Genomic DNA, 144179 nt, shown 5'->3' with positions numbered 1-144179 from the left:
GGGAGTCACAGGTTTTAAACCGGTGATTGCATCCTGGAGTGGCAAGTTGGTAGTTTTGGGTCTCCAGTGATGTGCTGTACCTTTAGCTATTCGCCTGGCTTGTGGGCACCAGTCCAGCCATGGTGACCTGGACACCTTCACCTCTTCTGCAAAATCACAGGGCTCAGGAACCTCAATCCATGGCTGCTTGCCACAGGCTAGAAATTCTCCAGTTAAAAGGCATGTATGCCAGGGCAAGGATTTTTTGTTCCACCATCACCAGAGGGAATATTGCTGAAATAGGATGAGTAAGTGGTTTGGTGTTACCTGGAATATTTTTGTAGAAACCATGGCAACAGCCTTGCTCAAAATAATAGCAGCTCTGCTGTCTGGGAGCTCATCCTGCACCTGCTTAAGCTGTTACTTGTGGCTAATCCCTTTCCTGCACTAGGGCTGCCTGAGCAGGTGAAGCCAAGCACCTGAGGACTTGTTTGAGAGTTTGGTCATTCAACGGCTTTGCCTTCAGAGGAACAGCTGGAGAGTAATTTTCTCAGTGAAATCTCTGTGTATGCATATGAGTGTGTGTGTCTGTGTGTAATTTCCACCTAGATCATTTTAATTTACTGATGATAAAAGCTCTTGCAGTTTGCTGTTCATCCTGAATTGTTCTTGTACATGGACAAATCACTCTTCAGCGCTGTGTCAGAAGCAATTATTTATGGCCTGGGGAAGGTCTCATTTTTCATTATATTTTATTATTCAGCTTTATACTAATTACAAACTGGGGCAGTTTGTTTGTTTACTCAAACCACGGTGGTTCGACAATATTTCTAGGTACCTTGCAAGGCAATGCAAAATGCAGAGAAGATATTTGCTCTCCAAGAGGGCTTGTTTTCCCCATGCACAGGGCTGCCAGCATTATGGGATGCATGGAAGCACCCACATTTTTTTTTTCTGCCAACTTATGTGTATTAATGCTATTTAATGTTCACTGTGAGGAGGGTATTTTGGAGGACTTCTGAAGACCAGTTTGGTCTCAGAACTGTTTTATTTGAGGAGGTCTGTTTTGTTTGATGGTGTCTGTAAAGAGCATCTTCTCAGAAGCTCTTTGAATAGCATCTTGTGTTGCACCACATGGGTTGCGCCCCGGCACCTCGGGGGCTGTGGCTGAGCGTATGCTGCTGCGTGGTGCTGCGGGGCGGCTGTGTGTGGGGAGCTGGGCAGTCCTGTGGCAGCTCCTGTGTTCATCAACTGGCTCCCACAGCAGGACCCAGCACATAAGAAAGCCACCAGGGAAGAGGTTACAAGCCCTCATGCTTCCCCCCTACTTTGCTGCAACCTCCCAGGCAGCTGCTCTGTCCTGCTAGCCTGAGAATGAATAATAGTAATAGTAATAATATGATTTTTTTCCAAAGATTTCTGAATTTTTTTGCCACATTCAAATGGGACAAAATAAAAAAAAAATCCAAGCATTCCCGCCCTATATTTCCTGAGGATTTTTTATTAACATGAGTCACTGATCACTGTTATTAAAATAAAAACTATTGTCCCAGTTGCTGCAAACAGACCCAATGTTTTATGGCAGAAGATCTTTTAGCTGCAACTGCGTAGAGCCTGGTGCTTTTTATTGAGTCAGAGAGAGACACGATTTGAACAATACATTAGTGCAAAAGGAAAATCTCATAATTTTGTTGCTTGATATGGTGATCCATCCATAATTCAATATCATCAGTCTCATATCAGATGGTAATAAAATCATTGCGAGCTGAGGTACAAATCTGATGGGTTTTTTTTAAACTGAATGGAGGCCTTTTCAGCCATTTTTAAGGAGTTTTCCTTGCTAAGAGTACAGAAATTGCTTTTACTTGATCCAATTTCACATTAGGACAAAAAGTAAATTTTGTGCTGTATTTCATTTTCAGATGTAGGATATAAAATCATGAGCTACAGAAGAAAGTTGTGTACTGTTCTTGTCCTTTGTCTCATAATAAAATGATGGGGGGTGGGGGGAAAAAAGCATGGAGAGAAACAGAGTTTCCTAGGGAAAAAAACCCCACCACACAGGGGTGAAATGGAGACCCCGGGCATCTTCCTGTAGAATACGTTGTGGCTTTATTTATTTAAGGAGCAGTGACTTGTCCACTGGAAGGTCAGGAGATTATATCCCGTGCCTGCCTCAGTTCCTCCCTGTGGTTCTCACTGAATGCATGATCTTTCATTCACTGCTCTGATCGGCTGCCTAATGGATATTAAGGCTTGAAGACGCCTCTAGTTATTTAGTCTGACCAATATGCCATGTGCTATAAAGATTCACCCTGTCCCCCTGATCTATGATTTATTTTCCAGAAAGATACCCAGTCTTGATTTGGAGAGACCAAGTGATGGCTGAACATCAATGTCTCTCGGTGCTTTATTCCAGCTGTCAGCATCCTCGTCTGTCCTCATATCTCCAAGGTGGAGATGTCTGCTGTCCATTCTTATTATCCTCAGTGTGTGACAGAGATGGTTTGTCTTTACTGATCATTGTATTTTGGCAGGTAGTAAAAGGAGCCCTTATTCACCTTCTGAGCTCTACAGTTCTAGAAAGTTCTACTTTTTTATCCAACCAAAAAATATATAGTAATTTTTTAGTTACATAAAAAATGTATTATGCTAAGACCATCCATCCACAATCAGAAGTTTGTCCCTTATCTTTGGAGTATTAAACCTCAGAAACAGAAGAATTATCATCCAGCAAAGGACAGTTCACATAACTGACCTTTTCTCTGAAAGCCTTGAGACAGACTGGAAAAACATAATCTGAGCATTTCCAAACAACAAGAAAATTCAATATCAGAGAGATTAGCACATTGATACACTGATGAAATACTACAAATTCTTACCATGTCAGATCAAATCCAGCTACACTTCTTCAATGGCCCCACATTTCTTCATTGTTTTGTGAGGAGTATATTAAAAGTAGAAAAAAAAGAAGTTCAGAGATCAGCATCCCTGCAGAAAACTCATTCAGACTCAAACGAAGCACAGCTGAAAACCCTTGACGTCTTTCTCTGTTGCCATTACAACAGGTACATAAATAATCTCTCTCCCAGGCACAACTGTATCAGACGAATCCTAACTACTGTAACAGCTCCCTGTGACACACGGGTAATTAGTCCTGGCTGTCAGTTATGCTTTCAGGGGTTCTCTTCTTTTTTCTAAGGCAAAATTAGAGTGATTTTTGCCTACGGGTAACAAAACCCAAGAAATGGCCTTATTGAAATTTAGACCTGCCATATCAAACAGAAACCCAGAAGGCTCTTTGTGGTCTACTGAATCTTTGATTGTCCATAGCATGGAGGCCACATGGCCCAGATGACCAAGAGTACCAACACCTCTGTGGAAAGCTGTGACTGATCCGCCATCTGCAAGCTTGTAATTGTCACCATATACAGCTGGTGCCAATGACCTCCTGCCACCACCCAGCACCAGGCTGCCAGCTCTGCCACGGTGGCAGCCTGTTGCAAAGGGCTGCTCATCTTCAGGGTCTCAGCCCTTGCCTTTGGATGAGGGTTTGCTGGTGTCATCGGCAGCTTGCTGGTGGCCTTAATCTGGAGGTACCAAAAGCAGATGCTCTGAAAGGCTTCTGGCAGGACTTTGCTATCAAGGAGCATTGAAGGAGCGTTGAAGACCTTATATGAAGACTTCTGGACCTCCGTGCATGGGGGTATAACTGTTTGGATCCTGGTTAGGCAGATACTTCTGGCTATGTAGGTTTTCATATTAGTGAGTCACCCAGGCTCTATCTTCACCTTTGTTCCCACCCTTCCATTCTTCATCCTGTGACATTTATGCCACACTTCTGTAGAGACAGCAATGGTTTTCCTTCCTTTCCTTCTTTTTGCAGAAACCCCAGAGCCTGGAAAATATGAACTGGGTAGAGAGCAGTTGAGGGAAGATTTACCCAGCTAAGACATACATGAGTATTAACAGTTTTGTGCCAGTATTAGGAAACACTTTAAGGTTCAACTTCATCTCTTTGTCTCACCAGTATTTTGAGCACTTCGAAGCAGGCTACAGAAGTAGAGTATAGCACTGTGTTCATGTTTTGTGTTTTGGTCAGGCAGTTTTCAGGCAGTCCAGAAACTTCCTCTTTTTTCCAGCAAGGAAACCTCTCTACTGACCCACATTCCTGTCATGTCTGCTATAGACTCTCACAACTCCTTTTTCCTCTGTCTTGATATGAATGCTACAGGAAGCCTGAGATTGCACAGCACGCAGCTACATGCCTCGTAAACAATAATGGCCAATGAGAGCAATTCACATCTGTGCTTTGCTAACTGTGTTTCATCCTCCTCAATTTCAGAACATAGTTCAAAATCCTTATCACCATCTACAAAGTCATTGCTAGAATAATGAAGTCCTGCTTTAGGGACTTCTCCATCCTCCAGAAAGCTCCATACTCCAAGGAAGATAATACTTCTGGGACAGGCTCTTGGTTGCTTGAGATGCACAATGCATCTTCAGTTGAGTATCACTGTAGAAAGAGCGCAGAGTGGGCTAAGCACGAGCCTAACAGTGAAGTGTATAGCACATTCTTCTTTTAAGATAAGGGATTGGTTCTAAAGCCGATACCATGGCAGGGAGGTTGGAACTAGATGGTCTTTAAGGTCCTTTCCAACCCAAACCATTCCATGATTTTAATGCATGCTAAAAAAAATTACAAGACACCTAACCTCCTCCAATACACAGATATTCTCACACTGCATTACAGCAAGGGAATGGGCGAGGCAAGAAGGAAGGTAGTGTAACCTGTGATAAAGGTGCTGCCCCCAGGCTTTAACTCTAGGCTCCTCTTGCCCAATTTTTAAATCTTTCTGGACCTTGTTATCCCATCTGTAAGATGATGGCTTATAGTACTGCTTTTGTCTTTTATCCAGATGAAATGAGCTTATGTTAATGAACAATTGCAAGGGACCTGGGTAATATGATGATGGGAAAAACCTTTGTTTTTGAATCTATGGTCCTCCTTGGATAAAATAAAACTTAATGCATAAATAACAAAGATTGTTTTCTAAAATTACAAATAGTGGACAAATAAAGAATTCAAGATATATTTGTTTAAAGTCCTTGGAGCAGCTTGGGTGAAAGTCACCATAAAATTGCTCATTATATTTCTACACTGGACTAAAGAGTACCAGCTTTCCTATTTTTTTCACTGAGCCTTGCTTTCTTTAGAAGGCATGTTCAATGCTTTGATACTCTTCTAAATGAGAAGAGCATTGTTTCTACAAAATGACAAAAGTCCAGAACACATGTCCCACTTGTGCTTGTCTGAAAAGTTACCATGATGGTGCCACACTGTGCTTACCAATGTGACCAATCCATTGCTGCCAGTAACAGTCCATGCCCTGGTTAAACTTCAAATAACAGCCGATGCTGAAAAAGCTGCTGTGCTGAAGAAAACACCCCCCCCCCCCGCTTATCTCAAAACAAAGCCGTTAGATGTAGTTTTACAAGTAGCAGCACTAGCAATGTGTCTCAAGTCTGGGGAGATGTTCAGCTCCTTTTATTTTGTCTTAGAAAATCATATTGTAAGAGATTACTTAGTCGAGCTGGGATTTAATAAAGCCGTTCTATTATATTTTATATTGTGGAAAATTATGTTGAAGGAAGAACATACTCAGTTTGAAAAAGGTTATGCCCTTTCCTAATGGTTGTCTCCCTCAGGAAAACAGGCTGTCAGCTGTGAGGACTTGCTGTTCCACTGCTCACTGGGAGCTTTGGGGTCATGGTTTTCACTGCTGTTAATTAATGGGAGTCACTTTGTATGAAAGCAGGCTCTGCTGGCAGCAGGAAAAATTCAGCTCACTCCTTTCCTTCCCTTCTCCAAAGTTTTTGTAATTTTGTGAATGACTACAATTACTATTTTGAAACGAGTAAGCTCCAAAGTTGTCAAATTACGTATACACTGCCATTAAAAAAAAAAAAACAACAGACAAATTGTGGCAATGTGAAAATGTTACCAGCAGTAAGTACAGTGGTGTGAAATGGAAACAGTCACGTTACTACCAGAAAATCTGTTGTGATTATCAAGCAAATAGGAAGTTCAGGGATTATTCCCAATTAATTTGATATACATGACATTCATTCCTTTTGCTGTAGCTATAGGAAATATATATAAATATACACCAGCTATTTATACAGCAGCCAATAAAATTAAGCTATCCATAAACCTGAAGCCTCTGCTCTCCTATGCAGTTTAATATGCCAATAAGAACTATGCAATTTCCTGAGGATGAATAACTAGGGTCTTGCTGGGAGCTAATGGGCCAAGGTGTGTACAGAAACAATCACACCCCTCTGGTCATTAATCCCTGGGATCAGCATGTTCTGATTATTACTGTGTAATTAGTTCATAAAACCCCTTTCAAAGCAGAAGAGAAATGCTTTCTCTGAGCACAATGTGCATTGCACCTATCATGGTTTATTCATTCTGGATGAGTCTGATTCTCAATTTAGGGGATGTATTCTGGGAACTTCACATCTCCATTGTAATGTTTCTGTTGTTTCCAATGCTGCAAAAATAAAAAGTGGTGATGATTATTAATTATTTTAATCTGAAGCAAACTTTTAAGAAGCAACATACCTTGGGAACAGTGTTTTGGGTTGGGTATAAAAAGTAGAGGTGAAGGAGGGAAACTGATATTTCAGAGAGAGACATTTGTATGTGTGACTTGGAGAAGATGACATATAATCTGAACAACAAATATTTTCACTTTCTGTTGGCCAAAATGTAGTGAATTTTGATTTACTATCTACTATTAAGTATTTTTTAAATAACTGCTTTGAAGAGTAGCTAGTCTTCAAAAAGAATTATCTTGAGCTGTTTCAATTTAATGCATATGTTGCATGGCATTTAAGTGTAAGTTGACAGGCCAAAGGTTTGGGAACTCAAAACAATATTAGTGCTTTTCATGTCAGAACATAGAGTAAATTCATTGAATAGAATATTCGCAGAAACAAATGCAAAGAGTCCTCACTGCAGTCAGGTGAAATTATTGTAAAATCTTAAATGAATATTCACAGATAGGGTTTTTGGCTTTTTTTTTTTCCTGGCAGTACTTGTCCCAGGTTAACTGATCAACTTGTCAAGTTAGAGAACAGATCCTTCCCATTCCTTTGTGGAAATTTGATGAGTTTAGGTGCTGATTGATAAGACATAGAGAGAATCAAATGCAGCCAAAATTGTCTCAATCTGTGATCAGTAGCAGCCTGATCTTCTTCATTATTAAAAGGGTCTTTGTCAAGTTACAGATACCATTGACAGCATCCTGAAATGGGAATGCTGACCACCTTACTGATACTGCTTGACCAATGGAGCTGTAATGGGTTTGTATAAGCAACAAACAAAAATGTCTCTCTCCTAATACCATCAGATCAGCAGTGGTCTATTTTAATTACAAATCTCCGCTAGGAAGTTAATGGGAGCACCTTTGTAGCCTTTTATGGTATAACAAAACCCAAAGAAGAGGTTGATTAGATGGAGTGAGCCCAGCGGAGGTCCACCAGGATGCTCAGGGGCTGGAGCACCTGCCCTGCAAGGGGAGCCTGAGGGACAGGGCTACTTCTGCCTGGAGAAGGGAAGGCTTTGGGGGCACCTCAGAGCAGCCTTCTTCCAACAGGCAGGTCACTGAGAAGATGGAGTCAGGCTCTCCACAGCAGTGCAAGGCAGCAGAATGAGACACTGTGGGTCTAACATGAAATAGGAGAAACCTACATCACATATAAAGGCAAACCCTTTTCCCTGTGGGGACAGCCCAGAGTGGAGCAGGTTGCCAAGAGAAGCAGTGGGGTGTGCATTCTTAGAGCTTTTCAAGATTGGGCTGGAGAAAGCCCCAAGCCCCATGGTCTGACCTTCTTGCTGCTGCTATTTTGAGCAGGTGGTTGCACTGGGGACCTCCTGCCATACCTTCCAGGCTGGGTTACCTAAGCCCTTTAAACGAGAGTCCGGGGACATCTCTGTGCCACACCTGTTTGCTTAAATTGTGGTGTGATGAATTTGATAAGTGTCGTGTTAGAAGAAAGAGTCTGACCTGTGGCTGGGGAAGCCCTCTTGTTGAGTCAAGAGATTCAGAAAGGCCCTCCTTGCTTTCTAAACTCCTTCTCAGAGAAGAGTCTAGGTGTGGCTAGGTTCAGTCTTAGTCCCAGATTTGGTCAACAGTTTATGCCTAAAGGATTGCATGTGTAGCCATTTACTAGAGTCAACAAATCAAGTTTGCCTGTCAGAGTCCTTTCAAGGACTTTCACTGAGACAGCTTCACAAAGTTGAAAAAATAGATGATTTATTAAGGTGACAGATATAACAAATTTGAAATTACCATTGATAAATACACTTGCTGCAAAAATGAAGCTTGAGTTAATAGTACAGCGCTTTTGTTAATGATATTTTCCTGGGGAACATCCAACATAGTCAGAGGCGCGAACCTTACCAAAGAGGAGTCCCTGCCTGGGGAGAAGAGAGCTACAGGGCCATCAACCCATCCAGTAGTTGGAGTTCTCATCCTCAAAATGGGGGATTCTAAATACCAAATTTAAACTCTTGGTGAGGTGGGACTAAGTCAATTATGATGTGCCTATTGGCTCTTGGCAAGGGTCTGGAAGGTCGGTGGGACCTGATGAGTCAGTATGGAGAAGGGAAATTCGTACAGATGTACTGGGGTCTTTATGGCTTTGTTGAAGCAACACTGGGCTGCGAGACCTTTGCCCCACCCCAGGCGTCACTAGGCATCAGTAACAATAGACCATCAAACCGCAACCCCTCACAGCTGCTTCTGCAAGATAAGCTAAGCACGTTGCTCAAGTCAAACCCTGCCATTCCCTGCTGACTCAGTGACTTAAAAGTCCTGTGTCCCACAATAAGCCATGCAGTCTCTTCCACTCCTATCCATGTGAGAGTTTTATCTATTTGTTCACCTTGTTCTTTAAACCAAGTTTATTGTTTGAAACCCTGCTAGCCCTTTTTCCACTCAATGTCTGACTCATGCTGTGACACACTCATGCCATACTTTTCTGTATCACAAAACTTCCCATTTTAAGTAATGGTTCTCTCTCACAAGCTAAGAACATACCTTAAGATGTTTTATCGAGTACTGCGAACAGTCATTCTTTTTTTTTTTTCTGTACACCTCTGACTATCCAACATTCTCTCCCTTCTTAGGTGCATCAGTGTGAGCAGTCTTTAAAAGTCAACCAGACCCCTGGGCACACAGAGCTTATACCACATGTGCAAGATTGGTACAGTCTGTATTTGCATTTGTAGTTAGGTCAAGTGAATGTTTCTTCTTCTATGATTGAATTTGCTCAGCCTAGGGATTATTGTGGTGAGGATTCTGCTGCGCGTATCTGCTCTCTGCTGATTTCTCAAGTGCACTGTACCTTATTTACAGTCTTCTGCTGCTACTATGCAAACTTCCCATATAATTGAGTTTGTTTCACTATTTACCTCACTGCGTAGGTAATGGGCAAGCTGCTGTGCACTGGAGCTTTAGAAATTATAGCTGATGATGATTTTTCAAATTTCAGGCAACATTTTCCCCTATTATCTTATAAGAAACATTCCAACTCATTAGCCAGTTCATGTGCTTTGAAGATATTTTAGAGCACTCATTTTTCAATTGTGACTTTGTAAAGAGCAAAGTGAAGTACATGTTACCGCCATTGAAGTCTTCAGCAACTCAATAAATTAAATCAACTGTCAGGCAAGGCTTGTTTTCCATAAAATCACATTGACTCAAATTAATAATTGTCTTCCTCTAATTCTTTATCAATTAAAACTCTGCGATAGGTGAGATAGACTCTACCTAATAGCAGACAACAAAGGTTCAATGAATAAGCTTTTTCTCCAGTTACAACTGAAGAACATTGACTCAGGAAAAAGGGAGGAGAGTAAGGAGCCCACAAAAGACAGAAGGCTGGAGGTAAGCCCAAAAAGACCTTAAACTTTGAGATTAGTTGTATCTTCTTCTTTCCTGCAGAGCAAAAACCTTCACTAAACATTTGGGCAGAACAAAGAGCAGCAGTGGCAAATGTGTTGCCATGGCAGATGTATGATGGCTCATTTTCTGTGGGCTGAATCTCCTACAATTGATTATTTGATTTCCCACTATTTTGCCTGAGATTGCTATCAAATTAAGCCACCATCTGTCATTCTGTTTGCTCCTGCTGAAGTGTGGACAATGTTACAGCTCTTCTAGCCATCAGGTATTTTCTCTGTCCTCTCCTAAAATTTATTTTATATAGAAAATAAACTGCCTAGAATCTTCCTCAGAAAATGTATTTCATGACTTGTGAAAAAGTTATCTGGCCCTCTTGAGGCAAGTGTTAAGCCCTTATATATAGCTTTGTGTGGTCCTTTGGTTACTGCTGGCCTGGGAATCATTTAGTCATTGTCATGAAAATAATTCATCTAGTACCTTCCCTTGCCTTCTTCCAGTTACAAAGCAGTAAATAATTATAGAAAGGCTGCTACTAATGAGGTGAAAGAGCTGTTCAGTAAATGGTTGCCTATGTTGCTTTCATTATTTTTTTTTTCCTTAAAACACTTAAATGGAAGTTGGTTTGTTCTTTGCACTGCCTGCCATGGATTTTCATCTAACATCGTTAACTTCTCTTATTACACCTCCTTCCTATACTCTGAGCTAGACATCATATTCATTTTACCTATTCCTCCTTGTTTCTTTATTATATATCTAGCTTCTGTCTGGTCTTCATTTATCCAAGAGAAACTTTTGCTCAAAAAAAATTCTCTGCCTTGATTGTAGCTTTTTGACCACCTAAAACTTTTCTTAAAGAGCTACACTATTCGTTCCTATTCCTTCTCTTCTGTCTGATCTCTTCTTTCAGATGAAGTTGCCTAAAACTTTTCTCGTATACAAGAAAAGAGCTGTCTCTTCTTTATCAGTACTGACGCTAATCCATGAATCTTACAGGATTCAGAAAGAACTGGAACAGGTAAAACTTTTAGACCTTGAAAGACTTCTAAGTGGGAATGTAAATAATGAAACTTTTGGGAAAAGAAAAACAACTTTGTTCAATGATATTTTGATGCTATATTAAAATTTATGAACATTTAGAGGACGCTTTAAAAAACCACACTGAAACACCGGTTAACAGGCTGAAGGGATGAACAGATAAGGATGGGATCCAGCAGCATGCCAGGTAGCATCCACATTTCAGAATAGCAACCTAACTAAGACAACAGTCTTATTGTCTACATATATACTCTCCTAATTGGTTTACCATGTTCAATATACTTGTATGTGTCAAACGTGGAAAAAAAGAGATAAAAAAAGAAAAGCAAACCAAGGTGGTATAACCAGCTTTCAAGCTGCTGTCCAGTCTTTATTATTATTGTTGTTTGTTGTTGTTGTTTTTGTTAGTAGTAGTAGTAGTAGTCCTCTGGACTGTAGTTTCAAGTCCCTAAGGTGAGCAATGGTGCCTATGACACATGGTGTAATTCTTCCATCTACATTATACCCACTTTCTTCCTCTTAACCATGTTAAAAAGCAACATTTTTAACATTCCAGACATGCAAATCCTTCCACTAGAATGCTGTAATGCCAATTATATTAAATGTCGTCTTGTAAATGAGAAATTTCCAATTCTTTTTCTTCTTACTGCAAGTTCTAGAAATTGGAATGCTATTTATTTTCACATTTTCTGTCATTGTAGGTCAATTTGTTCATGACTGGCTGAGTTAATGTCTATGTTACATATGTCTCCTTTGCTCACTCTCTTATATTTTTAAAGTACTACCTTCCTTACTGCTCTTCGTACTTCCATTCCCAGTAATTATTGCTGCAAAACAGGAGATACTGGTCACCCAAACTTTCCAAAAACTCTTTTGTTTAAGGCTTTGCAAAAAGAAACCCAATTTTACTCTAGTAATATGACTAAAGATGTGTCTCCATTATTTTTATCCTGTCTCAATCTCATTCTTGGGGACAGGAAAAATGGAGCCAAGACTTTTTCTCTCATCTGTCTGGTTTTGTTGATACCATATTGGTCCCAGAGTGTACCATGATTAGCAGTGGTTTTCTGGATGTCTTCATAATTCTATCCAGTTCCTGCAGTTCAAGTAAAAAAGTCAGGACTTGTGCTTTTCTCTTCCAAAGAGACAGCATGCACTATCCTGTTCTTCTTGTGCCACTGAGATGAATGATGTATAATCTCAGTATTGATAATGGTTGTCTATAATCTTGACATGGCTGAAGATCTTCTCTTGGTTGATGCTTACTTCATACCACAAGGATGCCTATCAGGTTACACCTTGTTTAGCTGAGTTTTGCTACTTCACAGGCAGGTTTCTTGGCAGTTGACTTGCCAACAATCTGGTAACCATCTGATGTCTCTAGCCACATTGAAAAATGTTTCTATTTCTCATCTTTGATTAGCAGCCTCCAGCCTGGACTGGAGCACTGGGTTATGTAAGAAAGTAGTGGCTTTTATCCAGTCTTGTAGAAAGTCTTGAATATCATAAAAGAATTGAAGTTACTTCATTTTGTCATTTCAATTAGTTGTTTATTGTGAAAGGGTCTTTTGATCTGGACCAACATTGGTATCTGCCTAGCTTTGTAGAGTGAAGAAGACTTTAAAACTGATAAAGGTCTCAGCTGAAGTTTCCTCAGTGGTATGGCTGAGGACAAGAAGGTCAAAATTTTTTCCTACAGCTTGAGAAACATAAGGTGCCAGTGGGGTTCCTCACACAAAACCTCACAGCACATCTTTGTTATTTATGCATAAGCAAACACAGTGATGCTAGCAGAGTAAAGAATCAAACCATATGAAGCTATAGTGATATTTTGTTCTCATTATTTTGTTCTTGCCAGTGGATAAACCAGTGCAATCATAGGGATGAGAAATGTTGGAAGTTTCTATATTTGGACAATGGCTGCTAAATACCTTTCAGAGAAAAAATGTCCTTCAGAGGAAGGGATTTTGATCACTGTTTTTAAGATATACACAGGGCAATTTTGATTTTAGTTATTATGATGCCACCTTCATTGAATTCTGAGCTGCAGCTGGGTGTATGAGAAAAGCTTAGACCCATGACTATTTTGTAAGCAGTGATATTGCAGCGCTATCTGTAAGGTGTGGTCTCGAGCAGCACAGAAGAGAAAGGGAAAGAATTACACATAAATGAGTATAAAACAGCAAGGGCACAAAATTACTCTGTAGAAACGAAGTTACATTTCAACTGTGCAAGACTGCTCTATGTATTTTGAGTGATAGCCTGTGTCCCCTTTCGCACAAGGAAAGGAAGCACGTACACCTGATGCTGTAACTCCTCTAAACTCTGAGCATCTTCCTCCTGAGCCATGCTGCTGTTCTGCCAGCTTCAGACAAAGTTCTCAAAGGTTTTCAGAAAGAAAAAAAAGGGAAGAAAAAAAATGGCAGAGGAACTCTCTAGAAGCTGGAAGCTTATCCCTGCGTGCTGCTGTGAAGATTTCCTCAGGCACTTGCTTACGAATGGAGCAAGAGGCAGCCTCTGCCCAGCCTGGTGTCCCTCAAGGACTGCAAAGCTGAACTGAGTCACTTCCCTGTGCCTCAGTGCGTAAAGGCAACAGTAGATCTGTTTCGTTGTTGCCTGCAAATCTTATGTCTTATGTATTCCTTGGGCAAACCAACCATAAATGCAACTATATTGGGGAGCAAAACAATGAAGATGGGTCCCAGTGAGTCTCTGACTGTTTTTACCAGGACACTGTGAACAGCAAGCCAGAGGCAGCATGCCTTGGCTTTGCGGTGTGGCTGAGGGACTGGATATTGATATGAATGAGAGAAAGGAAAGATTAAGGGAAGTTGCTAAGCAACCAGGGGAAATTATTCTTGGAAATGACATTTGGACTGAAAAGGGCCAATGTCTCATCTAAGCCTTCCTGCTGCAGAGGGGTTAACCTAATAAGAGTACTATGCACAGTTATCTGCAGTGGGCTCTTCACCATCTTAAATGGAAGTTACTTAATAGCAAAAGAACTAATTTGAAGATGGAAAAGCTGTAACTTGCAGAAGTGAAATGGGCTAAGATAAAACTAAGGGGAAAAGGCAGAATAATAACTGCTTGCAGTGAGAGAGGTACAGCCCTGCCATCGCTGCAGCTGGAGCACGGGCAGCAGTGCTAGAAAGAGCACGTAACTGTTCAGCACATCAAGTTACGTGCAGTATGTTTACAAGTGGCATGTTCGGTATTTTTTGTTTAAGAAGATGATATGATTGTATAGTAGTATGTTGGGAAACAACAGCATGCAAAAAGGAACAGAATTATAATGGATCGCCACAGTCACTTGTGCACTGGCCTCCTGAATTCGCATTCAGTATAAAGAATGTCTATAGCTCGTTCCCAATGGCGAAGAAGAGTGGCACTAGTTCCCTGGCAGCACCACTTATATAACCTGATAGCACACTCATATATATGTGTGTGTATGTATTCCACACGCAGGAATGTATTATTCATTGCACTGGCAAGGCCAACATCTTTAAAGGAAGCTAGGGATCTGATCAGATCCACAGCAGTGACAAGGCACCTAATCTACATCTAATTTCACTATGAAACTGAGTATTTGTTATCTCAGGGATTTGGCCACAGTTCCTACCAAATGGCCTAGACTCTTATCTCCATTTCTAAACAGAGTCAAGAGTACAGGAATGAAGCTTTTATTTCTAATAGCTCTAATGATCAAAATGTCTTATGGACAATAGTCTGAGTCTTTTATACTACTGTAAATTGCCTTATGGCACTGTGAGGAGAGAATTAGTTCATTCTGGTGAAAGTGAGAAGTGTGAGAGAGCTGGGCTGAGTTCTTGCTTTCACCTGGGCAGAAGGAAGCTGTGGGCAGCCCCAGGGAGCAAAGAACAGGCTCACACTAAGCATGAAGGATCCTCTTTCTGTGGTCCTAACGTTTACATTTCTGATTTAACCATGTTGTCTTGCACCAGCCATTTAATCTAGCTCCTTGTTTTGGCCTGTAAGTAATGTTAAGCTTTATACTATCTGGAACCAAGAAGCTAATTTTGCACCTTTCTCTAGTACGGACATTAATACTGGTATAAAAGGACCATATCAATACAGATGCTTCTTGCAAACTCAATGAAGTAACAGGTAGCAGCCTTTTTGTGGTGAAACCTGCACATCAGCATCAGCAAGGAAAACCACACCCTTAAAAAAAAAAGAACATCTTTGTGGCTTAACTTTGAAGCTGATCTCATGAAAGGTCTAAATGGACTATCATCATTTTCTCCCCTTTTGCTGTCCCTGTAGCCTCAGATATAGATAAGGGGAGTTAGCATCTCTGATTCTTGAATTTCTTGCTCACCTATATTCTACTTTGGCATATGTTATATGCTTCCCTCTCTGCTGCACCAAGAAAAAGAATGCCAAGCAATGCATGTTTACTGTCAACATTTTAAAGCATGTAAAAAAAATTGTTTGAAATGATGAACCAACTTTTGATTGAAATAGGCTGTTTTGCATCTGCAGAGACTAGTCCATTTTCCTCAAATAGTTCTACCAAAGATCATTTCCCTCAAAAATGAAAAGCCAGTTCGGAGCAGAAATAGCAGGCAAGCTTGTTTTCCAGTTTATGAATAGAAATGAAGTGTGGAAGTGAATTTTATTGGTTCTAAAATCTTGAAGGACACAGTTACCAGGAAAAATCTGTTCAGTTCATTGTATTTCTTAATAAATCAGTTTTTAATGTAGAATATGATTTGATAAGCTTATTTTTTCTTTTGTGTCCACCAAATTCAAGGCAGTTTAACAAAACTACTCTTAAATTCTGCTGCATGTAATTTAGCTGACTTCCAATTTCCATCTAAATGTTGCTTTGACATATCACAAATATGAAATAGTTTCTCAGAGAGAGGGCATATGCTGTTTACATGTAAGTAAGCAGCTACTGAATTGTAAATGGCTATGTAGCTTAACACGATTATTCAGTCTTATTTAATCTTGTGAAGACATTGTCTTGTACATGAATTACATGTAATTACAGCTTCACAACAAGAATCAACTTTTCTTTAGGAAAATAAAAAGAGAATGAGATTAAAATGCATGAGAACATGAATGAAGACCTCTTCTGTGGTATTGGTGTGGTATTTTACATCAATTCATCCTGAAAATACTGTGTAGATCAGGCTTTTTAGTCAGTCTGGCATAATTTGAGCATTATGAAATGTTAGATACACCCAAACTGGCACAGCGGGGTGCACCTTTGCCTTTGCTAAGCAGCAGCGAAGTGCACCTCACACCGCTAAGGAGTCAGAAAGCCAACGCGGCAAGAAAAAGAAGCGTTGGAAGTTGCGGGAAGAAAGGTGCCGATGGAGCTTGAGTGCTCTCCATTTTCATCAGCATTTCGCACATCGGAGCGCTGCCTCTGAGAGCCCATGGCAGAGCAAGCACGGGGCTTGCGGCAGCGCAATGGCAGGCTGGGCTGCGGCCCAGCGCTCACAGCCTGCAGGCTGGGCTAATGGCTGTGCTGGAAACCGCTGCAGGCCCAAGTCTACAATGATACAAAATGGCTGGAAACCAGCAGTACCAAAACTGAGGAAGCTTTACCCTTCACCTCTGATTAAGCCAGCTCTGAGAAAGCATGGATCCCCAAGTAGCTCCGGGCAACGACGCGGGGACGAGCCGGCAGCAGCAGTGCCTTTGCCTCCCCCCGAGTCTTAACAGCAGCGGGGCTGGCCTGGAGCAGGGAGCAGCGCTGGCGTTGCTTCAGTACACACAGCTGATGACTTCTACCGAGAGAGAGTGTGCTCTGGCCGCTCCTGCTTTAGCTGGGGAGCTGGATGTAAGGGGCTTAACTCCGGGTGTTCAAGCTGTCCCACACTCCAGGGGAATCTGCTTCCAGGAGGATGGTTTCCTGGCCTTTTCTAACACTGAGGCACCGCTCCCACTGTAATGGGATTGACCTGATTTTGGTTAGATACCTATAGTAATACCTGCAGTCATGAAAACAGCAGAAAATGTAGCAGAGGAAAGGAAAAGACAGAAAACTTATCAGAGTTTCTACCGTACTTTTTTCCCTATCTTTACCCATTTAAAGCACCACGTCTTTCCGGGAAGCTTAGCAGGTGAAGGCAGGAGTCTGTCAGCGGCTTTGTTTGCCGACACCAAACGCCGTGCCACGCGGGAGCGCAGTTCAGCGCCATGCGGCAGCCCCCCTCTTTTGTCCCTGCCAGGAGCTCGAGGAACCGGGGGGTCACGGGCCACGTGTTCCTGTGGTGCTGAATGCCCCCACTCAGCCTCTCCGTGGCCACGGCAGGAGAAAATCACAGGTATAAGGTCACCGCTTGAGTCCCTCCATCAATGAAATGTTGTAGCTTTAAAGCATTAAAAATAATGCATTTCAGACTTAACCCTTACTGACAAAAATCCTCTGCGAATCTGCTTAAATTCAACACCCAGTGAACAAAGATGGTTTTAAAGTGTTACAGGGAAACTTTTATTAATTTATTTATTTATCTATTTATCTATCTATTTATTTATTTATTAAAACACATCTGCCATCTCGTTTTTCGTGCTGCTATGGTACCTAAATGGTAATGAAAAATGTTGGTAGCAACGTTAGGCTTCACACACAACAGAGCGGTAGCTCGGAACACCGCGGCAGGTTTCACAGGAGGCTGCAGCCTGCCAGCTGTGCGGGTCGGGGGGTCGCAGCCATGAGCAGGCTCTCCCACAGCCCCGCTTGGTTTTCCGCTGCGGTATCCGCCTGCCCCCAGAGCTCTGCTGTGGCGTTCGTGTCCCAGCGCCACGCACGCCCTGTGAGTCCACAAGCTTGGTGGCCCCACCAATGTGGACCCCTCCGAGGAAGATGAAGGGCAATGGCTGCTGGCCACACAGCCTAGTGCCCAGGAGAGAGGACACACTCAAACAGGTTGTCTCCTTTCGGAGAGTCCTGAAGGATGCCCAGGTGTGGGCAGGAGGAGGCGGAGACCCCCCCTCGACTCACTTGAGGGATGCACCAAACCAGCATGAGGGCTGGGACTTTAGGCAATAACTGGGTGTTAGATGGTAACCTGCTGTTTCTTGAAATTTTCCTTTGCATTAGGCAGTTGCTAACATGGTGCTGACTGCAAGTTCAACAGTTGCTTCAGATGATAATCTCAGAAGCCCTAAAATTTTTTTAAAAGTCAGGATGGACTGAAAAACTGAAAATTAACATCACTATCAGGTTTTGGTTATGTGTGAGTAACAGGAATTTTAAGATTTTTAAGCTGTCATTGCAGTTGCATTAGTAGAAGGTTGTGTGCAACCATTTTATTTCATATGACAGCACTTACAAGTTCACAAACTGAAAAATATAATGAAATAAAATTGGTGTAGCTTGCTGAAAAGCAATGATATCCTTCCTCCATTCTGTGTCCAGATTTCCAATGCAACAGGAAAGCAACAGCCACAATACTGGGACCTTTTGGAATACAGATGCTAAGCGTACTTGAATCTGGCAATACAAGTAATATTGGCTTCATCTTATTTATGTTTTTATGCTGGCATACAGTAAATATCACATCTAGGTACACACAAGCACCTGCTGCCTATTTACTTATGTATTGGTAATGGTACTCAAGCTTGGTTTTGGCTGCTTTTTCCCCTCTGAGCAGCTTAAACACTTAGAAAAGCTGGCTGCTGCTGCTCTTCACCAGCATGCAGATTTCTGTAAAAAAAGTCCCCGCTTGAGACGGGCCGTGGGGCTGCCACCTCTCTGCAGAGACCCTCCTGTGCACAGACCCTCCAGGGCACGGGTGACGGACATCTCGCCTCCCTGCTTCCTAAGGCTTGCCTCCACCACGCTGAGATTTTAACCATTAAAATGTAACCATTTTAAATTACCAAACAGGGTCATTTTTAATTAAGATCAAAAATTTACATTACTGACCCAGGGAGCGCCTCTCCCCTGGGAATTGCTTTTCCCACCGGGGAGAGGTCATGCCCGTGATCCCCACGAGCGCAGCGCTGCCCGTGAGCCTGCAGTCACAGCCTGGCCAGCTTTTCCCCCATCACCACTCCTAGTTCGGTAATTCTGTGGTTTGCTTTTTTTACACCTGTTCTTAGCAGTGAAGTGTAACCCCAGAGTCACTTGGGCAGTAATTATGCTCCTCATGAAGCGTAATAACAGTCAGTATTTCCCAGGGGGATGAGGCAAATCTTACGCTTTTCAGTTCCAACCCCAGAGTGAAAAGAACGTTTTCCCTGTATTGTGAAAACACAATGGCCCCACACTGCGAGACAAACAGTGCTGTGGCACTATTGGATATAATTAATTTAGAGATACTCTTTGCCTCTGCTTTTGGATTGGATTGCAGAAGAGTTTTTTGAGGCAGGGATCAGGCTAGGTGTGAAGGTTGTAGGGAGGAAACAGAGACAATGCAAAGAAGGACATCTTCAGATGAGCTTTGCAGAGAACAAAGTGCCTCACCTCCTTTTAGTTTCTGTAAAAGAAGCATGAGAAGAAGTTTTTTTCTTCATTACATGGGTAGGGGTGTATGTGTCTGTACTTATGTGTATATATATATGTTTATATATACATATATAAAAGTCTTGAATCATTCTTAAAAACTCTTCTCAGGGAAGAAGGACTTATAAAAATCAAGCATCTGGAAATTAAGAGGAAGTAAAGTCATCCAGGCTGTTTAATCCTAAATCTCATTTATGGTGTCTTTTAAAACAGGCCAGTTGACTATGTGAGTGTTCCTCATAATAAATAGAGGTATTTGATTGTGCTGTCAGATTATCTCATGGGAAAGATATTAGAATCTTAGAAGCAATCATAATCTGGTTATCAGTTACAAACTCTATTGATTTATTTTTTAAATGAAAATGTAACTGGGAAGGTACAATATTTGCTTTTAAAAGATGACAATTTTACTGACTTGTGTGGGTTGAGAATAAAAAAGGCAGCTGATGGAAAATCTGCAGATCTGACTGAAGAATCAAACCCAAAATTATTCCTGCATGAGCTGAAGCACAGATAAATAGCCAGGTTTGCTGTGTTTGTGATGGCTGCTAGTGATCTGGGACAAGAGAGGAGGCAGGGATTAATAATATTTTATTGATGTTTAGGGAAATTTTAAATGGAGCCATTGTGATCCTTTATTGGTTAAAGCTTCATCGGGGAATAAGAAATGACTCTTCTAGATAGTGAGTGAGGAAGCAGGAACTTCTCGCAGATGGGTTTTGCATGTTGATCGGGAATTAGTACCTCTACGGCTAATGTGTGTGTTTATGATGCAGAGTACAGGCACTAAAGACTACTTCATAAGGAATTTTTTGAAGTCACATAGGCTGGAGAAAAATTTTCAGGAAAGAACACGTATGTCATTGAGAGAAATCTGCAAATCTGCAACACAGTTCAATGGAAGCCAAAGAAAAAGAAGAAAAAAACCCCAAAACCCTCAGATATGTACTTTGCTGCTGGAAGAAGTGTACCAGGGCTGGAAACTCATCTCAGAAGTGTCAAGCATAGACATTTTACAGATGCTTTTCTATTTCTATGGCAATAAGAAAGGAAGGAAAAGCAGGAAGCGTAGAATTCAGGACATAAAGAATGCAATGACAAGCTGCCCGGAAGGGTCCCGCAGTGCTGCCTGTTCCCTGTCTCTTTCCTGAGGTGTAGGGAGTCACTCTGGGAGGAAAGCATTTGCCTCTCACCATCCCCTCCGAAAGTCCAGCAAAGAGAGGGGACATAGGACTGTGCTCTTCTCCTCACCCCCCTCCTTTGGACAAACTGTGGCTTTGTGGATTTGCGGAAGGAGAGAAGGGTGTCTGCTGGACCTTAGGTTTGTTTCAGGAGTTTTGAGGAGGGAAGCAGGGGGGATATGGAGAACATTCACTTTTGGAGTGGGCATCCGCCAAGCTGAAGCCACTAGCCGCTGCTCAGGTCCCCTGGTGCTGCTGTCCAGCCTGCGCACCAGAATTCCCATACAGATCCCATGGCTGCATCTGGGTGTCTTTAAATTCATCTTCCTTTCAGGCTTCTCCGATGACAGGTTTAGTCATTACTATCTTGCATCCACTTACTCCTAGAACCGGGGTGGTATTGCAGAGTATTGATGGAAAAGGATGTCTCCAGCTCCTCTAAGGGAACCACAACATGCAGACCTGCTGACAGCCTGTTTCACCTCTGAATTTAATTAGTTTTACTAGGACTGATGCAAGGCAGCGTCGAAATCAGTCTTTTATTATCCCATAGTCTGCTTCTCTGTGGAGCACTAAACATACGCTGAAAAACCATGAGCAGCCTAACTAGGACGCTGAAGAAATAGGTATTTATGAGCAAGCTAAAGGGTAATAGATTAAGACAAAAACTCCTCTCTAACAATCACAGGCTGCTTATTTTAATTAAAATAACAAACCAAAATAAAGTCATGCCATTTAAAATGAACTTGCCAGAAGCAAAGAAGTGCACATGAGACAGAAATGGCTAATAAAAAGGGTAGACTGCTGATGAATAATAAAATCTTTGGTACTTCTAGCTCATCCTTTAAATACTCTGATAAAGAAGGGGTATCAAAGCACCAAAAAAAAAAAGTGCCTTGAACCTTTTTGTTTCACTCTTTCAAGTATAAAAAGCTGCAATCCAGGAAAAGTCTAAAATACAGAGGTTTATTTCCATTGTGATTCTTTCAAACTTCTTATTAAAAGTATATACAATTTTTTTAAAATACCTGTACAAATAATAAGCGGTGAGCATTAAAACAACTGAAATGGGTTTGTATTTTCCATGGGTCTGGTCCTCCTTTTGCAGAGGTTTTATACCAGAAAAACCTTATTCACATCCGTGTATTTACAAGTACAATAGGGACATTCTGTTTTTTCACTTTTCTGGAAGGACCTAAAGAGCCTTTAGCTACCCAGATGAGAAGGACCCAGACAGCCTTTCCTTGTGTTTTAAACAGAATCAGCTTCTCAATTTTAGCACCTTGAGCCACTTCGCAAGGAGAAGCAGCGTGCCCCTCAGTGGAGAGCAGCAGACAGGTGCATGCCATAAAACTGAATCAGAAATTGCATCCCAAATTAAAGCAGAGGATATTTGAACTTGTTGATAGCACCAGGCATGCAATTAGTACCACAGATTTGGTGCTACTCTTCACATGAATAAGGTTCTTTTGTAACTCATAAAAGAAATTAGACACATTAAACTATTTTGTAGTGGTAGGGCCAGTTTGAATTTATTGAGCATCTGAGGGATTACGGTTTGATGTAAAAATCTGTGTTTGATTATGTTGGGTTAAAAAAGGGGAATGGGAGAATAAGCCTGATTTTGGTACTGCATTAGGTCACAAAATGTCTTTTTTTTCTTTTTAAAGAATCAAAATTGCAGTGAGACTTGATCTATGGAACAAGAGTTTATATCTGCAGTCAGGTAAAAAATCCTCAAGTTTTTTGATCCAATGTTTAGCATATATCCAGGCTTATACTACAGTAAGAATTTACCACTTCAGAACAAAATGTTATGACAATTTTTTTCAACATTATGCCTCACAGTTTTATGCTCTTTTTAAATTAAGGAACAGCTGCCAGCTAATGAGAATTTTCATAGATTGTTATAAAACATTTTAAGTGAGAGCTCTGCTAGAGAAGCTCTAGAGAAAGGTAACTTTTTAAAATCAGGACAAAAATATGAGGTAAAGGGGGATGGCCTAGTAAGTAGGAAATGCTCAGCAGTAAGACTTTACTGTTACTTTTCCAAAAGGATAAGGCCCAAAGAAAAGAAAAAAAAAAAAAATTAGCACAAACCTGTGCAAATGAAAAAGACCCAAGCAGCCTAGAGGCTTTTGCAAGTACCAGACGAGGCGGCCATTGCCCCATGAGCTGAAATGGGGCAGGCTGGCTTCGGAGTACTACTGCTCAGGCAGGATGATGGTAAATGAATTAAAGCTTAAAGGATGATGGTAAATGAATTCCTGCCCGGGAAAGGCAGGAGCTGTGGTTAAGGGTGCTCAGCCGGGCTGGGATAAACCTGACTGGTGCTGCGCGGAGTAGCGATACAAGCCCGACCCCCGCCACCCGGCTCTCCGGAGAGCGCGAAGAGCCACACCGGCGGGGCGACGTCAGAGGAGCTCGCCATCACCGAGGGGCGGTCCGCCGGTCTTTACGAAGTCTTCCCCCTCTGCTCTCCGGTGTTTCCAGGCTGTAGACGCCGGCGTTGCACCCAAGCCGCGCGGGCGGGAGGTCTCACAGCGCAGCCGAAGGAAACCCACCTCACGTGGCAGAGGTTCATCCTGACGCTGGGACGGCCGGGGCGGCGCCGGGGGGGGCGATGCTCTCCGCCCGCTTTGCACCGGGGCCGGCGCGGGCCGCCGGCGCTGCGGGCCGTGAGGCACGGCCGCGCTGGCCGCAGCACCAGCGGGTGCTGCCGCGGGGGAGAGCCAGCGCTTCCACGCTGCGTCCTCGCCGGCTGGCCGGCAGGTCCTCCTGGGTTTCAGCGTTACGGGGTCTGGCACTTCCTACGCGAACCGCTGCGTTTTCAGCGGTGGGATGAAGACCGGCATTTCAGAGATTTTACGGATTTCCAGTAAAAGTAAAGCAGAGGTGGGGATGAAACGTTGGCACGAGCGAGTGCTTGCTTCCTCGCTCTTTGTAACCCACAGATGTTAGCTCTGCACCTGGAAAGCACCTAAAAAGCAGCGGCCCAGAGAGGCTGATGCATAAACAGCAGCTTTCCCTCACAAAACCTCAGCTTCCAAAGCAAATTTCACCTTAACTGAAACAGTAATTTTTTTCAGGAAAACAGTGCTATCTGTCATAATTGCATTTGGCAAGCCTCGCTAGCTTTACAGTTGTTATTTAGGAACAGAGTGTTTGCCAACACAATACGATTGTAGATGCAAGTCTCTTTACTTCAAAGAGGAAACAGCTTTGAAACGGCAAATGAAGTTTGGCAAACTATGGCAACTACTTCAACAGTGAATTATTACTGAAAATACTTTTTTGCTACGCAATTACTGTGCTGTGAGAACTCCTGCTGAGCCAGTTCAGGGACAGCAGACACAGTGGTACCACTTCCATAAGCTAAGGCAAAGCCTCGGTAAAGTATTAACACACATCTACAGCTGTCACCTAAGCACTGACTGATTTAAAATAGATTATTCCTTGCATACTGAGCATTTGGCAGGCTGAACTGAGATGCTGAGATTATTTGATTGATTTCCATTTCTGTGATAATCCTGTGTTTGTTTGGTCTTGCCTCCTGTTTGGTGCCAGGGATGGGTATTTGGGCTCTAGAGGTTTCCCTCAGCCCCCTCCATATATTGTGCGAACAAGAGTTGGCATTGCAGTTTGGTTTGTTGCTCAGAGACAGCTGCAGGGACGCACAGTGGCATAAATCACACCTGACTCTGTTGCTAAGGAAATAAAACTCTCTCCTGCTTTTCCTTCAGGCCTTGTAATAAGAGAGGCAAACAAAATACGTATTCAGGATATATTTAAAATATTGCTTTAATTTAACAAAAGTGAAAAGGAAACTACATAATTCACATCTGTAACAGCTTTCCTGGGGAAAAAAATACTACATTTTATTTCTTCTGGAGGTGATTACTGGAAGCACAGGATTTGAACACATTGTGTGATGGAGGACAATAATCAGATACAATCTGGATTTGGGGCATAAAAACTCAATAAACTTTTCTGGAGGGTTTTTAAACTTGCAGAGTGGTGCCTGCTGCTCACCCTAATGCTTATGGAGTTTCAAAGAAAAAAAACAAGAAATTTTTGCTACCAAAAGCTTGACTGTAAAAGTGAAAATTGGACTCGAGAAGATAGTTTTTCCTTCAGGAAGACCATAAAAGAAATGAATTTGTCAAGCCAATGAAGAATCACGGATGCACACTTTAGTTGTCCTTGACAAAGTGCTCATTAAAGAGTTAGCTAAGAAAATTTGTTTGGGGAACAACCGAAACGTGAACACATTTCTCAGCCTCTCCCAGCTTTCCCTTAGGCTTCTTTCCCGAGAGGAAACTGGGAAGTGGCATGGGCACGAGGTCTCATCAGATGGACCTATTGCTGCTGCTGGTCCCCCAGCGCAGCGGGAAGGAGTCGGGCATCCTCTGCTTTGAGTTATTCTCTCCCCTTGGTGAAAGCGGTGTCCAAATAGCTCCCTTTTTGTAAACACGGCTTTACAATGTGCAGTGCATGTTATTTTGCCCTCTTTCAAATAAGACAAACTTTCTCATCTTTTATCTTTTGCAAAACCCAAATAAGTCCCTAATCAGCACAGTATACCAAATCTATGCGTAGCATTGTGTTGGAAACAAATTTCATCACTACAGGGAAACATGTCCTTGGAAATCTTACTCTTGAGAGGTAGTAAGAGATTTAGAAGTACCTAAACACTTACAGTCTTTTACAAGTACTGGCACTGATTTGCAGGTGTCATAATTATTTCTTTATGTCTCATTTATTTATTTTGATTTACACAACCAATAAAGGAAGGACCTATCCCTGTTGCTAGGCATTCCTCGTAACTTTTGAGACGTGTCTTAAACTTCCCAAGCTTTATCAGACAAAGCACAAGCAACAACATTTATTCCCTCTTATGAATCTTTTAAAGACCCCAGCTTAAATGCCCGTCATTTATCCTCATGAGAATTTTTGCCTTCCAATATTCAGGAAACCACTGGGCTTTACAGACTTGACCAGAATACCTTTCTTTAGGCAAAACAAAAATGCCAAACAGCTGACAGCATGAATGGCTAGTCCTGGTGATGGCCAGTGGAGAGTCAGGCAGGCAGTGGGTCCTGCAGTTTTCCCTACCATGGGGGACTTCGGAGCTGTGGGAGCCACTGAGGTGGGCTGTAGAAATGCCAAAGCGAAAACCATCCCAGGATTTCATATGCGCATTTAACCACCTGAATGCTAATCATTCCTCCAGGTTATTAATTTGTATTGCACTAGTGAGTACAGGTGCCTATTAGCATGTCCCTGTGAACAACACCTGAGCTGAAGAATCTCCTACTGTAGTAAAGAAAGTGAATCGCAAGGAGAGGGAAAAGTGTGGAAACAGTGAGGGTCCGGGTAGTATGTGGTGCTGCCAGAGCGTCTGCCTAACCATTGCAAGGTGTTTTGTAGATGCTGTGCTGTAAGAGGATTACAAGAAGAATTTAAAATAAATTACTGTTCTTTCTCCTTTCTCCTGCCCTCTTATCTCTCACAGACACAGGCACTTTCAGCAGAGGAATTCATTGCCTTTTCATACCTATGTTTTTAAATATTTTCTTTATGTGTGTACATGAAATGACAGAACTTCCTTCTATATCTAGCAAGACTTCCTTTTTTCAAGGACTGGGTGCACAGTGAAAGGACATTCAGATTATACCAATGTACTTTTGTGAGAATTTTTTTTCCCAAAGTTATTATTCCTTGGTCAGCAAACCATTTATCCGCTGCTGGCACACACAGAGCTCCTGAAATCCTTTGTTCTCGTATTTTTCTTAATTATCCTTCATTGTCCTACAGCTCCTCTCCATGCAGCAGAAAGAGGTGGCACTTCAATCTCAGCTGAACTTCTCTAACTTGCTGAAAGTTGCTCAAACAGCTTCTCCCAACAAGGAGAATTTCTAGAATATTTTATAGTGAAAAGTTTTGGAGAAGAGAGTTGTAGTGGTGACTAATATATATTCTTCTCTCAGAGTGTTGAAATCCCTCTAGTGCGGGTGATGCACCATGTCCCAGCCAGACTTCCAACTTCAAGTGTGTGTGCATGAAGCACGCTTCTCAAAATGGCTTTGCTCTTCCTGGAGGCCATAGGGTTTCAAAGTAATTAATTTGCCCTCTGGGATGCCTTTAGTTCAGGGGATTAAGGACATCTGTATCCACACAGGTCAAGAAAGTTTTCAGCCTGGAATCCTAAGTTTGTTCCAGGGAAGAAGAATGATGCAGGAGATCACTGCGTATTTCTGACTCGTTTGCAATGGAAAAAGTGGCTCCTGCTTTTCCTCCTCCTTCCACAACACTCGGGCTGTTTAGTCAGCAGTGTGACTTGCAAAGCTCTTGCTACACCCCAGGGAAAGCCAAAGCAGTGCTCCTGAAGGCTGGCTCACTCGCGTGCGGCGCCGAGCCTCCCGCCAACTTCAAAGGCGCGAGGGTTTTACCCACTGTGTCTCCTCAGTCCGTGCGCGATTCAAGTTGTTTATAATCCAGACCATTCACAAACCTCCTGCTGCCGCTTCCCTTTCAGCAGTGAAAAATTCTTCCAAAAATTAAATTCTAAAAATGGGACCAAGTTTTGCTGGCTTTTTCACTTCATATGCCTAGTGGAATAACACATCAACGCTCCTGTCTCTCAGACGGCGTATGCTTAATGTAACAGCGAGGAGACATTATCAGTCTATCTTTGCACCTTAGCTGCTGCTGAATATGCTGTACCATTTCCACATAGAGATTTTCAACAAAACACTTATGCTCTGAATCAATGTCCATTTTTTCCATTCATAAATATGCATTGTCTGATTTTGATGTGCTTACATATGCACAATTGCAAATCTATCGATTTACACAGAACAGCATCTCACCACACTTCAACCCAGAAGGAATCTTGTTAAAACAAAAGACTACTTAAAAATCTTCAAATGGAACCTAGCACTTAAACTTAGACTAATTAGCCTACATAAATGCTTCGTTATGTTCTGCCGCTGTGCTCTGGTCAGAAAGGTCTTTTCATTTGTCTGGAGGGCAAAGAAACCAAACACCGAGCTTTTTTTCTCTCCAGCTTCTTCCTACTCTTCTCCAAGTCCATCTGCACCTCCTTCAGAAATTGGAAATCCATTGCCTTGCACACACAAGAAAGGGTATTTCAGTGAAGTTTGTATGTTTGTGTGCGGATTACTGCAGAATTATTTCGCTTTTTGTAGTCTTGTCTGTGTGAGCCCCCACCAACCTCCACAGGGTCTGGAGGCAACATGAAGAAGAGCCGATGTGTGCTCTGACCTGCTCAGCCCTTGTAAAAACACATGTTTTTCAAAGCAGCTGGTTTGTGAAAAGGACAGGGAATATTTATTGCTTTTCCCTATTGCCCCCAAAAATTGTAATGAGAGGACTGAGTATCTGAAAAAAAGCAGAACAACTAGAAGATCTGATGTATATTAAGGCAAGGTGATGGCATACTGAGTTCAGGCTATGGGCCAAGGAAAGGAGCTGCCTGGTGCTGTTTTTGGAAGCTCTGGGGTTTTGTTTTGTCATCGGAGTGATGCTTTGGATATGCAAGTGACGCGTCAAATTTACACTCCACTTTTGATGAGACAACCTTCTCCCCTTAAAAAAAAAAGCAAAAAAAAAAAAAAAAGAGATGGGCTCTAGTGCTCGCAGTGGGCTCTGGGGGGTAAGGCATGAACAGCTGTGCTCCCAGTCCCGGTCCTGCTGGCAGGAGTGCTGTGGTGGGTTGACCTTGGCCAGATGCGATGTGCCCACCAACACCGCTCTATCACTCCCCTCCTCAGCTGGACAGGGGAAGGAAAAGTATAATGAGAAGCTTGTGGGTAAAGATAAGGTCAGGGAGGGATTATTCACCAATTACCATCATGGGCAAAACAGACTCAACTTGGGGAAATTAGTTTAATTTATTGCTGATTGAATCAGAGTAGAGATAATAAGAAACTAAACCCAAATCTTAAAACACTTTCCCCCACCCCTCCCTTTTTCCCAGGCTCAACTTCACTCTCGAATTCACCACCTCCTCCCCCTGAGTGGTGCAGGGGGACGGGGAATGGGGGTTGTGGTCAGTTCACAGAATCACAGAATCACAGAATGGTAGGGGTTGGAAGGGACCTCTGAAGATCATCTGGTCCAACACCCCTGCCAAGGCAGGGTCACCTAGGGCAGGTTGCACAGGAACACATCCAGTCGGGTTTTGAAGGTCTCCAGAGAAGGAGACTCCACAAGCTCTCTGGGCAGCCTGTTCCAGTGCTCCATCACCCTCACGGTAAAGAAGTTTTTCCTCATGTTGAGGTGGAACTTCCTGTGCTGCAGTTCATGCCCGTTGCCCCTCATCCTATCACTGGGCACTACTGAAAAGAGACTGGCTCCATCCTCCCGACAGCCACCCTTCAGATATTGATAAGGTCCCCTCTCAGCCTTCTTTTCTCCAGACTAAACAGCCCCAGGTCTCTCAGCCTTTCCTCATACCAGAGATGTTCCAGTCCCTTAATCATCCTCATAGCCCTTTGTTGGACTCTCCAAAAGTTCCTTGTCTCTCTTGAACTGGAGAGCCCAGAACTGGTCACAATACTCCAGGTAAGGCCTCACCAGCACAGAGTAGAGGGGGAGGATAACTTCTCTTGACCTGCTGGTCACAGTCTTCTTAATGCACCCCAGGATACCATTGGCCCTCTTGGCCATCAGGGCACATTGCTGTCCCATCGATAACTTACTGTCTAGCAGGACTCTGAGGTCCTTCTCCATGGAGCTGCTTTCCAGCAGGTCAGCCCCTAACCTGTACTGGTGCATGGGGTAGTTCCTCCCCAGGTGCAGAACTCTGCAGTTGTCCTCGTTAAATTTCATGACGTTCCCCTCCGCCCAACTCTCCATCTGTCCAGAATGTCTGAATGGCAGCACAACCCCCTGGTGTATCAGCCACTCCTCCCAGTGTTGTATCATCAGCAAACTTGCTGAGGGTACATTCCAACCCTTCATCTAGGTCATTGATGAAGATGTTGAACAAAACTGGACCCAGTACTGATCCCTGGGGAACACCACTAGCTACAGGCCTCCAACTGGACTCTGCATTGCTGACCACAACCCTTTGAGCTCTGTTGCTTAGCCAGTTCTCGATCCATCTCACAGTCCACTCATCCAACTTCCTGAGCTTCACTATGAGGATGTTATGGGGAGACAGTGTCAAAAGCCTTACTGAAGTCAAGGTAAACCACATCCACTGCTCTCCCTTCATCTACCCAGCTAGCCACTCCATCATAGAAGGCTATCAGATTGGTCAAGCATGGTGTCCCCTTGGTGAATCCATGCTGACTACTCCTGATAACTCTCTTTTCATCCATGTGCCTAGAGATGGCCTCCAGAGGAGCTGTTCCATCACCTTCCCAGGGATGGAGGTGAGGCTGACCGGTCTAGAATTTCCTGGGTTTTCCTTCTTGCCCTTTTCAAAGACTGGGGTGACATTGGCTTTCCTCCATTCCTCAGGCATGTCTCCCATTCTCCATGATTTTTCAAAAATGATGGAAAGAGGTGTTGCTACAAAAACACATCACAGTGTTCATCACACGTTGTCTCTGCTGTTCCTTTCTCTTCACTCTTCTCTTTCCCCTTTCTTAACTCTGTTACCCCAGAGGTGCTACCACCGTTGCTGATGGGCTCAGGCTTGGCCAGCAGTGGGTCCCTGCTGAAGCCAGCTGGCATTGGCTCTAATGGACATAGGGGAAGCTTCTGGCAGCTTCTCACAGAAGCCACGCCTGCAGCCCCCCAGCTACCAAAACCTTGCCACGCAAACCCAATACAGGCACAAGCACTGCCTTTCACTCCAATGGTTCATCCTGAAAAGCCCCATTCCTCCCACTGCTGTCCTGCTGGGATCCGTCTTCCCTGCCCCCTATTTGATTTAATCAATGGCAAAAGACAACTTTTGAAGGGATGATTTTTCAACAGGTCTCTGGATGTCAGGAAAACGCCACCAGACTTTAAGGTCTTGAATCCAAAAAGCAGGTCCTGAAACTTTCTTTGTTAGACTATGACTGTATGTAGGTGCTTCAGTGGATCAAGGCTGCCTTCTGATTTCCAAGCTATTGCATCCAACTGAAAATAGTTCAAAATGGGTCAAATGGGAAAACACTGTTAAAATACTGGCAGGCTGTGAGAAGCACCGCATTAAAGCTGCAACCTGCACGATCTGCTGGAAGCGTACCGCACCCGTGGCATGTCAGGGGGTGGTTTGCAGGCTCTCCTACGTGCTTGAGAGCAGTGGGAGGAGGCTGGTCGGAGCCAGACTGCACCTTCTGCCCTTTGCGTTGGTTTATGGTGCTTGCGGGTTACGTGGGAGGAAGTCTCTGGTGGCCTTTGTAACCCTGGTCTTCCCCAAGCGAATGAGGGCAATTTTTTACAGCCTAGCAGCTAAAACGTGTGACTTTATATTGCAAAAAATAACAAGTTTTAATCTTAGGGGGATTGTATTTTTATTAGGAATTCCTCATATCTTTTATTTGCTTGGTGTCATATGGTTCATTACATTTTCAAACTTAATTATCTTTCTAATCCGGAGCTGTACTGCATTTAATGAAACTGGTTTTAACAACTTTTCATTCTGGTAGCAAGTCATGATGGACAGCAATTAGGGCCCAACCTTTTGGGCAGAAAATTCTTTCAGAAACTGATGCCCGATTTCCAAGCTCTAGCTAGAAATATTTACAGCATTTTGGAATGGTTCATTAGGTAGAGTGCAGTCAGGCAATTAAGGTCTTAGGTGCATAATTTAATTTGCCATGTAGGTTGAAGGTGAGGCAGCAATTCAAAGCAGAGAGAAGCAGAGCTGAGTCCACAGGAATCGGGAGGAGCTGGATGCAGAGAGACAGATGTTCTCTGAAGGAAAAGCAAGACCAGCTCCTCCACCCCATTGCCCCAGAAGATGGAGGTCCAAGAGCAGAAATAAGCCCCAGAACTTGGTCTCTAACCTCTTGGTGATACCACCACCTTTGGATATCAACTTTCTCCATGCCCTTGGAGGATTCTTTTCCACTCTTCATTACCATCCACTTTTCCCATTCTCTTGTTCTGTCCCTCTTTCTCACCTCATTTTCTTGGTCTGGAAAAAGAAATATCTCTGGTTTCAGGTAAGAAGTTTTATGTTGTTGCAGAGGATATTGCCTTTAAGCAATGACTGTGTAGTGCTCCTTAACATCACAAGGTGGAGTGGGGCACCACAGAAATGCTGACTTCCCACAATTAGTTGTCATCTCTGTTTCTCTAGTGTCTGTGCTGACCTCTTCCTACCTCTTCTTCTGGAGAAGCCAGGTGCACCACCCTTTTCTTTGGGGTTGAGACAGTGCGCTGTGCTACCGGACCTGCAAATGCCAAGCTGGAACAACTGCACTGTTCACACCAGTCATGGGGTGCCTGTAATTAAAAAGGAACATTACCTCTCATCCCCCTCAGCAGGCACTGACTGCAGCCTGTGAAATGTGGCAAGCATACCGATTCGAGTAGCATGCTACGATCTCATCAGTCCTGCTGACCGCTTTCAACACCTTTTGTGAGTGCTTCATTACCATGCAAACAGCAAGAGCCTGTTTGCAAAGCCTCATCCAGGAGGCAGAAATGCATCTTTCATGAACCATGACTCCAGTTGCCAAGAGTGGAACTGACCACTGTTAACACTCTGCAGCTCCTGTTGGAAAGCCTCTGTGTCATCCATCACCCTTTCTGTTTAAAAAGAGAAAAGACTTTTCATCTCCAGTGGCTTAGGATATAAGCACAGTAGATGCATCAGCGATTAACCAGCTGATACTGGTTTTCCATCCAGCTGATCCAAATCACACTGAATTCAGTGGGGTATTTTCACTATCTTCACTGATTCTGGACTATTTTCCAACAGGCACAGAAATAAAAATTATTTGTTTGTTATCGCTTAATATTCATTGCTTAAGAAGCGCTTACACATTTTTTTGCTTTCACTGTTTTCCCGTTTAATGCAGTTCCCATTTCTTTTTAGCCTCTTTTAAATAATATTTACTACAGAACATGAATGGTTTGACAGATGTTGGCTTTTTTAAAAATAATTCTACAGTAAAGAAATGGGAACTACATAATAGTGCATATGTGCTGCGCAGTCATAGCCAACATCAATTACAAGATGTCATTCTGAGTATCTTGATGGAAAAGAAACAGTTGTAAAATCTGAGAGTCTCTTTTCATAGCACTTAATTTCCATACTTTTAACAAATTAAAAAGTATTTTGCTATCTATTTAGAAATACTATTCTCCTTTTCTCCCTCAGTTGCTAAATATCCTGCCCAGTAGGTCTGAGCTACATCCTAAATGGCTGACACATACAAACTGATTGCATCTTCTCTTTCTGGTGGTCCACCGGAAAATCCTGCAAGCACTATCCACTTCTTATTATCTCATGTATTTCATTCCTGCTACCTTTGCTGATTTTTCTGTGTATGGATTTATCTTTTCTTACCACTATGTGATAATATAATAAATACTGTCAATGAAAATAGGTTTTTTTTTCCTTGAATTGGTTCTGTCTTGCATTTTTATCAGTTTTTACGCTGCCTTGAACGTTCCTAATTTGTCTATGCTAGCTACAACCCCAAAGGTGAGATCTCAGCATCCAGACAACCTGAATTCTTCTAGAGTGTGTTGTCTGTTACCCTATTGCTTTTTAGTGAAGATTTTAGTTAGACTGGTCAAAGTTTTCTATTCATATAAAGGGCTCTATTTTCTGACAAAACTAAGCAGAGTTGTGGGACTATGTGACTGCCTTGAAAATTTTTCTTTTCTTTTTGCTGCTCCTGGAAAACATAAAAGTTTGCAGGGGAGAGGTTTGTTTGGGGCTTACAGCTCTATGTGTTTTTTTTAACCAAAGGTAGGTATTTTCATATTGATGAAGTCATTTATGACCACACCAACAGTATATTGGGTGGCTACGTGGATTATGATCAGCACTGGAACTTGCTCTGCATTGCCTGTGGTAACCCCACAACTAAACTAGCTCACTTAGCTCTTGTTTTTGTTAAAACATGGTTTTCTACCTTGAGAATGTGCTGAAATTCAAATACTTCAATCGTGCTTTCTCTGCAAGTTCTTCACCAAGCTAAATGTGGGGCCTCCAAGTCACAGAGACACTTGTTCATGGCAAAACATTCATGAGCTTCTGCAGAAAATTTTAAAACATTGTCAGATCTGTTTAGAAATAAAAACCAACCTCTCTCTCATCCTCCCCTGTATTGAAGTTGCATACTTTGCTGTGATCTTATAGTACTGGCTAGAAAATGGGGCCTTTCATGTTCTGCCATCACTGCTCTTGGTAATGCAACTAGAGTCTTTGCAGTAATGCCAACATACTGAAACTTGTTTGTTTTTAACCATGTAAAAAAGTAGCCACTGCTGTGTTTTTAAGCAAACATCTTAGGCGAGACACAGCATGACTCCGCATGACAAACTTAGAAAGGAAAAAACCAAACCAAACCTTCTTCCAGAAACCTACACCAGAGAGGTGTAGCTATGGTGAAATTGATTTCCACCTGAGGACTGTATATAAATATTATCATTTAAATGATAGTATTATCATTTAAATATTATCATATTATCATTTGTCTTTTAGCCTCTTTATTTCAAGTTTCCAGAATTTGGTTAACTATAACAAACTGTCTTGCCATACACTTTAATTATTTTATTCTGTTTTAATAGTAGATGTGATATGCATTTTGGACTTGATTTTTATTTGCATTAAGATATGTATACTACCTTGGATCCTCTGTATATTATTATAATGTCTCTGCTTTGGTTATAAAGCATGCAAGTAAAAACATATGTTGGATCTTTATATTAACCCATCATGTTCACAGTCTCTGTAGTTCACAACAACAGAGTGGGGATAACATTAACATCCTGACATTTGTCATCTGAACAAATATGGCTCCTTCTTGGATTCAATATCAGCACCAGCAAGGATGCTCAGATTTTCTTAGTAGAGAATAACAAATCAGAGTGCAGAATAAACCACATTTTCTTTTCCTTGAAAAGCAGAAACAGACATATTCTTTCTCATAAAATGAAGAAAAGACTATTCACCCTGTTTCTACAAGGCTTTTTTTCTGTCTCCTTATAAATTTTGTAAGCTGTTTTGACAGGACAAATACTGCTAAATAGAGATTGCTTAATGAATGCAACGTGAAATTGTCAAAGTAGCCAGATGAAGTATGAAATGACAACAAATACATTTGTCACCTTTTCTATTCATCCATATGGTCATTTAAAAAATTATCTCGTTCAATCAACCTGCTTTGACTCTTTAGAGGTTTATGTGCTTGTCTTGCAGATAAAAGTTACTTTTTACACCTGTTAGCCATGAGGATTAACAAAGTTGAGAATAACATGGATCCACTGCATTCTTGGGTAACAAGACGATAATTGGGAACTCAGCTGCAAACAACTGGAAGGGCTTTGCTGCCCAGATGTGACTGACGGTGTCATTTAAACCCATGAGAGCTGCAAACACGGGATGGCAGCCAGGATTTGTTCTGAAAAACTTCTATTAATAGAAATGGGCAGTAAGAAGGAGAAGGAGACCAAACCTCAGAAACAGAATCCATGAAAAACTTCAAATATTTAAACAATAGTAATTCTTCTGTTCAAAGCCTCACCTTGAATTCATTAACAACAGATTTAGAGTAGCCTCAAATCAGATAAAATAGGAAAATTACAGAAAGACAATTCCCCATTAAGTCATTTTTTCTTTTACCTTTCAGATTGGAATGTACTTCATGTAATTGAGAGAAAAAGATCCTGTTACTCCTTTGCTATTCACATGATTAAAATAGATGCCAAGGACATATGAAAAGGCAAAGTACCTGACTGTTACAATGACAAAGTATAACAGTGAATGTTTACCATTAAAATGTTGATTTTTAAGAGAATAAAAACAATGGAAAGCCTTTTTTAACAGTGAAATTAATTTTGAGTATTGAAGTGACATTCCTATTGGCTAAATTACTCTGCTTTTCTGTTCCATAGAAGCAGAGTTGTCACTATTCATCCATGCTGTTATAGCTGCAGACTGGAGAGAACACAATACATGATGAACAGATAGCACGATTTCAATTTTCCTTCTCTCATGGCATCTTCAGTGAGCTCAACATAGCTGTGAATAACAGAGTAAATGTGGTATTTTTCAGTATCTTGGCGCTGCCTTTCATTTTTGTTGTACCTGGTCTCTCTTAAAGCATTTGAATCCTGGAATCCACTTCCTTTGACAGTTCAGAATTGTATGTAGGGATTTCAGTAATTTGACCAGAAATTTTTTTTTTTTTTTTTTTACTCTTTTTAAATAAGAACAAAAGTTTGTATGGATGCTCTGATTTTGATTTACAGGCTGCCACTGTTTATAAATTAGTTAATATTAGTAAAGTGGCAGGTTCAAGCTAAACCACACTAAGCTGCTCTTCAATCAAGATAAGAGTTTGCTCCGGTTTTTATGAAACTCTTCCCAAGCAGATTATATACACAAATGCTGAAGTTTCAAACCACTGACAAGCTCCAAAAAGTTACCTTTTTATTTTAAGTCAAACCTTCCACATAAATACTTCTTCAGGTTGCTGTCGAGATGTTTCCTGCTTTCTGTCCCATAAAAGCTTCCTCTCCTATCCCACTTCCCTCCAAATTATTTAAGCCTGCGTTCCCACGAGTTCATAGAGACCCAGTGACAGATTTTAAGCCTGCTATTTCAGCAGCTACAGTGCATTAGAAACAGGTAAACGTCTTCAAACATGATTAGTGTGACACATGTCACAGAGGACTGGTTTTTACAAAGCAGAGCATCCATGATTTGAAGATCCAGACTATGAAGCATCTTATTTTGAGCATTAAAAAAAGGAGGAAAATACAAAAGCTCTAATTACTTGTGGAAGCAAAGGCCAACAAGTTTCTAGTCAGTGCAGAGAGGGATGTTTACAGTTCTTCCATAAAGCAGAAAGCATTACTGAGAGACCTGGAATGATAACAGATAGTTTAGGCATTATTATACTTAATAATACATTTTAAAATGACACGGTTGTGCAGGTATTTGTTTTATTTTGCTCTGAGCTACATCCAAAGCTTCAGGGACTGGAAGAGATCAACAACAGTATTAACAAGAAGTTTAACCTTTCAAAAAGCTGTGTACTTCAGTTTTATCCCAGAAAAGATAGAACACGTGGTAGAGTGGATAAAAAATCAGCAGCAGTTTTCCAGGTAACCAGTGCAATCCATTAATAACTTTGCCACTTAAACTGATTTGATCCAGTCATCTTGATAAAGTCACTCATTACTCCCTACTTCAATGCTCTTTAGAAATCTTGAATTTTTCTACTATCATTTCTTCCTGTCCTTTGAAGATGATGTAAAGTAAATTCTTCCATTTTTAGGTCATTAGTGGGTTTTAAGTCTTTGTATACAAAATGTGGATTCGTCTTTTTTTTTTTATTTGAATGTTTACTAATACCAGTGATCTTGGAAGGGGCAGATTTGCCTCCCAACAGGCAGGGATTCATACTGCAAAAATTAAACCTGTCTCAGTGACTGCTTGCTTCCTCCTCCCCCTTTTTCAAGTACTACTCAATTCAGATTCAACATCTCCCCCAAGGTCAACCATTGAGACCTTACTGCAGCCTGTCAGTACTGAAAGGAGGCTGATAAGAAAGATGGGGACAGACTTCTCAGCTGGGCCTGTTGCAATAGGACAAGGGGTAACAGTTTTAAACTAAAAGAGAGTAGATTTAAACTAGATACAAGGAAGAAATTTTTCACAATGAGGGTGGTGAAACACTGACCCAGGTTGCCCGGAGAGGTGGTAGATGCCCCATCCCTGGAAACATTCTAGGTCAGGTTGGACGGGGCTCTGAGCAACCTGATCTAGTTGAAGATGTCACTGCTGATTGCAGGTGGTTTGGACTAGATGACCTTTAAAGGTCCCTTCCAACCCAAACTATCCTATGATCCTAGGATTCTGACCATCTGTTCACATTTCCCCAGTCAAATCCCACCTTAAGAGCTATTTCTATTGCCAAAAGTAAGTCAGCAAAATTTTCTGTATTTAAATACCTTGGAAATATTCACTCGTTTTCCAAGAGATCGTTCCTCTATTTCATGGCTGAAGGAAGAGCTTTTCTTCATACTTGCTCTGGAAACTTAAACAGAAAGAGAAAACAGGGTTATTATTAGTTATTCCCTGCATTTTTATTTCCCAAGTCAGTGAGAACGCAAGCTACAGGGTCACAGCTGACCCTCCCAGGGATTCAGTGTGCACTCACTGAATTGTACAATTCAATTGTACATTCATTGATCCTGGCTCAGGCACAGCTGTCTCCAGACACAGTTTTTGACAAACCTACCAGGTGAACAGCCAAACGTGTATCAAAACTTTGACAAAAAAAAGTCACGCTGAAGTCAAAAGGTCAGGCTTGTTGCAACAGTTTAAGCTCACGGAGCTTTATCAGGTTCATTCATGCATCTGGAGGCAGTAAGGTAAATGCTTTGTTAATGCCAACATTTAAGATGCTTCTCCAAAGACATTTAGGTTGCGAATGAGAATGGAAGATCCTACTTTGGATCATCCTCAAAGGGCAATTAAAAGTTATTGCCAAAAAAATTACAGATCTCCAAGGAGTGTTCAAGTAAGGAGCAATGTCCTTGTTAACGAGCGTAGCCCGCGGCCAAAGGAGGCGTCGGTGCCAGCGGCAGACCCGCCGGCCGCAGGGACCGGCTGCGGGGCCTGCCCCGGGCCCAGCAGGGCCGGCGCTTACCCAGCGAACCGCCGAGGCCGGGGGGGTGACCACTGCAGAGCCTGGGGGCTGCGCCGGGGCACGCCAGCCAGCCGCTGCCCCTAACCCCCACCCCAGCAGCAGGTGCCGTGCACCCGGCCGGGCGCTCGGGCGGGCGCTGCTGCCTCCGCCCGCCCCGAGGGCACGGCGACAGCGCTGAGCCCGCCGGCCGCAGAGCCGCGTGTCAGCGGGGGCGAGGGGCCGGGCCGGCTGCGGCTCCCGCCCAGGGCCTGCGCCGTGACCCTGCTCCCTCCCCCAAGCCCCCTGGGCTATTTAAGGGCGGGTTCGCCCGCCCGGACAGCTCGGGCTGTGTCGCCGCGCGTGTCGTCCGGTTCCGCTAGCGCGCCCTGCTGTGAGGGGACAGGCCGGCACCGGCGGGCAGCCCCGGTCGCGCGGGGTCGGTCTGGCAGGGGAGGCAGCGGGGGGCAGCGCTCGGGACCGGCAGGGCGGGGGCAGGCGGCGCGGGGCGGCGCCGGGCGGGCGGGGCCGGGTCGGGCGGCCTGGAGCGAGCGGCGGCGGGAGAGCGGCAGGGGCAGGGCGGCGGCATGGCTTCGTCGCAAGGGAAGAACGAGCTGCGGTTCGCCGACTGGATGGCGGCTCTGCCCGGCAGCATCCACCGCACCCCGCTCACCAACCTGGCCATCCCGGGTAGGTGCTGCCACCTCCCCTCCCCGCGGGCTGGGAGGCGCCGGGGAAGGGGAGCGGAGCGTGTAGCGCGTTTCGCTTTTCGCGCCGCGGAGGCGGTGGTTGCCCTTGAGGGAGCTCGTCCCGCTCCCGCGGCGCTGCTTCGGGTGTCGGCGAGCGGGGCGGCCGGAGAGGCGCCCGCAGGACGCGCTCCCCGCAGCCCCGAGCTGTCGCGAACTTGGAGGCGATGGCTGGCGGAGCGCGCCGGCTGGGTCTGTGACTCCTGTGGAGAAGTAGCGCGTCTCCATCCCGCTCTACTGGCGCAGCGGCCCGTTTACCGGACCTCATGCGCCACCGAAATGCCGTGTGCCGCCCGTCTCGCCCTCAGCTTGCGCCGGGAGGTCGCGTCTGCGGGACGGGAGCAGGCGGGGGGCTGGCGCGGGGGGAGGCGGACCGCAGGAGCGTGCCACGTCGTTTCTTGTCTCCCGCAGAAAACATTCCGTCTCCACACCAGTTTAGGCAAGGTGAGAAATGGCAGGTCATGGTGCTCTGACTGTCAACGGTTTTCCTACCCTGTGCTCTTTGCATTTTTTTTTTTTGAAAGATATTAGCAATAACTGTAGGCTTAGGCAAAACACACGTCAGACTCCAGAGCAGTAATTGATGGTTCCTGGTTCGAGGCAACACCTCATTTTGCGAGACCTCTTTTACCAGCATCCTGTCCCCGCTGAGATACCTGTCAGGGATGCTGGCGCGGTAATGTGTCTTAAGCTCCTTACGAGAGAGGTTCACTTCCTGCAAGTTTGGTGTTGGCAGCTGCTTGTGTTACAGCAATTTTTATGACATCGTCAAATGACATTATGACTTTTTTTAAGACAAAGTAATGGCAGTAGCTGTTTTCTAGAATGTGTCTTCTACAGTTCCATTTAAACACGGCTGTGCCCTTATAAAATCATGTCTGTTAGTTTCTTACAGTTTACCCAAGCTATGTCTAGTGTTTTACTTGCTACACTGTTTTTTGCCGATAGTTGAATATATCATATATAAAATTGAGTCCCTCCAAGGCATTGCATTACAGCATCTGTAACTGTTACATCAGATTGTGTTGGAGCTGTAAAAGCATTTGGTGTTAATAACTCTCCATTAACCCACAAGCTGTGTAATGTTCTTGCAGAATATTGGCTATGGTGAGAAATGAGTCTGCGATTCACTGGGCCTTTCCAGGTTAAGTGTATTGTTTTAGAGATTTTTCTTGGTTTTGAGGAGACCAAAACTGACTTGCTTCCAGATGCAAGAAACTGCCTTTGATATGCATCATTTTTAACTGGCTTCCTTGATGGAAGCATCATGAGGCCGTTATTGATGCATCTATCTCACCGAGATCTCTCAGTTACTTTCTGATAGTCTCTTTGTAGAATACACAACTGTTGTTCACAGTGGATACTTTTCAGAGCTTTGGAAGTGATAATACAAACTTTCACACTTTAACATGTTTAAATCTAAAAAAAAAAAAAAAAGCCCAAACCTACTGTGGACAGTAAATTCCAGTTAATCCCAGTACAGCATTAAGCAGTGGATGAGCTCTGCAGTTTGTAAGTGCAGAAATTGATCCCTTACATTGGCAGGCGGGTTTTGTTCATGTAACAGCCATGCCCACAGTCTTGCTTTTGTGTGAAACAGCAGCAAAACTTCTATGACTTGAGTGGCATAGTGTTAAGGCCTTTGAAATTTGCCCTTTTGTTATGAATTGACACAAACCTCACTTGCCTGCCCATCTCACTTTTAAAATGCCAGCTTTGGCACATAGAGCCTTATGGAGAGGGAGGGCTATATGTTTCATATGCATTTGTCCAGCCTGGCACACAGGCTGTAAGTGTCAATGCAGTTTCAATGTTATCTTCTAACAGTAGATTTATTATAATATTCAACATACAATGCGGAAATAGACAATGTTAGTACCAAGACAAACATAGGATTGGTTTCATCCTTTAAGTAGTAACCTTTGAAACATTCATAATGTTTGTTTGGAAGTTTCCTCCCATATGACCACAGCTGAACCTTAGTGCTATGTGTGTGTAATAGCTATTGACATAAAACTGCTATTAAAGTAGTTAATACAAGGAATGTGTAGAATCCAAAACGTGTTATGTCAAATCTTCACGGTTTTCACTTGTGAATTCTTAACTGTTTTGGAAACATTTAATTACTAATGTATTCATAGAATTGCTGCTTATCTTGTAAATATCATTTTGTTTACATTGCCTTTTTTTTCTTGCCAAAAGAAGTTAACAGTACAATTTTTCCAACAGGATGTAAACTTCCCTTGCAGCAGTAGAAATACTGATTTTGACCTTAATTCAGCAGGATAGAATTCAGTGCCAGAGTAACAGTCCAGTGCTAATGTTGAAGAAAACAAACGATTAGCTTGAAAATGTTAGACTGAATTTTCCAAATGAATGTATCCTCACTTACCCAATACAGAGGATGTTCCAGTATATTAGGAGAGAATATTGTTTTATTAGAAATCATCAGTAAATTTCTCATTGTTTAGAAGGAGTGCTTGGAACTGAGATGATACAGTGTGTTGTCTTTGCACAGACATGCATGTTCATATTATGTTTAAAAACATGATCAATCACACATGTGTTTTTTTTTAGCTTGGTCAGTTATTAAGCTTGTTAAGTTGTTAAGCAGGCATAAATTTATACTATTCATCAGCACTTATGCTTCCACAGTCAGTGCTGGATTTTTTTAGTATTCCAATAAATTCATTTACTCTCTGCAGGTCAAGCCAGGTACTTTTGTTTTCCTAAGACCAGGAATGTAGGAGACGAGGCAGAGATGTCTAGTATAACTTGTGCCAGCTTTATCAATCAGAAACTTTTCCATTTCTATTTCTTCCAAATCCAAGGATGATGTGTTATACCATGATGTTTCTTCTGTTGTTGTGCTGTCCGTATGTGTTCTCTTGTACTGCAAATGGCAGATTTTCCTCATGTGAAGGATACCAGTAGCAAATACTAGGATACACTATTGGGAAGTAAAATAATATCTCAGCTTCTAGAAGATACTATACGTAATCTTCTATTGCTATGACAATTAGAACAATGAAAGGATATATTCTTAGGATTTCAGCCCAAGATCTGTTGGGCTGTGTTTGTGAACTGCCTCAAACATTGAAAGATCTGTCTGGTTAAAGTCACAACAACCTAGCTAAGAAGAAGGTGGAGGACTGTGGATTATTTTTGTTGTTGGTGGTGAGGGTTATCTTTTGGTAGTTGGTAAAGTGGAGTTTTGTTCAATGCCTGTGCCTCTTTGACCAGGATAAGAAATACATTTTTGTAGATAATATATGCTTATAGAACTGAAATCTTTGTGCCCTCAAGTTGAGGCTAGAGGGTGAGGTATAGAGAATTTATGTGTTCTGCTGCGTTAATGCCCTTTTCTTAATCCAGGTTGGGGATATGAGCTGTGTGCAATGCAGTAAAATAGACATCAGTAGGCAGCATTTCCTAATGAATTGACCCACTTACTGATTGATTAACTTTATCTTACTGACAATCAGTAAATATCTATCTAGTGTTATATCAGTCTAAGCTTTTGTACAAATAATATGTGTAATACGTGTTGCCTTTTCCCCTGGTGCTAATGTTCCAAACCTCTGAGAAAACTCTAAGAATATTTTCCTTCCCAAGTAACTAATCCCTGCACCAAAATTGGTGTTAGTCTAAGATCTGCCATATGAGCAATCCCAGTATGTGCTAGGGACATGTCTGTCCTTCATATAGTGTACGTATTTCTGAATGAAATTAAGACCCAAAATATTGCTTGAGTGTATGATTTGGAGAGTTGGGACTCCTCAGGCTTTCATTTTATAGGAGAGTTTTTTTGCTTTCTTTGAGAAGATGAAACCTTTGGCCTCTGCATGTGTTCTTGTCACTGGTGGATTCACCATGAGCAATACAATTCTCAGTGAAAATTATTTTCACAGTGATACCAGCTTGGCAGTTCTGTTTGTGTAATCTAGTTCCTTAAGAGGAATGCACAGACATGACTGGCTTCTTTTGTTTCTCAGATGAGATTTTTTTTTTCATTTTGACCTATAAAGTTCTATGTCCATCAGCCACAAAGCAATTACTAGACATAGCAGAGCTGAAGTTGGCTGGTTTTAAATAAGCAGCTGTTGGCAGGTGGAATTTTTTTAATGCTACTCATCTTTAGAAAGAGCCTCTGAGACTTGAAATTTTTATTTCCCACTCTCCTACCATCATCATGCTTTGAAAAGAAAGAGCAAGACCTCCTAGAGAATTAGTTTACAAAAAATGGAAGGTGTGTGTCAGTGTCAAAGATGTATTAAGAGATGGTAGGGAGAGACTTGGGAAAAGCATGCATGTTACTGTAGCTGGAATATTTTAGCCATTTTGTGAATGACTGAGGTAACATAGCTCTGTTTCAAATGACATTTTAAATTCCTGTCTTCTCTTGTAATATCTTGCAAATGTTCAAGTGATTACTTCTTAGGAAGGAGCTTCTTATTCTCAGCCCCATGGGGTAATCCTTTAATTTTAAAAATGGCTAGAAATACTTCCTTATTGGTTACATAGATACACAAAATTTTCACTGTTAAACGTGAGGGAGCTCTTTAATTTTGAGCTTGAATAGCCGATAAATTGGGCGTTCTTAGAGTGAAGAATGATTGTCTTTGGGGAGCACTTGGGACCTGTTTCATCCTTGTCTATCCACTAGTGGTCAACAGAGTACTTCTGCTTGGCTTGCCAGGGTCCAATTCTATACAAAATCAGGTCCGCCTAGAACTGTAAACTGATAATGCAGGCAAATTTATAAATAAACCTACAATGCAGGTTGCTTATTACCTTTTGACATGCACGTAAGGATCTGGAATAAGTGTTTCTTTTTCCAGTGCACCCTGTACTTTATTTCTGTGTTCTTCTACCTGAAAATAAGTACTTTATGCTTTATTTTCTGCTCAGAAAATGAGTGAAGATCTTCATAACTGACATTCCTAACTTTTTTAGGATAGCTGTCGTCTTCCTTGATGATGGGCTTCTTTTTACATCACTTTTATCCATAAAACAGTCTCTCACTGGCCCTGCACATGCTAATGTGTCATTTCCAACCCTTTCAGAAATATTTCTGTGTCATAGTTTCCTGTGGTATTCACCATCAATTTCCCCTGCCATGATGTGTTTCTAGCATGCAAGCTGTTTGGTTCCTCGTACTGCCATAAAAATCAAACAGTTCAAGCCCTTCAGTTACTTGCCCATCTGCTACAAGAAATAATTTGAGACCGCTTTTGCTTGGTTTCCCAACAGGAGCTATTTATTTAATCCAGAAATCTGTCTGCTGTCTCCTGCGGCTTAGTTCCAGCAGAGCTGGCTTCCTCTCTGACCTGCCTCGCATCCCACCACCACGGCAGGTGCAGCGGAGGGACTGGCTTTATTGCCATCTGGAATTTTTCCTCTCTTTCTACCTCATTGAATTTCTGTTTCATTTCATGTCTTGGCTGAAAACTTCATAACTGTTGTGTGTATCCAAACTGCCCTTACCTTCTGACAATTTTTAACTTTGTGCTTTATGTTCAGTAACTTTCTACAGTTCTGTAGTGCAACCTGCACTGTGTCTTTCACTCAAAATTATACTTGCTTTGAAGATGCTCACACTCAACTGTGCAACTAATTAAAAATGCAGGTGCAAATTAGGCAAGGTTATGGAGACTATAACTTTAAGCCTCCTAAGAGGGCTATGCAATCTCTTCTACTGCTCTACATAGCTAAAATTTAATTAATATCTCTATTAGAAATTGATTGTGTATCTCTAATAAATACTTTCCAGATTCAGTAAACAGATTTGTCTTTTAACAGTCCTGCTCTTCAAAGAGCAGCCAGTTCCAGGGAGAATAACCTGCATGCACATCTTGTCCTTTCTTCAAGGTAGGTACAAATTGTAGGTGCTTAGTTTGTGAACTGATCTGCCTGTGCAATCCCTACAGTAAAGCACATGGGACACTGCAAAGAATATAATTTGGAAGAAAGATGGCTCAAAATCTGCAAAGTTTGGACTTTAATGTAAAATTTTACAAAGTTAACGGTTTCTTGTTTGGCCTAGTATAGCATGCCTTGGTTTAATCTTATATTTTCCCATTATTTTGAACATATGTATAGTGTCAGCTAATAAGTGTACAGAAGTGCTGAAATGCTGGGGTAAATCAATGTAAACAAATGCAATGAAACACTTCTCCTTTCTCAGGTAGCCTGCCAGAAACGGGAATCACTAGCGATTTCCGCTGGGAGATTTCAGTGATGAATATTTTGTATGCTTATTTTCATGTATTTATGCTTCCGAGAGAACACTGTACCGGTGCTGCATATGTCTGCACAGCTAGACCACTTGAGGTCATATTTCACATTTTTACAGTAAAGGTTGAGTTTCCGTATTGGATATAGATAGGTAATAAAGAAATTGTTTGTGCTAAGAAGTGGTTGGTTACTCTAGAGTTCTGAAATAATTTTTTTTTTTCTACCATTGGCTACATGGAAGAACAACTAAATGACAAAAATATAAACTGCAGTTTATACTACCAATAGTAACCCTTCCTTAAATTGTCATCTGTCCAAAATGCTTGAGGCAAAGCTGAAGATCTTTCTTCCCTTGTAGATTACTGCCTGGTAGATGGGGACTAAATGCTGAAAAGGTGCTGAGTGCTGCTGGCTTCCTTGGAAGTTGAGGGTCCTCAACCTTTCATCACTTCAGGTCCAAGAATCCAAAGAAAATCTTCACTGTATAATATTCCTACTGTAGCAAAATGTCATAGCCACTTAAAAGGCTTTTTTTTCTGGAGGTGAAATGAAATCTCTTTTCTTTGTTTGGTAGTAGATTTGGTCTTTTTCTGTCTATTTTAAAACTATTCCACAGTTTTCACTGTGATCCAATTTAAAACAAATCACTAGAACAGTTTTCAGATGCTTTGTCACCTTTTAAAACACCTCTGTTCATATTAAAGTTTAATCTTTGCTTCACCTAGTATCTTACCTGGTTAGAGGTTGCATGCCTCATGCTTAAATACTTCATCTTGGTGTTTCAACTATGAAATAAAATATTGTGGAATAGCTAGAAACAGACAAGAGGGAAGAAAAAATGGGTTTCCTTAGTTGTGGTTCCAGCCTTAGCTCCTCTCTGTGTGTGACACTAGGATGTTTCAGATAATTGGAGATGCATGACATGTGCTGCTGCTGCTGTGAAGGTGAAAACGTATCCATGAAGTTTATTGGATTATAAATTTTGCTTGTGATTTTAAAAAGCCAGGGTAAAGGGCACTGAATTAACCTGGGCTTCAAATAAATTCTGTAGCTTTTTTAACAAAACAAAACACAGTGAGATGAATAGTATACTTCCTGCTTTACCTTGTCGTGCTATCATCCACAATATATTCATGTTTTAATAGAAGATTTTTTTTTTCCCCTAAAAAAATCTTATTGAACACTTGGTGTGCATTTATACTTTGGCAGCCGTACAGCTTGGTTTTATAAGTACAAAAGGTTGCTAAACGGGGACTTAAGTCAGAGTAGGAAAAACGTACAATATATGAGTTACATGTAGTGCTATGCAATCAAACTGTTGGCTTAGGGCCTCAAGGTGTATTAGTTTGTTGTTTTTGCTAAATCCTTGTGTTAAAACTTTGTATTCTTCAAAAATACATGCTTCAAACTAGGCTGGATGTTCACACCAAAGCCAAATGACATGTTTGTGCATCTGCTGAACCAGTACATGACTGTAATTGTCCTCTGATGTTTCTTTTGGATGTCTGCTATTAAAGGGTAGAAGAGAAAAGGAGAAGTTTTATCATTTTCGTTACCTTTGTAGCTGCTGTATGATCTTAAGAAAGCTGTTAGAAATCTCTGCTGTGTTGTCTTTTTTGTAGACTGGGGCTGGTAATTTTGAGAAGATCACTGATACTGAGGCTGGCTTTGGTCTTAAGAGGAGAGCTGGGTTAGGAAACATGCTCCGTGAGTCCCAACATGTTTGCTCTTTTAGGAGTAGTCTTATTTCTTTCTGTTGAACCCCTTAAGTTTTGCAAGACTCTTTTGATTGTATTCACAAATACTGCCTCAGAAGCCGTGCAAGCCAGTGAGGTGGTGTTCCTTACATATCACGTGGGCAGATGCATATTCCCATCATGTGATCCAGAAGAGTGAATCTTTTGCATTGGTTTCCTCAGACTTGAAGTGTCTGATTTGACATCTCAAAATTTGCTTATCTGTGTATGATGGACAGATCAGTAGATCACTTTGAAGCTCCTGCAGAAGGCATCTGCCTTTTGCTTTTTCCATTGCAGGAAAACAATGAGGACTACAGTGCTCTGTGTTGCACTGCAGTAGGAGTGAGTGCACTGGGGTGAACTGGGGTTGGATGAAGGTGTTTTTGAACAGAAATTCCCCAGTTATCCTCAGCCACAATAAAGGGAAGGAGGGCGTTGATTTAAAGTTTTCCTGGAGGTAAAGGTCTAACTTGGACACTGTCTGAATTCATCTTTGTATCCTCACTGCACTAAAAGTGCTTTTTGGGAGTGGCATTGGGTTCCAGAACCTCTTCTCGGCGGATGCGCACTGGAATTAGCTGTCCTTGCTGCCTATGTGTAATGGGCCTCAGTACACCCACAAGAGTCAGCAGTGTAGTTTTTCTGGTCAAAAAACTGCATGTCTAAATTCAGGGCTACTTAGGCCATTTAAATATGTGAATCCAAGTCTGGAATTTTCTGCTTCGGGTGATATTTGTGGGTTTTTTTAATGCTTCACCTTTCCTCCAAGTTCGTGTAGTTCTCTTGCCATCTCCAAGGTTGAAAAGGAGCCTTTTCCAATGACATGGAGATGCTTAGTTTTAATGAACTTTAATCTTCACAGCATTGCTTGGTTGGAGTTCTGACTTACCCTGCTCCTGATGCAAAATTGACAGCCTTTACATTTTCCAGTGGGAGAGATTGTCTCAAAAGAGTTCTGGCTGGGATGGAAATGGGTAGCATGTATATTTTGGCTTTCTAGTCATGCTTTAAGGCTTATCTAGTAGTGCAGGCTTTTGCTGTGAGAGGGAGCTGGACTCATGCCGTTAGCCAAGTATTTAGTGCATGTGCCTAGTGAGTGTTTTGAGAAACATTTTATAAATTGACAATAAATAAGAAGAAATCAAGACAGCTTCAGAAATTTTTGGATGTAGCTGTCTTATAGAGGAGACAAGCCAAAGGACACTGAAGGACACGAACACTGCATGTACAGATGAATCCTCTTGCTTCTGGTGTGTGAGAAGCAGGAATCCCTTTAGAAATCACAGCATGGAATATGAATAAAACTGGCATTTCTAAGATCAGTTTTAATGAACTGTCTGTTAATAATGCAGGCTCTTCTGGCTAGAATAGATCTGAGTATGCACTGATAAAACCAGACATTGACCTGTTTGAGAGCTTGGGATAGTGCATTGGTGGAGAAATGGTTTGCTTTTGTGCCGTTAGGTGTTTGTCCCTGTCGTGTCCTGCTGCTCTTCAGGGGTTGGGACAAGTCACTGAAAGGTTGGCTGGTCTAGTCCGCTTTGGGATTTCGATTCCTAGCTGTTTGGTAGTTTCCTTCTTATACAACAAAATTCTTTGTTTCCTTTGAGGCTGCATCCTTTCCAAAAACAGCAGTAATCTCTGCTATCAAAAAGTTACTTCAGTTTTGCAGAAGAGCTCTGTTTGGACATGGACTAGTAAACGTAACAAGGCTTAAACTGAGCCAGGGTTACGTGGTGTGGGAGATGCAAGGGTGGAGGTGTAAGGGCAGAGTGGGAACTCCTGTGCTGAGGGAGATCAAAGGTGCAGTTAGCTTAAGGCCCTGACTCTGGCATCATCTCTGGATGGGGAGAGCTTAAGGATGAGGTGAGCATAAAGGGATATTCCCTTCTACACATACCCCTTTACTGGCCTGTGGATTTCTTGAGCCAAAAGGTTGCATCCAGATTATTATGTTGTATAACCCCTGGTGAACTGCTTTTCCATCAGCTTTCAAGAGAGCCATGTCCCTTAGGCTGTAAACGATGGGTTAGAGACTTTCCCCATTCCCCTTGGCTGCTGGAGAGTGTGAGGTTTGTATGGCCATTGGGAGAGGGCACAAGGAGGTTTGTAATGTTGTGGGTCGGCGATGAGAGAACTTGACTGGGGCAAGAGACTACTGAGGCAAGGTTGTCTCCGCTTCTGGGACTGCTTAGGTTTTTGATACTGTATAGATAACTGCATAGACCAGCAGAAGTGGTGCTGGGGGCAGTGGCTGCAGCCTGAATGCCTACTTCCCAGCCAAGCATGGATGTTGGTTGTCTTTTGTGGTCTCCTGGGGCCTATGAATCTCACCCACCGCTGCAAAGTTACGGGGGGAATGGCTGGAGGATGTCCTCTTCATTCTCTCAATGTTCAGTAGTTTCTGGCTATTTGCAATCCATATAAATCAACATTTCTCTCCTCTGGAGGAAGGGTATAGCCTTCTGAATCACATGCATTGTGCCACGTACCCTAGAGGAACCTACATTTGCGGTGACCTCCTTCCAGCCCAGCCTGCTTCTCAAGTCAGTCTTCAGGCAACAATAAGCCACCGGTGTAATTTTCAGAACTGGATTGTATCATTCTTTGGCATTGTTTTCCTAGATGTGCCCAGAGAGATAAGGTTTCTTAATCTTAAAGCAACCTTTCTAGGCTATGAATTAGTTTGAATTTTATCAGAGGGAGGGGAGGTGATGGTGTTTTGTTATCATTTTAAGGTTTTAGTAATAAGTGTTTTCATATTTGGAATGGTATTCAAAAGTGCCGATAAACAAACTTAATCCCTTGAAAACAACTTCCCTGTGTCAAGTGAGACATAATGCCCTTTCCTTTTGAACTGGCCGTTGTCTACCAGAGCATGCTGTTCCTGCAACACGCGGGCCAAGAAGCTAAACACAATCCCTTTTATGTTCCCTTCTCATTCCGGTGTCATTTCAGCTCAGTTTTAAGTGTGGGATACAGGCCAAAAATACTTCATTAGAGAATATATAAAGCCAGTAGACATGTGGAGACATATTCTTCTAACATGGAAATCACATTTAAAAATAAGTGGGGAGAGGCTGGCAATCATGTATCTGGGTATTAGAGAATAATTTGTGAACACTGTTTTAATCTAGGAGGCAAAGTAGTGTATTTTGAAAACTCCCACCAATTTATGGACAAACTAGGAAAGACTCAGGAGAGAGGGAAGGAAATACTGTGCTTAAGTAAGCTTTTTTGCATGACTTCAACCCACTTCACGGTTAAGTTAGGGTTTTGGGTTTCTTTGTGGTATTTTTGGGGGGATATTTTTTTGGTGTGGGTTTGTTTTGGGTTTTTTAGTTGGTTGGTAGTTTTGAGCATTTTATTGGATAGTAGAATTCACCAACTACCAGGAGAAATTCTAACACTAGCCTCACTGAGCCTGGTTTTCCACTGCCTTGTACCGTGTGTAAATACAGATCTGTATGAAGTGTCACTAAATCAGAGCAGTAACTCTGTTTTTACTTTGTGCACTGTGTGGTGTGGAACAGAGTCTGTCTTCATTATCTCTTCATGGATAAATTGCTCTGAGCAGCTAAAGAAAACAGTGCTGATTAGATGATGGACTTAAACATGGCCCTCTAAAATACCCAATGCAACTCATTTGTCAGAAATACGAGTACAAGCTTATGTTGCCTCTACTCTTTAAGTGAGCCATTATTAAATAGCTACATGAAACAAAAAATGTCTTCAAAGTGAAAAAAAAAAAAAATCAGAAGCTTTACAATTGAGCCTTATCCAGAAATTCCATTGTCTTTGATTATCACCTAAATATAAATTAGGGAACAACTAGAGAAAACCTCTCTATCACATTTCTGTCAACTGACAGACACACTGTGATGACTAATAGTGCCAGATCAGGCCGTTAGTTTGTTACTGCAGGGAGTTCAGGGACATGCAGAAGAATAAGAAATACCATATAGTTGAATCTTTTTTGAGACAGTGTGCTACTGAAATACCACTAGGTGGGATTTTGGTCTGCATGGTGATGATACTGGAGCCAGCTGGCCTTTCAGAGATTTGGTCTTTTTTACTGTAAAATTAAGAAACTATAGAAAATAAAATTTCAGATATATTAACACTTATTTATAATAATATGTTGTAATATCTAGGCGGCAGCATTTCGAAAACAAGCTAGCTTATTTTCAAAGTCTTAACATATCTTTTAAGATGTTCATGTAATTGAAGTCTGGAGAATTCTTGGAGAAAGTAAAGGTTATAATTTCAGATTTTTTGTTTCACAGCCCAAAAGCAGTGATCTGTTCCTTGAATTGCTGTGGAATTGAGATACATATAGAAACAGAAAATATCCTGAAAGAAAGGGCTTTCAAATGTTCGTGGTGGATTTGAGGCCATTGTATGGTTGTTTCATGACAGCAGTATTGGTCTGTTTTCTGAAACCCTGAAACACAAGACTCTTCTTATTTCTTTTGAACGGCTTCTTACAAAAGACCAATATTCTTGCTTTAGTCTCTGATCTTGGCTGGATTTTCATGTGATAATACTAACTGTGGGATAGTTGGAAAACAAGTCGATTCAGTAATACTGAGGTGTGGGGACGACAGAAGAGCAGCTGTCAGAACACTGCATGGATTTGTATCAAATTAAAGGTAAGGATTTATGAATTTTTTTGATGCCTGGACTGCACGCAGAGAAGAGCACTAGATCTGGAGATCCTTCAGACATCACAGTGCAAGTGGCCAGAGCGGGTGACTTTGTTAGCCCAGCCAAAGTGCGCAGCAGTTAAAGAAAGCATCTCTGTATCGATGTGTAAAAACACTGGTGATTGGGGGTATGGCTACGACAGGGCTTCTGACTTCTGGCTTTTGCTGGTGCTTCCAGAGGGAGGTGTGAGATCAGATTCAGTAAAGAGAGCTTAGAGCCAAGGATATGTACTTAAAGCTTGTTAAAAGAAATGGTCAGAGCATGGAAAGTGTGTGTATCATGTAACCATCTCCATAGCCTCCCTACTAAACACAGGTTGTAAAGGATTCATAATTATGACAGGATCTTTTCCATTTTTCATGGACCAGGAAATCACAGAATCATTAAAGTTGGAGAAGACTTTTAAGATCATGAAGTCCAACCATCAACCCAACACCACCAGGCTCACTAAACCATGTCCTGAAGTGCCATGTCTACGTGTTTTTTGAACACTTCCAGAGATGGTGACTCCACCACCTCCCTGGGCAGCCTGTTCCAATGCCTGACCACTCTCTCAATAAAGAAATTTTTCCTAATATCTAATCTAAACCTCCCCTGCTGCAACTTGAGGCCATTTCCTCTTGTCCTATCACTAGTTACTTGGGAGAAGAGACCAACACCCTCATCGCCACAACCCCCTTTCAGGTAGTTGTAGAGAGCGATAAGGTCTCCCCTCAGCCTCCTCTTCTCCAGACTAAACAACCCCAGTTCCCTCAGCCCCTCCTCATAAGACTTGTGCTCCAGACCCCTCACCAGCTTCATTGCCCTTCTCTGGACACGCTCCAGCACCTCAGCATCCTTCTTGTAGTGAGGGGCCCAAAACTGAACACAGGATTCAAGGTGCGGCCTCACCAGTGCTCAGTACAGGGGCATGAAATGAACCTGAGTTTTATAGATCTTAATTTAGTGACAGCCTTTGAACGACTCTGTTTCCTAAACAGTAGTGTAATTTAGAATTGATGTATTCTGCTCTGACAGTGAATTACAGTGTCGTATAATAAAGGACAAGTAGGGCATTCAGAGTTTCATGACAGCTGACACGTTAGGTTTTGATGTCTTGTGCGTGAGACCTGTGTGGTTTGCACTTTGTCATACCAGGGAGGAAAGGAAACATTTCCCACAGGAAAGCAGCACAAGTTCATTAGTAATCAGAGGCTGTGATGGCATAGATGATGGGTTAGATGGTATTGCCTGCCTCTGAGGTGGTCTCTGAAGACAAGAGCCAGTCAGAGGCAAGACAAGATCATAAGTGATGGTGGCAGATCCCCATGAGTTGGAGAGTGACCTGCAGGACGTGAGGTTTCAGGCCTCGTTGGAAAAGCAAAGGAAGTGTTACAGCAGGCTCAGCTGAATAGGAGGTTTGCAGAGCAAGAGCTGGTCATTAGCAGTAAATTCTGAGTTACATTAGGGGTTGCACCTGCCATCCAGTGGAGTGACACATGAACACTGCCTTGCTGTTGCGCTGGGTGTCTCCTGTTCCATCCAGCAGCACTTCCTCCCCTTTCAGCAGGTGAACCATAGCCAGCTGCTTTTATCTCTGTCCCTCAGTTACTCGTGCAAAGAACCAGAGTGTGGGATTTGTTTCCTGAAGTGAAGACCATTGAGCAAGTCGCTTGCATGGTTTAATCCCAGCCAACTACTAAGGACCACACAGCTGCTCACTCAGTCCTCCCTGTTGGGATGAGGGTGAGAAACAGAAGAGTGAAAGTGAGGCAACTCATGGGTTGAGATAGAGACAGTTTAATAGATAAAGCAAGAACCATGAGTGCATGCAAAGCGAGATAAGGAATTCATTCAGTACTTCCCATCGGCAGGCAGCAGATGGCAGTTCAGCCATCTCCAGGAAAGCAGGGCTCTCTGTCATGTGTAATGGTTACTTGGGAGGACAAAACGCCATCACTCCAAATGTCTCCCCCTTTGTTCTTTTTCCCCCAGCTTTATATGCTGAGCATGATGTCATATGGTATGGAATATCATCAAATAATTTGGATTTGAAGGGACCTTTAAAGGTCATCTAGTCCAACCCTCCTGCAGTCAGCAGGGACATCTTAAACTAGATCAGGTTGCTCAGAGCCCCATCCAACCTGACCCTGAATGTTTCCAGAGATGGGGCATCTACCACCTCTCCAGGCAAGCTGTGCCAGCGCCTCAGCCACCCTCATTGTGAAACATTTCTTCCTGAGATCTAGTCTGAATCTTTTAGTTTAAAACCATTAGCCCTTGTCCTGTTGCTACAGGCCCTCCTAAAAAATCAGTCCTCATCTTTTTTTTAAGCCTCCTTTAAGTAGTGGCAGGCTGCAATAAAGTCTCTCTGGAGCCTTCTCTTCTCAAGGCTCAATAACCCCAACTCTCTCAGCCTGTCCTCATAGGAGAGGTGTTCCATCCCTCTGATCATTTCTGTGGCCTCCTCTGGACCCTCTCCAACAGGTCCATGTCTTTCCTGTGCTGAGAGCTCCAGAGCTGGACACAGGACTCCAGGTGGGGTCTCACCAGAGTGGAGTAGAGGGGCAGAATCACCTCCCTTGACCTGCTGGCCACACTGCTTTGGATGCAGCCCAGGATATGGTTGGCTTTCTGGGCTGTGAGCGCACATTGCTGGTTCATGTCCAGCTTTTCATCCACCAGTTCTCCAAGTCCTTCTGGGCAGGGCTGCTCTCAATCCTTTTATCCTCCAGCCTGTACTGATAGTGGGGATTTCCCTGGCCCAGGTGCAGGACCCTGCCCTTGGCCTTGTGGAACCTCATGAGGTTCGCATGGGCCCATTCCTCAAGCTTGTCCAGGTCCCTCTGGATGGCATCCCGTCCCTCAGGTGTGTCAACTCCTCCACTCAGCTTGTTGTCTTTTGCAAACAATGATCCCACTGTCTGTGTCATTGATGAGATACTAAAGAGCATTGGTCCCAATATGGACCCTTGAGGGATAGACTCATCACTGATCTCTGTCACTGGGCCTTGAGCAGTTGACCACTACCCTCTGGATATGACCATCTGACCAATTCCTCGTCCACCCATCAAATCCATATCTTTCCAATTTAGGGAGAAGGATGATGTGGGGGACTGTGTCAAAGATTTTACAGAAATCCAGATAGACATCTGTAGCTCTTCCCTTGTCCACTGATGTAGTCATTCCATCAGAGAAGGCCACTAGGTTGGTCAGGCCGGACTTGCCCTTGGGGAAGCCATGCTGGCTGTCTCAAAGCACCTCCTTGCCCTCCATGTGCCGTAGCATAGCTTCTCGGAGGATCTGTTCCATGGTCTTCCCAGGCACAGAGGGGAGGCTGGTAGGTTGGTAGTTCCCAGGCTCCTCCTTTGCTACCCTTTGTTCTAAAAATTGGTGCAATGTTTCCCTTTTTCCAGTCTCTGGGGACTTCACCTGACTGCCATGGTCTTTAAGATATGCTAGTGGGGAGTGTGACAAGGTGTGAGTAGTTAGAAGCCTCCTCTAGCACTGTCTGAAAGCTTGAAGGCACCACTAGTTTTATTCATTCACCCAAAATCATGCAAGGGAGAGAATACAGCAAGTTAAAACATGAATAAATGCGCTGAAGGCTGGAGGGATGAGGACAAGACATTTAGGTTACAACCCTAAATCCCTGCCTGTGGATTAAGGGGTGACCGCTGCCAGACTTAGCTCCATCTCTAAAGTTTCGCTTCAGAAAGCACCTAGAGCGCAGCCCAGGAGTGGTTTGCTGACTGATTTCCCTTCTAAGGCTTGAGGAAAAATGGAGGAAAACTTATGCTCAGAAAGAGGGGGCACAGGTGTGATGCTGATATTTGGAAAGTAAGTGAAATTTACAGTAAAAATTTAAGCCCACATTTTACTGCTAAATGAAAGGATGTACCCTGACACTTCCACCAGCTGCTGTGTTCATCTGTGGGCTCTGAAAAGACTGCTTTACTTCTGTTATTCTTGCGTATGTTCCAAAAATACGTATTGCTGCAATATCCTTATCTATTAAATTTTGTCCTCAGGACCTCTGTTTCAAAAGAGCTGTTTGTATACCATTGCAGCCTAGGCCTTTCTTTACAAAATGTGAAAGTGTCAGACTTTGCTGTGGAGAAGTTTAAATGAAACAAATGATAAACCATGCAGGAAAAGGTTTCCATGAGCTCCCAGCAGAACGGGGCTGTGTTCTGATGATGCAGCACTGAAATCAAGCTATTTTGCAGTATGGAGATATTCCACTAGTGCCAAGCTAGTATATTTAAAGTGAAAACTGTTGATGGAACATTTTTTTTTATCGCTGCCATATTTAAATCAGGATATGGAATTATTGTGGGCCTAAAATGATGTTTGCCAGTGGCCTGTGCCTGCTGCTTGCTGCTTTCCTTGACAATGAGTTTATGTTGACTTTAGAGAAATAAGCTTCAAGTAGCTGATGAATATCTTTAGCAAAACCACAGATTAAAACTTGTTTGCTGTTGTCCTGTTGTGCTTGATACTTGTTTAAAAAAAAAAAAAGAAATCTTAGTAGTGGTGGTTGAGTCCAATCAATCTGAACACATTTCAGGTGAAAACAGCTCTGAATTGGTAAAACTGGATTCTGGGCAAGGTGTTTATTCGCTGCTCCAATGTTTTGGTCCTGTTTCATTTAATGGTTTTCGTTAATAATCGAGATGAGAATAAACTCCATTGTGGAAATACGTGAGTAATAACAATTGAAAGAAGCACATGAGGAAAGCAGCAGCCCATATTGCAGCACAGTGAAATGGACTTCACTTGGGTAAAAATAAACTAATAGGCTTCAGAATTATTTGAAAGACAGTTGTTTGTTGTTTTTGTGGGGTTTTTTTCAGAAGAGGGATTTAAAACATTGTAATTCTGGAAGAGACCTGGCGGGTAGTAGCGGCTGGGATTTTGACATGTGAGGCAGCAGGGAAGAAATGGCCACTGCAGGCTTCAGCTGCACGTTCAGAAGCACGGTGTGTAGTGTAGAGATGGCAATCCGGTGTGGCTGCAAATGAGGTATGGTATTCACAGGGACTGGAAAGAGTGCCTCATTGTAAAAGAGAAAGTTACCATGTTACCGGGTGGGTGCCCTGCCTGAAGAAACCCTTTCTTCCCATCCTTTAATCATCTTTAGGAAACCTAAGCTGAAATGTATTTTTCAACCAACCTCAGTTGTAGTAAAGAGCAATAAATGACAATGGTTCATGTGCAAAAACTTGAGGGCTCCTGAGGGATCAAGCTTATGCAGTCTTCTTGAAGCTGCAGCTTCGAACAGCTTCACCATCACCTGTAGCTATCTTTGTCTCTCCCTTCTCCTCCAGCAGCTTTAGCTACTGAGCCTCTTGGCACGTTATGCTGGACGTGGATAATGTCAAATGGGTTCCACCAACCACTGGTCGTCAGCTGCTCAGGGGACTGTCTGCTGCAGATTGGCACCACGTCAGTGATGGTCTACACATGAGGGAAACCTTCCGTGGAACACTTTTAGAAACTTCTTAAAAGATGAAAAGATACCCATCCATGCCTCACTGATTTCTCTCAAATTCAGATTGCCTTCTGGCAAAAAGTAGTAGTTTAGAGAATAGTAATTAAGTTTCTTTTATAATTCTTCATCAGAGACAAGTTTGGAGGGGTACCATAAGTTCAGAGAGTTTGCTGCTAGTGCAGACCATGGGTGAGTTACTGGAACTGCTGCTTTGTAAAAACTGATGCTGCTAATGCCTTGGGAAGGTTGTTTTTGTCATGCTGTACAAAAAGACTGGGCAAGCACTGGGAGAGTGAATTTTCTTACATAGCCTGACATGCTCTCTGAGCTCTTGTCTGCAGGGGACATCTTAAGCTCTGTCAAAGTGCAGTGCTCGTTCTCAGTGAAGTTTTGTGCTGAGTAGCTCCGTCTGGTAAAGAGCCAAGATCTGTGACCTTGGAGCCTCTCTCTAGGTAGTTGTGTGTGTGGCAGAGCCTAGCCAATTGAATTACAGCCTGACAATTATGTAGAAATCACTCCTCATCAAGAAGCAAACTTTGAATTATTTTTTTCTTACCAGTGAGGTTTTTTACATGAATAAGCCCACTGGTAGGACTGCTTACACCTTAAGAAACCTCTTAAAAGCTGGAGGAGGACAACCCCAGTTGAGCCTTAACTAGTCATGGGTGTAATTCAGGTGAGAATTAAATTCATGCCCTAACGCTTTGCTGGAATCAAAGCACATTCTGTCTTAGAAGAAAATCTAAAGCAGGGAAGATACGAGGAAAAATATTAACTATTAAGTGCAATATTACTTTCTAACATACGGTAGTACTTTGAGGTTAGCTGTCCCTGAGCCATGGGGACACACCTGACCAGGGCAGTTCCCTGACAGCCATGTTGCTTGTAGCTCGCTTCCCATCAGTCTTGAGCTAGGTAGGCGGAACCATGGTTTTTGGCTACTTCCTACACTGTCCTTGCTGCTCTGCCAGCATTTCAGCCTTAACCACATGGAAGAACCTCTGCAAGATCCAGGTAGAGAGAAAATTTGTCCTCTCCATGTGTGGTTCTGGGGTGCTAGTCACATCCTTTGTTGCAGAAATACTTCCATAAGATGAAGGCAAACCAGAGGTTTGGTGATGTGGAAAAAATTACTAGTGTCTCCCTTCTGAAGCTTATCTTGTAGAAATATATAGTTAAACAGAATTCCTGTTTGTTTTAATTTACACAGTTCCTGAATATGGGTGTTAAATGTTGTGATGTCCAGCAAGGAGCCACCCTCATCACATTACCCTCTTCTCCTTTAGAGAATGATGCTAATTTGAAGAGCTGTATCTGTATCTGGAAAGGAAAGAACAAACCAAGCCAAGACCATAAGCCAATTACCACAGTATTTGTTACTCTGCTCATTGTACTTGAACAGCCCTTCTATCCGGGAAGTCCAACTTGGACTTAGGCAAAGCATTTGACACTGACCCGCATGACATCCTCATCTCTAAATTGGAGAGACATGGATTGGACAGATGGACCACTTGGTGAATACAGAATTGGCTGGATGGCTGCACTCAGACTTACAGTCAACAGCTCAACATCCAAGTGGAGACCAGTGATGAGTGGTGTTCTTCAGGGGTTGGTACTAGGACTGCTGCTGTTTAACATCTTTGTTGGTGACACGGACAGTGGGATTGAGTGCACTCTCAGCAAGTTTGCTGATGACACCAAGCTGTGTGGTGCAGTCAACATGCCGGTGGGAAGGGATGGCACCCAGAGGGACCTTGACAGGCTGTGTGAACATCATGAGATTTAACAAGGCTGAGTGCAAGGTCTTGCACATGGTTCAGGGCAACCCCAAGTACAATACAGGCTGAGTGAAGAATGGATCGAGAGCAGCACTGTGCAGAAGGACTTGGGGGTACTGGTGGATGAAAAGCTGGACATGAGCTGGCAATGTGCACTCACAGCCCAGAACGCCAACCGTATCCTGGGCTGCATCCAAAGCAGCGTGGCCAGCGGGTTGAGGGAGGGGATTCTGCCCCTCTGCTCTGCTCTGGTGAGACCCCACCAGGAGTCCTGTGTCCAGCTCTGGAGCCCTCAGCACAGGAAAGACATGGACCTGTTGGAGAGGGTCCAGAGGGCCACAGAAATGATCAGAGGGATGGAACACCTTTGCTGTGAGGACAGGCTGAGAGAGTTGGGATTGTTGAGAAGAGAAGGCTCCCAGGAAGACTAAAGCAGCCTTCCAGTACCTGAAGGGGCCCTACAAGAAAGCTGGAGGGGGATTTTTTTTGAGGACATCTAGTGATAGGACAAGGCATAATGGCTTTAAACCTGAAGAGGGTAAATTTAGACTAGTTATAAGGAAGCAATTCTTCACTATGAGGGTGGTGAGACTGGAACAGGTTGCCCAGAGAAGTTGTGGATGCCCATCCATGTAAACATTCAAGGCCAAGTTGGATGGGGCTTTGAGCAACCTGATCAAGTGGAAGGTGCCCCTGCCTATGCAGGGGTTTGGAACCAGATGATCTTTAAGGTCGCTTCTAAACCCAAACCATTCTGTGATTCTATGGTCTGTCTGCTTTTTCTGCTTGTAAAGACTCTATGCCTTTCAAAGAGTATTTGAGGTTCAGGTAATGTGGTAGTGTCATACTTGTATAAAAGTGTGTTTCTGACTGTGCTGTCCTCCATAATCACAGTTTTCCGGTTGCCCAAGAAGATGGTGCGGCTGTGTAGTATATCGGAGTAGGAGTTCAAAGCCTCAAGAAGAGCAAATGGTGAGGAATCGCTTACCTCAGCCAAAGGGAGGAGGGGAAAGCTGGCGATATCAGGAGAAGAGGCTGAAATCGTTGCTGCCTCTGTGCATTTCAGTCTTAGTATCCTTGGGGGTCAGTTGAAGATGATGTCCTGTAAATTATTCTATGAGCTGCCCTTTTAAAGCTTTTAATGACACATTTTATTCTGACACTAGAAATTATGAAATCATGAGGAGACCATTTGCTACATCAAGACCGTGAAGAAGGTTGTGTTAGAGACCCTGTGAGATTCATATTTTTGATGGAACTGTCTCTTCCTACGGAATATGAAAAGGTTTCTGACTCTGATTAAAGGATATGAGCAATGTTTTTTCAGGATGGCTTTCCAGTAGGAACATAGCTATCACAACATGCTCTGGGGATAGTCAAGAAGTGAAATATAAATGACATTTTTACTCCATATATATTCAGCTTGGAATTAAACTGTGCGTTTTTACCGATGAGACTGCTAGCACAACTGATAGATTGAGAAGTGAAATCTGGTAAAGTGAGATTAGAGTTCTTTCTGGAAATAACACTTCATCTCAGCACGAGGTTTCAGGCTTGCTGTAGAGTCTATTGAATGAAATTATACGCAGCTTGAACTGACTTCTTCTTCTGTGCTATGCAACAGTCTGGCATAAATAACCATTAGCTATTGTGGCCTTAGAGGTCTGTAAGGAGACCCCGATCTGAAATTCCCTAAGACTGTTGTTGTCAATTTTCTAGTAAATTCCATATTAATCAGGCAAAGAACTTGGAAAGTAACAGATGCTTTTCTTTATTAGCAGTTGAGAAAAGCCAATGAAAGCGGAAGTTTGGGATGGAAAAATAGGCATTTTCCCATTCAAAAATAAGAAGTTTTACATTAGTCATGAGACAATTTAAAGGTATTAATTCAATAATGGCAAGATATATCAAACCCAAAGGATTTATTTCAAACCAAGATGTTGTATTTAAAGCACCATGTAAATAGCTGTACTGCCATCTCCCCATTGTCCTGCTCTCCAGCAGTGACCATATGCAGAGTTGTAGGAAACAGCAAGAACAGGGGCAAGGAGATCTGCTACTTCCTTTGTATAGTCTTGCAGTTTCTAGCTACTAAAAATGGCACAAACTTAGAGCTTTTTCACTGAAATACATGTGCATTTTCTAAATCTTTTGGTGATGCTGGATAGAGAGATGCATGCTGTTTCAGGACTGTGAAGAATGTTCAGCTAGTTCTTCTGAAAGCCTCTATGGTCAAAGTAGTTTTTTATTCTGTGAGTTTTTTTTGAGGGTTTTCTAACTTCTGTCTGAGTCGTTTTACGAGTAGGACATTTCCTGTAAAGGATTAATTTGCAGGGAGCTGAATGCCCCTGTGCAGAATGCTACACTGAAACTACACATATTAACCTATTTTAAAGCTGTTCTAAAAGATGAACAGATTTCTTGTTGAAAGCTTCCCTTTCTGTGACATCTGTAATACAGAATTTTTAATTTTTTTTTTTTAAAACCACTTATGTTCCATATTTCAATTTTTGGTTTGTGTGGACTTAGATCAGAAGTAGGACTTGTAGGATGGAAACTGTTGGCAAAGAGCCAAGATGAGCTGGCAACACTGGAGAACTAAGTATGTTTCTGCCTCCAGTCTTTGAAATCCACTTCTCTTGTGGAGCTGGCTGTTGTAGGCTGTTTTTGTTGAACAGCCTATATGGAGTTCTAATATGATTTTGGCATGAACCTGTAGGTATTGTCTGTTAATTCCCTTAGGTGTTTCTGCTCTGTAAATCAACCATGTAGGATTACTTTCTTCTAAAATAATACCTTGCAGGCATTCTTGAACAATAACATGTGTAAGCTTGAATTGATAGGTGATCACACATAAAAAAATTAATGTTATCTCTTACTGATTTAAGTAACAGAAAATATTTTATGAAATAGACACCATGTCTTGTTAGTTTAGGTCTAGCAAAAATAATCCTTTTTCTGTTACCTGCAAGACCTGGGAAGTGTGGTATCACCACTTTGAAGAGGCTTCAGAGATCTCAGTCAGAAACCGAACCATTATCACTTCTTTTTATTAAAAAAAAAAAAAGTCTGCAAGAGGCAGAGGCTACTCCTGACAAGGTTATGAAAGAAGATTTCACTGCAATGCCAGTTTTGCTGTCTGCTTCAGGAGGAATTTTACCTGCATGGCTAAATGGCTGATTTACTTGTACATGTGCTGAAACACTGGGTGTTTTTTAGCCTTTTAGGAGCAAAAGTTTGGTTTTTAGGGGAAGGAAACAGGGACTGATATCTGAAAATATTCACTTAGACAATATACAGAGAATATGTGGGCTGACACAGTATTGCTCTCCAGACAGAATAAGGAGCCGTAATAGTGGCATAGTTACTCAAGGGCGTTTAATCATGGCTACAACAATTTCTTAAAATTAGATTTTTTTTCCTCGCTTTTTTTCTTCCTTCATAGTCATTAGACTTACTTAATTGACTTACGCAACAGGTAGTGCAATCCTGTTGACTTGTAGAATTTTTGCTTTCCTTACTCTTACTGTCTTTTGACATTAGTTATGAAATTTTTCATCTTCAATCTTTTAAAAATCAATTATTATTTCGTAGTATTGCAATTAGGTAGTTTCTTTTGTCTTTTTATCCTTACTTGGCAGAAAAAGTAACATTTGGTAAGGGTTTTCCTTTGGATGTCTAGTTTCCCTGCAGCAGAGTAAGATCACAAATATGGACAGTCTAGCATGAATTTATAAACATAGACTGTTACGAGGTAGATTGGGGTAGACAGAGCAGGGTGTAGCAATGAAAAACATGTTGTTTTCGGCTGTAACTTGTATTCGGTTTTTCTGGCTGAAGTATAATCCTTCCTGTATCAGAGTTGCTTAGGTAGAGCTTTGTTCTCAGCATGTTTTATAAAAGCTCAAATTCTAAAAGCTTACTCATCTCCTCCAAACAGAGAAAGTCAGAATGTGAATAGGGTACAGTGTGGCTGTGATCCTGGTTCAGTAGGTTAAAAACATTTGGGATATAAATTAAAAGTGTGAAAAGGTACTTCTTGAATGCAGTGACCTAGTGAACTTTCCTGAACACTTGCATAACCTTTCTTACGAGAAGCAATTACGTGTGGGAGGGTAATTTGAGGGAATTTACTCACAACTACTCATAGGAGAACGGATTGATGAATCTGACTGATAAATAGGCTGCAAAATGTGGACAGTATTATTAGTCCCAGACAAATTCACCGTTTCAAAGCAAACTGTGGATTAAACTATGTAATACGAAGAGTGAATCTGTATGCTTGGAATATGTGTAAGGACTGGAAGTGTGAGCAGCTGAGCTACAAGATAATGTAAAGAAGCCTATAAGCCACATAAAGGCAGTGAACCTTCTCAATAGAGAAGCAAAAGGTAACGATAACGTGCATGAAAACATTTTTCAATTCCTTGTTTACGACACAAGTTTTTTATGTTTTCAAGGCATTTTGAAAGTGGCCCCATTATGTGACCGTGTTCATGATGCTTGCCCTTTCTCTAACAAAGGGGAGACCACTGTCTCTGTCTGGGTGTCCTGATATCGCCACATGTTACTGAATTCCTGGAGAGAGCAGTGAGTAGGACTAAGATGTAATAAATGATTGCAAGGATCTGTCACAGCCTTTTAAAGGTAGCTGTACATGTTGCAGTGTAGCTCTTTAGGCTTCCATTCAGAGGAGTCCTGCATGCTTTTTCATTCATATGTATACACACAGGTATATATATTAATGGAAAATATATTTTTAATTTGTGTGTATATATGTATATATATGCATATGTATGTGTATATATGTATATTTATATATGTGTGCGTATATAGGTATACATAAATTCATCCATTCATTTTTTTTCCGACTGTTGAGCTAGGCTTTCAGCTATAGTGACCTCAACTAATTATCCTCTGTATAGAGGTCTTCAGGGTAAAGAGGTAAAAATGCAGTATGACTTTTCTGCTCGAAGTTCATCACTACTTAATTGGTACGTCAAAGCTGGCAATATTCAGTGTCCTTAGCTCTATGATGGACACCAGCTGTGCCACTGATTTGAGAGGTGGTTATTAAAAGTACCTGAAAGACTAACTTCTCTTCATCAAATATTGTAACCGGCTGAACACAGAGCTTTGTAGCTAACTTACCTCCTCAAAGCTGAGTGAAAGTCGTAGTATCATTCGCGTCTGGACTTCAAGACTACTCACTCACCTTTCCTCCAGAGAGATGCTTTAGTGACTGTGGCTTCTTTCTTAAATTCTGGAAGTTAGGTCTTTGAAACACGTTGTTAAAAATGCACTCCCAGGGGCTGGTTGGTCCAACCTGTCCCTCTCCCTGCTATGCGTGCTCAAAGGGCTTGAAGATTAAAGAGCCTGGGCTTGCTCTGCGCTGTTCTTGGGCACAGGCCTGGCATGCTGAAAAGAGTAGTTAGGAGACAGGTTATTTTAAATCTTGTTGAATTTGTGCAGTCACACAGAATCGCAGAATAGTTTAGGTTTATAGATCTAGATCTAAATAGATCATCTAGTCCAACCCCTCCTGCAGTGAACAGGGACATCTTCATGATGGAGCGCTTGCTAGAGACCAGCACGATGTTATTGGGAGAGTCAGCTCCCTGCCCGGCCAACCCCCCAGGTTGGAGAGCCGAGGGTGTCCCTGGCAGTAGCTGTGTTACTCTTCTGCACTGGGAACAGCTATGCAAACCCAACAAACATGAACAGCAATATGAAAAATTCATTTTCTCTCCATTCATGGCTGCCACCCGTAGTGTTATGCAGGTTTATCTTTTTCCTCCTTTGCACTCCTTTGTTCATATCTTGTGCCCGTTTCAGATTGTATGATGTCCATGGCAGAGTCAGCCCATGGCTTAGCACACTTAACACAGGGTTAATTTTAGTACAATCCTAAATTCTTAAAAAAAAAAAAAAAAAAAAAAAAGCAATCCCCAAACCAGCCAACCAACCAAACAAAAAAAACCAGGATAAAGGACCACACTTGGTGTTGCACTGACTGCTGGGCTTTTTTGATGAGTGAGTGAGAGTAGAGGTCTTGAGAACTGAAAAACTATCCTGGGCCAAATCCTGATTGTTTTGAAGTCTGTCTTTTTGAAGACAAGGCAAACTTTTCCTCCCAGGAAAGCAGGTTATCCCTTCAAAGGATAAAGACCTAGGTTTCATGTGGTGCTAAAATAACCACTTGGTCAACAGATGTAATAATTTGGACATACATTAATCATTGCATTGATTCCAGTACATATGTGTGTATGTGTGTTTGTATCTGTGTACATATATTTTTCTGTGTTCATTCAGGTGACAAAAGTGTTGAAAGTTCATAAGGGATGAACTAGAATTTATTTTGCAAGCTGCACAAAGGATATGGGACAAATCGAGTGATAGATGAACAAGCTGGAAAAGGAAGACCTGTTTAGAAAGTTCTTATGTCTTTGTAGGAAACACTCAAAAGCTGAACAATCCTTTTTCAGAGCAAACATTGCCACTGTCTTCTCCAGTTCTCTGCTCCTCTGTTCTCCGTGCGTGTGGCACTGTTGAACACGTGGGCACCCGGTCCCGGGTGGTGCAGAAGCAGTTGCACAGCAATACCTGTCTTGCTCTGACAAGAGTCCACGTGGTAACTCTCAGAGAACATGGATAAGTTGTGGCCACTCAGGTACTTTATAGTAGTGGTTGCTGTACTGTTTGACAAAGAAAAAGAGTGTATTTGTCAAGGCAAATTATTTTTATTTACCAGATGGTTCATGTCTTTACCTCTTGCAAATGAAAGTACCCCAGAGAAGTTAGGTTCAATTAGTAAATCCTGGCACAGAGACTGTAGTGTAGCATCCGGACATCTCCCTGGTTTTTAAGGCAATTGTTTCCTTTCTCTCTATTTATTTTTTTCCCCAACACCTGTACATGATCTATGTCATTTGGCTGGAAAGAGCTGCTGGGGAGAAGCAAACCTGAAGAAGCCGTGGTTGTGTTCTGGTGTGGGGTGGCTTTAATTCCCCAACTCTTCTGCATGTGAGAGCTGCAGCCCACCCTCCCACTGCGGATGGCTACCAGGCACTTGTAGCAGCCCTGTGCTTTGATCTTGAATGTTTGTGAGATTGCACTTAAGCAGGCACGTTCTCTGCAACTAACTCGCTGTTGATACTTCCTTTCATGTTATGAAACTACAGGATTTAGGCCCATGGGTCAGGGGCCATTTCTCTGCCTTGAAGCCTTCTCAGTAGCTAAAGCATGCCTTCTGGAATGCTCCGTCTGTGTGTGGACAGCAGCCTGGATTGGGTTTCTTCAGGGCTCTGACCATTAACAGCAATTTCACACAGAAGCTTCCCTGGAGCACACATACTTTACCTGTAGACTAAAGCATGGGTCATCTGAAGCAAAATAACAAATGCCTATATACAAAACTTCCTTTACAATTTCCTTGGCTCTGCTGAAAATCTCCTGCACTGTAGCCAAGGCTATTATGACTCTGTTTCTATTTCTGTCCCCTTGCACAGCCTTTTCTTCTGTCCTTGTCTGGTCTCTTCTGCTATAGATGGTCTGCTTTATTGCATTTTTGCAGTGTCTTTCCTTTGAGGTTTTTCCATTTTGCATTTATGAGTTGTGATTTTCAGTATCCTCGCTTTCTGCAACTCCCACCCCGCCTCCCAGATGCTAAGTATTTGTGTTTGGTACAGTGGTTAGGAACCATTAGAGGACAGTCGTCTTTGGCTAGGAGACATCATTGCCAAGGTTCAGTAATTACTTTCTCTGGACATACACTGAGATATTTCAACTCCCTTCTTGAGAAAAGAGTCGTGATGTAAAAGTTAAAGCAATTCAGAGAGCTGCTGCAGTGAGATTGGAATTTGTAAGGTGGTGCAGTTGGATTACCCACATTCACCTGGTGCCACAGTTTGTTTCCAGTTCTAGTGTTGTTCTGGTGTGTTTCAAGGGCTTCAGAAGTTATGATGGTTGTGGAGGGAGCAGTCACCTCTCCAGGGATAATATCATGAAGAATGTGCGCCAGGTCAGAAGTCCTCAAAGGATATACGGACCATGTTTTCAAGCTGAACTAGATGCTATCTCTGTAACTGATAGCATCATATATCATTTCACTGTGATGCTGCTTTTGAAATTGAAGTTTTAAATCTGTAGACAGAAGAAAATGGACAGAGGAACCATGTTTGCTAGCATTCATTAGAGGTAAGAAAATTTTTCAAAGCGTGGAGTACAGTTGTAGAACTGAACTTCTGGTAGTGAAGTGTGAAAGTGGCAGTGCTCTCCAGGGCACTGGCTTTGGAGGCTTTAGGCAAGCTCCATGTCCTTCTGCTTCCTTCAGTTAAGTGCTTGTCATCCTCCCCAGCTTTGCCGTGATTGTTCTGTGGGATGCTGCTAGATGCATGCTAAGGACGTTCTCTACTGAATGGAACCTAATAGAGCTTTGAAATATTGATGAATAAAAGGTTAATGTTTAATTCCCCATCAATCTGAACTAATTGGAATTTAATGTGCTTTTGTCCAAAAGACTTTCTGACATTATATGGTTTAATGTGTCTGCACATTTAAATAAGGATGGAGCTACAGGATTTTACTTTCCCAGAGGCCAAGGTGTTACATTTAATAGAAGAAAATGGTTTTGTGTGCTTCTATTTACAGTTATGCCAATGGCCCAAATTCTGCATTTGCATACTCTTTGACTGTTGTCACATAATGCCGCTTTCATTGACCTAATCCATCCATAAGATCTTCAAGAGCTCGTACCATGGATCATATATTAATAAATCAATACTGAGCCCATCTGAGCAATGATATAGTGTAAGCACACATACAAAACTTGTTGGTGTGTATTTACGCATTCCTTCCTTGTGCTGGATCACTGACCTGCTATGGCTTCAGTCTTGAATGCCTGCATTTGTGTTTGTGACTTGGAAGACCTGAACCAACTAAAGTGATTGTCATCTCACTTCTGTCCTCATTTGTGTTTTGGTTGTCTGATGGGTTTGCCTAATTAAAATTCATTAATTTCTATTATGCCTGTATTTGAAAATACAGAATGATGATCACAAATCCTGATTTTCATTAGCGGGATAGAACTTAACAAAGTACAGTGGAAAAGAAATGTTAATCCCTGTTTTTCAGAGTCAAATGTTGTTTCATTTGACATGGATGAAATACAACTGGCATGTTAATAGCCTCTTTATGCTGCCAGGATAAAGGATCTTAATAACACTACAAGAAACAGTGGCAAAGAACTGAAGAAGATGGTGGAAATGTTTCCTTCTGCCCCAGGAAAATACATTATTCAGTGACTGCCACTGTGATATGTGCCTGACTGAGCCAAAACCCAACATGGTTGGTGCTCAGATTGCATTTCCGTTTGAGTGAGCATCAACGATGTTTGCATAAGTAACGGCCACTCAGTAAGTATGGCCACAAGGAGAAGTTGCTAATGGTAGGTCACCAAAATATCTGCTTCACTGGTGGTTGTCCAAAAGATCGTTTCTGTTTGTGTATTTGCCATCAAAGCATTCATGTGAGGCCATCTCTGGCATTATGAGTGTAGCCACTTCACTGCCAGAGAACATAAACTTGCTCTTGCCTCCTTAGTGTTTTTTTCCTGCAAAACTGGAGAGATGATTGCTGGTATATGCATGGTAATAAAGCTTGTCAGACACAGCCAGCCAGACTTCTTCTGAATTCACATTTAATTTATTCGCACCACAGCATGCAGCAGAGCTGATGGCTGCAAGTTAATGTGCTGCACTTTAATGAGATAACTGTTTGCCTCCCAGGTTTTGAGGTTTATGCTAGTTTTATTTGTCAACCTGGCCAAAGCAGAGCCACAAGGAATCACAGCTCTACAGTGAAATATTTTACTTACTTAGCTGATGCTTTTGCCAGAAGAGAAATCAGTGAAGTAATTAAATAGTTCTGCTTCTATTTTTGAACAGGAGTTTTTTTTTGGAGCCTGCAGTTTACAGTATGTCCTTGTCAGTGTTCTGGCTCACGAGTGTTGCCTAGATAAAAATATTCTATTCACAATTTTTCTGTACTTGTGGAATTAAATTTCCACCTGTCTTTGAAAATTGATCCCCTCTTCTCGTTTCCTTTGGAGGTGTATATTACTGGGGAGGAGGGGCAGGGAAGAAATGTAGGAACTCAGTAATATGAAATGCAAATGCGGAAGTCTCAGTGTGACGGAGGCAGCTGCAAAGTCTCCCATTAAACAACAGATTATGTGTCTCTGTCGTGGTTTAGCCCCAGCCACGCAGCCGCTCGCTCACTCTCCCTCCCACAGTGGGACGGGGGAGAGAATTAGGAAAAACCTCGTGGGTTGAGATAAACACGGTTTAATAGGACAGAAAGAAAGAAGGGAACAATAATGATAATACCAACAAAGGAATGTATAAGAACAAGTGATGCCCAATACAGAAATTGCTCACCACCCCGTGATCGACAGCCCGTCCCCGAGCAGTGATTTCCGCCCCCCCGGCCAACTCCAGTTTATGTACTGGGCATGACGTCGTATGGTAGGGAATATCTCTTTGGCCAGTCTGGGTCAGCTGTCCCGGCTGTGTCCCCTCCCAGCTCCCCGTGCACCCCCAGCCTGCTCGCTGGCAGGCCAGCACAAGAAGCTGGACTGTCCTTGACGGCTCAGCAACAACCCAAAACATCAGCACATTATCAACAGTTCCTCATCCCAAATCCAAAACACAGTCTCACACTAGCTTCTGTGAGGAAAACCAGCTCTATCCTGGCTGAAACCAGGACAGTATCCACCCCTTATTCCATACCATTTACGTCATGCCCAGGTCCTATACTTTTCAATACATTCCAATTATTCATTATTACTCTTCCTGTCCTTTAATATATACACACAGATATCACTCTCTTAGTCCATGGGCCATCACTTAAAATGTCTATGGAGTTCAGTCAGTCCATGACTCTGGGCTTCATCCATCATAGCAGTCTCTCAGGGCAGGGGAGATGGTATGTGGTGTTGGATTGTCATCTGGCACGGTCCATGTCCATGATCTCCAGGTCGAAGATGTCGATCTCGAGGGATTTGTTGGGCGCAAGCTGCTGAAGCCAGTTCTGGTTTCATCACTGCTGCACGTTGCTTGGTTTCAGTGAAGCTCATTCTTCATCAGTCTAGGTGATTCTTACTATAATACCATTGATATGGTAGATAGCAGCCATAGTAGTAATGTCATTCTGAACAATTAACATAATACAATTCAAATCATTGACTGTTTTCACCCAAAATCAAGTCTCCTTGAGGTACACATCGGACTTCCCCATCCTTCCGCATTACCCACCAAGTGCACCCAGGTCCCTGGGCAAAGGCAATCCCACGAACGGGTTTGCCTTTTCCTAATGCAGGAGTAACCCAGACTGTCTTCCCCAGCATGTTTCTCACATGCACCACAGGGACTTTATCCCCTTCTACAGTACGTAGAAGTTTTGATTGGGCAGGGCCGGCTCTATTAGTAGATCCCCTAGTGTTGACTAACCAGGTGGCTTTGGCTAAATGTTTATCCCAATTTTTGAATGTCCCATCACCCATTGCTCTCAGTGTAGTCTTTAACAGTCCGTTGTATCGTTCAATTTTTCCGGAAGCTGGTGCATGATAGGGGATATGATACACCCACTCAATGCCGTGCTCTTTGGCCCAGGTGTCTATGAGGTTGTTTCGGAAATGAGTCCCATTGTCTGACTCAATTCTTTCGGGGGTGCCATGTCGCCATAAGACTTGCTTTTCAAGGCCCAGGATAGTGTTCCGGGCGGTGGCATGGGGCACAGGGTATGTTTCCAGCCATCCGGTGGTTGCTTCCACCATGGTAAGCACATAGCGCTTGCCTTGGCGAGTTTGTGGAAGTGTGATATAGTCAATCTGCCAGGCCTCCCCATATTTATATTTCAACCATCGTCCTTCATACCAGAGAGGCTTTAACCGCTTGGCTTGTTTGATCGCAGCACACGTTTCACATTCATGGATAACCTGTGCAATAGCGTCCATGGTCAGGTCCACCCCTCGATCCCGAGCCCATCTATATGTTGCATCTCTTCCCTGATGGCCTGAGGTGTCATGGGCCCACCGAGCTATAAATAATTCACCCTTACGTTGCCAGTCCAGATCCACCTGAGCCACTTCAATCTTAGCAGCCTGATCCACCTGATGGTTGTTTTGATGTTCTTCGGTGGCCCGACTCTTGGGTACGTGAGCATCTACGTGACGTACTTTTATGACGAGATTCTCTAGTCGGGCAGCAATATCTTGCCACAATTCAGCAGCCCAGATGGGCTTGCCTCTGCGTTGCCAGTTGCTCTGCTTCCATTGCTGCAGCCACCCCCATAGAGCATTTGCTACCATCCATGAGTCGGTATAAAGATAGAGTATTGGCCATTTTTCTCGTTCAGCAATATCTAAAGCCAGCTGGATGGCTTTCACCTCCGCAAACTGACTTGATTCACCTTGTCCTTCAGCCACTTCTGCAACTCGTCGTATAGGGCTCCATACAGCAGCTTTCCACCTTCGATGTTTGCCTACAATACGACAGGACCCATCAGTAAACAGGGCATATTGCCTTTCGTTCTCTGGCAATTCATTATATGGTGGAGCCTCTTCAGCACGCGCCACCTCCTCTTCCGGTGATATTCCAAAATCTTTGCCTTCTGGCCAGTCCATGATCACTTCCAAGATTCCCGGGCGATTAAGATTTCCTATTCGAGCCCGCTGTGTAATAAGCGCGACCCACTTGCTCCACGTAGCATCAGTCGCATGATGCGTAGAGGGGACCCTCCCTTTGAACATCCAGCCCAGCACCGGCAGTCGGGGTGCCAGGAGGAGCTGTGCTTCAGTACCAACCACTTCTGAGGCAGCTTGAACTCCTTCATATGCCGCCAATATCTCCTTTTCAGTTGGAGTATAGCGGGACTCAGATCCCCTATATCCTCGACTCCAAAACCCTAGAGGTCGACCTCGAGTCTCTCCTGGTGCCTTCTGCCAGAGACTCCAGGTAGGGCCATTCTCCCCGGCTGCCGTGTAGAGCACATTTTTAACATCTTGTCCTGCCCGTACTGGCCCGAGGGCTACGGCATGAACTATCTCCTGTTTGATTTGTTCGAAGGCTTGTCGTTGCTCAGGGCCCCATTTAAAATCGTTCTTCTTCCGGGTCACTTGATAAAGAGGGCTTACAATCAGACTGTAATTTGGAATATGCATTCTCCAGAAACCCACAACACCCAGAAATGCTTGTGTTTCTTTTTTGCTAGTTGGTGGAGACATAGCTGTTATTTTGTTGATCACATCCGTTGGGATCTGTCGACGTCCATCTTGCCATTTTATTCCTAAAAACTGGATCTCTTGTGCAGGTCCCTTGACTTTACTTTGCTTTATAGCAAAACCAGCTTTCAGAAGGACTTGAATTATTTTCTTCCCTTTCTCGAAAACTTCTTCTGCTGTGTTGCCCCATACGATGATGTCATCAATGTATTGCAGATGCTCTGGAGCTTCACCCTGTTCCAGTGCAGTTTGTATCAGCCCATGGCAAATGGTAGGGCTGTGTTTCCACCCCTGGGGAAGTCGATTCCAGGTGTATTGGACACCTCTCCAAGTGAAAGCAAACTGTGGCCTGCACTCTGCCGCCAAAGGGATCGAGAAAAACGCGTTAGCAATATCAATGGTGGCGTACCACTTGGCTGCCTTTGACTCCAGTTCATATTGAAGTTCTAGCATGTCCGGCACAGCAGCGCTCAGTGGCGGCGTGACTTCATTCAGGCCACGATAGTCTACTGTCAGTCTCCACTCTCCATTAGACTTTCGCACTGGCCATATGGGGCTGTTGAAGGGTGAATGAGTCTTGCTGATCACTCCTTGGCTCTCCAGCCGACGAATCAGCTCATGGATGGGGATCAGGGAGTCTCTGTTGGTGCGATATTGCCGCCGGTGCACTGTTGTGGTAGCGATCGGCACCTGTTGTTCTTTGACCCTGAGCAACCCCACCACAGAAGGGTCCTCTGAGAGACCAGGCAAGGTGGACAGCTGTTTAATTTCTTCCGTCTCCAAGGCAGCTATACCAAAAGCCCACCGGTACCCTTTTGGGTCCTTGAAATACCCTCTGCTGAGGTAGTCTATGCCCAGGATGCACGGAGCCTCCGGGCCAGTCACAATGGGGTGCTTCTGCCACTCATTCCCAGTTAGGCTCACTTCGGCCTCCAGCACAGTCAGCTGTTGGGATCCCCCTGTCACTCCAGAAATACAGATGGGTTCTGCCCCTATATGGCTTGATGGCATCAGGGTACATTGTGCACCGGTGTCCACTAAAGCCTTATATTCCTGTGGGTCTGACGTGCCAGGCCATCTAATCCACACAGTCCAATAAACTCGGTTGTCCCTCTCCTCCGCCTGGCTGGAGGCAGGGCCCCTCTAATCCTGCTCATAGTACGCGTTACCCACTTCTTGTAAATAGGAATCAGAAGTCCCTTCAAGAGGATCAGAGGTGAGATCAGCTCTTCTATTCTTTCTGGGAAGCTGCCCACTGGAAAGTGGAGCGACGATTTTCCTCGAGGAACCTGAACCCCCTTTTGTAATTGTTTTTCCTTGCAGCTCGCGTACTCGTGCCTCTAGGGTCGAGGTAGGTTTTCCATCCCACCTCCTCATGTCCTCTCCGTAGTCACGCAATTGAAACCACAGGGTGGCTCGTGGTGTGTATCCTCTATATCTTCTCTCTTGAACAGAAGAGCGCTTACTCCTAATGGCTGAGACGCTGGTCCGTATGGGTGGAGGGTAGGGCATATCCTCTTTGAATTGCCGGAACTCTCGGGACAGTTTCTCTATAGCAGAGACGCAGGCCCGTAGGGAGGAAGAGAGACTTTCTTCGTATTGCCGGAGTTGGCCAGCCAATTCATCCACCGTTGGTCTCTCTCCGTCCTTCCAGGCCATTACTGCTAATGAGTTGGCATATGATGATGGTGCACTCCGTACAAACTTCCGCCACATAGGTTGCGTGCAATTGACTTCATCTGGATCTTTGGATGATTGTCCATTGTCCAAGTCACCATAAATCACTTCCAGCACCGCTAGCTCCCTCAGGTACTGGATACCTTTCTCCATGGTGGTCCACTTGCCTGGGTGACATAGAACATCTTCCTTGAAGGGATACCTTTCCTTCACACCCGACAGGAGTCGTCTCCAGAGGCTGAGGACTTGTGCACCTTTTCCAATTGCTTTGTCAATGCCCCCTTCCCTAGAAAGGGATCCCAGCTGCTTGGCTTCCCTACCCTCTAATTCCAGGCTACTGGCCCCATTATCCCAGCATCGGAGCAGCCAGGTGACAATGTGCTCACCTGGACGACGGCTGAAATCCTTTCGCATATCTCGCAATTCACTCAGGGATAGAGATCGGGTAGTTACCGTCTCTTTTATAAGTTCTTCCTCTTCCTCCTCTTCAAGCGATGACTCGCTCTCTTCCCTCTTCCATCCTTGTGATGGCCCTGCTTCAGAGCACTCTGCCTCCTCACTCTCTTCCTCTGGCTCCTTCTTAGCAGGATCTTCCTCCTCCCTTACTAAACGAGCTGACTTCCGCTTCCAAGATTTCTTCTTTTGTACAGGGGCAACTGATACCGGGATGGGCTGGTCCTCTGGTTCAGCTGCAACAGTCTGAGTAGCTACAGTGCCCGCCGTGGGGGTTGGAGTAGTGGCAGTGCCCGCCGTGGGGGTTGGAGTAGTGACAGTGCCTGCTACAGACGTTGGAGTAGTCACAGTGCCTGCCACATTGCCATCAGACCCAGAGAGCCCCTCTCCCCTTTGCATAGTGTTAAATAGGGTTCGGTAGGCATGGGCCAGGCCCCAGCACATGGCAATGATTTGTGTCTCCTTGGAGCTGCCAGGCTGACAGCATACTTCTTCTAGATATTCTGCTAGTTTATCAGGATTCTGCACTTGTTCGGGAGTGAAGCTCCAAAACACCGGAGGTGCCCACCGCCCCAGGCATTTGCCCATGCTGTTCCACACACCCTGCCATTCATAACTATCCAGCCTTGGGGCAGATCTCCGGGTGATATTCTTAAATTGCTTGCCAACCTTAGACAAAACTGAAACCATGTTCCCCAGAAGTAGCAATAGAGGTATTTTAACCAGCCAAGGGTGTTCAAAATACTGAAAAATTATTGTGATGAAGGAGGAAATGTTATGATAGAGGGTATCAAAGGTACCATTCTGCATTTCCTCCATAAAAAACCTTTCAGAGGCAGAAGTATAATTGCTAATCGTCTCCACAAGACTGTAGCCAAAATACAGTAACGGCTTTAGTACAGAGCTCAGATGATACCACATTAAGCTCAAGGTCAGTGCTCTAAAAACAAAATTCACAGGCGAGACATTACTAATCATTGCAGAGTACAGCAGCCCGCAGAAACCAACACCGATCCTTAACATGTACAGCAAAGACGAGAGCATGATGCAAATCAAACTGATATTGTGACCTGCAACCGTTATTATCTCAAGCCTCGGGCCCCACGTTGGGCGCCAAAAAGGACTGTCGTGGTTTAGCCCCAGCCGGCAACTAAGCACCACGCAGCCGCTCGCTCACTCTCCCTCCCACAGTGGGACGCGGGAGAGAATTAGGAAAAACCTCGTGGGTTGAGATAAACACGGTTTAATAGGACAGAAAGAAAGAAGGGAACAATAATGATAATACCAACAAAGGAATGTATAAGAACAAGTGATGCCCAATACAGAAATTGCTCACCACCCTGTGATCGACAGCCCGTCCCCGAGCAGCGATTTCCGCCCCCCCGGCCAACTCCAGTTTATGTACTGGGCATGACGTCGTATGGTAGGGAATATCTCTTTGGCCAGTCTGGGTCAGCTGTCCCGGCTGTGTCCCCTCCCAGCTCCCCGTGCACCCCCAGCCTGCTCGCTGGCAGGCCAGCACAAGAAGCTGGACTGTCCTTGACGGCTCAGCAACAACCCAAAACATCAGCACATTATCAACAGTTCCTCATCCCAAATCCAAAACACAGTCTCACACTAGCTTCTGTGAGGAAAACCAGCTCTATCCTGGCTGAAACCAGGACAGTCTCCACTCAGGTTTTGAAATCCAGTTCATGCCAACTGAGTCCTTGCGTTACAACTCAAGTCTTTTAACAGTGGCAGTTCCTCCCCATTAACTAATTACTGCATCCATAATGAAAAGAAGAACACTAGTCAAGAAAAATGAGTTTACGATGCATCACTAATGAGACCACTTCTGTCCCGTGGTGGGAACACGCAGGGGTGGGGAGGCACCTGGGAGCATCACCCCTGCAGGGTGGGCGGCGTGGGTGGAGAGGACCACAGTGTGTGGACATGGTGCCTCTTGCCGCAGTCCGGCAGTCTGAACTGCTTAGACCTATGTAAGTGTCTGCCGAGAGGCTTGCGTTGATTCATCTACAGCCACTTAAAATACCATTTTAAGTCTCTCTCCTATTCAGGCCGCTCTTCGGTGGGCTTGGCAGTGTCAGGTTAATAGTTGGAGTCAATGATCTTAAAGGTCTTTCCAACCTGAACGATTCTATGATTCTATTCAGAAACATTTTTTCTGTACACAAAAGAATGCTTGGAAGGGAGTCTCAGAAATGGAGCTAACATCTTTTTGTGTGTTAACCTTTAATGTCTAAAACCTTGCAAAGTGAAGGTCAGATTGACCTTTCACTTCACTGTTGTACTTTTGCATTTTGTTTTCTGCAAAACCAAAGCCTCTTAGACTTGCCACCTTTTGCAGCAGGAATACAGCCATTTTAAGAAACCATGTAGTTCTCTGTCAGTTTTGTGCACCATTTGTGACACAAGCTATTGTCTGGATACAAATCCATAAATAAAAAATTATTAGGAAATAACAGGCTTCAGTTGAATTGTGCCTGATGTTAGTTATAATCTCCTCTTCTCTTGTTTCTTTGCCACTAACAGAAGATTGGGGGAGTAGAGAGGGATGGGGAGGGAGTGTATGGGAAGGCATGCGGCACTAAACATAATTGGTTTTGGGAACAGGGACAACCAAATTTGTGTCCAGCCTTTCACTGAGAGACTTCGGAAAAAGACATACAGGGGCTGTGTTTGTAAATAGTAAACTGTGTTTGACAATAGAGTCATGTGATGTAACCCATAGAAAGCACAAGATTGAGCTGAACTTCTGTGCATTTCTTCAACCAAATTAAAAAAATGTTGATTTCCAGTGCCATGCAGGTGGAAAGAAGCACATAGACAAAATACCAGCACAATGCTTTTTATTTATAGGCATCTTTCACTTCTCTTGGACCATAAACTGCTTGTTAATGTGTGTGTCTTCCCTGGATGCCAATAGTGTATCGAAACGAAAAGTCACGTATGTGTGCAGGGAGGGGTTGTGGAGGTGGCCGGGGGAGAGGGGGCCTTTGACCAAGTGCCAACTCTGGTTGAGTTCTATACCCCCAAAGGGTATAGACTGTTATATATGTATATACCCCCAAAGGGCAAGACTGTTCGCTCAGCTTCTAGGGTTTCTTTGCCATCTTAATGATGAGCCTTAGATACTAGAGGAGTCTGAGATTTATAGTTATTTACTGGGCAGAGGAAAAGGTAAATTACTGTGGCGGATTGCCAAGTGCTGTTTCCTGTATTGTTAAGATCTGGCAGTTGAGTTTGTTACCTGTTGATCAGGAGTTAATGGGATTAGCTTAATGAAGAAATGTAGGGTTCACAAAGTTATTAGAAGTTTATGAGGTTTGGGTTTTTATGACCCTTCTGCTGTTTAAGAAATAGTCTTTTTAAGGACTTCACTCCAAATTTGTGTCTAAGGGTGTCCAGTCTGACATTATTGTTGTTTTTCTTGATGCTTTCATAGGTTTTCCAAGTCAATTTGTTGCTGGCAGTGGGTGTTTTCATCGTGTTAATGAGATTTCTGGGTTTTTTCTTGTTTTGTCAGTTATCGAATTATTTTGGCAGTGTTTAGGGTTTGCTTGATTTTGTTTCAGGGATTTTTTTTTAGTGTGTTGGAGCACATTTCTTGTTTCAGTTATTTCCTGTGGAGTTGAGTAGCTGAGTGAGAGAGATAATTTCTCAGTGTTTGAAAGTCTCTACCTAGCTGTATATAGTAGTTAAAAATGAGTAATACTTAAGAGGTTTGGGGGTATAGGTTTTCTGGCTATGGTGTGTACATCTGAGAATTAAATAGTAATGTGGTTTAATTTTTCTTCATTTTGGGCAATCTCCATTCAGACACCAAATTCAGTATCTTCCCATATTGTGGTAGTTTCCTTACGGCTAGTTAGTCCAAGAATATCAAGACCCAGGCATGTAGAAAAGATAATATCTTTTGAGGACCAGCGGCTATCATTGGAAAAAAACTGGATAAACTTTTAGGTATAGAAGCCGTTCTCCGGGCCTGAAATGGAAGCTGCAGACTTCAAGCTAAGTACAAAATACAGCCTGACACTAATCTGATGCTAGTGCCATCTAAGAATAAACACAATCTGAGTAGCTCAATCTGTGAAACATGAAAGTGTCACTGCCAGGATATCAAATGGAGTCCAGCCTGGCTTGTGTTGAGCGTATCCCAAAAGATGCTTTTCCTCATACTGCCAAGGACGGGCCATCTGGGCACTGTTCTCCTGTCATGGGGAGAGAAATACCAAGATGGCTTGTGTAATTTTAGTTCGTCCAACACAAAGTGTTAGGAGGTGCAATGCTGTTTCTCCCAGTAGGATGTCTGCCTCACAGCGTGCGGAGGGCACTCGGGTAGCGTTTGTGGTGGTTCTCTCTGGGCAGTGTGTGGCTGTGTACCTTACTATCTACACCCTTCCTATAGAGCAAATGCACAAGGAGAACGGTGCATTTCCCCACGGGTGTTTCTGCAGAACTCGTAACAGCAACGCTGGTCTTGCAGGCTGTCCTTCCTTTTATCCGTGTCCACACCTCCCTACCTGGCACATTGAAGACAGGGTGCTCACCCCTGGTTTCGGAGCCCAGCTTGCCTCAGCCCAACCAGTGAGTCCTGGAAGCTGTGGAGGGTTGGTTCTTGCCTGCGTTCCTGTAGTAGTGGCCCTTTCTCTTGAAACTGAGTCAGCATTTCCCACAAGCACTGTCATTTTTTCTCTTGTGCTTTTTTCTGTGTTTCTGTAGGGGAGAAACACTGTTTCAGAATGGGAGCATTACTGCAGTCTTTCCTTAAAATTGAGCTCCCCCATGATGTACAAGCATGAAGCACACAGCAAGCGATTGATGATCTGTGACCTTCTTTATGCTGTTGTTGTCGTAGTGTTTCCTTCAGCTCTCTTCCGATTTTTATTTCTACTTCATGCGTTTCTTTATATCCTTAGATCCTTGCAGAGACACAGGCTGTCTGTGATCTGTCTCTGTAGAAGTTTCTCCAACTCGTATCTTGAGCAAGGCAGCCATGCTCCCTGGTGAGGACTTCTTCAAGCTATCTGAATACAGGTGTCACTGCTATAATTGTATCTCAGTGATACCGAAAAGAAATTGATATATTGCTGAAAATGGGATAGTACATTTAAAAATTAACAAAAAACCAAAATAAACTGAACATTTCTGGTGCTCAGCTTGAAATATTCTGGGCCTGGATTTCCAGACTTGCACTCTCAACTGTTTTCACCCCCTCACAACACACCCCTCTCATCCCTTAACCTTGCTCCTTCCTCTGGACCACGTGGCCGGATGTTTGGAGTTACTGAGCACCTTCAGGTCTCTCTGATGTTCTCTTGTGTGTGTTGAAAGCTTAGTTCCTAAATATGGATTGAGAGCAAGGACACTTTAAGTTTGTGCATCCAAACAGGGTTTATATACCGTTTGGGCACTGAGCTGTTCATCCATGAGTCTGACTCATTTCTGGGCAACTCTCATTGCTTGAGAAATGCTGTGGTAAGAAGTAAGACTTTCTACTCTTTGCCTGTCTGACATAGAGGGGTTTTCAGAGTCATGGTTTCAGACTTTAAACTTATAAATTCCGTGTAGATGGACTTTAAATTCTTTTAAGGCATGACTTTCAGCCTCTTGAGACCTTAAGTTGTCCCTTAGTAATACAGGGATAATATTTCCCTCCCCTTAAAGATGCGTTCATTCATAGTGGAGGTGCGTATGCCAGGATTCGTCTCATCTAACTTCAGCAGCCTGAAGTGAGCTGTTTGTCTCAGAGTGGAGAAAAAGAATCACCTCCACTGGTGAATTATCCTCACTTATATTAGACACCTATATCTCGCCGAGGTAAGTAGGCACCAGAGATCCCTCTCTTTCTCTCTTCTCTCCACAGGAATTTAGATGACCAGTACCAGTTTAGATGGGAGGCTTAGTTTTAAGCAGCTATAATTGGTGAAGCGGTCAGGGCAATAAACATGGACCAGCTAAGTGGATGTTCATTTGTGTGATGAAATTAAATACTCAATGCATTGCTGCTCCTGTAGACAGCATGTGTGCCGCCGGGGGCGGTTTTACTGCTAGAATTTTTTAGAGATTTGCCACAGTTTTTAATTTTTAATGCTGGCGATTCAAATCCACTTACGCTGAGATCCTGGGAATCTTCTCTGCGTCTAAATATCACTGTACAGTTGCAGGAGCAAAATCATAAAAACATTTATTTCCTTTGGCTTGGTTTCAAATAAGGTGACATCACTTTTATCAAACTGCCTCTATTAGTGCTTTAATTCAGCAAACAGAGATTGCTAAGTAAGGTTCCTTTGCCAGCCAGAATGTCAATCAGAACTGCATGCTCCACAGAGTGCTGTACAAATTAACATTTTAACATCGCTATTGTAGTAATTATTCTGAGCATCTTTCTTTTATGACACTCACAAGAAAAGGGATGACTTGTCACTGAGTTTCCAGACTCTAATTTTCTCCCTGTGTAAGTGTGCTCTGCTGACATCTCTTTCCCCTCTGGCTGTGCAGTGTTTCTCTGCTGCTCATACCCAGCTGGGAGCTCCCTGTCTTAGTTATCGAGCTGCCACAATAGAGGGCAGGAAGGATCCAAACAGCCTTTGTGTATGTGAACAGGTGGTTTGAATGTTCAGAGGATCTGATGAGTAGACAAACATATGATTTGGCTGCTAGGGAGATGATTTGATGGCAAGCAAAAGGTCACATACCAGCAAAACTGTTAACTGGTGACATGAGGGTGGGGACTGCAGTTCTGCTCACTGTTCATTTTCCTCCTACACGGAGGGGCAGATTCTGCCTCCGCTGCAGCTCTTCGTGCTGCACCAGCTGAGCGAGCTTTTTGGGTGATGTGCCTTTGCGCAGCGACTAAATAGAACGTGCAGCGGACGGGGATGGATTTCAGCACAGGTCGGTTGCCGTATGTCTCCTGTTCCTCTCTGTAGACTGTTTATGTGTGACATCATACGCAAGCCCGTGCCTGGCACCTGCGTTTGCCCTAGCCTTGTCATCCTTGAATGCTTCATTTACTGTCCAGAGTGCAGTGCCCATGTATGCGCCTCTGTTGCTGCTTGACTGGTGAGAATCATTCAGTGCCATGAAATCTGGTTTTCTGTATGCAAATAATTGAACTATCTTGTTTCTGGAGTTCTTCAAAGGAGGCTCAGTTGTGGAAGAAGGAAACGATTAGTGTTTAATGTGGATTTATACCTCTACACAGAGAAGGTATGTTAGTGAAATAAGGCAAAAGGCAGAATATATGTTTTGCCTGGGGATCAGGTGCAATTCTGGCATGCACCTGGAATGATAAGTACCTGTGCTTGAAGTGCACTGCAGCAAATAAAGAAGCCATTGTATTTCCAGTCTCTTCTCAGACAAAATAGCTTGCAATTCAAAAGCTTTCCATCTCAAGGTTTTCTGCTGATTATTTCTTTGGCTTTCATTCACCTGCACCAGGTTTGCTTTTTATTCTTACTGCTTAGGGGAAATTATGGTTCACTTAGCAGATCCAGCAAGTTTGTAAAACTCTGCACTTCATAACTGGGCTGCAGGAAACCTGCCTGGAACAATGCTTGGAAATCAACTGCGGATGTTGAAGAACTGTATAGTAATGAGATCTAAACTTCAGTAGCACCAACAGCTATGTCACTATTATAGAGGGTAGATATCTTTAATTTATGTTTTAAATTCCTTCCTCTTCAGTAGTAGTTGCAGTTAGGCACCACCAGGCTTAAAACTGTCTGTCTAACTTGGGAGAGCCTAGATGTCAGTGACTCCCAGCCATAGGCAGACTCCTGTGAGTCAGAGTTTCAAAGGCAGAATCATCATAGAATACTTTGGGTTGGAAGGGACCCTTAAAGGTCACCTAGTCCAAACCTCCTGCAATGAGCAGGGACATCTTCAACTAGATCAGGTTGCTCAGAGCCCCGTCCAACCTGACCTCCAATGTTTCCAGGGATGGGGTGTCCACCACCTCTCTGGGCAACCTGGGCCAGTGCCTCACCACCCTCATTGTGAAATATTTCTTCCTTAGATCTAGTCTGAATCTACTCTCTTCTAGTTTAAAACCATTAGCCCATGTCCTGTTGCTACAGGCCCTCCTAAAAAATCGGTCCATCTTTCTTCTCAGCCTCTTTTAAGGACTGGAAGGCTGCAATAAGGTCTCCCCAGAGCCTTCTTTTCTCCAGGCTGAACAACCCCAACTGTCTCAGCCTGTCCGCACAGGCAAGGTGTTCCATCCCTTGGATCATTTTCATGTTCCTCCTCTGGATGCGCTCCAACAGGTCCATGTCTTTCCTGTGCTGAGGGCTCCAGAGCTGGGCGGAGGACTCTAGGTGGAGAGAGTTGGTCAACCCCAACTCTCTCAGCTTTTCTTCATGGGAGAGGTGTTCCTCTTCTTCTTGAAACAGAAATACAGGAGTATATGCTCAGAGGGTTTTTCAAAAGAACTGAAGAAGATTTGTGTCCTGCTGAAATGTATTTAAAAAAATACTAATCCCTATAGCAAAGGAATGATTTCTTCCTTCTTTCTTTATTGTGCTCAGTGAAGAGTTTTTAGTACTTTTAGCTCTTAGTTTCCAAGTGGCTTCCAAAAAAAACAAGTACTGAATTGGAAGACAGGTATGTCATAATCCATGATGGGAAAAGAGCTCTTTCCTGTTACGTTAGTGACTTCTGTAATACTAAAGCAACTGTGTGTTGATAACGATGCAAAACTGCTTCATAACAAGTGCATTGCAAATTTTCTAGACAGTGATTATAATGTGTGAATTAGAGCTAATTAAAGTATGTCAGTAACATAATGTACAAAGTGGCTGATTGCCAGTTGCGGGAACAGATTTAGGAGCTTCCTGCAAATTTTAATTTTTGATGAATATGTTTATATTTCAAAACATGCCCTCTGAGAAGAGGTGTTTATTCTTTGTTCAAATGTCAGTGCTGTTGCTAGTAGATTAGGGACTAGATGTTCATCATAGGTGGGAAATAATTTGCCATGCAATTATTTTGATACTTTCTTCTTAGAATATTGAAGATTTTAGCCATATGCAAGGGTGCATGTTTTACAGTCGTGATCACAGCACAAAGCAGAACTTCTGCAAAAAGGCCTCTTCTGTTGTATGTGAGATCTGTCCGGTCATTGATGATGCTACAAGGGCGGGAGGGGAAGATGATGTCCTTCCTCGCGGCACCATCTGGAGCACCGTGTGCCTCCGAGGACGACATACAGGCTCTGCAGCTGCCGTCGTGGCTGTGTTCGGCTCGCGGAACAGGCCGCGGTGCCGAGGGGCTGCGCGGCCGCCCGAGGAGCGCGGCTTTGCGGGCTGGAGGGCGGCGGTGCAGCAGGGTGGCCTTTGCGGGCGAGGGGGACGGTCGGCGCGAGGCGCTGGCAGGAGCACTGCTAAGCCGTTGACTGGGCGTCTGCTTGCAGGTGCTGCCTCAACTAAAACTTCAGCGGTGCATGGCTCCTACGCGGCACTTTTTACTAGGAGTCGTTTAATGGAGAAAGTGTGTTAATACTCTCCATTTTACAGAAATGACAACTGAGTCATGAAGAGATTTCCACCAAAGCTACGCACTGTATTTGTCTTCCACACTGCTCTCTGGGTCACAACCGCATGTCGGAGGAATGGGAGGTCTGGGATCTGGGAGCTTTGGCTCCACGTGCTCCACAGCTTCAGTCATATCCTGGCAGGAGGGCAGTTCTGCATCCAACAGAGGGGTTAATGTTGTGAAAAAGGTTTTTAAACAAAGTTAAATACGAAGATCTAGGTCTCTGTCCAACTCAGTCCTCTGTTAGATAATTGCAAGTGGCTTGCTGTGTTGTTTTTTTTCCCCGTACAGCTGCTTCCAAAAGAAGTAACAAGGATTTTATTTTTTGAAAGATCTCAGTTACTCGAAATTTGTCGAATTCCTGAATTAATTTATATGTCTATATCTGGAGGAAAGGCAGAGAGAAAAAAAAAGTCACTGTCTGATACAGACTGAGCTTTGACAGTCTCCTTGAAAAATGGCAGTAATACCAGTGTGGAACAGCTGCTACTGTGTTGACTGTGGAGTGGGACTGTCGAACCGAGATGCTGTCTGCCAGTGCCATTTTATTAAAGAATTGCTTAATAGTTTAAAGCAAGGGGTCTTCTTTCACACAAGACATTCACATCCTCTCATAACTGAATCAGAAATGAGTTGTCTGGAGCAAGTCCTTGCAAATGTGTTGAAATAATAAATATTCAGGGTGGCATAGAGCTAGAGAGTTGGAGGGGAAGGGGGTGTTAAGTCAGTTCGGTCTGTGATATTCATGCCTGAGTAGTAAGGGCAATCTCTACCCAGAAGAAAAGGGTGACACAGAAGTTATTAGGGAATTCAAAGGAAGCATGAAAGAATTTGTGCTGGCATCATCAGTGCACTGTGTCAGCTTTACCAATATCATCAGCTTTACCAGTATTGCTAGCTGTGGGATCATTGCAGATAACAATATTTTGAATTCTAAGCTGAGGAAGTATCCTCTTAAAGGCAAAACGCAGTCACTCTAGAGTTGAATTGCAGTCATTGCCATGTTCAGAGAAAACATGGCTTTTTTGGGCACATTCAAGACTGAAAGCATTCCATGTTCAGATGCATTGAAACGTCCTTAAATTATATTTGCTAATTTGTAAGTGTTACGGTATCAAAATTAACTTTAGAACCAAGCGGACAAAACCAGCTGAAATGAGTTAGAGGGAGGGTGAGGATAGTATCCAATTACATCTTAGGAAATTACTATGAAATGTTGTATTTATGTAGTGTTAGTATGAAACAGCTAAACTAATCTTTGTTTTTAAAGACGTGAGCATATTCAGTGTAAATTAGATGTATCCTGAGCCTGGATAAAGTGCGTGTCAGCTGACTGTTCATTCAGTTAAATCAATAGTAATGCCTGTGGTTTTTCATTGACTTCTTAATGCTAAATGGTGAACACTAACAGCCAGATCTGCAGCAGTCTAAATTGGCCTAATGGGTGATTAGAGCTATACTGATAAATACCAACTGGGAATCTGGTGTGGGCTGTAGACTGGAAATTCAAGAAGTGGAATACTGCTATTTTATAACTTATTTCATTAATTTCTTATAGTCTTCTGTATTGTGTAGCGGCGTATTTGATTTCTGTATGGAATCAAGCAGGGATACTCTTAGCAACAAATAATGCAAGAAGAACTGGATTGCACTTGGATTGCTAGGCACAATGTATTTGATGGGACTTTACGCTGATCGATCGTGTGGGGCTTTAAATTGCCTGTTCAGTGGTGGTAGAAGGGACACGTAAAAGGCAGGCACTGACAGTTTGAATCCTCTATTCTGTCTGTCTTCACGTGTTGCCATTCTGTTTGCAAAATGAAATTATTAGTCTTGTTTATGTTCTGGACTAGAGAGGATGTGCATCAGGTGATGTGGCTGACAGATTTTGCAATCCTAGTTAAGACACTCCAGTGGTACCACTTGTAACCCTTACCTGTATTACAGTGTGGGTTTTTTTATATTATTTGATCTACCAGCTGAAATAGCATCCAGGTGAGTCCCATTTCCTGCCTATTGGTTGAGATTGAGACCTTTCTTTAGGCCTATGGTGTTCTGCTGTGTTTTCTTTTCTGTTCTTTTGTGATCTCTTAGTCTTCAAGGTCAAAAATGAAACAAGTCACTTGTGTGGATGGGAAGATTATTCAGAATTATAATTAAAAGTATGAAAACGTTAGAAGGGGTATTGCGGCTCGTGGTTTACACAGGTTTACTCTTTGCTGGGTGAAGAACTGGCTGGACGGCCGAGCCCAGAGAGTTGTGGTGAATGGTGTTAAATCTGGCTGGCAGCCAGTCACAAGCGGTGTTCCCCAGGGCTCGATTCTGGGACCAGTCTTGTTCAATATCTTTATTGATGATCTGGATGAGGGGATTGAGTGCTCCCTCAGTGAGTTTGCAGATGACACCAAACTGGGTGGGAGTGTTGATCTGCTGGAGGGTAGGAGGGCTCTGCAGAGGGATCTGGACAGGCTGGATCGATGGGCAGAGGTCAACTGTATGAGGTTTAACAAGGTCAAGTGCAGGGTCCTGCACTTCGGCCACAACAACCCCATGCAACACTACAGGCTTGGGGAAGAGTGGCTGGAGAGCAGCCTGGCGGAAAAGGACCTGGGGGTGTTGGTTGACAGCCGGCTGAACATGAGCCAGCAGTGTGCCCAGGTGGCCAAGAAGACCAACAGCGTCCTGGCCTGTATCAGCAATCGTGTGGCCAGCAGGAGTAGGGAAGTGATTGTGGCCCTGTACTTGGCACTGGTGAGGCTGCACCTCAAATCCTGTGTTCAGTTCTGGGCCCCTCACTACAAGAAGGATGTTGAGGTGCTGGAGTGTGTCCAGAGAAAGGCAACGAAGCTGGTGAGGGGTCTGGAGAACAAGTCTTATGAAGAGCACCTGAGGGAACTGGGGTTGTGCAGCCTGGAGAAGCGGAGACTGAGGAGAGACCTCATTGCTCGCTACAACTATCTGAAAGGGGGTTGTGATGAGGTGGGTGTTGGTCTCTTCTCCCAAGTAACTAGCAATAGAATGAGAGGAAATGGCCTAAAGTTGTGCCCTGGGAGGTTTAGACTAGATATTAGGGAAAAATTTCTTCACCGAGAGAGTGGTCAAACATTGGAACAGGCTGCCCAGGGAGGTGATGGAGACACCATCATTGCAAGTGTTCAAAAAACATGTAGTCGTGTCACTGCACGATATGGTTTAGTGAGCATGGTGGTGTTGGGTTGACGGTTGGACTTGATGATCTTAAAGGTCTTTTCCAACCTTAACGATGCTGTGATTCTGGGATTCTTATTCAGAAGTCAGGTTGTGAACCTGTGGGGAAGAGGGTGTGGCAGATTATCCCGTATCTCTGTCTGGACAGCTCTTAAACCTCTGCTGAGGTGTAGCCCCCAGCAGAAGGGGGATACTGCCTTGTCACACCATGGCTGGTCTGGCAGTGCTTACCTGAACCACGCAGGGCTGCAGTCATACTTGCAGCCAGCTTGGATATGATTTCTTTCTAAACCTCCCTGTTTGGTTGCACAGAGATCTCCTGTCTCTCCACACCTCACAGTCAAGGAGTAAAACTGCAGCTCATCTTTGCTTATGTTTCCATTTAGTCATGACTGAGTAAATAATTTTATTTAAACTTGTTCCCTGGAGTCTCCTTTTCCAGCTGGGTGTATCTTTCCACTCTTTCCCTCTATAAAGCCTCTTGGCTCATTGTCTTCTAGTCTTGGTGTCGTCTCACTGCAAGTGGCTATTTTTCTGGCACTGATCTAGTGTTTTACAGGTGTTGTAGCTGCTTTTCTTTACACAGGACACAGCCAGTCACATTTTTATCTTCTGTACGTGCTTCTAGAATGGATAGTTTACAGTAGCTACACATGACTGTGGACATCTTCCATGAGAATTTGAGCAGCAAAGCATGGTGCAAGAACATGGTGAAAGATATGAGGACAGCATTGGCTGTGAGGAGGGCATGCTCTGACACGTGCCACACACCCTGGGTGCCACCAAGTGCAGAGTTTGTTGTGTCTGATACTTCACGATACCTTGCAGCCAATATCTTATGAAACCCACAACCGTCTTGAACTCTCACATGCAAAATATTTGAATGAGATTATTTTTCTTGTTCTGCGGTTGGATGTGAAAGTCAAATACTGATTATGTGGAGGAGACAGTGAGGCCTCCTATGAAGGTTTTTTCCTCTGTAGTACTTTCCCAGGGAGTCATGTTGTAAAACAGTCGTTGTGCATGGTAAAGCAGAGAGCTGTGCTGTATTTGCAGGCTTCTGGGCTTGAGAAGGCCAGTGACACCATGGTGTGGTAACTTGGTGGAGGGGTCATGTTTATGGCCAGCTGAATGAGCCCGTGTGCTTCCTTATGGTGATGCTGCTCCAGTTGCCCACTCTCTTGCATCCTGTTGAGTTACAGCAAAAGAAACTGACTGCAGAGGCCCCCCTGGGCTGGAGGAATACTCCATTTCTATGTCTGTAGCTGGTGGCTTCCTGAAGTTCAGGCTTCAAGTGCTTAGGGCTGTTTTTCTGGATTTGTGCTGGGAAAAAAATGCTTTGGCAAAGATGATGTTGTGTTTTCCATTCACATTTCAGGGCCCGAAGGAAAGCATTTCATTATTTCCCTCTAGTGAACATGAAGTCAAGTATTACAGTGTCTTTGCTTATAGTTGAGAAGACCGTGCATGAGAGAGACTTCTTCTAGAGCACCTTGTCTCAGGAGACACGTCTTACATTCAGTGCAGTGGCTAAGGGAGTTATTTTGTTTGTAGCTGTTTGGCAAATGTGCCAGGCAATACACAAAAGTAGAACAATGTCTAATGTGAATATTTGAGACAACTAAAGGATAAAGAAATGTGCAGAGCAAGGGGAATGGTCAAAATATAATACCTTACATGCTTCTCTCTTCCTTCCATTCCTTTGCAGTACTTTACATCCTTTTGTTACCTCTCAGCCTTGGCGTGGTCAGTCAGCTAAGGTTATACAGACAGCATATTAAAAGTGGTCTTTTAAGAGGGTTTATATGTGAAAGCCTTTACAAACTGACTCAGAAAAGGGAATAATATTTCTCCCACCTGCTTCCCAGCTTTTTCCCACACGAATCAGATGAATTTCTCAGATTTGTCCAAGCTTTTCAAGCTCAGTGGCTGAGAAAATGAATAGGAATCTAGGCTGGATTTCTTGCATGGTAACAGAAAACTCTATCAATATCGTCCCTAGGACAGCCTGTCATGGAGTGCTGATAAACTGACTGTCAGTGCACTCATTACAGGGCAGGAGAAATCCTTATTCTCTGCATCGCAGGTGTCCTTGCAGCAGTGTTTGATGCTCGTACAAACAATTGAAAAATCTTGCCTTTAAAGTTCTTGTGGAGATTGGGATCTGGACAGGCTGGATCGATGGGCAGAGGCCAACTGTATGAGGTTTAATAAGGCCAAGTGCCGGGTCCTGCACTTCAGTCACAACAACCCCATGTAACACTACAGGCTTGGGGAAGAGTGGCTGCAGAGCTGCCCAGCGGAAAGGGACCTGGGGGTGCTGGTTGACAGCCGGCTGAACATGAGCCAGCAGTGTGCCCAGGTGGCCAAGAAGGCCAACAGTGTCCTGGCCTGTATCAGCAATCGTGTGGCCAGCAGGAGTAGGGAAGTGATTGTGCCCCTGTACTTGGGGGTGCCGGTGAGGCTGCACGTTGAATCCTGTGTTTTGAGCCCCTCACTACAAGAAGGATGCTGAGGTGCTGGAGCATGTCCAGAGAAGGGCAATGAAGCTGGTGAGGGGTCTGGAGCACAAGTCTTATGAGGAGCGGCTGAGGGAACTGGGGTTGTTGAGCCTGGAGAAGAGAAGGCTGAGGGGAGACCTTATCACTCTCTACAACTACCTGAAAGGTGGTTGTGGTGAGGTGGGTGTTGGTCTCTTCTCCCAAGAAACCAGAGATAGGACGAGAGGAAATGGCCTAAAGTTGCGCCAGGTGAGGTTTAGACTAGATATTAGGAAAAATTTCTTTATGGAGCGAGTGGTCAAGCATTGGAACAGGCTGCCCAAGGAGGTTGGTGGAGTCACCATCTCTGGAAAAACGTGTGGACGTGCACTTCAGGACCTGGTTTAGTGGGCATGGTGGTGTTGGGTTAATGCTTGGACTTGATGATCTTGAAGGTCCTTTCCAACCTTAATGACTCTGTGATTCTGTTATCCATCTCAGATGGCAGTGGCTTTCTTGCAGGGATCTGAAAAGTAACAGAAAACCTTTAAGGCATTATTGTTCCACGGGCTTTGCAATACAGTCTCATTTTATCCAGTCACACCTCCTGGTTTTCCTTTTTTTGGCCTCAAAATAACGGGTAAAGATGCAGAAAGTGCCTATGCTGTGCACTTAATTTCTGTCAGCTACAAGATCTGAACTAGAACTGTTCAGTAGTGATGCTCAGATTTAATAGAAACTACTGCACTGTTGTTTGTTTTGTTGTGGTTTTTGGTTTGTTTTTAAAAAGACATGGGAGAACACAGTGAAATAAAAACTATGCTGAGGCTAATACATGTGTCAGTGCAGCCATGAGTTAGGAAAAGGCTCTATTGTATACGCCAGAGAAAAAAATAGGCAGATCAAAGAAGAGGGAAGAGGCAAGAGATGGGGGAAATGAAAAATCAAGTATCCAAAACATTCTGTATTGCCAAAAAGACGCAATAAGTGGCAAGAGAGAGATCTGTGTCATCAGAAGCAATTATTTCAAGGGAAATTTCTTTTGTTATCAAGAGTATTAAAGGATGTTTTCCATGAAAAGAAGTCAGATAAACAAAAGCACAAGAAGCAGAGGTTGTCTGATTTGATCCTATTTTAGAGTGTGAATATTGAATTACTTGTGGCTATACATAATAAGTAGGGCTTTATGTGTGCGTGGAGAGGAAGAGATACGAACAGACCAACAGCTTGCTCTCTTTTTATAAGCTTCCTCAGCTGCATATTGTCCTTCATGTCTGTCCTGTCAGTGGTGGCATTAGGGTTATGAACAAGCATTATGATCGGAAGGCACTCACTGTGGGGAGATGCCATTTCACATGCTCAGGAGAGCTGCCTGGGGTCATCACAGCTTCTCGCTAGTCCCAAAGCTTTTGGCTGACAATTCAAGTGCTGGTGATTACCCCAGGAGATATGACTTGGATGCTGATGACATACTCAGCCAGACTGAGCTGGTGCTGGAATAAAATATGCCCCAAACTATTCCTGGCACATTAATTTTATGCTAGAATCAGATATACCTCTTGCTATTTTTTTCCTCCCTGAAATGTTCACATTCTTGTATGCTAGTCCCCGAATTAAGAAGAAAAATAGCTAACACGGTACTTCTGAGACTAGTGTTTAACTAAAATGTCAGATTTGATAGAGATCTCTGATGCACCTGAACATGCAGCAGTGAGCTTGCCAGAGCAGAAGGAAAAAATAGCATAGTAGATTTGTTTGCAGTGTTCCCAAAAAAGCAAAAACTTGAAAAAGTTGGAATTTGTGGGGTGCTGGTGATGGACAGTAGCTACAGCTCTATCCTCAAGTATGTATTTTCCAAGTGTTTAGATATCTAATTAGTCTATTTGATTATAGTTGTCCATAAAATACAAGGTTGTATGTGATGCTTATTAATATGGTATAGAGTATTCTATTCAATCTTCATATATGCAGTCAAACTGTGAGAAGGCTGTGGCAGTCTGCGTGTCACAGTGCTTGACCTGCATCATGGAAGCCATAGTGTTGTGTCCAGTCTGCTCTTGAAGTTGTAACGTGAAGATCTTAAACTCTATGTTTTAGGTGTTTGGTCAATCCTGATGTAAAGATTCTGTAAAAAAAATTGGTAGGTGCTCTTGCTGTGTCAGAAATAAAAGTTAATTTACTGATTTTTGTAAGTTAAGTTCTTGTTCCAAGAATCCTGCTGGGTTTTAGCCTGATAGATGAAAGGAGCTGCCTTCTATTAAAGAATTTGTGCTATGTGTCTGCTCACAAACTGTCGTGAAATCGTGTTTAGTTTCACTTGAGTAAACAAATAAAAATAACTTTTTTAGTGGCTTATTGTAGGGCAGGTTTTAAAAGTTTTAAGGCTCTTGCACCTTTTAAAACGATCAGTGCAGTGCACAAACATCCAGCAGGGTTTTTTTTGCATTTGGTATATGCACAGGCAATTTTACTGCCTTCTTCCTCCACCTTTTCTTCTGTGTACAGGTGAGAGGTTTAGATCACGTTTAGAAAAAACAGTGGGGAAGGCACACTGACCGATTCTCTCAGTCCTCAACATGATCATCTACGTCTATAATGCAAAAATGTTGCCCATGGTGTTTGCAGCTGGATGTCTGCAGGAGATGTGGTGACCTGACTGGCGCTCGGCAAGGGTCCGCGGAGGTGGGGAGAGGTTGTGAGCAGTGCTGCTGCCCGGAGCTTGTCCTGCTGCCGCTGGGTGTTGGGCGAGGTCTCCACTGCGCTGGTTAAAAGCGAGAATTAGCACGCTCCGCTCTGCGCTATGGCCTGGTCTTGCAGCCCTTTTTCAGGCTTCCAATGCTGTTAATCTTACTTTTGTCTGAGTAGAGACTGGCTTGTTTAGAACCTACATTTGATGAAACTAGTAATTTACTTAATGGTGAGTTTTTGCAGTGCAGCGATCTGGGGCTGTTGGAAAGCCCCCGCCATTTGCATACTGCTCCACTGTGCTGTCTTCTGTGTGCTGCCCGCATGAAATCTGCAAGGAAATCTATCTGGAGGTGGCTTGACTGGAAGAGGTGGGGTCTTGGAAAACATTATAGCACCTCCTCCTACACAAATAATTACAAGACAGTAAGGAAGCTATCAAATGAGATGGGAAACATGCCACCGGGGGGGCAGCAGGTGCTAATTTTTTGTAAAGAGTTGTTTCTTCAGCAGAATTGGCCTTGTGATGTCCATAGTTGTGAACCGTTTGGAGAGCTATACAGCTTGCTTTTTCTTATTTCTTTACTTTTCAACAGAACATTGAGAATTTTAAATGTGATATTAGATGATGTAATGTTCTAAGAGCAACAGGAGCTGGTCTTTGCATTTGCAGGAGGGAGCTCTAAGAGACTGAATGTGGGTACTTCTGTGTACGCTAAATGTATTAGTATGAATTGAGTAATGAGTAACCTAATCAGATTTTTAGCCAAGCTTGCATGTAGTACTATGATAATAGTTATCTTGGGCCTTAAAGTCAAATAGACTTTTCCCCATCTTCCATCCAGATTGATTTTAGAAGTGAGTTTGTCACCTAAGCACTGCTGCTTTCCTATGAGGAACACCTTGGCTCAGTCTAGTGACCAGAAACACTTCCCCAGTGCAGGCACTGCCACAGTCCACAAGCTATCTTTTAAAAAGCAACTTAAAATGGTAACAGCTTCGACCTGATTCAAGAGCAGTTCGTCATGGTCATGGAGATTACTAGCAATGTCAACAGTCATGGGCTTCCCTTGGAGGAAACTGTAGCCTTGTAGCCATGTTCAAAAGCACAAAACATAGGAATCCTCAGGAGTATTTGATAAATGATGAGGAGATGCCCAAGGATCAAGAGTAAATAGTTGCTTAAAGTCCATCCTTATGCATGAATATTTTTTTTTTTATAGGGAGAACAAAAACATAGAGTCATTCCAGGTCTGAAAGTTGGTCACTAGATGCAGGATGCCATCTCCAGATGGAAGAACTACCAGTTCTTCTTTCTTCATAGCTGAGAAGCTGGTGCAGGCAGGCCTTTTTGAGCAGTCTTCAATGATTTGTAGTAATCTGTGCAAACATTTTCTGTCTTTCACTTATTTCTCTTTGGACTCAAGATGGGATGGGACCAGATGACCTCCAGAGGTCTCTTCCGAACTCAGCTATTCTGTGATTCCCTGAAGGATAAACTCTCTGTTCTGCATGAAATTGATCAAAGATCAGTTGCTTTGTGTTGGGTTTTGAATGTTTTGTACTTTGTGACATGCAGCTCTAGGCTGTGTCCATTGATCCAGTAGTTGGTGTGTCTGCTGAAGTTGTACCTTGACATTCGATGTGGATTAAGGTCCTCCAGGTGAGATATCTTGGCTGAGAAATGCAGAGGTCTGCCTATGGCAGAAGTGGTACTAGAAACCATGTCTGGCAGAAGTTGGCAAAATATGACATTGAAGTGTTTTTTAGTACAGAGTAGTTCTGCTCACCCTTGCAAGAAAACCATGTTAAAATGCTTGCATATTAATTACTGTGCACCTCTCTGGTTTCTCAGGTTGTCCCTTTGACACACAACTTTGCCTGCTGTGACAGTCCCGATAAGGCAGCATCAGTGCAGACTCCTGATGCCCTATCCCCAGGCACAGGACCAAGGCTGGAGTTATGGTTATGTGCAATTGCGATGACTGGTCCAGCACTCATCCGGTGGCACCGGTGGCAGAGGGAAAATGCACCTTTATCCCCTCAAGAGGAGGGTGGGGGTTGAGGGGGAGACTACCAGTTCCGGGAAGTAACAGGGCAGGAAGAAAGCAAACATTTCCTTCCAGTTCCCACATTATCACCCAGGTCTTCAAGGGAGAAGGGGATACCGGTGGAGCAAGAGAAGAATTTATTGGAGACAACAGGACTGGCACAGAGGCCGTGAGCAGGCTGGGGAGTGGGTATCTGATGGGGAAGTTGTGATTGTGCTGTATTTGCAGCAGCATCTAAATTCTTGCAAAGTTAATAGTAATGTAACTGATGTTGCTTTAACAGCTTCATTCTCTGTCAGTCCTGTCACCTTTCTTGCTTACGTTCTCAAACATGACCAGAATACATTTTCTCTGTTGTCAGTGCCTGCTTCTTCTTGCTCCCTGATACTCGACAACTTCAATTTATCTGTTGTTAATATAACTCCAAAGCAATTTGGAATTCTATTATTCTGAAGGAAGCGAAAGCAAAATGGGGCTCTTTCCTGCAGACATTTGTGCACATAATTAAAATAATTCAAACAGTTAAGTGTGCTTAGAATTGAGCTCTGGGTTTGTACTTTATGAGTAATCTCCCATTGAAAACCAAGGTTAATTCATCCCTGTAGTTACAGTTTGAAAGCATTAAGATGCTTACTTAACAGGTTAAAACTGTTGACTTCACAAGATTTAACTGTCTGGATATAAAGTTGCTTGTGCTGTGTGACCTGGAAAAAGATTTGATTTAAAAAGTGAAATGATTTATGTTCATGTTACGTCACAGACATTTCAACTGTGTTTAAGGGGCTTATTTTAAAAATGTCTTTGTTTTGGTTTATGTATTTTTTTTTTTAACAGAAACTTCAGAGCTTTATATACAAAAAGTGAAATAGCTCTTCTGTTTTCACTGCTTGAGTGGGGGTGATTCAGTTTGATTTGAGTTATGTAGGGGTTAGCTCACCACCTACAAAATGCAGGCTTATAAAATACTTTTTTCTTATTTTCTGATCAGACAATTCACTTGAATAAAGTCCAGATATTCTTACCTATTAAAAAATATTCCTCACATGTAAAGAATAAAGTCCAACATTTTATTTTTAGTGAAAATACCAATTTCCATGCTAAGACCAAGTTACAAGAATGTGTTGCTTTGGTTCACCATAGTGAAGCCAAAAGGTAGGCACGATCCTGCTGGTGCTGCAGGCAGCCTTGCCTGAAAAGCTTGGCTAATTCGTGGGCAGCGCAGGAGCTGCTCGCAGGAAGGGAGAGAGCTGCAGAAAAGCCATGCGACTGCAGGAGGTTGAGGTTGGGGAACGGGGCTGTGGATGAGCTTCCTCGCCAGGTACCTGCACCCTTAGCTAACCATGGTGGTTTGGCTGGTTGTGGCCATGGGGTTTGGGTGGGTGAGACCTGGGAGGTGGCCAGCTCAGTCTCTGCGGGCTTTTTAATTCAGACACAGAAAAAAGCAAAAGTTTTGGGGATTGCAGGGAGAAAGCTCTCTCTGCAGAGGGGCAGTTTTAGGCTTCTCTGTTCCTCTTCACCAGATTTAAGTTGACTTGCATGGGGCTGTCTGTGCATCTTCCACTGGTTTACCTAGAAACAGCAGCATTGTGCTTGGAGAACTGAGCTGTTTCTCACAGGGTTTTGACAGAGTTTATGAGTCTAGAAAGAGGTTTTATGGGTAGTAGAGAGTTGTCTGTACACATTACATCATAATTTAACGTGATCAGATGCATAGCCAGTGGGCCTATGTATACAAGAATGGGTCATATATGTACTCGTGTTCTGACTCTGACTTGTTCATTACCTGGATTTTTGCGTTAACTGAGGTAGTGTCTGCCTCTCTTCCCATTCCTTTGGGTCATGGGGTGCTGAGTGTATGTATGTGCCTAAGACTTCTGGCCTTCGGTTGGTGTCAGGGGTGCACAACTGGTGATGAACACTGGAAGAACAGGTATTAAGAGGGATGGTCAGAGCTAACAGGCAAGCGAGGGGCTGAGCGAAGTTCAGATACACTTGCCAGCTTTATGAATGATATGTTAAAACTGAGCCACCAAAAATAGTAGCTTCTTGGTTCCTTTTTAAAGGGAAATCTCTATGGCACTGAAGAAGTGATTCTGAACTGAAACGCACTCTCCTGAGGGACTTTTTTCAGCACTGAGCCCAATTATTTTTTAAATCGGGGGTTTAGCCCTCCAGGGGAGTCATAAATATGTCCATAGCTGAACTGTAGTGGGTTGTATATTCCCAATTGTCCTATTAAGGGAATTCAGTAAAGAAAACAGGAGACCATTCTCCCTAGTAAAAGTACTAGCAGCTGTTTTCTTGTAGTCTAAGTGATACTGCACATTTTACTCTTGAGTATCAAAATAGTGTTTGGCCATATCCAAGTCTATGTAAATTTAATGTCTCAGTGGTTGAAGCTGGCCGCTTTTGTTTTTTGGATCATGGCTGCTGCAGACATTTAAAGTGTTTCTTGATACTTGCTTCTAAGGTTGGGAGACAGGAAACGAATCTTTTGTATCTTGGGGGAGAGGGGAATAAGCACACACAGAATAATTTACATTGGAAAGGAGCTCCAGAAGTCATCTCATCCATCCCCTGCTCAAAGCAAAGTTAGATGAGGCTGTCAAGCCAAACATTGAGAATCAGGGGTACATCTGGACTCCCACTCCAGAGCTTAACTGGTCTTTTGGGGAAGTTATTTTTTCCTTATGTCCAAATGAACATGTCTTTTTCTGCAGAGCTGCTTTCTATCTGGTTGGTCCCCAGCTGTGCTACTGAATGGGGCTGTCTGCCCTGGGTTCCATCTTGCCTTTGAACTTCTTAAGGTTCCTGTCATCCAGCTTCTCTGCTGTGCTAAAGTTTCTCGGAATACCAACTTTCCCCTCCAGAGCATTAACCTCTTCCCCCCTTTTGGTTTCACCTGCAAGCGTGCTGATGAGGGTACTCCCCATCACGTTGTCTGTGTCACTGTTAAACAGCATTAGCTTGTAATCAGCTGGGAACTAGACTTTGAACCTTCACCCACAGTCTTTTGAGCCTGATGATTCAGGTAGGTATGTATAGTGCACTTGTCTAGTTGGTGTCTTCCCAATTAAACTGCAAGCATATTAAGGGAGACTGTGTTAAAAGCCTCGATAAAGTAAAAGGAAGAATTTGTTTTCCCCGAAGCCAGTCATTCCCTCCTAGAAGGCAATCAGGTTGGTCAGTCATGGTTTGCTCTTCCTAAGTCCATGGTAGCTGTTCCTAGTCACCTTTTTACTGTTCATAAGCTGGCAATGTTTTCCACAAGGACTTTCGCTGGGACTCTTTCCTGGGACTGAAATGAATCTGGCAGATAGTAGTTCCCTGGATTGTCCAGCTTGAACATGAGTGTAACTTTTGACAAAACATGTTGATCAAATCAACATGATTTAAACATGAGTGTAACTTTTGCCACCTCCAGTCAACACGACCTGTCAAAGGTGAGAGAAGGCAGCCTTACAGTGATCTTGGCCTGTGCCTTCTGCATGTTCAGATGAATCCTGTCTTGTCCCGTCTACTTCTATGTGTCTAATCTATGTAAGTACTCCTTAACTCAGGCACCTTTTACTAATGAGAAGCAGTCTGAAAAAGAGAACATACTAGACAGAGAGGCATGGGGTGCTTGCCAGTGAAGACTAAGGCAAGGAAGATACCAAGCACTTCAGCAGTTTCCTTGTCCTGTGTTCTGAGGTCTCCTACCCTGTTCAGCAGTAGGCCAGCATTGTTCTTGCTCCCTTTTGCTGCTGATGTATTTGCAGGAGCCCTCTGTTGCCTTTCTCATCACTTGCCAGTTTCTCATCCCTTGCGAGAGCTCCAGCCAAGCTGTGGACTTCTTAGCTCTCTCCTTGCATTCCTTCTCTGTTCCTCCCAAGGAGCCTATCCCAGCTTACACCTTCTGTATGTGGCTTTTTAAGTTTGAACTGACTCAGGAGTTATCCATTCAGCCAAACTTGCCATACCTCCAGCCATACCTCCTTATTTTCTTGCACACTGGAGTAGATTGTTAATATGCTTTAGAGAGGTGGTCTTTCAATTTCTCCTGCAATTTTCAATGAGTCCCTTGGCATTTAGAGTAATTCTCCCACAGACTACCTCTTGCCAATTTCCTGAACAAGCTAAGACTGCTGCTTTGAAATCCAGGATCTTCAGTCAGTTATTTGCCTTCCCGCTTTCCTCAGTATTTTAAATTCTTATATCAGCTCATAGTCACTCTGGCTAAGGCTGGTGTCAGCCTAGCCATTTCTTCTTTAATTCATACCATGTCCAACAGTGTGCCTTGTCTACTTAAAGGAGTGCCTGCAAAAAAAAAAGCTTTTGATGCTCTTCGGATTGCTATTACCCTGCTGTTCTGCACTTCCAACAAATGTCTTAAAGTTCCCCATGAAAGTAAGTCCTGTAATTGTGAGGCTTCTTCCAGTTGTTTAAAGAAGGCTTTGTCCACTTTCTTTTCTCGACTGGATGGTCTGTAGCATATGCACACCATGTTTACCCCTTGTTAGCCACCCTCGTGATCCTGATCCATGAGCCTTCATCCTTGACTCCTTGAATTAATGAAAAACAGTGCAAAAACAGTGTGCAGTATTTTAGGAGAGTGCTAGACACTTAGTAAACTGGTGAGAAAATATGTTTGCACACAAGAGGAATATCAGCTTACTTCTCCTTCCTGCATGACTCCAGACAAGTCATTTACCCTCTCTTTTGCTTCCCCATGTCTCAGACTGTGAAGTTGGTGTGGTAGACACTGTCCCATACATCAGGTCAGTGTGTCTCCTGCCCTATTATAATAAAGATAGCCAATGTACAAGCACTGTGACCTTCCAAAGATTGCAGGTATCACTGGGGCACGACAGTGGAAAAGATCATACTCTGATTTGCTCTGCCAAGTCTAAGGATTTTGAATTTCTCGAAGTTACATGAGTAAGCTGGTTAGGACAGCAGGGCAGGGTGAAGGCAAAAGGAAATGTAGATTGAGTGCAGGATGAAAATAAATATTTAAACAACCTGTTCAAATTACTTATACATGTGGAAAAACAAAACATTTACCGTATTTTTCAGTGAGAAGGAATCTTTACGTACTCTTGAATAGCTGACATCTGTGTGTCAACCACATCAAGTCAAGCCTTATTTTCTTTTTGTAGTATTTAATATGGCTTCCTTGTTCAGGTTACAAAACATGGAGGTTCTCACTTTCCCTATACCTTACACATGGGAATCCCCATTTTTAGGTTCAAATATGGGCATGAAGACCTTAATTAAGAAAAAAATATTTTTCTAAACTCCTCCACTTGTATTGTTCAGTTGCTTCTAGCTGTGGTTCCTCCACCCTCTACACTCTCTTCTCTGTGTTTGGCGTTACCTTTTGCATTTTGCTAAAGGCTACCTGATGACAAGTTGTTCACCTTAGTTTTCTGCTGTCACAACTGTGCTGACTCTCTCAGCTTAAGTAGTTTTAAGCAGTGTTTGGCACTGTGTTGCATATTGGCCATGGTGGTCAAGTTACCACTTCTGCAACTTCAGGTTGCCAGTGGCTGTAGATCAGACAAAAAAGGACAATGGTTTAATTAATCTTAATACCATTTTGAGCTTCCTGCTGCAGTCATTTTATCATGTCTATGTATGTACTTATTCTGACATAAAATCCTTCTGAAATAAAAAGGACTCCAGTGGACAAAGTGAGGGCTTGCAAGGTCCATCCCTTGCTAATATCAGTAGCTGTGCCTTGTTTGGAACAAGACTGGATTTACTTTGATTTCTTCATTAGTGCAGGTTACATTGGGCAGAACATTTAACATATCTCATTTGTTTTCATTGTAATACTGTTGAAACACGAGTCACTGCTCTAGTCATTTGTTTTAGCATTAAAATTCTGTATGCAGATCTGGTCCCCTGGGATATCAGTGTGTAACCAGATACTCCATGATCTAATCAGGTTCTGCAAGGAATGTGCTATCACTTCAACACTTTGCAGTAGAAAGCTTCATCAAAATGGAAAATCTATCTAATATTTAAAGTAAAATGCAGTTCAAAGGGACAACCATGAAAAGCAGGGGTGTACAAAATTTTAAGATGTTTCTCAGATTAAATAAAGCAAAATCCAAGCCAGAGTTTAAGATGATTTGTCGTGACTCCATTTATTATTGAAGAAGAAAATGTTATAGCTGTCACTTCAGTTTATAGGGTTTGTTCCAGTTCAGTTAAAATAGCATCGCCCTCAGAAATGACTGACTAGCAGGATTTCATTAATGTGATACTTACTTGCCACAGCATGCATGCTTTGGAAAGTAATTCTGAAAAGCACCTACAGAAGCATCAGTGGCAGGCAAGACTTGTGCTCTGAATTCATTTTGATGCTAGGATTTGGATATCTGAAGGCCTAGTGCCACAGTCTATTTCAGAAATACAAGTCCTGCTGATCTTGAAGGCATTTTGCAAGTGGTGTGACGTAGGCTGAGGAGCAGACATGGTTGCTGTGGTGAGTCTGACCAGAAGCATCCCCACTGGCTGGGACAGCGGGAATGCGGCTCTGCCTGCAGCCAGACAGTATTTCTGTATAAACTGCCAGATTTCACCACCAGGTATTCAGAAGGCTGGTGGTAGGCAAGGGTGATGAGCATCTCCTAGGGTCAGCTCATGTCTCCATAGAGCAAGTGTGTTGCAGATGTCCTTAGCTTTATCAGTTTGGTTTTTTTTAATGGACATACCTTGAGACAGAGAGAATTTTGCATAGCAACGTGTCTTACATATTTGTATTAAACTGCGTTAAGTTTTGGAAACTGGTAACTTCTGTACATAGGCATGTTAGGTAGTATGTCTCACTCTTGTTAAGAGCATGCAGTGGAGTTTCTGTATTTTATCAGTGGCATTCAGTGCTATCCTTGGCTCTATCTGTTGTACTTATGTAGCAAAGGAAAGCTAAAAAGGTAAACTTAAGAAGAAAAAGCAGCATTCAGTAACCTTATTGATGACCAGATGAGACCTGAAATAAAGAAAAGGCCAGAATGGTTACATGTCCTTGACATTTTTCAACTCTTATTTTAGCTGGCTATAAAGGTGTGCGGGGAATGTTGTTGGTTTGGTTTTGTTTTTTCTTTGGTTCTACAAACTAGATGGTGCACAATTCAGCGTGCCCGGCCAGGCTCTCCTTGTTGGCTCTCCTTGTTGGCTCTAAGGGTTTATTATGTGACTATCTTTGCTGGACTTACTCTAGAATTGCTTTGACGTTCAGATCCAATTGGCTTCAGTGAGCTTAAAGGCGTTAAGAGCTAGAATAGAGTGAGGAAGTGCCCAGGCAAGCAGTGAAACAGGCCCTACCTTTTCTTCAAGTTCCTGCCAGGTGCTGGTGGGGTAAATGCTACCAGACAAATGTGGTGTATTGACAAAAAGGGCAGGGGAGGAGTCCATTGGTGAGTGTTGGTACAGGTCAGAAAATAAGGTTTATTAAGAAAGAATCACTAATGACTTTCAATATATGAATACAGTATTGATCATTTTCCTCTGTTGTGTTTTTAGGGTCTCATGACTCATTTAGCTTCTACATCGATGAAGCCTCTCCGGTTGGGCCTGAACAGCCAGAGACGGTCCAGAACTTTGTGTCTGTTTTTGGGACTGTGGCTAAAAAGCTGATGAGGAAGTGGTTGGCTACACAGACCATGAACTTCACCAGCCAGCTGGGGGCAGGTATACGGTATTTTGATCTTAGAATTTCCACCAAGCCCAGAGACCCAGACAATGAACTCTACTTTGCTCATGGTTTATTCAGTGCCAAAGTCAAGGAGGGTCTGGAAGAGATCAATGCGTTTCTCACTGACCATCCGAAAGAAGTGGTCTTCTTGGACTTCAATCACTTCTATGGGATGCAGAAATACCATCATGAAAAGCTTGTCCAAATGCTCAAAGACACGTATGGAAACAAAATGTGTCCTGCTATATTTGCCCATGAAGTCAGCCTCCAGTACCTGTGGGAAAAGGAACACCAAGTGCTGGTGTTCTACCACAGTCCAGTGGCTCTCGAGGTACCATTTCTTTGGCCAGGCCAGATGATGCCAGCTCCTTGGGCAAACACAACAGATCCAGAAAAACTGATTCAGTTCCTCCAGGCATCAATCACCGAAAGAAGAAAGAAGGGCTCCTTTTTTATATCTCAAGTAGTGCTGACGCCAAAGGCTAGTACAGTGGTGAAAGGGGTTGCTAGTGGTCTCAGAGAAACAATCACAGAAAGGTAAGTTTCTGGTGGGTAAGGTGTGCTGACTGTGCTGAATGCTTGTGGTGGTAGTGCTGCTTTTCTGATTCCTTTTAAAGAAACTCCAGCAGACATGTTTCTTCCATGCTTTTGTGGGTTAGTCAGAATTTGGGCATAATCCTAAAATATTTAAAAAGAAACACATTAAAGGAGAAGCTTTTGTATCTTGAAAGAAAACCTGGCACTAAATCCTAATGAGATCTTACAGGATTGGCTTGGCCTTTTGTGTTTTTCTGAATGCAGGTTTTTCTATTTGTTTTGTTTTCCAAATGTGGTTTCGTACCATGAGCAGTGAACATCTTGACTCTGATTTCCACACTGGATGTGGGCATATCATTCTGGATGATCTAGACCATTTAAGTTTTTATTTATGCATCAGGCTTCAGGTATTGGGTAAACAATTTTTTCATTTTGGCTCATCAGCAAAGCCTGTCACTGCAGAATTTGCATCCTTAACTGCCTTTACACACTTTAAAGATGCATGGATTTTCTCTCTGCATACCATCACACATTATATCAAATATATGAGGACACCATTAGAGTATATTTGCTTCCTAACAGGCCTTCATTTATCATACAGGGAAGAGATTGCAGACCACTGTAAAAGTTGTATACATGGAATGCTATGTTGACAGACCATTAGTTGTTACATTACAAAAAAGCCATCTGTGCAAGTCATACATTATTTATACCATTCTGACTTTGATAAATCACAACCAGTTTTCAGCTTAAAGGCATATATGTGTGACTATGTTCATGACAACTTGGTAGGAAACCTGAAATTTAATGCCAAGACACAAGAGAGATTTTTTCCCCCCTTAAAAGAAAAATAGAAGAATTGCGGGGGCGGGGGGGATAAGGAGGGGGATGAATGGAAGACCTGTGCAACGAAGGTCTATTGGGAACAGTGTCCGTTCTATGAGATGAGTGATGCAGTGCCTGTGACACTACACCCTGCAAAGAAAACATACCTCATTTTTCAGAAGGGTTGAGCTGTTTTTATGGCAGCTTCCCAAGTGACTGTTAACTTGAAAAAACAGGGAAAAACTTTACCTGAAATGGTAAAACAGAAGGTTTTATAAGCTGTGGAATATGATTCAGAAGTGCTTGTGTGAGTGCACTTGCAGCTGTTTGTATATCCTCCACATATGTTTTTATAGGCTCCATTGGATTGGGGATCTCCCTTTCTGGTGAATCTGGAGAGCACCTCGCTCTACTGAAATACTACTTTATTGGTGGATTTTTCTGTTAAACACTCGCCTTGTTCAGGGATTTATTTTGTCTAGTAAACATCTTTCTTAGTGTTCTTTAGAACATGAAGTAGCACAATCAAGAAACTACCAGGTTCTTCTTAAAACTTGCTGCATCAATAAAATAGCCATTAAAAACCCTTTTCTTGTTTAGTTCATAATGGGCTTCCTTGAAGCTGTTTGGAAAAAGTAAAAAGTTCAAATGGATTGTTTATATGTTTGGGAGAGTTTTGAATGACTTGAGCATTTGAACTCTTACTATGCCTTTATCTAGGGCAGATTTTGAGGTTATAATTAACTTGAAGTGTCAGTAAATAATTGGGCTGAAGTACCTGTACATGTTTTTTCCAAATTGCAACTGAGATTTTCACGTAAGTCTCAAGTGTGTAATCGTATCTTCTGCATGAATACTTTTTTCCTTCCTTGCATAACTCTTTTAACCATTGCAAAAGAAACGGACCTTTAAAATGATCTCCAAAGCTAGTATTTAGTCTTCCAAGCGTGGCATCTTGTTTTGAAATCCTGCTACTAATCACAAAAATACACTGCAGGAAGACACAGGCTTGGAATGTTAATCTGCACAGAAACTGAGCTCATATATTGAGTTAACTGCTCTGAAAGTAAACATCAAGTATATTCAGAACTGCTCCTCATTTGATGGTGATCCCGTTAAAAAATAAATATATGAGCAATTAAGGGATGCAGCAAAATTAGTAGAATTTACAGAATTGTCTTCAATCTTGTTGCATTCATATTTCAGTAACTTAAAAATATGTAACTCATACTAAAGGAGCCAGGGGCACGTGTTTCAGCTGCACTGTTTGCTGCTTTGTACCATCTCATAATTATTTGTAAAAAGATTATTCTGTCCTTTTCAGAATAAATACACAGATCATAGAACATTATTGTCCAGGTAGGTAGCATATGCGCTTTTGTTGCCAGTTGCTGCATAAATTTATACATTTTATACTATTTTCTACTTATTAATAAACTCTGGTGAGAGCAGTATCTTGCTTCTGGCAGCAGTTCTGTAACCATACTTGGGGGAGTTTTTTCCTTCACATTGAATCTTGAAAGATCTGAATGCAAACGTGGAGTAAGGTTGAATTTTTCAAGTAATTCTGGTGTGAGATTTTTTTCCCCCCCTAGACTAAATACTATGTTTAAGAAATGTTCCTTTGGCATTTTCAAATAAAAGACCTAGTCATCTCTTCTCTTTGCCCCCCCCTCTGTACAGTGGCCATTTTCGTTTATATGTTGACTTAATTCTGATAGTAGAGCAAAGTTTATGTCCTTTCAGATCAAATAAACCGTATCGGGTTTTGATCTCTGAAGTTGTTTGTTGCTCAGGAAATTATTAACGATTTGAAGAGCAATGGCCACCTGAGAGGGAGAACGTGGTTTCTCTCAGTTGCAGCATCTGTCACACCAGGAAAACTGCAAGCAGATGCTGTGCAGCAATCCATGCTCCTTTCTGCTGCTTTGTAGGTCATGTTGTGAAAGAGCACTATGAAATATTGCTCCGTAGCCAACACAAGATGGTTGGTTTAATAGCTTTTCATCACGGCTGCTTGTGGTGGTGGAGATCCACATGCTCAAACTGCTGCAGTAGAGTAGTGTCCTAAGGTGATGCTTTTCAAAAGAAGTGATGTTATTCCTTTATTCTGTTCCCCACAGGAGATAGTGAGGATGGGAGGTCCATGGTAACCTTGATTTAAAAAAAAAAAAAAGTTTCATGATCTTAAGACTGAATTCAGTTGAAGATATACCAGGACTGTTTTTTACTGATAATGCTTGCTCACAGGCTTTGCTGCTGTCATCACAGGTAATACTCTGTGGGACAGTAATTTGAAAGGAGGAGAAGTAATAAAGTCATTGAGCTTTCTATCCTGCACAAATACAAGAGGGAAAGCCATTTCTTCTAAGTTCTTCCTGGGACCACAGCTCAGCGTTACAAAACTTTGTAACACAGCTTTCATCTTCATTACTTGAATGAGGAGCATCGCCCAAATGCGTGCATGTTATGTTTCTTGGATTTGATGAAAAACTTGGAAGACTAACAATATGTTTTCAGCCTTAACATTCTGTCAGGCACAGTTTAGATGCCAAGAATACTCTCTGATTAGCAAACAGTATGTACCAAATTAATTACGTTTTCTCTGCTTATTGAATTAACTTCACAGTCAGGCAGCTGCCTTTTGTACATATGAAAGGTGGTTGTGAAACAACCTTTTGATGAGTGTAGAGCTGTTCTTCATAATAATCCAGTTTGTTTTCTGGTTTGTAGTGAAATGACTAATTTTATCTCTGACACTGGAGGCAAGCATGATACTCTCTTGGTTGTATCTGCGGCTGAGTAATATAGAAGAAATAATGGATCTCCTTCAGAGGATGCAAAAAAAATCCTGTGGTACTTTTAATGCTTTCAAGAAGTAGAAAAGAAACACATGCATACCCAGACGATTGTCACTTGATTTCCAAATTAATCTCTAAGGATAATGTTCCCTGTAGCTCACATGTGACTAAATCATTGCCCACCATGCTGAAAGTTCCCCCTTAGCAACCAGAGCAAAAATAAAAATCCATGAGAATGAACCTTTGAAGTGGAGGCAAAGAAGCCACACCGTTAACAAAAGGGATGGTAAATAGGCCACAGAAGCTGTCTGGAGAAAAGCCATCTCTGGATGCAGTCATAAACTAAGCAGGGTCCGATTTAGCTAGTGAATAGGTGGATGTTACTTGAAAAATAATCCCTGAACTTGCCAGAAGTGGGATTTTTGAGTCAGTTACTGAGGGTGCACTCCTTCTCTTGAGCCATATCTCAGACAGTTGAATTTTTGAGAGTTTCTGAGTTGCTGGAAGAGTGGGTTTTGATGATGTTTTTGATCCACACTTGGTTACTGACTGATGCAAGTCTTAAACAATTCTACATGAAAAAGGAAAACAACAACAGAAATGGCAACTGTATTTTGCTAATTATCTGAGCATCCCTCCTGCTTGTAACCTTAATGTTTGTCTCCATTATGGGCTGCAGGAGAGCAGCAAGTTCCGATGAGCTGCGTCCCATAGCAGCACCCGTGGTGTGTGAGCTCCAAGAGGCAAGTGTAGATCAGTCCCTCACTACTGTGCAGGCGTGCGTGTCCCTCACTGTGTTTGACTTTGGAGGCAGCTGTTGTCTTTTTTTTTCTCCTACCCCAGTAGGTACAAACTGTTGTTCTGGTATATTACTAGGAAATTCAAAAGTACCCTGGGCAATCCAGCCAAATCCTTAGTATTTCTATTCTTCTTCAAACTAGCCTTAATTACTTTTCCAGTCTTTCCACACAAGAGGCATCTCCATGTTTGCACACAGAGCAGCACAGGGAGACCTTGGTTTCATTTGAAGGATCTTTCTGCCATGTCAACAGGCCTGCACACTAAAATCCCAAATGGGCTGTGTATATTCAGGCTAATTTTGCTGGCAGCTGTTTTAGTGGCATTTCATCACTGGAGCAAACGCCTGCAAAAGGATTTTGCTATAGCATTCCCCTGGGAAGTCCTGGGTGGTTGTGTCTGAAGGCTTCGGTAATGAACCTGGAATAGTATTAAAGTGCCACAAAATACAACAGCACAGGATTTTTTAATAACTTTGTTAGGGAAAAGTATTTATCTACATACCTATTAGCTTCCAGGTTTTAGTCCAGAAAGGAAGTTGAATCATCAGCTCCATGACCACCAGCATTATCAGTAGCTTGGCTTTGGGGTGTTGGTTTGGGGTAGTTGGCTTGGTGTTTTCTTGTGGGTGGTGCGGTGTCTCACAGTCTTTTCCTCTATTTGGCCTACCTATAACTTTTATCATGTTAGGCACCAAAACACCTGTTTGCAGTTACAGGATATCCTGTGTGACTAATTGTAAAGATATTTTATGTCATCCCATCATTACACTCTAAGCTCAGTCTGATCCTGTGTATACAGAAAGCAGCAAGTGTTTTTCATCAGGAAAAGGAAATTTTCATTCCCCCAGCCCCACTGCTGTAAACTGTCACTGACATCTACTTCACTGAAAGACTTCATGCTTCAATCTGCCTGGCTGCTGTAGTGAAATTGTGAAATGGCTCATTAAGTCAGTTGGAATTTCTGTGATCTTTCTGACATTACTGAGATCACTAAGGAAACTCTACAGCTAATAAATGCTAACAAGTGCTGAGCCCAGGGGAAATGCATTTGTTGGTGCAGGGCTTGGGTCTGCCTAGCTGGTTTTACCTCATTATGAAGGGAACAGTTACTTGAGGGGTTAATCCTTCTCCTCTTCATTTATAAGGTACAAAATGAGCACAGACATTTATATAAACAAGCCCTTCCAGATTTATTCACAAGGTATCTTTCAAGCTGGTAATGACTTTCTGTAATACAAAGACATTTAATAAAAAAAACTCAAACAAATACAAACTCAGCAGACAGGACAACATCCGTATGTCTATGTTGTATTAGCATTTGCATGCTGCAAACCATTGTCTTCAGGACTATGTGAGTAAGTAGATCTATAGGCACATCTTTGCCAATTTTTAAGCAGAGAGCTGGGCAAATCTGGACTAATTAACATGGAGTTGCTGTCTGTCTGGAAGTTTGAATTTTTAATCTCTTGTAGCTGCTCCGTGGTCCTAGAGTGATAGGATGTGTTTGTTCCCTACAAATTCAGTAATGTCTGTGGGATGCAATGCAGTTCTTTCTTAGGGAGCCACTGTCGTTGTGAAAGATGCTGGTTTGATACAATATAAAGTTATTTTGATTTGTTTTTAAAGCCTGGAAACATTTAACCTCATTTTATTGATCTTTTTTCTACAACTGCACTCCTAGGCAAATGTTTCATAATTCCATATTCTTCCAGGATTGGGTTTTTTTTCTTGGTGGCTAAGATATAAACTTCATGTAGTCAGAGATTATAATAAGAGTTTGTCTATAATTGTAATGGTAGTATTGCATGTATTGTGCCAGGCCGTAAGTTGTTTCAACAGAGCACAGCCTATTATAGTAAAATGTCTTTCAGTATTTATCTCAGACACTAAGAAACATAATAAAAGACATGTCTTTAAGACACTGAATGATCATACAGTGGGATTTGACCTCTGGCAAGATTTTAATATTGTAGCTGTTGATCCAAGAGGTTTTGTAACTAAGCAACTGTCATCCAGAACGTATTATATCATAAAATAGTATTAAGGTGTGGAGGAGGCTGCGTGGCTACAGTGGAGTAGGAGCCATGGTGAGATGCAGGCACTTACCATGGAAATTTTTTGTTTTCTGGGATATAGCACGAAGGAGGAACCTTACCATCATTTGTTTCACGGTGGGGTATTGAAACCTGCTTAACTTTATCTTTCAAACAGCACCATGGTGCTCTTAGTTGTGCCAGCAAGCACTGTTGTTTGGTAAATAAACAAACATCTTGGGTGATAGGCTCCTAAATTTTGCTGTTGGACAGCGAAGAAGGATGGTCATGGACCTTTATTCCCTTCCTACTTGGATTTTCGTACTCTGAAGTCTGAAACTTTTGTAAAAGTCTGAAACTGGCTTCTCTCCTTTTCAAGTGAAGCCCATTCAGATTACAGGTCTGAGGCAATGCCGTAATCCGGGTAATTCCTATGGGTATGGTAGTGTACTGTGTTGCTTGAGTAACTGGGAATGGATCGTTTTAGCCAGTGCATTTGCTGCCTTGTTTTCCAAGGTTTGAGGAGGTGTTGCAAAGAAACTTGCCTCCTTGCCTCCTGTGAGTAGGCTTTTTCTGAGAGCTAAGTTCACTGCAGTTTGCTTTGGTTTTGCTGCTTACCAGAGGAAAGCAACAACAGGGCCACCCCTTCTTTCCCTGCTTTTGATTGAGGAAGATGTTGAAGCAGTGAGGGCTCAGCTCCTCACTACCCTTCCCTGCTCGCTCAACTGAGCCATCAGCTGTGCAAGGCCCATTACTGCTGTCCCTGCATCAGGAGGAGGATCCCCTCTGCTCAGGACTGCTGTTGTTGCACCCTTTCCTTAGCTGCCTTGTGCCATCTCTCTCCTCCCGTGTACAGTCTTTTTACGTTGTTTTCATTTCTTTGGGCTTTTGCAAGTGATCAACCCAGCAAGTTTCATTTCTACTTCAGCTGCATGTGCAGTGATGATTAGAATTTGGACAATTAAGATGAAATAATTAAATCTGAAACCAGAGCGTTACCATTGACCTTTAAAGTTGCCACTGGGAGGAATTAGGGAAAAGGTATTTTGTACCCGGAGAGGCTGTTTCAGGCTGTCATCAGGTGCTACACAGACAGTCCTAAAGCTCACTGCTGGAAGGTCATCAAGGTACACAGTGTTGACTAAGGGCTGTTTCTCTGAAGAGTATGAGCACATGGCATGGTGAGTGTCTGCGCCTGGTTTGGTTCATCTGTTAGGCATCCTTCTGCAGAAGCCAAAGGACAGGGCTCAGCTGAGAGGGGTGAGTAAGATCATCGCTGCAACACTGGAAATGGGACCATGCTCTCGCCCTGCTCTCATACCAGGCACAGTAAGTTCTTCTGAGCCTGTGGCTAATCTCAGCTCAGAGAGCGTTTGGCTGATAATGATCTGTCTCACCTTGTGGTGTTTGCTGGCTCCCTCTCTCCATCAGACGATGTTTCAGTGCTATTACTGTCTGGCTGTGCTAGAATAGGAGAGATGTAAATCCAACTGGATGGAAAACTTGGTGGAAAACGCCCTCCTTTGAGCTCCACAGTCTTGGAACATTTGTGGAAGTAGTAATCCATATGATGAAAGTCTGAGGTTTTTTCTTCTAAGCTATTTCTCATGAGACTTACAGGTGGGCTGCTGTTTGGAAAAATACTTTCCAGCTCAGACAGGACTTCTCTTTATTCTGTAGTGACTGGAAATAATGCATTGGATGGACTGACCACAAGGCTCAGTTACTATAATTCCCTCTCAGTAACCTTCTAAGCTTCTCTCCTGCTTATAACCAGCTGTGCAGCTCTTCTCAGGGTACTATCTTCTGTGATGCAGGCTCACATCTGCCTTTCTTTTTTTAAGTGGTGTATGTTTTTATCCAGGCGCATGCTTGTGCACTCTTGACATCTCTTAAATAATGTGTCTTCTGATGCACAATCTACCAGCACGTTGGGTCACACTGACAGAGGGTGTGCTGGCTAGCAGATCTCCCCACCAGTCAGCGGTGGGTGAAGGGGTGCAGGGTCTCTATGGCTAGTCTTTGATGCTTGATGTGAGGCAGATGCTCATCTGAGGCTGGCCACCATCAGCATCTGGTGTGAGAGGTCTGTAGGAGGAAAGGGACTGCAGCAGCTCTGTGGTGAATGTGCAGCTTGATCTGTATCCCACAAGAGGAGCATGAGACGCAACAGGGACTCTTGTGTACCGGCTATGGCTGACATGACAGATCTGCGTTTCCTTGTGCCAGTGGAGCAGAGTGGTCCAGCACGACTCCGTGACACGGTGAAGGAGGAGGGAATGACCTCTCTTGGCAATCTCTTTCCCCAGACCTCTTGAGTGGATGAACCTCAAGGCAGGGACAGAGCTGGCAGATCTTTAGGGACGCTTTCCATAGAGTGCAAGAGCTCTTGATCCCCAGGTGTAAGGAATCAGGAAAGGAAGGCAAGAGACCAGCATGGCTGAGTGGAGATCTGCGGGTCAAACTCAAGGGGAAGAAGGAAATACACAGGCAGTGGAAGCAGTGACAGGAATCCTGGGAAGAGTACAGGGACGCTGCCTTGTTGTGTAGGGATGGGGTCAGGAAGGCCAAGGCACAGCTGGAGCTGAACTTGGCAAGGGATGCAAAGAATAATAAGAAGGGCTTGTACAGGTATGTCAGCCAGCAAAGGAAGGTCAAAGAAGGCGTAACCCCCTTCATGAGCAAAACTGGCAAAGTGGTAACAGATGAGGAGAAGGCTGAGGTACTCAGTGACTTCTTTGTCTCAGTCTTCACTGGCAGTGTCTCTTCCCACAACCCCCACATGGATGAACTGTAAGATGGGGACTGGAGGAGCAACGACTCTCCCACTGTAAGAGAAGATCAGATTCAAGACCACGTGAGGAACTTGAACATGCGCAAGTCTATGGGACCTCATGAGATGCATCCCAGAGTCCTGAGGGAACTGGATGATGTAGTTGCCAAGCCACTCTCCATGATATTTGAAAACTCCTGGCAGTCAGGTGAAGTCCCTGGGGACTGGAAAAAGGGAAACATGGCACCTATTTTTAAAAAGGGTAGCAAAGAGAACACTGGGGACTACTGACCTGTCAGCCTCCCCTCTGTGCCTGGGAGGATCATGGAACAGATCCTCCTAGAAGCTATGCTAAGGCACACAAAGGACAGGGAGGTAATTTGAGACAAGGGCAAGTCCTGCCTGACCAAATGAATGGCCTTCTCTGATAGAGTGACGGCATCGGTGGACAAGAGAAGAGCTACAGATGTCATCTGTCTGGATTGCTGTAAAGCATTTGACATGGTCCCCCATAACATCCTTCTCTCTAAATTGGAAAGACATGGATTTGATGGGTGGACTGTTGGGTGAACGAGAAATTGGGTGGATGGTCCCATCCAGAGGGTAGTGGTCAACAGCTCAGTGTCCAGATGGGAGATTGGTGACAAGTGGTGTCCCTCAAGTGTCTGTATTGGGACAGTGCTCTTTAGTATCTTCATCAATGACATAGTGGGATCGAGTGCACCCTCAGCAGGTTTGCAGATGACACCAAGCTGAGTGGTGCAGTTGACACGCTTGAGGGACGGGATGGCATCCAGAGGGACCTGGACAAGCTTGAGGAATGGGCTGTGTGACCCTCATGAGATTCAAAAAGGCCCAGTGCAGGGTCCTGCACCTGGGTCAGGGCAACACCCAGTATTAGTCCAGGCTCATGAAAGCTGGACATGAGCCAGCAATGTGTGCTCACAGCCCAGAAGGCCAACCGCATCCTGGGCTGCATCCAAAGCAGCGTGGCCAGCAGGTCAAGGGAGGTGATTCTACTCCTCTGCTCCGCTCTGCTGAGATCCCACCTGGAGTCTTGTGTCGAGCTCTGGAGCCCTCAGCACAGGAAAGACATGGACCTGTTGGAGCGGGTCCAGAGGAGGGCCACCAAAATGATCAGAGGGATGGAACACCTCTGCTGTGAGGACAGGCTGAGAGAGTTGGGGTTGTTCAGCCTGGAGAAGAGAAGGCTCCAGGGAGACCTTATTGCAGCCTTCCAGTCCTTAAAAGGGTCTTCTAAAAAAGGTGGGGACAGACTTTTTATCAGGGCCTGTTGTGATAGGACAAGGGCTAATGCTTTTAAACTGAAAGATGGCAGATTTAGTCTAGATCTAAGGAATAAATTTTTGACAATGTGCGTAGTGAGACACTGGCATAGGTTGCCCAGGTGGTAGATGTGATTCCCCATTCCTGGAAGCGTTCAAGTTGAGGTTGGTTGGGGCTCTGAGCAACCTGATCTAGTTGAAGATGTCCCTGCTGATTGTAGAGGGGTGGGACTAGATGCCCTTTAAAGGCCCCTTCCAACCCAAACTATTCTGTGATTCTGTGACCTTTTTGTTATGGTGTGTTTCCAGTATGTATCCTTGCTTCACTCCAGGAGTATATTAGTTTTTTCTTGATATGTCCTCTGCAATCCCTTGCTATATTTTTACAAGCTATAAAATGCTTTTTTTAATCTGCTTTCTCCCTGATGGTCTGTGATGTGGTTTGTTTCCTTTGTGGTATAGCAACCCTAGTTCATCAGTGTGAAGTTCTCATTAAATGAAATATGAGATCAATTCAGTAGTTACCAGTGTTACTGGAAACATGAGATTTTTCACAGTGTCTGCCTATTTTTACTGCTGATCAGAACCAGTAAGAGCTCTCCAACCATCAAAACATTTTTGTTTTTAAAGCTAATTTGAGATCACATCAGTGGTATATTGGTTAATATTTTATTTCATTTCTTAACACTTTGGTCTACAGTTGTTAGTTTTGTTAGATGTGGCAGCAAGTGCTTGCTTGTGTAAATTGTTTCAACTCAGCAATTACAAAACTGTTCTTTTTCCCATTGGTGCAGCTTTTTATTGAAAGCTGCAGATATCTTAAAGTCTACTCTTTTTTTCAGGAATGCATCTTTCAATGTTTTTCTCTGGGGACAAGTCTGTTTTAGCATAATAGTTTATGTCAAAATATTTCAACTGTGTACTTGTATTAATTCTGTCTTGTCTTCAGATTCACGTTACAGTGTTAATTTCAATATTTAATGCTGTTTCTAGATTCATAGATTTTCATTTTTTTATTCAGAAATAGGTCTTGAACTTTATTTGATGGGAAAGACCAACACTTTGCTTGCTTAAATCACATTTTGAAATGTTAGAGTTTCTCACAGAACAGTAGTTCTTGGTTTCAGGCCAGATCTAGTTAATACCACAACGGGTATCTAGGACTGAAGTACCTAGGCCTTACTTGCCCCTCGATACCACTGTTGATCAAGTGACAGTCTGCAGACGGTATCATATTTTTTCTCTCATTCCTAATCTCCATTTTCATTTTGCTTACGACTATTGGAAATTATGATTTTATCCATTAGCTGTAGGGTGAATACCACTGGCCAAGCAAAGTAGCAGTATCATTAACAATAATACTTCACCTGGTGTGCATGGTAATAAACACTGTAGAAGGACAGAGTTCTTCAGGGAGACACTGTCATCTAGGTAATAATATGGCACATCTCCAGGACCTTTATTTTTGCATGAAAAATAAGTCAGAAGCTGTTGTTAATTTTTGTCTAAGAACCTTCAACCTCATTATTTTGGCCGAAAGTTAAATGGCCCAACCACCCTCTTTAAAATTCAGATTTATTTGAAGTCAAGGTGGATAGCATGACGGTAGATGTAGTCTAGGGTCAGTCATTCGGGACCATGCAACGTGGAAGAGTCTGACTTCTTTACCACTTACCTGAATTTTGCTGTCAGTCATGTTATGTTGCCATTGATTGCATCATCTAGGCATTTCAAGATTGTTGGCTATAAGGTTAGTTTAAAAGGAAAGATGACTATTAGCATTTGATTACAAAATCTGCCAGTAATGAATGTTAAAAAGAATGGTTCAAAGGTCAGCAGAAATACATACTTGACATAAGCAGATTTTATTCCTTCCAGTGGATTCCTTTGCACAGTGTAGGAAGAAAACTGTACCACTGCTACCTTAATGATAGGCCCTTGTGAGTTGGTTAAAACAACTGCATTAATCCTGCTTATCTTCGTGTTAAGTTCTGCTATTCACAGAACTTACACACACAGTATTCAGCGTGGGGCTTGGAAGTTATTTTTTCATCCACTGTTTGAATTGCCAGTATTTCTCTTGGAGCCTTCTTTGCGACTCCCAATATCACTGAGGAAGACACTGTATAAAACCTGTAAGAAGTGAATACATTCAGGCAGAGAGAAGAGTGATCTGTGTGATCTCCGTAGCAGAATTGCTGAAGGACCAGTATGAACGTAGCACACATTAAAGCAGCCCCATGAAAACTGTGGTTTAGAGTGAAGAGCAGCAAACATAAAACCCTTATCTAAAAATGTCAGGGGAATGATCTGAGCCCCCACAAAGTTTCAGGAGAAGGCGAGACTGAAGAGCTTAACTGGAAATAAGTGATAATTAAAGATACATAGGTTAATGGAAGGTAGCATAAATGTTGATGACATTTTGCTGAACGTGGATGGTGTCAAATGATCTTAATTTATTTTTGTAACTAATTCTATGGAAATTTCACAGGAAAATACAGTATTTCAGTAATGCAGCTGGTAAAGTGTTAAGTAGAATATTATCAAAATGGAAAGTGGGAATCGGAAACGGAGTTGAGACTGGTTGGAAGTATGAAACTGAAGAGAAGGTAATGGTGGCATTCCTCAAAGAGCCTAGTTGTCTTTAATAATTCCATGAAGGACCTTAGATTCAGCTGTAGGAGACTGCTGATGGAGTTTGCTGATGACACAAAGTAAGGGGCTATCATCGTAACAGAGGAAAGCTGAGGGATAACATGCAGCAACAACTAGACGCCTGCAGTGTTTAGAAGTGAGCTGGAATTCAATGGTACAAAATGCAAAGTCATAACGATGGGACTGCGCTCTGGTAAGGTGGGATCTCATCAGCTGGGGAAGCCAGGCAAGGCAGATGCTGGAGTATCAGCTGAGCCCTCAGTGGAAAGCATCTGGGAAAAAGAGCGGTATCCTCGTGATTTGCACCGAGGCATCTCCAGCACGTGCAGAGAGGTGGTGACATTACTGCCCAGGGTAGCGGGTATCTTTTTGGATATCCTGTGCGATTCTGATCATCCATGTTCTGGGGAGTAGATTAAAATTGGAATAGACGCAGAGAGGGACCACTAACTAACATAATCAGGGAATGAATCGCTGAAGACTTTGAGAGAGCTTGTCTTGTTTTTCCTAACACAGTGCAGCCTGAGAGGCTGTGTGATTGCTGTCCATAAATATCACAGGGGAATAAGTACCAGGGAGGGAGAAGAACAGTTTAGGATAAAGGCTGGTGTTTTCACAAGAGCAACAGTTACACACTGACTAAATAAATTTAGGCTGGACATGAGAGAAGGGCTCCCTGCCAACAGAGCAGTGAAGTTTTGCAACAGTCTTACAGCTGGAAAAACGGGAGTGGGAAAGCTGATTGCTCTGAAGATGAGCTCTCCTAGCTTTTGCAAGAGGGGGAGAGATCATTACATAGCAGATTCCTCTCGGGCCCCTTTCTACGGGGGGACGGCGCGGCTGCTGACCCGCTTTTCAAAGGCAGCCGTGCCTGGTCTTGTCCGCGCCACGTGCTTTGTCACTGGAGGTGGGAGGAGAGGACAGCGTGGGGGAGCGTTCCTCTCCCTGCTGGGCTGCTGGCGGGAGCGGCGGCCGCAGCCCGGCCTCGAGGCGCGTGCGAGGCCAGCGCCCGGCCATGGGGAAGCCAGGCGCCCTTGCGGTGGTCGTCCATAGCCCACAGCTTGTCGAGGAGTCGGACGGGTCTGTGTTAGGGGGACAAATCCTCCTGATGTAGGACCATCTTGGCCAAGGAAGGGAGCCCCGTGAGCCCGTCCCTCACAGATGTAGCCGGAACGAACATTTCTCGCTGTGAAACAGCAGTGGTTATTCCGTAATACCTCCTGCGTACTGGATTTGGCATAACTATGACTGGTGTAATACAAGGTTTATCATAGGAATGCTTTGAGCTTGTTAATCCTGGGTTGTGAGGAGCACAAGTGGAAGGAATTAGGAGTAGCTCAGGGAAGGCTGCTGCTGGTAAATGATTCACCGCAATGCCCGGGATGCTATTTAGGAGGAGATTGCCTCTGGGATCCAGCTGATTAACAAAGCTGGTTTAGCTGTGTGAGGCCAGCGCGAGAAGCCAGAAAATGTATAAAGGATAATAAGCAGCTTGGTCTCCCTTTCTGGTGAGACGAAGCAGTTTTTCTGAGGAGCTAGGGGGGGTGTGATGGCTCTAGACCCCTGCAGCCTGCGGTCCGGGGGCTGGGGTGCTGGGTGGCAAAACCGCGGGTGGCAGTGACGGATCCTCGGTGCCGTGCGTCGATTTGACACACACCTTGTGAGGGAAACGACGAAAGTAGGTTGTCACGTGGCGGCTTGGTGGGGAAGTTCAGTCTACACAGAAAGGCAGTTGCTAATATAACCAAAAGAAATGACAGCAGGAAGCAGAAGACGGAGTGCCTCAGATGGAGAGAGGTACAGCGAGGAGGAATTTTGATGCTAAACAGAAATTTGCTGGAAAAACAGAGTTGTGAGCACGGTTGGTGCTGTTTGTGAAATTGGGTCAAACTTGATGACTAATAGTATTTGAGGAAAATATGTAGGAAAACATTTCATCTTGATATTTTCTAACTCAATGTTTTAGAAAAATTGAAGTGTTTTGACAGTTTCAAAATAACTTTATTTCAAAATGACACCTAATTTAAAATTATTTAAATTTTAAAAAAACAAAAGGTAAGAATGTTTAATTGGCTACGTTGAATATTAACTAGACATTTAATTTTTTTAATTAACTGAAAAACTGTATGTTCCTATATAAATTTGTCCCCCACCATCTCATTTCCTGACTTCTTTTAATCACAACATAATTCAAATCAGACCTGTAATTACGCCCAATTTTTATTACTTGGATGGGCAGCCTGAAGCTCTTACTATATCCTCTGCGTCTTCTTGCTGTCCAGATAATAGCAGTGATGAAAAATGACTATTTCCCTGTACCTTTTTTCTAAAAGCAATTATTTTTGTCATAATTTTCCATTTAAGCTTTGTTGGGTATATTGCTTCATTGTAATCTACTTGCTGATGTTTCACGAATGAAGCAGATTTCCACCTTCTCTAAAGAATCAGAAAGTGTTAAATTCCCAGGAATGCTGCAAGACCCATCTCTTTACTGCAATTTTCTCAGATTTGAGTATGGTTATTTTCCTTGCATTTTTCACTGTTGTGTTTAATCTGAATTGTTCTACAGTATGTCTGTCTGAATAACGTGTTGTGGAATATACTGAGCAAGATACTACAGCAAGCAGCTAGGTACAATTTCTTGTACTTTGGTTGTCTGTTCTCTGCCAGTGCAGACTCTGACTTTATATGTCCACTTGATGGAACAAAAAAATTTAGAACCACTTACAGCTGCTTACCTGAAAGAAAGTGGAAATTGCTTTGCTCTGTATCCCATAGCAAAGAATTCAACTATAGCTGACATTTAGTTTAATTTCGAAGCATCTGCAAAAAGCAAACATTAATTTTGCAGGCTATGCTGTTAGACTAAAAATAAAAACCATATTTTACCTATTTAATTAAGTAATTTATATTTATTGTAGTATCTGTTTCAGTGGAAACTGTGCAACAATGTGTGAAATTCTGTTACAGGTCATACAGTGGAGTGATAGTGCTGGCAGCCAGAAGTTTTTTAAATAAACTCTGCCTTCCACCTAGCTGCTCTGCTTTCCCTGATAGCGACACGTACCTTTTTACTAACGTTTCCAGTTACTAAAAAGCGGGTTTTTTTAGAATCGCTCTGCTAATTCATCTGTGTTTGAAGGTTCTGGGCAGGGCTAAACACTAGTAAAAATCACGTCTTCTTGTTCGCTCTGGTAAACCCTAATTTCATTGTTCTCCACATGAAATTTCAGAGTGTTTCCTCGATGCACAAGCATTCCAGTTCCCATTTCCGTAGTCCACACTTACTGTCATTTCTGTGAATTTGTTGGCATTTCTTGAACAGTCAGATTTCTGTGTGGAACTGGGACCAGGACCACCTGTCTCAAGCAGGTAAACTATGCCATTTGCAGGCACCTGTATAAATGAGTGTTCAGGGTTATTTATGTTTGCGCCACAAAAGATTGAAAGAAATGACATCTGAGCAGCACTCGGATCTCCCTGTCCCCTCCATTTTCATAGCTTAAGACTTTGCATCACTGTTATGAAAATATGAGATGTTTTTCCCCAATGTGATCTCGCAAGAGGTAACAATTAGAAGACTAGTTGATAAGCTTGTCTAACTTAATCTGCTGGATCACTGAGAAAAGCCAGCTTTTGAAAACAGGCTTTCTCATGCATGGCAGGCAGTAGTTTTCCTGTTAATCCGTCGACTATCATTTATTTGTCCATACTAGCATAACTACATGTGTAACAAGGCCTTCTTCCGTCATGATGTAAAAGCTAAATGCCTCACTTTATATGGTAGCAGTTCAAGCTTTTGGCTCAGGCATTGCCCACTTCAGTTCCCCACTACCTTGACCAAGAGAGAAGCCAAAACTGAAGTTGCCTCATTAATGAGATCTTTTATACTAGAGGGTCCACTGAGCCCTTTCCCAGCTGTCTGCATTGCTAATGCTACTAGTTAATGCCCTAGGTGCAATGGCTAAAAACACGGAATCAGGGCAAAATAGAACGTTGAAATAATCACCTTCAGAACCACCATTTGCTGCTATCAGATAGCCCACTGCAGTTTTGTACAGGCATAAAGGTGTAGGTTCAATAAATTCAGCTGAAATGTTCTTTGAAGGGAGGGTAGGAAGGGCCCTTTTGAGCTCATTTCTACCTCCCCTTAAAAATGAAACCCAGAAAGCCAACAACAGCTCAATAGGAGAGCAAAGACATCTGGCCCCGGTGACGCTGCAGAGTACAGTGCTATGATCAATTATGTTAAAATATTCATCTGACCCCAGCAAGCTAGTCTGTGTCATCTGATTAGATGTGTTTCCAAACTGTATAGAGCAATTGGAGATGACTGAATTATAGATAAGCGTTTCAGAAGAATAAATTCAGGGCTGTTGGACGTTAATGTAACATGACAGCTTGTGGGCAGTGTAATGTCCATTCAGGATCCGGGGAAAGGCATTCCCATCTGTGTACCTTTGAGACTGTCAATAATAAAATGTCACCCAGTGTTGCCCAAATTTTCTGGTTCTAGTCAGTCTGGCCTTGGTAGTCCCAATTTTATGACCAAATTGCTGGTGCCTAGAGAGGGTCCAAATAGTAGGGAAGTAAATCTAAGGGGTCCCAGCCCATCCATGCCGAGCTCATGTAAATCTCTGTGCTTCAGTTCGTCTGTTCCTTGGTTGTGCGAGTTCAACAGTTTGTGAGGTCCTGGTATAAACCAAATCTATTCAATGAACTGGGGCCATTCAGGACAGAGGGAGAACAAAACTGATTGATTTGTTTCTGTTAATGCAGACCATTTCCATGTGCTGCTTTTTATTTTGTCCTGCAGGTCTATTAGTGCAACTGAGGGAATGGTAAATTTTGATCAGGGGCAGAAACAAATGGCTGGCATGTAAAGGAAGAGGACCTTTTACACCAGTTTAGCCACAAAAGAGAATTACGGTAGAATGATGTACTATGGAATGGTACCTAAGGTTCATGTTCTGCAGGGAAGCTTATTTCCTGATGAACAGTAAATCTTTAGCAGGAACAGGGTGAGGACATGGTGAACATTCTTCAGTAGCACGCCTTAATGCCATTATTTTTGGTGGCATCTATTTGTGAGTACTCCAGTTGAAGCTAATGAGGATGTATAAGGGTATTTATGTCAGGATGCTCTGAATACAGAGGCAGGTTGTGACATCTCCATCGCTGGAGGCTTGCAAGAACTGATTAAATTGAACATTTGCCATGAGCAGATTGTATAGTTGATCTTTGTGTAGTTGATCCTGCCCAGATAGGCTGGATGAACTTGAAAAACTTTTCAAGGTTCTTTCCCGTCATGATTTTTATGATTCAGTGACACACGAGACATCCACTGCTCCCACTGGAGCGATGAATTCTCAGCATCCTTGAAAAGCCAAAGTCAGTGTGTGCTGAATTATGGCTCCAGAATTAATCAGTGTTCTTGCAAACGTGGATAAAATGGGATGGAGGGTGGGGAAAGATAAAGAGTATAGGGATTCAGATTCAGGCTCGTATGAGTACGTGCTCCTGCGGAGGAGCTCTGTTCTTCTTGAGCAATAATGCCTATTTGCAAAAGGCTGCAGGGAGGCAGGGTGTGTGCTTCACTGGAGAGAGAAGAAATGCCATATGTCAATGCCAAACTGAGCAAGTGGACCTGCTTCAGTTCTCACTGGTGTTACTGATAGTGGGTGCTTCATGCGAGGCAGCGCCACGCTCTGTAAACGAAACCGGTTTCTCATTCTGCATTAGGTTGTACTTGGCTCCCTGCGCTTATGAAGAAAACCTGGTCTCTGCCTTTAGTGATCAAACTCTCGTTAAACAGTAAACAGCCCTTTTGTTTTGTGTTTAGGAAGTTGCTTTTCCTCCTCCTCTCCCTTGAGAGCTCTGCAGAGAGGAACGGCTGTTTCGCCAAGGGAGGTCCTGTCTTAGAGCATTGCTGTCGTTAGTCTTCTGTCACGTTGTCAGGCTTCGATGACTCAGGCATTTAAAAAAAAAAAGAACACCACTCCTCTTTCTGAACTAAAATAGCCTAAGAGCAAATTTGTTAAAGCAAATTTTAATGCAATTAGTTAGGTCATATTTTCTTTCTGGAAGCTCGTAATGGGACTGGCAGTTTTGCTACTTGAACTGAAGCTACTCGAATGTTAATTATTATTTTTTAAAGAAAGTTAAATACCATTGGAGTCCACTTGAGATCTCTGATAGATTAAAAAAAAGGACGTCTTGAATATTCAATAGCTTTGAAAAGGGCTATGCATGCTTTTTAGTTTAGGGCAGTGTTTCTCAGATGAGTTCTTCAATGCGTCAAAAAATGGTTCCTGAAAGAAGTGACAAACTTAAAAAGAAATCTGCGCACACTTCTGTTTATACAAGCAAGCAAGAACAGGGAAAATAGCGGTAATAAAATAACTGTCAAAGCTGAGCCTGGATTTCACTGGGTTGTAAGTGGCTTGTAAATGAAAATTGCTGTAGCAACGCTGTATGAGAAAGTACATGGCTCCGCAACAAAACAAGGCTGGAAACAGTGATGTAGAGCATGTTGCCGGTGTGATGTAAGCCATCCTGATACCCAAGCCATGCCCAAATGATGAGTACCTCTGACAGACCTAGTCAGGTGCCACCTAGAGACAAAAGCTTTGGTCTCAGAGGAAATACAGCCACGTTACTTACCCCTGCACGACACTGTGTTGTCCAGCACCGGTAGGTCCCTACTGCCCAGATCTCGTCCTCTCTCCCACCTCTCATGCAGACTGTTTTGGCGGGTCCCAGAGCCCCTGCAGGAGGCTGCTGGGTGGGTCTGGCCCCTGGTGCCGAGGTGCAGCGGTGGTGGGCGTTCCGCGAGGTCCTTCCACGTCGCGTGTGGTCACATCGCTTTCATCCCCCTGCTTTCTCGCTCTCCTGGGAGTGAGGGGCAGCAGTCTGGTACCTCCTAGCTCACAGTCAGTGCAAGGAAATGATATATTCTCCTTATTGCTTCAGGACAGAAAATTTTTCACTGATCCCAACCCATAGTCAAACCCAGGTAATGTACTCTCCCCCTCCTTCCCCGCCGCTGCTCAAGCCCCCCAGCCCAGTGGTGTTCCCCTCCCCGCCCTGCTCGTGCCCTAGCCCTCCCCTCCGGCCGGGGATGCGGAGAAAGGCGTCGACTTGAGGTGCTGGTTTGTGGGGCAGTGCTTGAGCGTCAGATCTGGCCAGCCCCGACCCAGGTCAGTGGAGCTGCAGCAGGGTGAAAACAGCACCCCAGGTAGTGGGACGAGAGGAGGAGACTCCTCTCCTCCCCACGCAGGTGTTGCTGTCGAGCGTACCTTCTCTCCTCCCTGGCTCTAGGCTGAGGCAAGCAGCACCCTTCTGTGTACGTGGCTCGGCGTAACACAGTGGCAATTGCAACCTTTGGGGGTTAGAATTGATTCCTTCCGAGAACTGGGATTGTGGCTGCAAGGGCTGGACTGCACAACGGTGGGACACAGCAGACTTCAGTAAATTTAAGGGCTGACAGCATTCTCCGTCTGTCAGCTTTTCCAGCTGCCTGGCTCTTTGACTGTAGCATGTTAACATGGGGTTTTTCATTTTATATGTCCTTCAAAACATTTACTCACAACAAATCTCTGAGGCCAGCAGGACTTGTGGTCAACTCATCCAGATTTCACTGCATGAGTTACAGTGGAGGCAGATGAGCCACAGTCTCGGGAGTTGTCCTCAGGAGTGCTAGATAGAGCCTGTCCTACAAACAATTTCAGTTGTGGCATTGCTCTCATTATTGCCAGCATGACGCTGTTTTATTGTTTTATTTGGATGTAGTTACAGTATGACTACAGCACTGGAGTTAGTGGGGTAATAGCAGAGATTACTAATCTTGAGTATCTACAAGTGTGGCCCATACTCATATGGCTGGGCAGTCCTCAGCCCTTGCAGGGCTGGGATCTGAACCATTGGTGCCAGAGCTCCAGTGAGACCCTTAAGCATGGACATCAACATCCTCCATAGGAGAGCCAGGACCTGCCTAACAGAGAGGCAGTGGTGCTATCAGGGTTTGCAATCTGAGAGACTTGCATATGCTCATGGATAAAATCACCTCTCAACAATATTGCAAGGATATCGACTAAGACCAGAAGACTGTGTTTCTGTGAGAACAGTCATGTGGGTGGCTGCCACACAGCATGGTTTGCGTTCCTCTGACTAAAACCCTTAATGAGAACAATTACTAGTTTGACACATGCAGAGACTGGAAATTACAGGGAAGGGTGAACAAGGTTTGTGCTGCTATCACAAAGGCACCCTAAGGAATGTTAAGGGAGGCTTATTCTAATAATTATTGTGAGCATATGAGATACTTGTACTGAAACTGAGCGATGTGTGGTTTCTTACAGTCGTTGATGCAATCCACTTTCAAGATGGCATTATGGGAGGAAAGTGATCTGTATGGGTATTTTCTATGAATTTCTATTATATGCAGAGTTGCATAGCCTAGATCAAATCTTTAAGGTCAGTGGAATCTTTTGTTCAAGTTTTTTGTGGTGTTTTTTTTACAGGATTGTATTCTTTGGCTTTGTTATGCAAATAAGGGTTTTGTTGGATAATCTGATTCACTTTTTGGCTTATCTTTGAATGCTTTCTAGTCTTGTGAACAAAAGATTTCTGTGACAATTTGCGTATGAGCAGAGGGTCATGTAACTGTGTCCTGTGTGAAATATCAATAAAATGTAAATAACTCATTTAACTACCATGCCTAACTGGAGGTGAAATGGCAGGGCAAACTGAGTTTAAGACAGAATGCTAATCAAAAGGAGGCATAACTATCTGTTAAAGGCTGGCGTAATAAAAACACGGTAGGAAAAAGAGAACAATATTTCAGTCTATATAGCTAAGTGTATAGACAGCAGACTCTATGGACTGAAGACAGAATTACATCAGAATTACATCTTAAGAACAACCAAAGGACACAAAAAGAAGTCAATTATGCCTCAAGGGGGGTAAAATATCAAAGGTATCAACTTACACAGAAGGAAGGAAGAAAAAAATCTGTGCCTGCCTACAATCAATCAGTTCACCTTTAAACCTGAAACTCTTTCAGCTTAAATAGGATGATATTAAAGACAAAGGCAATATACTGCCATCTTAGAAATTGTGCCTTGTGTCTTTGTCCAGTGTTCAGCAGTATCTCTTGCATGGGAAGATGCAGTGTTTTTAGCTGCTCTGAGCTGCCTTTTATCACTTTGGTGGTCCATGGTGTTCTGCTGAGATTTGTCCTGGTTCTGGTTGCTTGCAGATCTTTTCAAACAGTCCACGCACTGCTGGATATTTAACGCCTGACCTGTGCTTGTTACAGTTCCTCGGAGTGGAGCTTTTCAGGATTACATAAACTTAAATCTGAAGATGCTTATACAGCAGAGTGCTTAAGCTCAGTTTTATGAGCTGGTGTGCATACCTATGTGTGCTTCAGTCATATTGAATCAATGAGTGAAATAAAATGTGTTGCTAGGCTTAAACATGGATCTTAAGGTGAATTAAAGCACATTTTCTTGAAGTAAAACTTCAGTGGTGTGCGTTCTCCTGTAAAATCAGAGAGGGGGCTAATTATAACTGTTTTTTTTCCTGTATTAAATTGTTTTAAAAATGACTGATTCAGGTGGCCACTGACAAGTACAATCTGTGTCTGCTAATAGTTCTGCTTTCTTTAGGTCTGTTTTTCTAAAGCTTTTGGGAGCAGATTTAGGTTCAGCCTGTTCAGCTTGATTTAAATTACTGTCAGACTAACATTTCACATGTACCTTGCCTCTGTGAAAAAGGCTGTACAACATGCCGGGGGAGGGGGAATCACAGATCTATAGATTTTAGAGCAAAGGGAGAACACGATGTTCATCAAAATGGACTGCAGTCCTGCCCAGTCCATAGGTTCTTTTATTTAACTCAGCAGCTTGAGGTTGACTGAGAGTGTATTTTTGGAATGACATCCAGGCTTGATTTAAAGACTTCAAGTGGTGCAGGGTTTGTCACAGTTCTTGGGAGTTTGTTCCAATGGTCAATTACCCTTTCTCTGAAAAATACCCTTTCTCTGAAAAATATGTACCTTATTTTTTTGGAACTGTTATCCTCTGTCTTCTGAAAACTGGATCTTGCTGCTTGACTTCCTCAGCAGGACTGGGGAGCCCTTTATTTTCCCATAGATTTTTCATGTGATTGTTACTTTTTATTTTCATGGTGTCAGAAAAATTTCTTTATACTCACAAACCCAATTAGGCAGACATCTTTTACACCCCAGGATTCCCATGCTAAGAGTCTGACATAATGAAAATATGCCATCTTAGAAAAGAGTAGGTATGACTGGTGCTTTTTATTTCGGTTACTAACCACTGGTTTATGATTAATTATAATTCATGGCTGGGATATTGATACTGAGAAAGAAAGGATATTTGGCATATGCTGTACTTAAAATAGAATCAGAGAATAGTTTGGGTTGGAAGGGACCTTTAAAGGCCATCTAATTGCTCCAGTGTCCCCCAAAATAGTATTTTCAGTATTTCCTTGAATATGTCAAACATGCTTTGCAGGTGGCTTGAGTTCCCTGTTACTTCTTTTTCCACAGACAATTCTCATGGAGTCAAGTGGCCAGATGATACTGAAAAGGTATCTGGTCCATGCCCTTGCCCTTAGGCAAGATCAATAATTACTATGAGCCTGTATGATCTTCCTTTCATTCTTTTCTACTGTGAAGTTGACATGTAATCAACATATTATTTCTACAGAGAATGAAAATTGTAAAAAGAAGTGTTTTCAGAAAGCAGTAACCTGTGTCCTTTCTTACATGGTACCCTTAGAAAACAAGTAGGATCAATGGGAGTCACTGTTGATAGATCCTGACTTGATGCATTTGTCTCACTGCTTTATGAGTAATTATCGTTCCTGTTTTCTCCCTAGGGCTCTTCCTGCAATGATGCAGTGGGTCCGAACTCAGAAACCAGGAGAAAGTGGTGTGAATATTATCACTGCAGATTTTGTAGAACTTGGTGACTTTATCAGCACAGTCATAAAGCTCAACTATGCCCTGGATGAAGGTGAAGATGACACTACTTGATAGTACTATAATATGTGTGTTGCTGCATTATTAAGAATTTAAAAAAGAAGATTCCATTTTAAAAGAATTGTCTTGTAAAACACTGATCTTCCTATAACACGCTGAGGTGTTTAGGGCTTTAGTGGGTGGGCGTAGGGGAAATGTTTTAATCAATTATGTTCATTTTTTACATTTGTGTTTCATGTAGAGAGCAAAACTGAACATGTTTACAGTGTTTGATAGAAGAAGGCCATCTGCATGTTTTCCATGAGGTACCAAATGCGATTCATGTGTCTTCTATGGTTGTGAACAATGCCAAGAAATTTGCTGCTTTCAGAGTAATGGGATGTATATTGCCCTCTGTCTGCTCACAGCAGGATTCCCTGACGGTGTGAGCATTATACCAGGAGACTAAGGGCAGTATATCTGTCCCAAAAATTTTAAGCCGCTACACTTCATCTATTAGGTGGTTTAATTCATCATATTTATCAGTCAGCTACAGGTTTAAATGCCTTTGTGAAGTAAATTCCAAGTCATGCTTCCAACACACGCATCATCAGTGGACAGTAAACATGATGTATTACATAGCTGCACAGAGCACGGACTAAATCCTGCTTGCTTTTCATTCTCAGAATGGGATTTTCCAGTGTCTCTGCCCCAGGTCAAGCCAGCAGATATGCGGTGCTGGCCTACCGCTATGTTAGGATCTGCCAGTGCATATTTTCCATGGTTCTAGCAGAAACAAAGTTAGGCCAGCTTGGAGTACCACTCCCTCCCAGGATTTGTCTTATGTAAGAGCCTGATCCACCATCCACTGCATTTAATAGGAAAATTTCCTGTGTTTAGCATGGATTAGGCATGGGATCAGTAAATGTGTGTCCTGTAAGGTGGACAGGACTTTGTCCCATAGCGAAAAACTGCTTTCTGCAGGATTAGAACTGCACTTCAAAAAATAGATGCAGTTGATGCTTCTCTTTAAGGCAGCTACAAATACAACACTTGTCTGTTGATTACAAAAAAATCAGTGCCAGTTTCATCACTGAAGATTTGCTGTACTAAAGAGTGTACTAGTTCAATTTCTAGCTAATAACAGTACTTTATTTTAGTCTTTAAATTGTTTGTGGGATATAATACTGCATAACACAAGGCTGGAAATCTGCTGAATGGCACTGTTCTAGCACCAGTATCCCTGATCATCCTACTTTTAATGAAACATATGTAAAACTCAAATATTTGGAAAACTCAGTGATTTGTAAAATGAGAGAGCATTGACACTGTATGACATCTAACTGGATACAATGCAATCAGTCATATCTCCTGGACACATCAATGCACAGGCATATGACTTTGGAAAGCAAAACATTTCATTTCTGCAAAACAATAGATCCTAAAATATCTTACAAGGAAAATGCTCTTTGCAGTATTGCAGGGCTTTGTGGGATAAGGCCTAAGGTCAAGGTTCCATTGATATTACTAGAACTTTCAGTTGAGTGAGAAAAGACAATGGCATCATATGGTGTTTTGCTGTTTTCTGTCAGATGATAAGGACTACCATCTACCATGAGTTTAAAAAAACAAAAAATGGTCTTATTGAACAGGTGAGTTACCAGGGGGTTACAGGGGTTTTGCTGTTGTTTTTAGTTTAGGAAGAAGTGTGATAAAATGAACACTTGCTGCTATTTTGTACTAAGAGGGTGCCTTGGAAAAAGTGTCCTGTGTGTATACTATAGAGAAACATTTAACTGTATGTGTAGTGTAATTACACATTTAAATGTGTGTATATGATACAAAGACATCGATGCATACTTGCATAATGATATTTGGGTTTCTGGATGGAGTGTTACAAATTTGGCTGAAAAAAAATTGCACAGGTGTTCCGAAGTTATGATGCCTCCTTCAGCAGCAGATTTTTCTGTATAGGTTAGGACTGTAAGATTCATACCCAATGAAATCTGTAATCAAAACCAGTTAGGTTTTCTACAGTGTTAAAACTTCACCCAAACTGGCCCAAAAATTTTCAGAGTCACAGCCCATCTTTGCATTGAACAAAGGGTAGGACTTGAGTCCTTTCACCCCCAGCTAAGCAAGATGTGGGGTGATGCACTTTTCAGTTTCCAAATTTCCAGTTTCCACAGGCTTTCCAAGCAAAATTCACATAACAGACACAGAAAATGAAACACGAACCTATGGGATTTTTTAACCCACCCTATGTGGCTGTCCCACATAGAATCATGAAAATGTTTATTTATTGGCGATGTGGTGTGAAATGCTCTTTTCATTTTTCCATTTAGGTGGATTTGTTTGCATCCATATTCTCCCTGTCATCCGTCAGCTACTTACGTATAGTCAAAAAAGTTAACCTATCCTTTTAATACAGTAAAGTAATCTGAACCCTTGGTTTCTTTTGGGGGATTTTCATTGAAATTCTGTTGAATCTGAGAGCATCAACAACACTGAATTCCTCCTGGGACCCCCTGCTCAAACACACACCAGACACACCGAGCTCTTTGCTTACACAGAGGTGTACGCAAAGCAAATGTTCTGCTGTATTTAAGAAAAGTGTGTGTGTGTGTTTGTGCTTGTATATATGAATAAATGTAGAACTATCTTGAGCTTGTTAGCATTGTTACGAAATGTTTGCTTAGTGTCAGTTTTATTCTAATTGTCATTTGGGTGCTGGAAAATAAAAGCAAAGCAAAAAAAAATTTCTCTGACGAGAAGGATGATAGACAAATCACATAGTTTCTCCATAAGTGGGGGGGGAATCTTAGCAAAATGTTAAATTTTGGTCAGAAATATTATGTTTTCATTTTGCTGTCAATCTTCTTTCTGTTGGAGAAGCACGGCACTTTATGTTAGGGACAGGTAAACAAAATTGCCTTAATTACTAAAACAAAAAAGTTGAGGGGATGACATACTATTCACACTTTTCTGGCGATTTCATCTGTGAGGCCCCAAAACTGTAAATCCTGACAGGGATGCACTCCCTGTTCTTACTGTTTGGGAGATCTCGCCAGAAAAAGAACAAGCCAAAAGGGACTATGCAGCACAACTGGACCATTCAAGTGCCCAGTTTTGCCACCCATATGCAGCTGAAACTTTTTCTTTTCAACCAGAAATGTGCTTACGCGGTTGGATCAGGTGAGTTGTTCTGACCTGATTTGTTTGGGAGGTTTTGACATATGGTTATGAGGAATTCTGCATGAGAAATTGGATGACTGTAATCAGCCCATCAGAGGAAAAATACCTGTCTGTGCCATTGATCTTCATAAGCATCTATTTACTAAAACTGTCATGTCATTCTCCACCAAAACATTCTTTGTTCTTGTGCTCATTTTCACCCATGCTATGTTCATTGTATACGCATCAAATAGTATTGTTTTCTGATGTTTTCACGTGATTACTTGATCCTTTCTTTTCAGTCATACTTGAAAAATTGCGACTGCGCTGCACAACACATCCAAGCATCTCAGCTGGTGTAAACCTACCTGGCTCCATTTTTCAGTTTACCCAGGCTGAGATGTCTTTGTTCAGTAGTGATCCAACCTGCAGCGATTTGGTCCAAATAGCAACTGGTCCTGGGGTCCGATTCCTGCCTTGTGAGGAGAGGGGTAAGATCATAGTCAGACCACAGGAGCCTAGTCTTAAAATCAGTGGATTATTTGCATTCCTTTGCTGTTGATTACATTACTGGTTTTGTAGGTCCTGCCATTTCATTCTTTTAACTATACACATATGTCTATATATATATGCATATGTGTGTGTATGATCCTGTATGCTGGGCTGTCTTTCTGTCATACTGATACAAATCTAGACCGTTCCTACTAACTTCAAAAGTAGTTACTAAACCTTTACCCTGGGATGAGAGGAAGCAGATAGCCAGTTGGTAGTAAGTATATGCTGTGTTGCAAATGAAATTTAAAATTGTGGGGGTTAACTCCACAATATCAAAAAAGTGGAGTGCCCTGAAAACACAGCTCCAGTGCTGTTTATCCTGAATATAGTGTATGGAGCACTAGGTATTAGCAACTGAGTAGGCTAGTTGGTGTTTTCAAGAGTTCAGTTAACACCATTTTAAACTTCTAAACTCCTTTTCAGTGAAGTAGAAGCTAATAGTGTGTATGTTGTATTTGACATATCTCAGTGGTAGCTTCTGTGTTACATACAGTCAACGTTGTTCTGAATTGTGTATGTTTACCCAATGATGAGGTTAAAATACGCTATATAGTATGTGCAATGTATTGATTAGAAGTATGCTGGAGTTCAGTGATCTATTTAGTTTTTACTGTGCTGCTGTTTTGTAGGTATGTGTGTGTATGGGAATATGGATTGTCTACAGTGTACGAGGAAATAATAATTAATCCTAAAGGAAAAGGGCAGTTATGTAACCTGCCTTAATGCATTTGCATAATATTGTTTAAGTCCTGTAGTTACCAGTTCTGATTTCAGACGTTACCGAGGATTGTCCGTAGGGCTGACTTTCACATTTCAGCACTGAGGAGTTAAACTTCAGGTTACTTGGAGCTCACTTACATATTGGTAAATAAAGAATAGGATGTTTGCCTGATCAACTACCTTCATTGTACAAGGTGGCAAAAGACATGGTTTCCAGTGTGATACAGATCAAATCACTTCTGTGCACACACAGCTCCTGCTGATGCCAGTCGCAATTGTGATCATGTAATTGAATGGCCTAAAAATCATCTTCTGGGATACAATCATGATAGGAGGGTGGTGATAGCCTGACTTTGGGGAAGTGCGTGGATGCCATGCAGTACTGTTCATGTCCCATGCTGGAACGTGGCTGTAAATTCACAGGAAGAGACTTGAACTCTGCTCCAATCTAGATTGGACTGTAAAAATCCTTATGTATAAATGATAAACGTCAGAAGCTGAGCAGCCTGGCCTGGCCTGCCCACATACCGCATTCTGCTTTCAGGAGCTGTGGCAGCTTTAATTAAAAAAGCTTTAATAATTTCCCAGTGGCTCGCAGGATCTCGTGCTCTAGTTAGGATTCTCTACATTGCCCACAGGGATGACCCCTCTACCATTGCCACAGACAGGTCTATCTCTCCCTTCATGGTTTCTGTCCGAGACACCTCTGCTTGATGCCAAGGGTAATTCTGAAAGACATACTGAACACAGGATCCACCTCGTGCCTGGCCGCTTGGACAGGGGTAGGCAGAGCGTGCCTGCCCTATGGTACGTTTGGTGTGAGGTCAGCTTCAATCAGACCCCCCTGAATGGTGATAGAGGGAAAGACATCTGATTTCAGACCCTCTTCTGTTATCTTTGTCTAGTTACAATGCAGCATCTTCCCACTCTTCTCCTTTGCCTCTGCTCAGTGCTCTTTATCTCAATTTCTGCATATGCATCCCTTTAACTGCCAGCTGGCTCAAAGTGAGTATAATACATTTTTCATTGTCAGTACACCATAGCAATCCACAAGTTCTTATAAGATGTTAAGTATGGAGCTAAAAGATGGCAGCATCCCACAGCTGATGTCCTGGGATGGGTACCTCCATGCTCAAATTTATGAAAATACGTCCTCTTAGATGAGCCTTACCTTGGCCGATGAGTTACAAACTTCCTCCCTCCAAATTAAAAACAGATTGGATGATATGCCAATGAGTATCTCCTAAGATGGTCCTAAGATGGTCCTAAGATGGAGGTTTGTTTTTTTTTCTGCAGAAGAGACACATACTAGTCTCTTCCCACAGCTCTGGGTCCTACAAAAGTCAGTTTGATTGGGAGAGGTTCGTTGAGTAGCTGAAATCAGTTTTGCTGAGAAGCTGGGATCCTTAAAGCAGAATCCTGGGTTTATGTGTAATTATTATTATTGAAAATAAAAATACTTGCTTAAAAATCTAATTTTTAAAAGAAAAAGAAGAAATATCTGGGCTTGCCAGGACAGTTGTTAAGTTTTTGACTGCCTCAGTCATAGGTAGCTTTAGGGTCATGTAGGTGATGATTAGGATGTTATTGCCACACTGCCTCCTGATGCTGCTCAGGGTCTCTGTACAGAAGCATTGTTACTCCCAATGAGCACTAATGCATTTGAATGGATTTTCTCCGTTTTGGTGGGAAAGACGATTGTGTAACACTGAGGACATGGAGCTCCCTTTGTGTTGTGCCCTCAAAGGTTCACAGAGCTGCACCTTCTCTTTTTAGGATCTATTCAGTGGTACTTTAATAAATGTTGTGTAAAAAATGCCTACAGTTCTGGATAGCAAATGTGAATTTTTATGACAAGAATGTGTATTTAATGTAAAAAAAGAGTAATATAAAATACAGTTTCTTTGTATCCAGTGAAACATCTAATAAAGCTCTTGTACCCGTATTCTTGGTTTATGACTTCATTGCTGCATTCAAGACTTTACATGTAGGAAGCTTCTTAAGCACAGTTTGGCGATACGGGACGGGGTCGGTTGTTAGACCCAGGCTGTGCTATTACGTTAAGGCCGTACGTGGGCTGCCCCACGAGGGCATTGCAGCGGGAGTACCATTCCCGCGTGGTTCCTGTGGGACCCTTGAATACCACAGGACGCTGTGATGTGTTTGTGCTGCCAAGGATGCAGCAGGCTCTCAGCTACCTCTTCCCTGGCAGAGCTCTCCAGGCCCAGTTTGCCTCAAGCACCAAAGCGTGTGACCCAACTCAGTAGCCTGCATGAGCCCACGCTGCTATTTTTGCCATTGGTGGCATCTTTTAAGAAGGAGGGAGATGGAAAGCAGGGACTAGACCTCTAAAATGTTAGTCTGTCCCATTGCTCCCCCACATCCGCTCGGCCTTGCTGCCTGAGGTCATGTAGGCATGGTGAGGTGTGCCCACCACTGATGCAAACTTGCCTGCAGGTGCTGGTGAAGCAGACTAGCTGCTGCCTCAAGCCAGGACATGTCAGCCAGCAGGTGAGTTCCCTCCATCATCTCACTGGTGCCTCCTGTGGGGTTTGGGGACCTGCTCCTCGGAGGGGGACGCAGGCAAGCCCCCGCCAAGAGCTCCCTGCACCCAGGAGCATGGCCAGCGAGGCTGGGCTTTACAGCATCCTTAACGAAGGTGAGGAGTGGCATGTTAAAAGCTACGTCCTCTCTGCATGGCAACAGCTTGGAGTTTAAGGCTCGTGTTACTTTTTGTTCCTAGCAAGACCAGAAGTGTTGTTTTCCAGGACAGACCTCTTCAGCTCAGTGCTCCTACCCCAGCCCGAGTGCTCTGCTCCCATGCTCTTCATGCCCTCTCACTTGGCCCAGTTGGAAGTCAAGGAGCCAGGCGCGGGCTGCCAGTCTTGCAGAAGAAGATGCCATGAAAGATGAGCAATGCCAGGGAGGTCTCTCTGTTGGTTCCTCCCTGCAGAAACCCATGAATTAAATTTGCCTGCTGCTTAAAATGTCTCCCCTCCTTTTCCTACCCCACAGGTACTGTCTCACCAACGGGAGAGTATGGGTTGCTCAGTACACAGAATGAATTTTCCTCATTGCAGAAGCGGTTCTCTTCTCTCACCTTTTTTTTTTTTCCCCTCAACTACTCCAATAAAAGAATCAGCAGGACAATTTTATGCCGCTGTTGTAATAGCTACTTTACTCCAAATACGGGTTGCCTCTGTCCTGGTTAACGTAGTGGTCTGATGATACATGAGAACACAGCCAGCTGAGATGCTCATGCCTTTAGGAAAGCATGTGTAGCACTAGGCCAGACATGTATTTAGTAAATGGTTCTGATTCCAGAAAGTAACTGTGTATTAAGCCACTGGATTTGAGAGGAGAGGGAAAAAAAAAGGTTTATATGTTTTTAACTTGGTAACAGCGTTCTATTAAAATACAGCTATGCTCTCAGAAGGTCAGTTTTAAATAGATTTTATGGAAATGAGCAGTTTGAGGGCATAGACACAGTGTAAGTGATAAATAGGACTTCCACATTTTTGGCCCAGTTTGTTGCTCCTTAGTGCGGCAGCTGCGGTTTCTCGCATTATTCATTTATTTTTGTTCTCTAAGGAACTGTGAAATTTCTGAGGAAAAAATAATTACATTGTGAATGTATTGATTGAAATCAAAGTAACTTAAATAACTGGTCTTAATCAAGTTTAAGTCTTCAAGTACAAAACAGTGACTTAAATAATGAATTTTAGTCTTGCGTTCCCTTTTTTCATCGTAGTTTTTTGTTGTCTAAAGACAGGTTAATCCTTACAGGTAACCATTAAGACCTGGTTTAGCAACTAAGTGAAATGGCGCATTGGTTTGTCTTTGCTAAACAGGAGGATAAGCTATACAAATGGGTAAATAAGTAGCTGTTTTAATATACATTCATGTAGATTGTTATTTCACTTTTTTCTGGTGAAAAAACAGCAAAAGGCATTTCTTATTTATGAAAATTTTTTTTTCCCATTTTCATGCTTTCTCCTGAAGATGATTAGAGCAAATTAACACATAAAAAATCAGCACTATGGCTAATGAAAAAAGTGTTGTAAGTGAAATGGAGCTAAATATGCTGGAGCCCAAAGAAAATCTGTGTCAACACTGAGATCTATGGAAAGTCATTTACTACATGAAAAACGTTTGATCTAGATTTAGGGATTTGAGTAGGATTTTTTTTTAATAATTATCAAATTGTCTTCTTTTTTCGGACCAAAAAGCCCCAAAAATGTGCATATACTATTTGTTCAAGACGAGCAGAAAAGGGAAGTCTTCCTGTTGTTTAAGTAATTTTTTTCAGCTTTCAAACAGCTATTTACTGAAATAAACTGAAGAGAGGAAAGCGTATTGATTTCTGCTGCAGAGATCCCACATACCAAAGAAGTCACTTCAGGAAACTCTATTCCTTGGCGCTTAAGCTGAGCAGCCCACCCACTTCACCTTTTTACATTTGTCCAAGTTTCACTGTGAACAAAGTGGAAATTAATTTGCAGTACTAAATAGTAGATGTGAGCTTTAATTGGGATCAGTATTGATCAACAAATTGATCCTTTAAAATGGTGGAAGCGATACCCAATTTTCATATGGTCAATAATAGCTAGCAAACGTGCCCAAAAATGAGGGCAACTGGATTAAAATCTGCATCTCTTTGGAGAGAGGGGGGATGTGAACGTTGTGCTGGTGGAGAGGAGCGCGGCGGGGCGGCACAAGCTGCAGTAGGAGCTGATCGGCTGGAAGGGACCCCGACATGGGGGTGAATTTCACAGGATGGCTCTGAACAGGATGTCCTGGGGGGCTGTGCTGTGGAAGAAGAAAGGTATTTTGGGGACAGCCAATGAGAAAGTGGGAAAACCTAAGAACAGGCAGACTTTGTACGCCTGAGAGGGGAATTACTGCCTCGGGAGGCATCACATGGGAAGGGACTGGGCTTGCTGCTTCATAAAATGCAACAGTAAATGCTCCCAGTGTTTTGCTGTGCTGGGAGGTGCAGATGTAAAGACCCAGCCTGTATCATCACACAGATCCAGCCCAGACAATAATGGCCTGAAAGACGTACCTGAGCACCTTTGCCTTCAAATAAGCGTATTCGAGCCAGACGATGCCATGGAAAATAGAAAAACGTTTAGACTGAAGAATGAGCTGCGGGCAGATAGGAGCTCACAGGGCTTCAGGAGAGCCAGCGTTCAGGTTGAAAGGAAGAGAGCTTTAAAACGCTCCTCTGCTTGACTTAGGTCCTTGCTCAGTAACGCCACGCAGTCTATGCAGATATATTCTGGTTTGTTGTTCCCGTGCAGTTTGCACAGGTGAGGAAGCATCATCCTCACTAGCAAAGCTATTGTCTGACCACATCGCTTCCCATTCCTGAGTAGCCGTCATATTTCTGAAACTGGTAAACATCTGAAAGTAAAACTTGTACAATTTGCAAGGAGGAATTGGAGGGCATGAGGCAGGGTGTATTTTAGATACGTCCGGTACCATGTGGATGAAACAGCCAGAATAGATCTTGCCTTGGCATACAAACGTCTGTTATTAGGCAATTTTCTAAGTCCCCTGGCTTTGCTTGTCCAGTAACTCAAAAAAAAAGGCAAAACCCATCTCTTGGCTTGCATTCAAATCCAGGAGGACGGTGCATTGTGTTACTGGGTGTTACCTGAACGAATCAGTTATTCCCAAGCTTCTAGCCCTGCCTGCCCCGGTGCAGACCTAGCCTGCGGGTGAGAGCACTGACATAAGCCAGGATTTGGCACTTTCCTCTTTCTCTAGTGCTGTACTCATCAACCTGGCAGTCATCTGACCAGAGTCATCCAAGATCTTGCAAAAGGTTTTTGAGGGTTAGTTTCTCAATAACAAATCACCAGTTATTTCCCTACAGTAATGGGAAGATTTGCCCATGGTCATTAAAGCACTTGACCCAAAATCTGAGTGAACTCCTTTTCCACTGTCATGCATCTGCTGCCCCATAAAATTCACCTCTGCTCTTCTTCTAATTGCAACATTGAGAAGTTGTCAGAAATAAACCACACTGGATGTAATTTTACATGCTCAAGCCTTGTAGCTCATAAAGAGTTGCTGCAAGCTCCCAAAGTGGCCAGTACATTTTAATAATCCCATTGTTTCAAGAGTAAGTGTCTGGGCTTATATTTTAACTGAAATTAAATATGCAATGAGCAGTGAATACAGACAGTTGAATGGCTGTAGCCTATTCTCTGGGCTGCTGAGAAACATGGGTTAGTCATCTGTCTACCTTTTGATCCTCTAACGACCAGTAGCATCAGCACTGAAACAAACTGTAAATAATGAAGCAATAAAATTCATTTGCTTTGGCAGTCAAAAAAACAAATCACAGTAAGGATCATGACAAAAGAAATAGGAACTAACCAGAGCACATCATTACGTACTGTGTTCATCACAACTACTGAGTGCAGCTTGGTTACCCAGTCTTAAGGAGCATGTGACTCGGAGAAGGGCAACAAGGATGAGCAAAGTTGTGGCTAATTTCCACCTCAGAAAGCCTAGGCCAGGACTCTTCAGACTGGGGAAGAGACTGATAAGAGGCTATGAAACCACGAGCGGCATGCAAAGGGTGGACTAGCTGAGTCCTCCTGGAGGCATCTTCAGAGCAAACAAAAGGAGGGGTTTTTCACCTTTGATGTAGTTACACCAGGGAGCTCCTTGCCATGGGATGCTGGGGTGGGCATTGAATGTTTTCATCATCCCAAAGGGAGACACTAGGCAAGTTAATGAAAAATAAATATATTGAAGGCTACTAAATACACAGGCAGTGGATTAATCTCAGTGAGCTCCTAAGATGCGAATAGTTGGGGGATGGGAGGGTGCATAGGAGCTGTTCCTTCATAACGGAAAGAGAAATTACTACTTTTGACTGATAAATAAAACATAATCTTTCATGGAAATCAAAATCCAATAGTGATGAATAGGAAAAAAGTTAATTCATGTTATATGGATGTGAAGTAAACTCTGCCTGGATAGCTTGCCCTTGAGCACCCCACTGATTTGTTATCACAGGGTCAGAGAATAGTTCAGGTTCATCTATTTCTGTATTTAATCTTTCCTAATAACCTTGGCTAGATGGCATTATCAGATGCTAAAAGCATTATCTTGGAGGAAAAGATCCTGCTATGCCTTCATTCATCTATTTGATGTACATATTTTCATGAGACTGCCTGGCTATTCACCCAGCCCGCATTTTTGCGATAATGTTTTTGTGGGCTAAGGATTTGCACATATAATTCACAGCAGAGTGGAGAGCCAGGAGCACTTTATTAGCTGTAGTCACAGCTTGTCAGAGGGCCTGGTATCAAGGCGACCTGCATGCCTTGTCTCCATAGTCCAATCTAACAAGCTCTCGTGTCTTCATGCTCCGTGTCAGTGAAATAAAGACCGCAACAGCCTTTTCCAGGTGAAAAACAAGCTTCCACATTGAATGCTTTGGGATGATTAACTATGTACTTATACAAATAGGTAATCACATCTATGATTCATGGACTCACACAAAACAGCAGTGCTCCTATTAATCAAACCTTTTAGAGACGAGCTTGTCGTCTGCTTGAATTACTGCATTACTAAAGCTCTAATATGGTCAGATCAGGTGCTTTTTTGTAATCTGAGGATTATTATTATGTACATCTGTTCGTGCAGACAATGTACTCTGCACGAAAATCCGGTGATCTGTATTCTCCTTACTGGAACAGCTAAATGTGCGAGCTAAACTTGGCTGAACCTTTTTGTATGTGTGCATAATCAGTCTGCGTGTAACATGGGAGAGAGGGAGAACTTCTTTCAGAAAGCTGCTTGCAAGATCCGACAGCACCACCATAAGCACCAGTTGTATAGTCTGAACACTGGGATTTTAGCTTGCGTATAGCAAAATCAAAGTTGAAAGTGAGGGGATGGTTAGGGCAATTGGCTGCCTCCTCTTCGAAATGCAGCAAGGCAAAGCTGGCTTATCTCAAGGCTGGTGAAAATTACTGGGGGCTGTTGTATCGCCGTTCCAGATGGAGTGATGCACTTCACTGTAAGAAAGAAGCAGCAGTATGTTTATTGGTATAAAACAATGATTTAACAAAGTTTGATAGTAAATGCCACAGTGGTTTAACAAGATTTGATGGCAGGGTACACTTGATTATTTACTGCATAGGGGACAGGGTAACTGCCAGACAAAACTGTCAGGGAGACCCTCCCATTGAGACACAAGGTTCAGAGAGCATCCCTTGCTTTCTAAACTCCTCCTCAGAGGTACGTAGGTGTGGGTGGATCCAGCCCTCGTCCCAGACTTGGTCAACAGTTTATGTCTAAAGGATTATATGTGCACAATCAAAGATACAATCTTAGTGAAGCTTACAAAGTTTAGCAAGCTATCAGTCGCTTACCGAGGATCTGTTGCGGCAAGGAATCTCCCAATATTGAGGAGTAAGGGATCTCTGCAGCAGGCATAACCTTGAGAGCCGTCCCCACTCAAGGGGACATCCTGTCATGCAGGCCACTGCCCTGCAGGAAACCTCCAACAGCTCATGGGCTGCTCACTATTTACGGGGGTAAGATGACTGACTTAAAGTCATATTTGCATACTGACCACAGGTTTTAGTTTCATTGACCAGCACTGTGCTTAGGTGGGCACACTGCTTAAATTAGCCCTTGCCTATTGTGTTATCTGCTTCCTGAATCCACTTTGAGCTGCATGCAGCCATTGCAACCAGACGAATCCCTTACGACCACCACGGACAGTTATCACTTGAGCAGGGTTATGGGAAATAAAGGTCAGGTTGGGGGTGGGCACACCGTGACAATCACACATTGCCAGCTAGTGCTGGAAGTACACTTGCTTTTTTAGTGAGAACTAAGGCTCCTTGCATTTACTGCAGAAGAGGAGCATGGACGACCCAGCCAGACATTACAGAGTACTTAAGATACAAGAAATGTAGCCATTGAGTTTTATTGGCAATAATTTCTTAAGAGCTGGTGCCCTGGGCTACCCTACCACTCTTGTCTAGAGGAAAGCACATCATGTAGGATCTCAGCTTTCTAAGGGTTCAACTAAATCGTTTTGGTTTTATAAAATTTGGCTGTAGTTTAGCTTGATGGTGACAAACTGGTGATTTAAAACCAGAAATAGGAGGATATGAAAGCAAATGCAACCCCACCCTTCCTGGAGCCACGTCAGGCTGTTTGCTGGTGAAGGGAGTACACTACTGCTGCTGCTCTCAGATGTTTGTCATCTCTGCTTGCTTTTTTATAGAACCTGAGTCTGAAATTAGAGCTTACTAAAAGGGCTTCACAAAGAGAAATGTAAAGAAACAATTTATGATAAAGATGCTTTTCAACTTTCAGGGCTGCTCTTTCTGTACATTGATAGCGTCAATTGTGCAAAGGCTGCGGTTAACAAATACATGTTTAACACAGTAGGGCTCTGAGGAACTTTTCCCCTGATGTTCTCTTCGTGCAGCTAAGATCAGATTTTGTATTCAATAAATACAACTTTTAGAGTAAAAAAGGAACTTAATTTAAAAGACCAAGTTATTGATGTGAGAACTTGTATATATGTTACTAAATTAATTATTCTGTGAACCTCCTGCTACCTTTTTTTTTAACTTGCCCTTTTCCAGCCATTCAGAAAAAGCTCTTGACCTGCTAGAGGAATTAAATAAATGGCTTGGAGAATTATGCTGACAATTTTGTAGTAACTTTTAGTTGCATAGCATTGTGCAGAAGAATAGAGAATTGGACCAGAATGACTCCCTTTTCTTATTAAACCAAATGCTTGACCTGCTGCTGACTTTTTTTCTCTTTCTTGAATATCGTGGTCAAAAACAGGACAAAAACCTGACACCATTAACCAGTGCTGTTTAATGTCAATGTCCTGCAGCTCCTATTACAGCCTTTGCTGCATCAGTCGGATCAGATCAGTGGATGGAAGTGGCTTAGTGGTTTAGCGGAACCTTCGTGAGACCAAAGTATCAGTGATAACTTTTGGTCTTGTGTGTCTTACAGGACACAGTGCATGCTCAGAAATAGTTTGTTATAAAAGAAAAATGTGATTTATTTATAGGTCTGCATGAGTGCACTCTTACTTCAAAGCAAGTAGTAAATATTGTGGCATTAATGATCTGACTGCTACTTTGATGCATTGAGAATTTATGATACCGAGTTGCAAGAACTTTGTCTATTTTTTTGAAAGGCCATGTAAAGGAGCTGAGCCAAACTATGTTTACAAAGATTCATCAGCAAATCTATACTTTTTTCTTCTCTGCGAAATAAGAAACAGTGATTCTGCCCTCTGCACATCATACATGCATCGGTGTGAACACTTGCTTGTGAGTATGCACGTAAATGGGGGAGAAGTGACCTTCTCCAAAGAGGAATTGTCCTGTGTCTTTATATTTTAGAAGCTTGCCTATTGGTTTTTAGTTGGGTTTTGGTTTAGGCTTTTTTTCCTTTTTGAAGTTTGTTTCCTGAAACATACAGTTTTCCAACACAAAATTGCTAATCTGTATCAAGTTGGCCAAAAATTTTGGCGGTGTGGGAGCTTTGGTCTCCAGTCCCAGGCAGCGCCCCAGGAACAGATCCATGTGCTGGCTGTTCTGCAGCTCTTCCATTCTCTCCTCCTGAGGCTCTTTCATGGTGCATAGAGCATTTAAATACCAACAGACATGTGGAAAATAGAGTATCTTGATTCAAGTCCATGCTCCCCCAATAACTGGACAAGATGGAAGGGAACAAAATGGTTTGGGGACTTTTCTGTCACTATTTTTGTGATTATAAAGGGGATGGGATTATAAACAGGGTTGTCCCCTGTTGTTTCTCATGCATCTTTTCTCAAATTGCTATAAAAAGTCTGTGGTTCAGAGCACATTGACCTTCCGAACAGAAATCCATTTTCCTTTCTGACTAAAAACCAATGTTGAGTCTCCCTGTCTGTGTTACATGTATTTGCATATGTACAGCTGTTTGGGGGTCAGGTGCCATCTTTTAACCTGGGATTGCCCTGTACTTGCCTCAGAGCATTGCTAGTGCCAGGATGTGCCTAGGTTTTGCTCTGTTTTGCCTGCCCTGAGTTTATTTGCTCCGCGACCTCGGAGCCTGCCTGACATTTATACCTCTACAAAGTGAGGGTAAGATGTTGGTGCTCTAATTTGCCAGCACTTCATATTCACTTGGCAAAAGTGTAAAGCCCTGAGAATGGGAGCTTCTCTGTGGATTTTGCAGGCAGCCGGGGCCGTCAGTGGTGGGAGGTTTGGTGTCTGGCACATGCCCAGCTGCCCATGGGTGAGCAGAAACAGCCTCCCCGTCTACTGGGGAAGGCAACCTCCACTGCATCATGTTGCAAAGGATTGCCTTTTAAATTACAGTATGACTGCCAGTTTCTATACCTTCAAGCTGTTCTTAAACGGCAGCATTTTCTTCGTCCATCTGACCGTTTTACCTAAGCTGTATCATTTGGGTTCCCATTAATTGCATTTTTATGATAGGTGGCTCTTCCATTTCTTTGCTATATCTCAAAATTTGCCTTCAAAGGTGCAGCTGGCTCTCCTGTGTAGGTAACACCTCCCTGATAGTTCTCAGGCATATCAGGATATAAGCATGGCTCCATAATATGTCCAGGTGCCTCTGTGTTGCAGCTGTATGTCCAGATGGCAGATGGAATACTTTCTTTAAAACACTGTCTGCAAGCTATACTAATCCTGTTGCTTTGAAGGTGACGAACCATACAATTCTGAGTGGATTTGCATGTTGATGAAAGAAAGAAGTATTTTCAAGAAATTCAGGAGAGATATCTGACTCTGAAATGAGCTCCTCTTCAGACCAGACCTGGGGCTTGGGTAAATCTCAGCCTTTAAGGATCCAAGGGGTTCTTGGATACTATAAATCCATGTGGTCTTGTTGCAGTTACTAAAGCAGCATATGTCCCAGCTTATTGCCTGGCACTCGTCTATGTTTGTGTCTTGTTTGTGTTTAATCACACTGAATCCATCCCCCAGGGAATCATCAAGGGTTCAAAATACTGCCACTCAGGCTGACCTGCAAGTCCCATGCAAAGAATGTTGCACTGGTATTGGGAGTTTTACAGGAATTTTGCAGAGGCTAATTGTGAACTAAGCTATCCCCAGGAACCTCTACTGGTCCTTCTGTTTTCAAACCCAAAAGGCTAGCAGGGACTTTTTTGGCAGGGAGGGGGACAAAAAACCATCCACTTTCAGGACAGTGTCCTCCCCCTTCCCCATACCCTCCTCGCCTGAAAATGTGCTTGTGAAACCTAAATACACTGAAGCTTGATAGGATTCAGAAGATCTGGGTTGCATCAGTCTGTGATAATTCCTTTCACACTGTTGCTCAAGGACCAAATCAGGAGAAAATGGGCCATTGGAACACAAACAATGAATGTGCAAGGTGGGCAGCTGCGAGGCTGGGGGGACAATTTACCTTAGTGCCACCAGCCAAACATTCAAATGTGTTTGTGTGGCGCTTCGAACAATTCAAGACTTAAATCAAGATGAGTGCTTTACAGTGGCCTGGCCACCTATAAAATCCTACATTAAGGAGCCAAACACATGTAATGCAAGGTGTTCTCATTTTGTCCTGACATCCATAACTGTTGCTCTGCAAGTGCTCAGTGCATTATTTCCAGAGCCAGCCACTGTTAAGGGTGGCATGACTTGCTTTGTAAGCCTCTGCTGCTTGATTCAGCGGTGTTGTGATCTAAAAGTTATATTGTAATTTTCTTAATGCAACACTGATCCATACAGCCCCAGGGTACGTTAGCCCTGAACACAGCACTGAATATTAAGGCATGTTAGTGTTTGCTTCGCCTTGCACAGGATGATGGT

At 42.9% G+C, this 144179-nt stretch overlaps 1 protein-coding gene across 1 annotated transcript; it reads left to right on the top strand.

Moving 5' to 3' along the window:
- Positions 1 to 38926: 38926 nt before the first annotated feature.
- Positions 38927 to 126954, top strand: PLCXD3 (phosphatidylinositol specific phospholipase C X domain containing 3; the record flags this gene model as incomplete). Its single annotated transcript, XM_082013036.1, has 3 exons — positions 38927 to 39133; positions 102008 to 102716; positions 126798 to 126954. Exons 1-3 carry the CDS (start codon positions 39031 to 39033, stop codon positions 126952 to 126954), a joined length of 969 nt encoding a protein of 322 aa, XP_081869162.1. The 5' UTR covers positions 38927 to 39030.
- Positions 126955 to 144179: the final 17225 nt, after the last annotated feature.

The sequence above is a fragment of the Phaethon aethereus genome, assembly GCF_964289735.1.
Source record: "Phaethon aethereus genome assembly, chromosome: Z".
Lineage (NCBI taxonomy): Eukaryota > Metazoa > Chordata > Aves > Phaethontiformes > Phaethontidae > Phaethon > Phaethon aethereus.
Note: the sequence above shows the minus strand (reverse complement) of the source record. Positions and strands in the feature narration are given on the sequence as shown.